General features: G+C 49.1%; 4 protein-coding genes, 1 non-coding gene and 1 pseudogene across 9 annotated transcripts; 4 read left to right on the forward strand and 2 right to left on the reverse strand.

Annotated features, from left to right (window-relative positions):
- Positions 1–1,306: 1,306 nt before the first annotated feature.
- Gpatch1 (G-patch domain containing 1) lies at positions 1,307–46,448 on the forward strand. Of its 3 annotated transcripts, XM_052165516.1 has the most exons (21): positions 1,324–1,395; positions 5,323–5,399; positions 10,824–10,958; positions 12,016–12,101; positions 13,070–13,230; positions 14,113–14,210; positions 15,411–15,469; positions 18,133–18,375; positions 19,671–19,818; positions 22,109–22,188; positions 25,102–25,306; positions 27,573–27,869; positions 29,408–29,586; positions 31,353–31,480; positions 33,751–33,887; positions 34,242–34,405; positions 35,686–35,899; positions 38,196–38,303; positions 39,375–39,472; positions 41,371–41,519; positions 46,180–46,448. In XM_052165516.1, exons 4-21 carry the CDS (start codon positions 12,090–12,092, stop codon positions 46,208–46,210), a joined length of 2,511 nt encoding a protein of 836 aa, XP_052021476.1. In that variant the 5' UTR covers positions 1,324–1,395; positions 5,323–5,399; positions 10,824–10,958; positions 12,016–12,089; the 3' UTR covers positions 46,211–46,448. The 3 variants fall into 3 exon arrangements, with proteins under 3 accessions (XP_052021470.1, XP_052021476.1, XP_052021486.1); XM_052165510.1 differs by lacking the exon at positions 5,323–5,399 and having other exon boundaries at positions 1,307–1,395; XM_052165526.1 differs by lacking the exons at positions 1,324–1,395; positions 5,323–5,399 and adding an exon at positions 9,866–9,964.
- Positions 46,449–47,489: 1,041 nt separating this feature from the next.
- On the forward strand, positions 47,490–85,599 carry Wdr88 (WD repeat domain 88). Its single transcript, XM_052197156.1, has 13 exons — positions 47,490–47,717; positions 47,922–48,275; positions 48,396–48,680; positions 54,136–54,246; positions 58,288–58,376; positions 60,849–60,912; positions 65,294–65,432; positions 66,600–66,729; positions 70,531–70,718; positions 74,459–74,541; positions 76,237–76,305; positions 83,064–83,156; positions 85,459–85,599. The coding sequence occupies exons 1-13, from the start codon at positions 47,490–47,492 to the stop codon at positions 85,597–85,599; spliced, it is 1,974 nt and encodes a 657-aa protein (XP_052053116.1).
- Positions 85,600–87,070: 1,471 nt separating this feature from the next.
- Trnat-agu (transfer RNA threonine (anticodon AGU)) lies at positions 87,071–87,144 on the forward strand. The gene has a single exon. It is a non-coding gene; the product is annotated as a tRNA-Thr (tRNA).
- Positions 87,145–109,101: 21,957 nt separating this feature from the next.
- On the reverse strand, positions 109,102–109,225 carry LOC127676581 (uncharacterized; annotated as a pseudogene).
- A 1,772-nt stretch (positions 109,226–110,997) lies between these two features.
- Positions 110,998–125,631, forward strand: Lrp3 (LDL receptor related protein 3). 3 transcript variants are annotated; one of them, XR_007974653.1, is made up of 9 exons: positions 110,999–111,525; positions 112,551–112,598; positions 114,406–114,468; positions 119,298–119,436; positions 120,539–120,753; positions 121,060–122,176; positions 122,380–122,512; positions 122,794–123,847; positions 125,047–125,631. XR_007974653.1 is itself a non-coding variant. In XM_052165537.1 (8 exons), the coding sequence occupies exons 1-8, from the start codon at positions 111,453–111,455 to the stop codon at positions 123,382–123,384; spliced, it is 2,379 nt and encodes a 792-aa protein (XP_052021497.1). In that variant the 5' UTR covers positions 110,999–111,452; the 3' UTR covers positions 123,385–124,561. The 3 variants fall into 3 exon arrangements, 2 of the variants coding, with proteins under 2 accessions (XP_052021506.1, XP_052021497.1); XM_052165537.1 differs by lacking the exon at positions 125,047–125,631 and having other exon boundaries at positions 122,794–124,561; XM_052165546.1 differs by lacking the exons at positions 114,406–114,468; positions 125,047–125,631 and having other exon boundaries at positions 110,998–111,525; positions 122,794–124,561.
- On the reverse strand, positions 124,567–139,218 carry Slc7a10 (solute carrier family 7 member 10). Its single transcript, XM_052165559.1, has 11 exons — positions 138,993–139,218; positions 130,175–130,379; positions 128,107–128,258; positions 127,746–127,871; positions 127,522–127,675; positions 126,678–126,801; positions 126,493–126,596; positions 126,145–126,241; positions 125,761–125,910; positions 125,009–125,186; positions 124,567–124,720 (listed from the first exon to the last, which is right to left on the reverse strand). The coding sequence occupies exons 1-11, from the start codon at positions 139,159–139,161 to the stop codon at positions 124,587–124,589; spliced, it is 1,593 nt and encodes a 530-aa protein (XP_052021519.1). The 5' UTR covers positions 139,162–139,218; the 3' UTR covers positions 124,567–124,586.
- Between the last annotated feature and the right edge of the window lie 1,484 nt (positions 139,219–140,702).

Raw genomic sequence — 140,702 nt, forward strand, 5'->3', positions numbered from 1 at the left:
GAGAGAGAGAGAGAGAGAGAAAGAGAGAGAAGGGGCGTGGGGTAGGGAGTAGTCCTCTCATGCTTGGCAGCAGTGTAGGGAGTAATGGTGGCAGGTGATGACAGCAAACTATTGCTAGGTCGCTGTTGGGGGCATCCTTAACCCACTTTGTTTTTCTTTCTCTCTCTCTTTTAGTCTCCCCCCTCTCTCTAGCGTTCTTTCCATATTACTTCCTGGCCCCACCATCCCATGTTCCTTACTGCATTCCTTTCTTCTTTTTATTGGTCCATTCAATACTTTTTTGTCAGCGCGAGAACAGAGCCTGGGTCTCTGGGAATGGAAATCCAGGCACTTAGATGCTCAGCTCCTGCTTTCCCGCTGAACTGCACCTCAGGCCCACACGGCTTTCTTTTTCTTTTTCTTTTTCCCCTAATCTTTTTTTTTTCTGTTTATTTGATTATTTATTACAGTGTCTCATTGTGTAGTTTAGGCTGACGCCCAGCTCTCTATCCATGCATGGTATCTTGTTTCTTGTCTTTGACCAATGTACTTAGCATGTAGGGTTCTGATATGCCCAGGGCCAACGAATCCTTCCAAAAGTCTAGGAGGGGGGCCTTGCTTTTGCAAATATAAAGATGACAAGTATATTGTGTACGAGTGTGTGGGTGGTCTGGTTCATATGATGTGCACGACAGACACACCTGCCTATGGGTTCCTTTCCATTTCTAGTGCAGAGGGCCAGGCAGTGGCAACTGGGCAATCACTTTTCGGGAGGGAGGCTGGGTGGGACAGGTGGAAGATCGAGTTGGCACTTACTGCTGGCTGAGGAAGCGAAGCAGGGGCGAAGGAGCCAGTCACTGGACTGGCTGTTTGGAATTACAGAGACCCTGCCCTGCGTCCTGACATTTGGGTGGTTTCCAGCATCTTATCGCTGTGTCCAAGTACTCAGACACAAGACAGGGCCAGGATGGGATGTACAGAGACCAATATTATTTTTTTGTTGTTTGTTTGTTTTTGTTGTGATGGGGTTTCTCTGTGTAGCTTTCCCTGTTCTGAGACTCTTTCTGCAGACCAAGCTGACCTCCAATTCAGAGTTTCTCTTGCCTCTACCTACTGACAGCTGGGATTAAAGGCATGCGCTACCGCCGCCCGGCACAGATACAAATCTTATCTGCAGCCGGAATTAGCTTTGCATAAGACTATGATCTGTAAGGAGGGGCTGACACTTTCCCTCCAAACAAATCAACTTTACAGTGGCTCCGGTTCGCGGAGGAGAAACTGTTGAATGTTTTTGGCCCATAGAGGTTTCCGTAGCAAGGGGGCGGAGCCCGGAAGGAAGCAGGATGGCGGCGCTGGACAGTGACAGCGAAGAGGATCTGGTCAGCTATGGAACGGGCCTGGAGCCTCTGGAGGAAGGTGCGGGTCCGATGGCCGGCGGAGTCTGGGAGGCGCAGGCTGGGAGTTCAACACGTTGGCGACAGTAACATCTCGGCCTGGGTCTGGCTTGCTCGCTGTGGGCACAGGGAACGCACTGGAGAGGCTTGTGCACCGCAATTGGGCACCGCATTCTCGGGGGCAGAGAAGGACGCGGAGGGGTGGGAGATGCAAGAATGACTAGGCAACATGTGCTTATGATGGAGGGTGGTCAGTCAGTCTCTTGTCCCGAGGGAACGTTTGCACCCGTACTTGAAAGTAAAAGAACCCAGGCCTAGAAAGATCTGGAGGAGAAACACTTGAGATAGGAAATCCCTAAAGTGGCAGACAGGTTAGCAGTCGAGGGATAGTCAGGACAAGTGTGGGTGGCACTTGCAATGGTAAGGAATTTGGAGTGTGTGTGTTGCTGAGGATGGAACCTCGTGCATGCTAGGCTAGCGTGTTACAATTGAGCTACATATCCAGCCCCAAGAATTGGAATCTTTCCTTTTTCTGACAGGGTCTCGTGTAACTCATGCTGACATCAAACCCATTATATAGCCGAGATGGGCCTTGAACTCTTGATTTTCCTATTCTTGCCTAATATGTGCTTAGTTTGCAACTGTGCGCCATCACACCCAGCTAGGAGTTTGGCTCCTATACTAAGGGTAGGAAAAGTCCTCGGTTCAGTTTACACAAAGAGAAATGTATTTCTTTCCTTTTCCTTTTTTTGGTGGTGGTGTGGGGGAGGGGGCAGGGTCTTGCTATCTCCAGTTAGCTAGGCTCACAGTATTTTAGCAGCCTCTGCCTCTCAGGTGCTGGTGTTAAAGGTGTGTACTGTGATGCCTGGCAGGATGCATGTTTTAACATTATGTTTGCTTTAATTTTGAGACTAATCTCCTTGGGGGTGGGCAGGAATGAAGCAGGGAAATTAGCCAGAAAGGTCTGGAGACCGTGGTTGTGTGGACCGGAGAGTTAGCAGTGACAGCTATTGAGTAGCTTTTGCATAGAATAGACTTGACAGGCGTTGACTGGAATTGCCAGTGAAATGCAGGGGTGAAGGTGAGATGAAGCAAGGTTCTCTGGTGTTTCTGGTCTGTTACACGTAATGACTAGATTTATCTACTGGGTGTCCATACCACTGATGGCAGTGTTAAACCTGTGGGGAAGACAGTGGAATCTCATCAGTGGGCCAGAAGTGACATGTAGAGTTATATTGGTGAGGCTTCCTCCCACCTCCACCACCTGCTTCCCATTGCATCCAGACCTGTGACCTGTTGGTTATACCTCTGAGCTATTTTCACTGAGATTCTTTTCCTTACTAACTTCTTATTCTTTTTTTATTTTTTTATTATTATTAATTTTTTTGCCAGGAGTGATTATAAGATAGGGTCTTTCTGTATAGTCCAAGCTGTCCTTGTGCTAGTTGATGTAGACCAAGCTGGCCTTAAATTCAGGACTATTCAACTTTCTTAGCCTTCCCAATACTGGGATTACAGCTTTGCACATCATGTATCACATATGCCTTAGGCGGTTCTTCTATGACAGAGTCTCATGTAGCCCAAGCTAGCCTCAAATGTTTGTGTAGTGAAGACTGACTCTGCCTCCCAAGTGCTGAGATGACAGGCCTGTGCTACATGCCCGGTTTGTGTGGTGCTGAGGATGAAACTCAGGCGTCTGTGCTTGTTAGGCAAGCATTCCACAATTGAGCTATATCCCCAGCCCAAGCAGTTCTAATCATTAGAAATGTTTGCCAGATCCTGGCTCTACCCCAACCTCTGATGACCAAAGGGAGAGAAAGGCTAGTCTCTGCAAGTTCTTGTATGTTTGAAGGTTGCCCTTGTGTTTCCTCAAAGACATCTGTGTTTGTGCATTTTTATGTGATAATTTTTCTCTATCCCAGCTAGTTCCCAAATAAATGAGACAGAGACTATAAGACTTATTTGATGAAGCTTTACAGCATAATAGTTGAAGAGTTATTAATCTACTCTATTCCTCTAAGCTAATCTGGCTACATCCCTGCCAAAACCCATGTGATCCTTGCATTTTAGTATTGGTTTGGCTCTGAGGTCTAGGTATGTTCCCATGATGTCTGTCTCCTTGACTGATTTCCCATGGTGAATCCCCTCTCCCCGCGCCCCCCCCCCCCCATCCCTTCACTAGAATCAGAAGACCAGCCCTATTCTCTGTGTTGTTAAGCCTTCGGTAGAGCAGCTTTTATTGACAAATCAGAGAATAAATGGGAGCAATGTTTATACAACACTGCGGCAGGAGATACTTAGAATAAGCATCAAAATACCATATCAGATTACAACCAGATATGGAAACAGAAATCGGCATAGGAATAATAAAGGATAATCTTTATAGAGTATACGGTAGCATTATGCGTACATATCCACTTAACACCCATTACCCTGGGTTTAAAGCCCCCTCAGCCCCAGTTGCAGAGTTCTCCTCCAAGTAGACTGTGGGGTGGAACATGGCCATCATAGCTAAGTCCCTAATTCTAACCTGTTTGTTCAATACAACTAAGATCACATTACTTCTATCGACCAGCACAGCACCCTGTGAATGTGAAGAATCAGTTGATAAAGATCTTTTACTGGAGGAGTTTCAGGTTTAGTAGAGAACAAAAGCACAAGATTTGCAAGTACTAAAATAGGTGATGCTATTGGCTAGTATCCTGCGCAAGCTATGGAAGCGGCCATGGGGAGCGACGGGGTGCTGTGAAGACTGGCTAGACAGTAGCTATGGAAGAAGAGACGAGGGAGGGCCGTGCATGCACAGCATCCGTGTTGAACGTCCGTCTGTATTGTTTCTGTATTTCTGGTCATATAGTTGTTTCCTTGAGAAGAGATGTGCTGTTAAACCATCAACTCTATGACCTGGATTTCTCAAATTCTCCCTAGTTTTAAATTATGTTATGATTATTAGGAGAGGGTATGCATGTGCTCAGTTTGTGTGCAGAGGTCAGTGTCACTTTCGGGAGTCAGGTCTCTCCTGCTATGGAGGTCCCAGAGATTACACTCAGATTGCCAGCTTGGGCAACAAATGCTTTTATCCACTGAGCCATCTTGACAGACCCTCCAGTTCTTCCTGTTTTTAACAAAAGTTAGAAATGAAGTAAACTGGTCTAATTATGCTTTGGGGTGAAAGGAAAGGACATTGATTTGTAGGATTTTCGCACTTTTTTGTTTTTTTTGTTTTTTTGTTTTTTGTTTTTTTTGTTTTGGATTTTTTTTTTTTTTTTTTTTTTTTTTTTTTTTTTTTTTTTGAGACAGGGTTTCTCTGTGTAGTCCTGGCTGTCCTGGAACTCACTCTGTAGACCAGGCTGGCCGGCCTTGAACTCAGAAATCTGCCTGCCTCTGCCTCCCAGAGTGCTAGGATTACAGGCGTGCGCCACCACCGCCCGGCGGATTTTCACACTTTTTGATCTCCAGAGATTTATTATTTATACATACGCATGTCTATGTTTGGGAAAGGCCGCTGTACTGGCTGGTTTTGTGTGTCAACTTGACACACGCTAGAGTTATCACAGAGAAAGGTGCTTCAGTTGAGGAAATGCCTCCGTGAGATCCAACTGTAAGGCATTTTCTCAATTAGTGATCAAGGGGGGAGGACCCTTTGTGGGTGGTGCCATCTCTGGGCTGGTAGTCTTGGTTCTATAAGAAAGCAGGCTGAGCAAGTCAGGGAAAGCAAGCCAGTAAGGAACATCCCTCCATGGCCCCTGCATCAACTCCTGCTTCCTGACCTGTTTGAGTTCCAGTCCTGACTTCCATTGGTGATGAACAGCAGTGTGGAAGGTGTAAGCTGAATAAACCCTTTCTTCCCCAATCTGCTTCTTGGTCATGATGTTTGTGCAGGAATAGAAACCCTGACTTAGACAGCTGCCATAAGAGGACATTAGATTTCTTGGAACTTTATTTACAGGCAGTTGCGAGCTGCCTGGTGTGGGTAACAGGAGCTGAACTTAGGTCCTTTGGAAGAGCAGCAAGTACTCTTAACTGGTAAGTTATCCCTCCAGTCTTTCTGGAAATACTCTGTAACTTCTATGTTAGAAGCTTTTGAACTTTCTTCCTGGCCTCGCCCCTGCTCCCCTGGCCTCGCCCCTGCTCCCCTGGCCACCCCCTCCCCCACCTCTGCCTTCCTGGTGCTGGTCCCTTTCTCTAACACTGAGCTCTGTTACAGCCCCTGATCCTCCGCCACAGCTACACTGCTCTCCAAACACTTTGAAGTCTCTGGCTGCATTTTACAGCACAACTAGACCAATAATCACTCTTACTCCTGCTTTGAAGTTGTGCTGTCAGGTCGGGTAAACACTGGTGGAGGACTGGCTCCTTTGACTTAATTAAACCTTAATTAAAGTTGCTGGTCCCGACAGCAGGATTATTGGTAGGTATTAGCTGGGGAGTTTAGTGACAGCGATCTGGAAGGAAGAAGTCCACAGTACTTTCCTACTCTTCCTTAGAGACCATCACTCTCTTATAGAACCCTCAGTTCCTGCTCTCCTTCCTGTACAGATTCATTTTAGGGCTGGTTTTTTTCCTCTTCTTGGTATCGTGACTACCACCCTTAAACCTACCTAGATATCCCTCAGCCCAGAGGATGTCACAGACCCTGTATCACCATGCGCAAGGGCCTCGTACTGTCAGCCTTTGCTTCTGGCTCCATCTCACGATTCTTCCTGCTCCTCTAGTGCAATTGGACTGCCTCACAGTCTGGTGCCAGACATTTGGGGGTTTGTTGTTGTTCTTTGTTTGATTTTAATGAGCAAGGGTATGCGTTGGATTAAGTCCGGGCTTTGTGCATGCTAAGCATGCGTTATCCTTTGTTAGGATTCCTCTCTCCCCAAGTCCAGCACTGCCCTGTTAGACCTCCTGTTTGATGCCAGAAGCTAATGCTTCTGCTGGAATTGCGTCTTTACCTGCAGGTAACAAAACTCGTTTTTTTCCGAGTTCCTTTATGCTATCTGACACATGCACAGGGGTCTACCCTGCGGGGTTCTGTGTTTAGCTTTTTCTACCAGCGTCTAGAACCCGGCTTCTTACAGAGGCAAGGCTTTTGTGTACTTCTGGCTAAGGAATATGTAAGGCACTGTGTGGGCGGTAGCTCTGACTTGGAGATAGAATTGAGATCTGGCTCAGCTCTGTGCTTATTAATTGTGGACCTCAGGCAGTTACTTAATAAGTACACTGTGATAAATGAGCAACTTATCAGCCCCTGATAAGGGGAGAATTAGTTGTTGTCTGTGGCCATGATTACAGTAGGTCCCAGCTAAAGTACCACTTCCTCTCTTGAGTTTTCTGGCAACCTGGTTAGAGATGGCACCCTCTCCTCAGGAGCTCTGTGGGGCTTGGGGTCTGGCTGGCCACAGCAATGGCTCTCATGACCTGCCGCCACCAGTCCTACTTAGTTTTCTGAAGATACTATCTTCCCTTCTAGGTCAAGAAGGCTGCAAGAATGGCACCCTCCCTCACCTTAGCCCAGGGCCTCACCTAGCCCAGCTGCAGGGGATGGGTAAGGTGGGGAGGGGAGCAAGCCTGCCACAGATGAATTAACAGAACACACTGTCGGCGGTGCTGAGATCGCAAAATCTGACTAAATTAGGAATCATGCCAGATGCATGTGAAGTAATGGAGCATGGTGTACTAAGTTTTAAAGGAATGGGAAAAAATTGGATTTGGGGCTATAACTCACTTTGCAGAGTGCTTTCCTGGCATGCTTGAAGCCTTAAGTTATCCCCAGAACTACAGAAAGCCATGTCTGTCATCTCAGTACTCAGGAGGTGGAGCTGGTGGTTCAGAAGTTTAAGCTCATCCTTGGCTTCGGAGTGAGTTTGAGTCTTCAGGTTCATCTTGGTCACGCTGGTTTTGTTTTTGTTGTTGTTTTGCTTTTTAAAGAAAACAAAACAAGTAGTAAAAAAAATCCTGCAGGATGAGACTCTGGTTATGGCCCAGTTCTTTAACATAAAAAAGGCACCATAGCTAGTGTTAACTGAGCCTCGCTACAGCAGGGCTGTGTGCAGGTTTGTTTATTGATGCTGGGAATGGAGCCCAGGGCATCGTGCGTGTTAGGGGAATGCTCGTCTTTGATGTGTTACTCAGTGATATTAATTCTTGTTGCTACCACAGCAAGATGGGTTCTATCATTACACTAATTTTACAGTTTTAGAAGCCAAGCCCTAAAGAGATTAAGTCCTTTGCTCAAGACCACAAAATGAAGTGGTCGTGCTGCGGGTGGATTCGAACTCAGATTACATGGCCTATTAATATAGCTCTTTTTATTTGGTAGACTAATTGGGGGTGGGAGGAATAGCTTTTCAGATAGGATCTCATTTTAGCCCAGGCTGGACTCGCACTCACAGCAATGCTCCTGTCTCAGTTTCCCAAGTGCTGGCATACAGGCATGCATCACTATGCCCGACTTTTTGTTTGATTGTTTGTCATGACAGGGTTTCTCTGTGTAACCCTGTCTGTCTTAGAACTCACTCTGTAGACCAGACTGGCCTCAGATTCAGAGAGCCACTTGTTCCAGGCTCCTGAGTGCTGGGATTATAGGCATGTGTCACCACTGCCTGGCTATGCCGTCTTTTTAACTAATTAATTTTGTTTAAGAACTAAGAGATGTTTTAATTAATGAAGTCATGGGTATACCTGGCCTTTAAGGAATACCTCACTCGTGACACAAAATGCTAATAGCAAGAGTTGCAGTGCTAGCCTCTTAAAAGCACTTTCTGCGTGTCCCTCCTGCTGAGTTCTTCCCAAGTGTTGTCTGATTTGTACACACAACTTGGAAGTAGCTACTGGTCTGTTTGTCTCTGGTCTGGGTCTTTAGCCAGTCCTCTGTTTTACCTTCGGGTGCATGCCTGGCTCACAGGCATGCTTTCACATTTAGAGTTGCGGAAGGAAGCGCAGGTGTAGAGAGGCTCAGCTGACTGAGTCCCAGCACTAGTAACAGTGGGTTAGTGTTGGAGAGTGTGCAGTACTGTGACCAACCTCATGCCCTTAACTGACCACAGACCTGCTTCCTGTTCCAAACATTTGTGGATAGCAAGTATGTGCCACCAAACCTAGATCCCTTTCCCATTTTAAATAAATGCAGAGCTTGGGGGTGGGAGTGGGGGGGAAAGACATCTTCTTGGAGACAGGGAGGACAAAGAATGGAATGAGAAACTGGGAGGGCGAACCAGGAGCGGGGTAATGACTGGACTGAAAAAAATAATAAAAAAAAAAAACATTATTTTCAATAAATAAATAAATGCAGAGCTTTTGAGTTGTAGGCGGCAGTTTGTGTCATAACATCTGAAATTGAAGCTTAAAGAACATTTGCCTTAGGCTAAGTGTGTGCGTGGCCTTTGCTTGTACAGTGTAACAGCCCCATTCTTTTTCAGACGGGCTGGAAAGGAAGACAGGAGAGGGATCGGTGGGTAAAGGTGCTTGCTGCTTATGCGAGTTTGATTCCTGGGACCCATGGTAGGAAGAGAAAATCAACTTTTAAAAGTCGTCCTCTGAGCTGAGCGGCGGTGGCGCACACCTTTAATCCCAGCACTTGGGAGGCAGAGGCAGGCAGATTTCTGAGTTCGAGACCAGCATGGTCTACAGAGTGAGTTCCAGGACAGCCAAGGATACACAGAGAAACCCTGTCTCAAAAAACCGAAACAAACAAACAAAACAAAAACAAAACAAAAGTTGGTGGCACACACCTTCGTATCAGCACTTGGGAGGAAGAGGCAGGCGGATTTCTGAGTTCAAGGCCAGCCTGGTCTACAGGGTAAGCTCGAGGACAGCCAGGGCTACATAGAAAAACCCTGTCTCAAAAAGCAAAACAATAAAAAAGGAAAGTTGTCCTAACCTCCCCACATGCTCCATGGCTTGGGTATGTGCATGAGCACACATGTATGAATGTATATATTTATGTATGTATGTATGTATGTATGTATGTATATGTGTGTGTGTATGTATACACATATACATACAGGCCTTGAACTCATAGACATCTCCTGCCTCTGCCTCCTAGCTGCTGGGATTATGAGTGTTTGCCATCCTGCCCCTCCCCAGTATGATTTTTTAAGTTTTTTCGTCTGTGTGAACTTGACCGAAGACAGTGTTGGCTGTCTTCCTCTGCGCTCTCCATTTCCCTCACCTCATCTCTGTCTTCCCCAGTGCTGGGGCTGTTGATGGCCTCATTGGCTTTCCCGAAGGCTCTATGATCTGCACAGCAAACACTACCCACTGAGCCACCTCTCCAGCCCTAATTTGGTTTTTGTAATGACATTTAGTAGGAAAAGCAGACGATTTTTATCTTGGATGTGTACATGTTTGTATTCCTGGGTATGCATGTGAGTGAGAATGTGAGCACTCGTGTTCCATTGCATGAGTGTGGTGGCCGGGGTGACCGTTGGTGGAGGTCTTGGCCTCCACCGTGGTTGACACAGGGTTTCTTAGGTTGGGACTCCTGAGCACACCAGGCTCTCTGACGTGTGGACTTCCAGGCGTTCTCCTGTGTCTCCTTCCCATCTTGCAGTAGGAATGCTGGGATTGCACACCTGAGGACTGCTTCAGGCTTTCTGAAGGTGTATTAATTACTCCTCTGTTGCTGTGATAAAATACCATGCCTGAAAACAATGTATAGAAAAAGTTTACTCTGTATTATGGTTCTAGAGGGAGAGTCCACAATGGCGGGAGGCGTGGAAGCAGACAGTCAAAGCATGACGCTGGGAGATCACGTATCAAGAGCAAACACAAGCAGGGCGAGTAAACTAGAAGGGGGGCAAGATTACAAACTTTCAAGGCTGCCCCTAGTGATGTACATCCTCCAGCAAGGCTAACACACACATACACACACACACACATGCTAATTCAGTGAGATCCACCTGCCTCTGTCTCTAATGCTGGGATTAAAGGCTACAGTTTTTAAAGGTTCTACAACTGCCCCAAATAGTGCCACCAACGAGGGACTAGGTATTCAAATACATGAGCCTGTGGAGGACATTTCTTGTCCAAACCACAGTTGAGTTCTTGGAGTCTGAACTCGGGCTCTCATGTATGTGGAAGCACTGTATCCACCCAACCCATCCCCAGCGTGGACACCCCATAAACAGGGCATCACAGATGGTTGTGAGCCACCATGTGGTTGCTGGGATTTGAACTCAGGACCTTTGGAAGAACAGTCAGTGCTCTTAACCACTGAGCCATCTCGCCAGCTCCCAGCTTGGACATTCTTGCTGCAACATATTTCTTAGCAGAATCTTCCAAAACATATTGTTTTATAAACTATAAGCTAATAACTTCTAGATACAGCGACCTGAATTAAATGGATATCCATGGAGTTAAAAGTGAATAACAATTCATTATGTTTAAGAAATGACATTTTCCCCTAAATTCTTCCTGACTCATCATACCCCTCTCTCTCTTTCCACTAACTCTTTCCAGGTGAAAGACCAAAGAAACCCATTCCTCTTCAGGACCAGACTGTCAGAGATGAGAAAGGAAGGTACAAGCGCTTTCACGGAGCCTTTAGTGGCGGTTTCTCTGCCGGGTACTTCAATACCGTCGGCTCAAAGGAAGGTATGAGTCTGCAGGAGCCAGAGGACCGTTCAAACGTGTGAATGACGGAGCTCAAGTCCCTCCTGGGTCTTGTCTGTGTAACTGAGTCTCACCATGTAGCTCAGGCCAGCCTGGAAATCGAGACTCTCCCACCTCAGATGCCCGAGTGCTGGGTGACAGGCATGAGTCTCCATGTCCAGGTCACCTCCTGACTTTAAAAAATAAAGTTGTCGGTACATACGCCATAGAGTACTGAAATATTCTTTGAACATCTGGGTCGCTCCCAGAGTCGACTTACACCCACTGCTGGGTGCAGCCTGACCAAGAAGGACCTTTCTCCTACTTTGTGGAAAATAGAGAGATTCTAGCCAGGTGGCTAAAGCCAGATAGTGGCTTCTCTCCTTTTGCTTTGCCCTGAGTACCCTCAGGCAGACACCTAGTTAATCACTGGCTGTACCTCTGACCCAGTGACTAAGAAGGTCAAGTGTCAGGTGTTTTGAAGATTTGCAGATTAGGCAACTGGGCGTCATAGAAGATATAGAGCCAGGATAGCATCGGAACTGCCCAGGAATTATTTGACACAGGACTGCACACACCAGCTACTATTTGTTTATGACCTGGAGAAAAAGAAATGAAAATGTCACACTATATTGCATAATCAATTTTGTAATTAAAGTAATGCGTGTTGTTATGTTGTTTTCTCTTTCTTTCCCTTCCTTCCTTCCTTCCTTCCTTCCTTCCTTCCTTCCTTCCTTCCTTCCTTCCTTCTTTCCTTCCTTCCTTCCTTTCTTCCTTCTTTCCTTTCTTTTTGAGACAAGTTTCACTATATAGACCAGGCTATCTCACCAGCCCGAATGCTTTCTTACTTAGGGACTGGGAATAGAACCCAGGACCTTACTGCAGGCTAAAGCAGACAGACATTCTACCACTGAGCTACAGCTCTAGCCTGGTCTACCAAGTGAGTTCCAAGCTGGCCAGGCCTTTGTAACGAGACTCCATCTTAGTAAACAAACGCAAACAAACAACAAATGAAATACTGTCTAGGATCATAAGATTCTAAATTCCTTCCCTTCCTCAGGATGGACACCTTCTACCTTTGTGTCTTCAAGACAGAACAGGGCGGACAAATCTGCTCTTGGACCTGAAGATTTCATGGATGAAGAGGTGAGTCAGGCAGTGACAGTGTCCTTGCTTGTGATGCCGTCTCTATCCCCAGAGAGCCGTGGAGGCTTTCCTTCCTGTCTTAGATGTTATGGTTGCGTTCTGGGTGCCTGTCAGTGGCTTCTCCATCACTCAGATGTCTGTGCAGGGGACACCAGGACAGTTTCTGAACTCAGGGATTTCATGTAAAGGACATCTCTAGTTGTCCCTAACTCAGTGTCCATGGTGTTGAACCTGTGACTTCTCACAGGAACCCTGATGCACCCTGTGGTTTTGGGAACAGTAAACTAGCTAAAATTAAACTCCCACTACCTTAAAACCTGGGCATGGATTTACCCATGAGCACAGTCAAGTGCAATACATCAAACTGTAAGCTACCAGGAGGAGGAAAAGGAGATCTTGCCATGTAGCTGAGGCTGGCCAGCTCCAGGCCACCCCCCCCCCCCCACACACACACACACACTAGGATCACAGGCAAGTTGCCACCACATCTGACTTCTCTCTCTTTAAATTTGGACTATTTATTTGGTGTATAGGGATGTTTTGTCTGCATGTCTATATGCACATCAGAAGAGGGCATCTGATTGTATGGGACTGCAGTCATAGACAGTTGTGAGCTGTTACACGGATGCTGGGAATTGAACCCAGGATCTTTGGAAGAACAGCCAGTGATCTTAACCACTGAGCCCTATTTCCAGAACCCAGAGTTCTCTTTCTCTTTGCATATTTACAGGAAATTAATGACTCTTTAAAACTTTGTCGTGTGTGTTTGTACAAATGCATTTGTTTTATGTATGTTAGTACAGGCATTTGTTGTGTTGTAGTACAAGTGCATTTGCTTTGTGTGTGTCTATATTAGTACAAGTACATTCGTGTGTGTTAGTCCAAGAGCATGTGTGTATGTGCTAATCCAAGTGCATTTGTTGTGTGTGTATAAATGAACTAATTCTATTTAATTTTCTTCTTTGAAGGATCTCAGTGAATTTGGGATAGCACCTAAAGCAATCGTTACCACGGATGATTTTGCTTCCAAAACCAAAGACAGAATACGGGAGAAGGCCAGGCAGCTGGCAGCTGCTGCAGCCCCGATTCCTGGAGCCACCCTGCTTGATGACCTCATCACACCAGCAAAGTGAGGCGGGCGCTTTGCACACGTGTGGTTATCTTTCTCAGGGATAGCTCAGCTGCAGCACAGGGTGCTGTCTGACTGGAAGACTAAGAGAAGAAGGGCCTTCACCCAGAGTGTCTCCCTTTTTCCCTGCAATGGAAGGCTGTTAGGGACTGGGGTGGCTTCCCTTCCTCACCTTCCTCACAGGCCTTGTGGGTTCTGTCTTGCCTGCACCCTCTCTCTGTCCATCCCTCCCTATCTCTCTCCCTCCCTATCTCTCTCCCTCCCACCTTCTCTCCCTATCATCTCCCCTCCCCCCTTTTTCTCTTCTTCCCTTTCTTTCTCCTCACCTTCCCTCTCCTTTTCTCTCTCTTCATCCTCAGCTTGAGGACAGTTTTATTAGAATGAGAATAGAGGGGAAAATAAGGACATAAAAAGCCAAGCCCTTAAAGCCAGTTTGGAAAGCAGACTGGGGTAGGGAGAGCAGCCTTCCAGGAAGACTGAGGCCAGAAGTGCTAGGGAAAGTGTGCTTTGAGAAGAGCTGGAAGAAAAGAAGGCGCGCTTTTCTGATTGAGTAGGAGATTTACGAAGATCATGGCTGTCACCTGACTTTTGATTTCTGTATACTTCCTTCTCTTCCTGAGTGTGTGGCCTGATTAGAATTTCCTGGTGTCCCTGGGCCACAGGCTTCCTTGACAAGGACTTCCCAGAGTCTCTACAGGGTCACTTCAAAGGCCAAAGAGGCAGATGTGTGTCTCCCTCAGTTCAGATGTGACCCCAAGCCCCAGGCTTTTGCCATTGTGCTGTAGCCACAGGATGAGCACAGAGCAGGCAGGCAGAGGAGCCAGAGCAGGAGTTGTTTACTAACAGTGAAGTTCACTGTCACTGTTTCCATATCCTGTGCAGATTGTCTGTGGGCTTTGAATTGTTAAGGAAAATGGGTTGGAAGGAAGGACAAGGAATCGGCCCTCGGGTGAAGAGGAAGGCTCGCCGACAGAAACCCGGTAAGCCTGCTTGAGGCCCCTTCTGCATCCTGGTTTCTTTCTTTCTTTCTTTTTTTTTTTTTTTTGGTTTTTTTTTTTTTGGTTTTTTGGTTTTTCGGATTTGGCTTTTTCAAGACAGGCTTTCTCTGTATAGCCCTGGCTGTCCTGGAACTCATTCTGTAGACCAGGCTGGCCTGGAACTCAGAAATGCACCTGCCTCTGCCTCCCAGAGTACTGGGATTACAGGTGTGCGCCACCACCGCCCGGCCCTGAATTGTTTCTTTAGTTTTGTCTTGTAAGACGAGGTGGAAGTCTGCAGTTCAGGCTGCCTGAGCTCGCTGCATAACTCTGGCTGCCCTCAACTCCTGATTCTCCTGCCTCAGCCTCCTGAGTGCTGGGATTAGAGCTGTGAGGACTCTTAACTACAGCATAGTTTTTCTAAAAGAGGATTTATTACTGGGTGGGCATGGTGGTGCTGTGCCTACCACATGTGTGCAGGAGCCCTGGAGGCCAGAAGAGAGTGCCGAGGCCCCAGAACTGGAATTAACGGATAGTTTGAGCTGCTATGCGGGTGCTGAGCATGGACCCCATGTCCTCTGCATGAGTAACAGATGCATTTAGCCACTGAGCTACTGACCTCTGCAGCCCCACAGCATTAAAAAGCTGCATGTTCCTAGAAATAGATCGCTGGATCGGGTAGCATGAAAGAGCTTAAGGTTTAAGGAGTAATGCACAGTAACTTCTGGAAGGATTGTCTAGGTTCACAGTCTTACCAGGAGTGTAGATGTTTGCTTTTCAACCACACCTTAACTGAATGACAGTCAGTCCACATTTCTATTTCCTCCCCATCCTCCATTTATTTATTTATTTTATTTTATTTAGTTTAATTTATGCCGAGGATTGAACCTAGGGCTTTACATATCCCAGGCAAGGGCCACATCACCGAGCAACACTGTACTCCCAGCTTAACACTATTATTTTCTGCTCTTTCCATGCCCTGTGTGTTCCCAGACTGTGAGTGGGCCCTTTGAAGACAGGAGTAATGTCCTATGGGTCTCTGCAGTGCATTATTGGAACACAGGTGGATTGGGTCTGTGATCCACCCGGGACCCTAAGGGGACAGCACCTTTGCAAGTGCAGCTGCGTGCCTCTGATGAGTGTCGGTGGCTCTGCCTTTATTTTTCTTGGCTCATGACTAATGCCTTTGCAATCTCTTTGTAGATCCTGGTGTTAAGATCTATGGCTGTGCGTTGCCGCCTGGCGGTTCTGAAGGGTCTGAGGTATGTTATAGTGGAACACGCTACTTCATGATGGTGAAATGTTAGGGTCACAACCAGGAATGTAGCTCAGTGGTTGAGCCCAGCATATGCAAAGCCTTGGATCTGATCCTTATTATTGAGAGAAAATAAAATACTACCAGGCGTGCTGGCATGCAGTAATAGGTAGAGAGAGGCAGAAAGAAAAGTCTCAAGGTTTAGACTAGCCTGAGCTACATAGTGAGATTCTGCCTCAGAAAACAATGGGATGTCTCAGTGGGGAAAGGTGCTTACTGCTAATCCTGACCACCTGACTGCGATCCCCAGAGCCCAGGTATAAGGAGAGAACCGGACTCCTGCAAGTTGTCCTTTGACCTCTACATACACTCCATGGCATGCATGCATATGCACACACACAATTTCTTTCTCTTACACACACACACACACACATATACAAACAAACAAATAAATGTAATAAAATTCCAATGCAACAACCAAAAACCTAAGCAGACAAAATACCCAAGCAAACAGAAAATAGCAAGGTCATGAGCAATTTTAGGAATCTGTTAGGTTCCACTGTCCTGGAATAACCAAACTAAAGCTATCGCTACTACACCAGCTGATACAGTCATCGACTTGATGGCACCATAGCTATCCCAGCTCTGTTCTTTTTTTTGTTTTGTTTTGTTTTTTTGTTTTTTTTTTTTGTTTTTTGTTTTTTGTTTTTTCGAGACAGGGTTTCTCTGTGTAGACCAGGCTGGCCTCGAACTCAGAAATCCTCCTGCCTCTGCCTCCCAAGTGCTGGGATTACAGGCGTGCGCCACCACCACCCGGCCCCAGCTCTGTTCTTATGCATTGATTAATTGACTGATTGATAGAGACAAGGTCTCACTATGCAACCCTGGCTGATCTGGAACTCACTGTGTAGACCAGACTGGACTTGCACTCACAGAGATCCTCCTGCCTCTGCCTCCCAAATGCTGGGATTAAAGTTGTGTGCTACCTGGGCCTGGGGGATGCTGGAGAGATGGCTCAGCGGTTAAGAGCACCGTCCGCTCTTCCAGAGGTCCTGAGTTCAGTTCCCAGCATCTACATGGTGGCTCACAACCATCTGTAACAGTATCTTATGACTGCAGATAAAGCAGTCATATACATAAAATAAATAAATAAAAATCTAAAAAAAAAAAAAGAAAAAGTTGTGCACTACCTGTTCTTATTGATTTATTTTTTTGTGATGGGCTTTAAAACTAGGGCCTTGCATGCTAAGCATGTGCTGTGCCTTTGAGCCACACACACTCTGGCCTTTGTTTCACAGTCTTTTTTTTTTTTTTTCTTTTTTTTGTTTTGTTTTTTGTTTTGTTTTTTTCTAGGCAGGTGTTTTTTGTTTTGGGGTTTTTTTTTGTTTTGTTTGTTTTTGATCTGAGTGTGTAACAGTCCTAGTTGTCTTGGAACTTGCTTTATAGATTAGGCTGGCCCCTAACTCACGGAGATCTGCCTGCTCCAGCCTCCTGAATGCTGAGATTAAAAGTCATGTACCACCACCGCTCGGCTAGATTCTTTTTTTTTTTAAAGGGTGTGTGCCTGCTCGTTAGTCTCTCTGTGTGTGCAGGTGCCCACCAAGGGCAGAAGAAGATGCTAGATACCCGGGAACTAGAGTTAGGGCAGGTGCAAGCTGCCTGATGCGGGTGCTGGGAACTGAACCCTGCTCCTCTGCAAAAGCATCGAAAGCTTTGAATCTCTCCAGCCTCTGCTTAGAGCAGTGCTTCTTCTTCTTCTTTTTTTTTTGATTTGGTTTTTCGAGACAGGGTTTCTCTGTATAGCCCTGGCAGTCCTGGAACTCACTCTGTAGACCAGGCTGGCCTCAAACTCACAAATCCACCTGCCTCTGCCTTCCAGAGTGCTGGGATTACAGGCGTGTGCCACCACCACCCAGCTCTTTTTTTTTTTAAGATTTATTTATTTATTATATATAAGTACACTGTAGCTGTCTTCAGAATCACCAGAAAGAGGGCGTCAGATCTCATCACAGATGGTTGTGAGCCACCATGTAGTTGCTGGGATTTAAATTTAGGACCTCTGGTAGCAGTGCTCTTAACTCTTGAGCCATCTCTCCAGCCCTCGGAGCAGTGGTTCTTTGGGGGTTGAATAACTTTTTTCATAGGGGTGGAATATCAGATATTTGCATTTCAATTCACAACAGTAGAGTCCTGAAGTAGTTTTAATTAGTCAGTAGCAAATAGTATTTAACAATTTTTTTTTTTTTTTTTGGTTTTTCAAGACAGGGTTTCTCTGTGTAGCCCTGGCTGTCCTGGAACTCACTCTATAGATCAGGCTGGCCTTGAACTCAGAAGTTCACCTGCCTCTACCTCTGCCTGCCCTTAAAGGTGTGCTCCACCACTGCCTGGCACAATAAAATAATCCTGTAGTTGGGGTCACCACAGTGTGAGGAACTGTACTAAAGGCTTGGTTGGAGCTTTAAGAAGGCCGAGAAGCACTGGTCTCCAGTCTCACCATGACGTTGCTTTTGTTGTTAGTATCATTTTTTTCCCAGGGATGGGATCTGGTCATTCACAGCAGCAGAAATACAAGCCTGGCAACTGTTTTGTTTGGAATTAATCACTGAAGTCTAAGAGGGCCTGACACCTGACAGTGACTCACTTTAATTCCTCTTCAAACATTTGAAATAGGATGAAGATGGTGACTACTTGCCTGACAATGTGACTTTTGCTCCTAAAGACGTCATGCCTGTGGATTTTACGCCTAAAGATAATGTACATGGGTTGGCCTACAAGGGCCTGGACCCCCACCAAGCATTGTTTGGAATGCCAGGAGAACACCTGAACCTTTTTGGTGGAGCATCTGAGGGGACCAGCCATCTTCTTGGAGATGTTGGACTGAGTAAAGGAAGAAAACTGGGCATTTCTGGCCAGGTAAAAGTTTCTGTATTGTAAAAGCAGAAACACTGGTAAATAAGTATACTTCCTGTGGTAGGTCAGTTCATTTTTTGCTCAATGAGGACTTCAAAGTCCAGTCCTGCCTCCCAGGAACCCCATCTCTTTCTTTCTTTCTCTCCCCCTCTTTCTATCTCTCTGTGTTTGTCTCTCTCTCTTTCCTTCTCTTTCAGTTCGGGGCGGGGAAGGGGGGTCTTGTCTAGTGTATGCAAGGCCCTGTGTTCCAGCCCCACTGAAAGAAAGAGGCAGAGACAGACAGACAGACAGACAGATTCAGGGCCTTGCATACAGTAGGCAGGTACTCTTTCCCAGAGCCACATGCTCAGTCCCAGATTCTGTTTCTCTGAAGGTCTTTTGGGAGCACCTGTGATGCTTGCCATTGTTAGAATTTAACAATGGTACCCAAGAGTCTGTGGTGTCCTTGGTGGAAACTCATGTTCCCTGTTTTCCCACCCTGGTGGAGCCAAGCAGAAAAGCACCTTTCCAGTGTTTTGATTTGGTCTAATTGCACCTGGGGGCCCCCAAGATGTTCTAGCAGATAGATAAAGCTGCATGGTTCTGAGCTAACCCTCCCTCTCCTCGCTGCTGCACACCCTGAGTCTGGAGCACCTGGTCATTTTGACTTGGGGCTTTTGTCCTTTTGGAGCTTTCTATTGCCCACCTTCTCAAACGACTCACAGCTTCTTAAAAAGAAAGTGGGCCAGAGTGATGGTGCATTCCTTTAATTTCTGTACTCTACTGGGGAGGCAGAGGCAGATGGACCTCTATGAATTCCAAGCCAGCCTGGACTACATGAGAGCAAGTTCCAGGACAGTCAGGGCCACATAGGAAAAAAACAATTAGTTACTTTGTTTTGTTCTTTCTTTGCATGCCTTACCTAGTCTTCCACCAAAAAGTCCACTTACTACAGGCTGTTTCCCACAAGAGTTCAGACCTTGGCCCTACTGACCAGGGAAGGACAGATGTGCCTGCCATTTTTTTTTCAGAGTTCCATTGCTGTCTGTTCATTGTTGTCTGGGTGTTCTTCACGTCTGCTTGTTGCGGCCTCTGCTGCTGGGGCTGGGGGATTGTGCCTAGTGGCATTTGCCTCTGGTCACTGCTTTTCCATAGACCTGAGACTCCTCTAATCTAGGGTTGCCCTTTGCTTCTCTCTCAGTGATCTGCAAGTGCACATGTGTCCGCTGGATCTTTAATACAGCTTAGCTCTGCAATGCAGACAGACCCCACCCCCACCCCCGGCCTGGGGGCTCTGTTTGAAACCTTGTGCTTTGCAGGCTTTTGGTGTAGGTGCCCTGGAAGAGGAAGATGATGACATCTATGCCACAGAAATGCTATCCAAGTATGACACTGTGCTGAAGGACGAGGAGCCTGGAGATGGTCTCTATGGTTGGACAGCTCCCAAACAATACAAAAATCAGAAAGGTACTTTGTGGAAGCCCAGCTGGAAGGACTGGTTGTCAGGCTCTTGGGAAGAAAGGGGTACAGGCTCTGGTACTGGAGTGCCAGACTCTGTAGAGGAAAGGGTTATCAGTGATGCAGGATGTGGGACTGAGAGATGGTTTAGTGGTTAGGGGCACTGGATGCTCTTGCAAGGACCTGGGTTTTGGTTCTCAGCACCCACACGGTGGCTCACAGCTATCTGTAACTCCAGTTTCAGGGGCATTTCATGCTCCCTTCTCTGGCCTTTACAGGCCTCAGGCATGCACATGGTACACATGCATCTATTTAGGCAAAGCACCTATAAACATCAAACAAAAAGAAATAACCAAAAAATATGGAAGGTGAGAAACAAGGAAGTGGTATTGTGGCTTGTTCTTATAATTCTAGCACTTGGAAAGCTGAGGCAGGAGGATTGCTGTGAGTTTGAGGTCTGCCTTGCAGTGTATAGGATATAAGAAAGAAGTGGGGCTTAAGGCACAGCTAAAGCCAGCAGTGAAGATGGGATGTACTAGGGAGCTGGAGAGGCTTGGGGCCAGGAGAGGAAGGGCTGTGTGGCCTGGTGCCATGTTGTGGTCAGACAGCAGTGAGGACTCAGAGTTCAGGGAACTGGAAGATTCAGCCAATTTAAACAGCAGCCCGGAAGACCAGGTTTGGGGACAGGTGACAGTGCCAATAGTCTGCAAAACAACAGAGCTCAGCTAACCTGCCCCCACCCCCGAGGCCTCACCAGGCTCTTGTCTGCAATTAGGCATGGTCTGGTCGCTCACCTAACCGTTTATTATTTATTTATTTATTTATTTATTTATTTATTTATTTATTTATTGATTGATTGATTGATTGTAGTTAAAGTTTAACTGTAGACCAGGCAGAGTGTAGAACCCAGGTAGAGTCTGTGGTGATTCAGGTCCCTCGGTTAAACTGCTATTCCAGTCTTGATTCCTAGAAATGGTGCAGGGGAGTACAGGGCGGAGAATCTGGGCTGTCTAATACAGTCAGTCAGCACAGTGCCCTAGATTCTGTCACCATGCCCCCAATGCTCAAACAATATACAATTTTACATATTACAACTTGGAAATGTTATGTCTATGTTACATAGCTAATGTATCGATACCATCCACAATATGTTACATGTTAATTATAAAGTACTAGTTACTAGTTGCTAATTGGCCATTCTCTAGACACTGATGGGAGGATGAAATGGATAATAGTCATTTTAATTATATCAGTAACCAATATTTAACTAAATTATTAACATCTTACAGTAGTTGGTAGTTTGCAATAACATCTACTCTAGTCTGCTTTCTTTCCGAGATAAATCTTTCACTTTTCCTGAATATAGCGCCTTTGTTCTGCTGATGAATTTGGGATATTTCGTCTCTTTTTTAATTTGCACATATTCACTGCATGTATTTTCTTCTGACTAAATGAATATGTCATTTCACCAATCTCTGCAGCTGAGTTTTAGATTTTTTTTTTCCTTCTAGCAGTTACCAAGGCTGGAACAAACAGTCTTCTGTGTACCCAGTCTGCAGAAGGTCTTCCTGCAGATTTCAGGGCCTCTGTCACAGGCTTGCTCTGCAATCAGAGGACCATCCCCTGATCAAGTCAGAGGGCACTGGCCACTCAGTTTCCTTAGTCTGTGGTCTTATTTATCTACTGTTAGCATTTCATTTGCAGCAACAGTTTGTCCCAGGGCGAGTTCACAGCTGACCTGGTTGTGTTGCCTAGGAGCCTTATTTGGACTGTTGCTAAGGAAACTGGGACACAGCCACCCTGGGGCACTGTGTGAGAAATGACCCTTGCAGTTGGGATCTTTCTTTTGACACTCTAGCTGGCTTTTCTTGAGAACTTTCACTTCAAATAAAGCCACCTGAGGTCACTTTAGTAGGGAGGGGGAGGACAGCTTTATGGGGTTATTCTAGATCAAGCTTTTAGATGTCTCCCTTCAGAGTCTTGAGGAGGTGACACATCCTGGCAGTGGCCTGTGCAGAGGCTGTCTGCTGAGGCCCTTGCTTTGAAGACAGTGCTGGGTGCTTGTCTTGGAGGCCAAGGCAGCTATCGGAGCTATCTGGGCGGCTGGGCAGGGGAGGGAGGTTTGAGCTCAGCCTCACTGTGTCAACAAAGGGGTGGGAGTTTGAATGCCACTCGGTCCCCAAATGTTCCTTCCTAGTGACCTCACCCAGGGCGCTGTTCATGCTCCGGAAAATAAGAATCCTCTTGTCTCACTTAATCATCTCAGCTTCTGGAACTAATCAGTGATGTCATTTTGTAGAACCCGAGAGAGATCTCCGATATGTTGGCAAAATTTTGGAAGGATTTTCCTTGGCTTCTAAACCTTTATCTTCAAAGAAAGTAAGAAAACATTTCCATTAAAATTATTTTGCTTCTTTGGTGCTTATAGTGTTTATTTTAATATTTATATGTTCTTTAATATTTATGATATTAAATTGAGCTATATCAACGTACTTATGGAAACCTGGCATTTCTCTATGCATACTCCTCTGTTAGCATTTTTTAGAAGAAATCTGGGTGCAATGGGACAGGTCTGTAATCCTAGCACTTGGGAAACTGAGGCAGGAGAATCATATTCTAAGGCAGCCTGGGAAACTGACTAAGACCCTGTTTCACAAAGGGGAATAGGGCTTCACATAGCCTAGCCAGTAAAGTACTCAGGACATGAATTCGATTCCCAAACCCATATCAAAAACGCTGGTGCAGTGGCTGTACTTGGCATCCAGTATGTGGAAGGTTCCAGAGGCTCTCTGGCCAGCAGTAGAGCCTCCTTGACAAATTCCATGCCAGGGAAAGATTCTGTTTTAGAAAACAGAAGGTGAGCCGGGCATGGTAGCGCACGCCTGTAATCCCAGCACTCTCGGAAGCAGAGGCAGGAGGATTTCTGAGTTCGAGGCCAGCCTGATCTACAAAGTGAATTCCAGGACAGCCAGGGCTATACAGAAAAACCCTGTCTTGAAAAAAAAAAAACCAAAATCCAACAACAACAACAACAACAACAACAACAAAATAAGAAAACAGAAGGTAGGGGCTGGGGAGATGGCTGAGCAGTTAAGAGAACTGGCTGCTCTTCCAAGGGACCCAGGTTTGATTCCCAGTACCCACATGGCAGCTGACAACTGTCTCCTACTCCAGTTCCAGGGGGTCCAACACCTCTTTGGCTTCTTCTGGCACCAGACATACATGTGGTAGTGCATAGATGTACATACAGGCAAGAAACCCATACACATTAAAAAAAAAAAAAAAAAAGACATTTCCATTGAAAGAGGCTAGTAGTGTGTCCCAGTGGCCCAGTGGTTAAATTCCCAGCACCACACAGAACACCAAACCCTTGCTGCTTGTAGAGGGCAGGTCTCTTTTAGACTAACTTGATGTTTTGGGAATACTGCTTAGGGGAAAGTTCTTGCTTACTGTTTGCAAGTAAATGCCAAAGGTGTTTCCTGGCAGGAGTAATTCCACCGTATCCAGGGAACTGCAAACTCCTAATTCTGCCAGTAATGACAGGATACGACATGGATGTAGTGGAAGTTCTCAGGCCAGCGTGCACCTGGGACTGAGTGCTTCACCCGATGTTTAGGGTTGACTTGGTTCCCGCTTTCAGGAAACTTCTAATTCTAGAAGTCAGTGTACAAGCAAGGGTAAATCTATGCTTGTTATACTAAGAGCAAGGGGACCCTTCAGTAGGTACTTAAATATCTAATGGTTGGGTGCATGGTGCAGCCTTTAATGCCAGCACTTAGGAGGTGGGGCCAGGCAGATCCTCTTGAGTATGAAGCCAGCCTGGTCTCCAGGGCAGAGTTCCAGGACAGCCAGGGCTGCTCAGTGTAATTCTGTCTCCATAAGAAGTCTAATGCTTAGGCAGGGGATGGAGCTCAGTAGCAGAGACTGCATTCAGTGTGTGCAAAGTCCATCACCCCCAAAGAAACAACAAAACCCCACTTTCCTCTTAACTTTTCTGTTCTGCTGTCAGAGTTATAAATCCAGAATTTCATGGACAGGTGTAACTTTCCATGTTGCCAGCTCTTCTCTCCCCTTCCCCTCTCTCACGCTGAGCTTGGATCTAAGTGTATGCTAGGCACACACTTTCCCACTGAGTTACACCCTAGCCTGTCTTTGTTGTTGTTGTTGTTGTTGTTGGAGTGGTTTCTGAGATTTAGTCCCAGAGTCCTGTCACTATTCTGTAAATATTATAACTGAGCCTCAGCCCTACTTAGGGTCTGAATTAAAAAATGCTTTGAATTAAGAAGTAAGTTGTGGGGCTGGAAAGATGACTCAGGGGTTAAGGGCACTGGCTGCTCTTCGAGAGGTCCTGAGTTCAAATCCCAGCAACCACATGGTGGCTCACAACCATCTGTAAAGGGATCCGATGTCCTCTTCTGGTGTGTCTGAAGACAGCTATAGTGTACTCACATACATAAAATAAATAATTCTTAAAAAAAAAAAAAAAGAAGTCAGGGCAGGGGCTGGAGAGATGGCTCACACTTGCTGCTTAATATTGAGGAGTGGGGTTTGGATCCCAGCACAGAAATACCTGTAACTCCATCCCCAAAGGGTTCATGTCCGCATCTGGCTCTGTGCACATTCACTTACACAGCAGACACACATATTCATGAACAAAATAAAAAATGAATTAAAAAAAACAAAGGTCTGATGTTTCACTTTGGAAGTGAGTGAAACACAGTCTGAGCAAAGACCTTTGGATTTAAAACTACCTAATTTCAAGTTTGTTATGTTTTTGTTTTTGTTTTTGTTTTTTTTGTTTTTGTTTTTGTTTTTTTTTTTTTTTTGGATTTGGTTTTTTCAAGACAGGGTTTCTCTGTGTAGCCCTGGCTGTCCTGGAACTCACTCTGTAGACCAGGCTGGCCTCGAACTCAGAAATCCGCCTGCCTCTGCCTCCCAGAGTGCTGGGATTACAGGCATGCGCCACCACTGCCCGGCAGTTTGTTATGTTTTTAAAGTCTTGAACAAATCTCTGTAACTATTTGCTCTTACAGTGGGCTGGGTCCGCATGTGAGGTAGGACATGGTGCTATGTCTTCTTATATTTAGTGCTCTCATCATGGGAAACATACACATTAGCAGCGGTGTTCGCAGTGTGAGGCTGTTGGGCCAGGCTATCCCAGAGTGTCCACCTGGAAAGTAAGCCAGGACTGGGCGTGTCTCATGACACTAAGATTGTGCTTTTCTTTCCTAAGTCTGTGTGGTCTTGTAGCCCGGATTTCCTGACATTTACATTGTCTGGTTATTTGTTCAGATTTATCCACCGCCTCAGTTGCCCAGAGACTACCGACCGGTGCATTATTTCAGACCTGTGGTAGCTGCGACGTCTGAGAATGCTCACCTACTTCAGGTGTTATCCGAGTCATCTGGGAAAGCAGGGCAGGACATGGGCGCGCACAGTAGGCATCAACTCAATGCCTCCAAGCGGGGGGAGTTGCTCGGAGAGATGCCTGTGCAAGGTACGTGTGATGGAGGAGACTGGACTTGCTATGTTTAACGCAATCTTACTCAAATGGGGAGTTGTGGTTTCCCACTGATGGGGAACCCAGGAGATGTGTCATGTATTGTAAACAGCATATAAAAGTGGACACAGCTGGGCGGTGGTGGCGCATGCCTGTAATCCCAGCACTCTGGGAGGCAGAGGCAGGCGAATTTCTGAGTTCGAGGCCAGCCTGGTCTACAGAGTGAGTTCCAGGACAGCCAGGGCTATACAGAGAAACTCTGTCTCAAAAAAACCAAAAAAAAAAAAAAAAAAAAAGGGGAAAAAAAAGGAAAAAAAAAGTGGCCACAGACCTTATTCATGATGGCTTGGTGAGTTGTTCTCTTTGCCCCTCCCATTCCCTTTTAAGGTCTCATGTAGCCCAGGATGGCCTTAAATTCTCAGTGTAGCCCAGGATGGTTTTGAACCCTCAGGACTGTGCCACTCACATTTTTTTGTTTTGTTTAAAATTTTTTATTTAGGGGCTGGAGAGATGGCTCAGTGATTAAGAGCACCTACTGGTCTTCTAGAGGTTCTGAGTTCGATTCCCAGAAACCACATGGTGGCTCACAACCATCTGTAATAAGATCGGATGCCCTCTTCTGGTGTGTCTGGAGATAGCTACAATGTACTCATACATAAAATGAATAATTCTAAAAAAGAAAATTTTATGTTTTATTAAAATTTATTAGCCAGGTGTTGATGGCATGGGCCTTTAATCCAGCTCTTGGGAGGCAGAGGCAGGCAGATCTCTGTGAGTTTGAGGTCAGCCTGGTCTACAGAGTGAGTTCTAGGACTTCCAGGACTACATAGAGAAATCCCGTCTCACACCCCCCACCCCATTTTTTAAATTTACGTGTGTGTGTGTGTGTGTGTGTGTGTGTGTGTGTTCATGCTGGTGAGGCCAGAAAAGGGTGTTACATCGCCTGGGGCTGAAGCTGTAGGTGTTTGTGAGTTGCCTCATGTGCATGCTCATCCGGTGTCTACACAGTGGGACCTACTGAGCCATCTCCCAGCCCTGCTTCCCCTCCCTCCTTCTCTCTTTCTTTCCTTTCCTTTCTCTTTCTTTCTCTCTTCCTCTCTCTCTTTCTTATTCTTTCCTCTTCTTTCTTTCTTTCTTTCTTTCTTTCTTTCTTTCTTTCTTTCTTTCTTTCTTTCTTTCAGACAGCGTCTCTCTCTATATATAGTCTTGGTTGTCCTGGAGCTCGCTGTGTAGACCAGGCTGGCTTTAAACTCAGAGAAATCCTCTTGCTTCTGCCTCACAAGTGCTAGGCCTGTGCCGTCACACCTTGCCTCCATCTTTTGTTTTTGTTTTTTGATAGGGGTTCTCACTATGTCGACCTCCCCACTAGCCTAGACTTATTATTTTGTTTCATCACTCTTGATGAAACATCCTGGAGTTACAGGCATGCACTGCCATACCACATACCCTCACTTCCTTAAAAATGCCTTTTTATGCTGTGTGTGTAAACCACACTGCCTGGATAAAAGTCAGAGGACAACTTGCAGGAGTCAGTTCTCTCCTTCCAATTTGTGGGTCCTAGAGATTGAACTCAGATCATCATCAGTCAGGCTTGGTGTAGGAGCCTTTACCCACTGAGCCTTCTTACTAGCCTTTTTATTTTATTTGTTTGTTAGTTTGTTTATTGAGACAAGACTTTAGTCTATAGCCCAGGATGGCCATGAACTCATGTTAATTCTGCCTGTTTGTTTGTTTGTTTGTGTGTTGAGACAAGACCTTAGTTGGTAGCCCAGGCTGGCCTTGAACTCATGATAATCTTGTTCAGCCTCCCAAATAAGCCAGGATTACTGGCATGAACCATTGTTGTTTTTCCAAAGCAGGGCTCTGATATTGCTCTTGGCTTCCTCCTATCTGTAGTGAGAGGGGGACCTTCCCTGCATTGTCCCCCAGACCCCAGACCCCGGGCCATGCCTGCTGCAGTTGGTGCCCAGTGGGCTTGTGTGATAGGAGTGCTCAGTGGGAGGACTGTGGAGCCAGGACCATAGCCGCCTGCTTTCAGAGTCCTCATCCTGAGCACGGAGCACAAGGCTTTACATACTCCGGGCATTTGCACTGCCTCTAGTTGTACCTGTGACCAATTGTGTAAATATGCAATTCACAGGACATATAGATACTGATAAATCAGTAACATAAACACTCACCTGTGATTATGTACATTTTTAGTAGTGACTGTGTACAGAAATGGTAAAGCTGTTTTTCATCTCTCCTTACTGTTTTTATTTAGGGTCATCTACTTCAGTGTTGGAGTTTCTGTCTCAAAAAGACAAAGAAAGAATTAAAGAAATGAAGCAGGCAACTGACCTGAAGGCCGCTCAAGCCAAGGCCAGGAGTCTGGCCCAGAGCGCCTCGAGCAGCAGGGCACAGGCCTCCACACCAGACCTCGGGCATAGCTCGTGGCACCTGGCCCTGGGCAGTGGGACAGTCACCGCCCGAGCCAGCAACTTCAAGCCTTTTGCCAAAGATCCAGAAAAGCAGAGACGATACGAAGAGTTCTTAGTACACATGAAGAAGGGTCAGAAAGGTGGGTGCTGGTCTGGCAGGGTTGGCAGCCTCGCTGTGCGTCCCCCCCCATCACACGTCGAGCCGCCTGGTTCTGTCATTAGTCTTGGTCCACTTGGTATAATCAGTGCAAAGGTTCAGGCCCTCACTCTAAAAAGCAAATACATAGCAGAAATAGAGTCAAGGCCTATAATTCCAGCACTGGGTGGCTGAGGCAGTGGGATCAAGAGTTTGAGGCTAGCCCTGGCTATGTAGCAAGCCCTTGTTTCAAAACTAAAAAGTAAAACAAAACAAAAATCACACAAAAGTAGTGATAATTTTGGAGTTTTAGTTTCTTTGAAAAGACACAGAAATATCATGGGGACGTGGTTTCATCTTAATCCCAGGTGTGGGACATGAGGTCGCTTCAGACTGTCCACAGCAGCTGACTGTGCTTCGCCTCGTGCTCCAGCTGGGGTGTGATTTTACCAGCTGCAGGTAGTTTCTGCAAGAGTGTGACGGTTGGAATTCCGTAGACTTTTTAGAGGGTATATAAATTGTGGGGCCCTGAGAGGTGGTTTGTTGGTTGTTGTTGGTCATGGTTTGTTAAGCAATCATGCACAAAGAAGAAATAAGGAAAAGAAATTAGATATCCTGATGGCGAAGATCAAACTTGCCCCAAGGAGCTTGAAGCCCCTAATCAGCAAGTAGTAGTATAATAATAATAACATTGTCCCCTTTCTGACCCCTGACTTTATTCAGGGATCTCTTTCCTTTCTCCTCTATCCTTTTTTCTCTCCTACCTAGTGTTAGGAGGTTGAAAGGATAGAAGAAAAGGGGTGGAGAAGGATGGAAGAAAGAAGAACCAACAAAGTAGTAAAAGACAGCCACACAGAAAAAGGGTAGAGAGAGTCTTCTCCCTAGCACAGGGTGGTAGGTGGTCAGAATAACTAACATCTGGGTGTGCCAGCAGTGCCCTTGCGTCTAAGGGTCAGCCATGTGCCAGCCTTACATGTAAGGATCAGCCACGTGCCAGCCTTGCATGTAAGGGTCAGTCACGTGCCAGCAGTGCCCTTGTGTCTAAGGGTCAGCCATGTGCCAGCCTTGCATGTAAGGGTCAGCCATGTGCCAGCCTTGCATGTAAGGGTCAGCCACGTACCAGCTCAGAGCTTGCTCTTGTACCATGTAGCAAGTAGAATTGAATAAAGAGTGCCTGATGAATCGGAGCTGAACAGATGGGTCAGCAGTTAAGCACACTTGCTGCTCTTGCACAGTACGTAGATTTGATTCCCAGAGCCCACATGGCAGCTCACCACCATCCATAACCCCAGTTCCAGGGGACCCAACAGCCATACATACGTGGTACACAAACATGCTTGCAAAGGAAACATTTACACACATAAAGTAAAATCAGTCTTGGGCCAAAGAGGAAGCGTCTTATGAAGGAAGGAGTAACATTGCCTGGTGGTAGCACCCAATGCCCCACCTCCCTCCGTACAAGGTCTGCACGTCCGGCCTCTGAGGAAGCACGCACACAGTGCTTTCCTTGGAGTAAAGCAGTGCCTTGTTCCTGTGCTGCAGATGCTCTGGAGCGGTGCCTGGACCCCAGCATGACCGAGTGGGAGCGAAGCCGAGAGCGGGAAGAGTTTGCACGGGCAGCCCAGCTCTACGTGTCCTCCAATTCCACCCTGTCCTCCAGATTCACTCACGCCAAGGAGGAAGATGATTCAGATCAGGTTGAAGTTCCTCGGGACCAAGAGGTCTGTGGCTATCATGTGCCTACCTGGTGAACTTCATTTTGTGTTTTTGCAGTTATAGGAATTGAGTTGAACCCAGACTTTCACACAGTTTTAGTAGGTACATGGTCTAACCATTAGGGAGCACTCCCAAGCTCTGGTCAGGTTTTTATTTGTTTGTATTTGTATTTATGTAGATGTGTGCACTATATTCAGGTACCTGAGCCTGTATGTGTGCATCTAGAAGTCAGAGGTCAACACTGAATGTCTTTCTCAATTATTCAATTATTCTGGACCTTATTTTATTTAGTTTTTTTTGAGACAGGGTCTCATATAGGCAAACTGGCCTGGACGTCCTGTTCTTCCTGCCTCAGCCTTCCCAGTGCTGGGGTTGCAGGTGTGAGCCACTCCTTCAGGCTTCACCTTGCTGTCTTGTTGTTGTTGTTTATGTACATGGGTGTTCTGTACATCTGTGTGAGGGCATCAGATCCCCTGGAACAGGAGTTACAGATAGCTGTGAGCTGTCATGTGGCTGCTGGAACCCAGGTCCTCTGGAAGAACAACTGGTGCTCTTAACCGCTGAGCCATCTCTCCAGCCCCCTTGACCTTTTTTTGAGACAGGGTCTCTCACTGAACTTAGAGCGCATCGATTCATCAAGGTGGGCTAGCCAGTGAGCCTCGGGGATCCACCTGTCTCCTCTTCCCTGCTGATGGAATTCTGGGCACATGCTCTTGTACCCATCCATATGCAGGTTCTGGGGATATGAACTCAGGCTCTTATGGTTTTGTAGCAAGCACTTCTGACTAAGTCATTTCCACAGCCCCTCCTAGTGATTTTAAAATTAAAAATGCCATGCATCTAAATATTTCATCAGTGAAAAGATCAAAATGCATATAACATAGTAGAGTAAGAAATAATGTGATGTCCAGCTTATAAGATGTAAGCAGTGTAACAACCCAAACTCTGATATTTCAAGACCAGTGTTTGTTTGTTTGCTTGCTTCTGATGGAAGTACAATGGAATGAAGCTTGGCATTTTAACTAATACATACTTATTTTTATTTTATATGTATGAGTGTTTTGCCTTCACGTATTTCTGTGTACAGCATGTGTGCCTGGTACCTTCAGAGGCCAGAAGACAGTGTTAAATTCTTTGGAACTAGAGTTATAGATGGCTGAGCCATCCTGGTGCTGGAATCCAACCTGGGCTCTCCAGAAGAGCAGCCAGTGCTTCAGGCCAGGCTAGTTTAGAATTTTCTATGTAGTCAAGGCTGCTTCATGCTCACAGAGCTTCTCCTGTCTTTGTCTCCTGATATATATTTTTAAAATTTATTTTTACTGATTTTAAAAAATTCTTCATTCTGGTGGTGGTAACACACATCTTTAATCCCAGCACTGAGGAGGCAAAGGCAGGTAGAGTTCAAGGCCAGCCTGGTCTACAGAGCGAGTTCCTGTATATAGCCAGGGCTACACAGAGAAACCTGTCTTGAAAGTCAAAAAAAAAAAAAATCTTCATATTTGTGTGCATCTACAATGGAGTATTTGCATACGAGTGCGGGTGCCCATCGATTCCAGATGGGCTTGGATCCTCTGGAGCTGGAGCGATGGGCGGTTGTGAGCTGCTGGATTTGGCTGTGGGGAATAGAATCGAGTCCTCTGCATGAACAGTGTGCTATCACAACTGCTGAGCCATCTCCCACCTAAAGCTTGATATTTCTGACTTGGAAGACTGGTGAAGTCAGTTCTCTGACTATAGCTGACAGAATGTCCATCTGTCTGTCTCTTCCTAGAATGATGTCAGTGACAAGCAGTCGGCTGTGAGGATGAAGATGTTTGGCAAGCTCACCCGAGATACGTTTGAGTGGCACCCCGACAAGCTCCTGTGCAAGAGGTTTAATGTTCCCGACCCTTATCCCGGGTAAGCTGGGCTAGCCTGTCTTTCCAACCACTCTACAGAAGCTCCTTTAAGAGCAAAACATCGTTAGCTTTATTTTCTGTGTTGTGCCTGCATGTGGGCCTCAGGGCCATGTGCTTTCCTGCTTCCTGTAGGGCTGAGGGTATCAGAGCCCCGGAACTGGAGTCACAGCCGCGGTGCATGGGTGCTGGGAACTGAACCTGGGTCCTCTGTAAAAGCAACAAGTGCTCCTAAGCACTGAGCCGCTTTTCCAGCCCCCGTAGAGTTTATGCTCTTAGAGTTATGCTCTTACAGTCCCTTTTATAAGAGGAACTTAACTTCTAACTATTGGGGGTTGCCAGGTTGCACATTTACTTTAGCTTCTGTTTGTTTATTTGTATTTTTGTCTATGCATATGTAACTCTGTATGCGTGTATATATGAGGACTCAAGGTGGACAGCAGAGGGCATCTCGTCCCCTGGAGCTGCAGTGACAGTGGTTGTGAGCCACATGACAGGTGCAGGGAACCCAACCCAGTCCTCTGGAAGAGCAGTAAGCATTCTTTTTTTTTTAAGGCCACACCTTTTTTTCTTTTTAAGATTTATTTATTATTATATGTAAGTACACTGTAGCTGTCTTCAGACACTTTAGAAGAGGGCATCAGATCCCATTACAGATGGTTATGAGCTACCATGTGGTTGCTGGGATTTGAACTCAGAACCTCTGGAAGAGCAGTCGGTGCTCTTACCCACTGAGCCATCTCTCTGCTCCATGAGTTTGTGTATTTAAACTGTATTGCAACCTCTTAATTCATTACTAAAATACAAATACAGGTAAACTTTATTTCATGCCTTAATGACTTTATGTGGCATCTTTTTAATGCTGCTCATATATTTTATTTTAAATATGTTACTTACAACTGGCTATTATGGTGGGGGCCTGCCTTTGATCCGAGCACTTTCGAGGCAGAGGCAGGAGCATCTCTGGGAGACTGAGGCCAGCCTGGAATACAGAGGAAATTCCAGGACAGCTAGGGATACATACTGGACAGACCCTAGGTCAAGTGACAATAAAACATGGTAGTTGCGTTTCTTTTCCCTTCATATATGTTTAGGAACACTCTAGAATCAAACACAGGGCCTTCCACATGCTTTGATCAAACACCACAGGACCTTGCACACATTAGGATCAACTACCACAGGGCCTTGCACACATTAGGATCAAACACCACAGGGCCTTGCACACATTAGGATCAAACACCACAGGGCCTTGCACACATTAGGATCAAACACCACAGAGCCTTTCACACATTAGGATCAAACACCCCAGGGCCTTGCACACATTAGGATCAAACACCACAGGGCCTTGCACACATTAGGATCAAACACCCCAGGGCCTTGCACACATTAGGATCAAATACCACAGGGCCTTGCACACACTAAGATCAAACACCACAGGGCCTTGCACACACTAGTCAAGCTCTCTGCCACTGGACTCCCTCCTCAGCCTAATGCTTAGCTTTTAAATCCTCTTTATAAAATGTCAGAGATGACTCAGTGGTTTAGAGTACTAACTGTTCTTACAGAGGACCAGGTGTGGGTCCTAGCACCCACATGGCAGCTCACAATTGTCTTTAACTCCAGTTCCAGGGGTTCCTATGTCATCTTCTGACCTTCTGACCATTAACTGAATGAATCATTTAAAAACCACAAGTCTAGCATTTTCTTATTGGATTAAAAATATTCCCAGAAAGCATATACTGGAAAATATAATTATGTTTTTAGCTATGAAACTTTCCATTAGTGTAAAGCCATTTTTGAAGTTAAAAGTTCTACTCCTCTTCTTCCTCTTCCTCTTCCTCCTCCTCCTCTTCTTCTTCCTCCCCCTCCTCCTCTTCCTCCTCCTCCTTTTCTTTTTCCTTTCCTTCTTCTTTTTAAAGACAAAGTCTCACTGTGTATCCTTACCTAGCCTGGAACTCCCTGTGTAGACCAGGCTGGCCTTGAGCTCGCAGAGATCCATCTGCCTCCGCCTCCCGTGTGCTGAGATTAATGGTGTGTGCACCCTCCCCCCCCCACCCCCTACTTGGCAGTCAGTGCTCTAATAGAAAAAAATCTCAAGTGTTCTGAAGTCAGGCATTCTGCCTTCCTGAGCTACTTTGAGAAGTAGAAATGTCTTGAGCTTCCACAGCCTATCCGGAAAGCTGATGGGAGAGAGCAAATCTTACAGGGTGTGGGCTTCCTCCTAGCTGTTGTATTAAAACGCCATCTTTTCCTCCTTTTTTCCTGCTACCCCAGCTCAACTTTAGTTGGCTTACCCAGAGTGAAGAGAGATAAATACTCCGTCTTCAACTTCCTGACGCTCCCAGAACCTGCCCCTCTGCCCACAGCTCCAGTCCCCAGTGAAAAAGCCCTGCAGCAACGGGGTCCGGACAGTGAGTAGAACTCCTTGGGACCTAAGTCTTGATGCCTACGGGACCTAGGTACTGACCCGGGTCTCAATCCCTCACCAGATGGAAGGGGGAGTCAGGAGTGGACCAGCCCTAAGTGTGAGCACAATGAAGACTTTCTCTGTTAACTGCTTGTACCTCTATAGCAGCACCAGGCAGAGCAAGCCAGGAGTTTATTCTTTGGGCTTGGGTCTGCCTGTGCCTGCCATATTCCCAGTACTTCATACAGCGTGCCTGGCCCATCCAAGGTAGACCAAGGTTCTGAGCAAATGAAAGGTCCGTCTTGAATTTGCCTTCTGTTCATTAATTCCAGTATTCTGTTCTGTTCCTGCCTTTCAGAATCCAGGAAACCATCACGATGGGACACATCCAAACAGGAGAAGAAAGAGGATTCCATTAGTGAGTTTTTAAGTCAGGCTAGATCAAAAGTTGGACCTCCAAGACAAGAATCCAGTGCCTTAGGAAGCAAAGAGGAACAGGCCCCCGAGCCACGCCCAGACACGGTATGGGGACGCTACTGTCTGTGCTGGAGACTGTGGCCCAGGCCCTTCTATATGTGATATGTTCTCTATTTAGTGCTGGGTGGCCATATGAGGCATGTGTGTGTACCCATGTGTGTGATATGTGTGTGTGTCTGTGTATATGTGGGTATGCCTGTGTGTGTACACACACAGGTGTGCATGTATAAGTGTTTGTGTGCCTATGTGTGTCTGTGTATGTGCCTCTGAGTGTGTAGGAGACCATAGGCTTGTGTGAATAACAGAGTGCATGTTTTTCCAGAACATCTTTACTTACAGAAACCAACAGCAGATGGGTTTGGCCCGTGGGTTTTATCTGGCTGGTGCCCATTAGACAGACCCACAACATAACTGTAGCTGTACGTGAGAAAAGTCTACACGCTCTGTCTAAAGCAGCTCTCACTTGGTGTACAGGATTGGAACCCAACCCATTATATTTACATGATGACGAATAAGTGTTCCCTTCCAGGTGATAAGTTTTCCCTTTTGTGGAGAGAATATCCCCTGGGTTCTCTCACTTTGTTTACTTGGCTTTTGCACATCTGTAGTCAGAGGATGACCTATAAGAATGTGTTCTCGCCTTCCTCTGTTTGGAAGGATCAAATACCACAGGGCCTTGCACACGCTAGCATTGAACAGCTCTAGGGAGCATTTCACAGTCAAACTGTGGTTGGTGGTTCTGGGATTCTCTGACAGAATCATTTATCCCACAAGTTTCTGTTTATTTTTGTTAATCTCCCTCTTTTTTCTCTTTCATTCAAAGTGGTGCATTTTTGTTTTACTGTTTTCAAGTTAATAGACTCTTTCCCATGTCATTTTCATTCTGCTGGTGAATACAATGAGTTTTGTCTGTGTGGGGTATTGGCTGAGCTCCCAGGATCCCACAGTTCTCCAGCCTCATGCTCCCAGACTCCAAAAGACTCTCTGCTGCTTGTGCTTCCTGGGCACATTCTAGAAGAACCCCACAGAGGGGAAATGCTACTCACTTGGTTAGGCAGTGCTGGGGATACCCCAAACCATGCTTTAAAAATGTGCATGAGCATTTGACTCACATGCATAGATGTGTGTGCAGCACTGTCTGGAGCTGGAGTTGCAGACAGATGTAAGCCTCCAAATGGGTGCTGGGGGTCAAGCCCCGTCCTCTAGCAGAGCAGCCAGCACTTTTAACCACTCAGCCATCTGTTTACCCCCAGATCCCCCAACCCAATCTGTGTTTCAAAGTCTGGAGCCCGTCATCCCTGACTCTTGTTTCTCTGCTAATGCAGACTGTAGACAAAGCTGTGGATGCACAGACAGAAGGGGAAGGTAGCCGCCCTTCCATGGATTTATTCAAAGCCATCTTCGCCAGTTCCTCTGATGAAAAGTCGTCCTCGTCAGAGGAGGAGCAAGAGGACAGTGAGGACAGTCAAGAGCGCACTGAAGAGGCCAGCCTCAAAGGTTCCCAGGAGGCTGCCGTAGGGGAGACCTCCATCATCCCTGGTAAGGCCACCTCCCTGACTTGGGTGCTAAGAGAGAACTGATGGTGTGTAAGGTCCAGTCCTGTGTGTCTGTGGTGAGACAGGCTCTCAGGAAGCCCAGTCTAACCTCCGCATTCCTACGGCTGGCCTGTAACCTCTGCTCCTTTCTCTGTCTCCATGACTCTGTCTCCTAGGACCACAGGCAGGCACCATGTTTGGCTTTGCAGCCTTTAACTAGGACAATTGACAATTAATAGTGTCTTATCATATTCATATACATACACACATGCACACACACATATACATACACACCACACATACCACACACACGCATACACACATATATACACATGTGTGTTAAGATGTGTGTGTGTATGCTAGTATGTTCAGATATACATTACATGTGTGCATGCATGCACAGTGGGTTCAGAGATCAGCCTTAAGTGTCATGCCTCCATAAACAACCCCCTTGCTTTGTGAGATGCAATCTCAGTAGTACCTGGGGTTCCTCAGTTTGTCTAAGCAGCCGGCTAACAAGCCACAGAACCCCATGTTTCCCAGCACAATTTAGAAGTGCATGCTATCACACTCAGCTTTTTATGTGGGTTCTGGGCCCCAAATCAGGTCCTCGTGTTTGTGTGGCCAGCAGTTTAGGGCCTGCGCTACCGCTCTGGCCTTCCATCACTATATTTTAATTTGTCTGAGTAGAGTCTCGGGTGTTGGATCTTTTTAAAATCTAGTTTAAATCTCTGATGTATATTTTAAAGATAGATGTTTTGACAATATTGATTTCCCAACTTAGCCTAGTTAAGAATTAAATTTCTTTTTTTTTTTTAAGGGTTGGGATAGAGTTCAGTATCTAGCTTGGGGAAAATTCATTCTTTTTTCCTTCTTTCTTCCCTCCCTTCCCCAACACCCCCCCCCCCCCCCCCCCCCGTCACTGAGGGCATGCCAGGGTTCTGGGGATGCATTTGGTGAGGATGTTCAGGTTCCACTGTCGGGGAGAGGTGCTACACTTCTGTTGGCTGCAGCAGGCACGGCCTGGCATCCTAACCTGGTCTGAGGCTCTGCTCTCACTTCCTGGCTCCACGCTTGCCCAGAAGGTGGCCTGTGCACCAACTTGAGTGTTCTAGATAAAACAGGGAGAACTTTAGGATGCTGGAGTTTCCATCTGCATCACTGGAGGTTCTGTCTGCCTCGTCTGTCTGTCTGCCCCATCTGTCCGCTCCTGTGTCTGTCTGTGGTAGACCTGGGTATAAATCCTGAAGGCCCTTAACCAGGGTCCCACCCAGGGCTATGATACAATATTTATTTTAGATGATTGCAATAGCAGGTCTTTGTTTTTCCTCCTGTGGATAAACCCTTAGTGTTTGTAATTATAAAATCATGTATACTTGAAGGTTAAAAGTAGGCTGGGCATAGTGGTACATGCCTTAAACTCTAGCACTTGGCAGAGGCAGAGGCAGAGGCAGGTGGATTTTTGTAAATTCAAGGATAGCTTTGTCTACATAGTGAGTTACAGGACAGCAAATCATGAGTCCCTGGTTTAAAAAAAACATGTTAAAAAGTATAGGGCTGGCAATATAGCTCAGTGGTAGAGTGCCTGCCTCCCATGCACGGGGACCTGGGTTCAATCCTGAGCACTACATAAACTGTTCATGGCTCAGAACTGGTGTACGGACAGCAGGATCAAGAGCTGTAGGCCATCCTCAGCTACATAGTGAGTGGAGGTTGACTGGGGCTAAGTAAGATTGTCTAAAAATGAAAACCAAAAACGGTATAGAAAAGGTACCTGTCTACAGCAGGTAGAGAGGACCACTCCTGATACAGAGTTCCCAGCTGTATGCTGGTTCTGTCTGACAGTGGAGTAGTCCGTTTATCTTTCTGGAGGAGCTGGTTTACTGTGAAAAGAATCCATTATTTTCACTGTTTCTTCAGTTGATAGTATATTTTGAGTGAGGTTTAGGGGTAGGACACAGTGTCTACCCCTATTGGTAAGCCCGTGTCTTCTCATATGGGCCTTCTTCCAGTGAGCACCTCAGCTCCTATTTAAATCATCTGGAGTGCAGGCTCTGCTATCTACAGTGGCCTCCTGTGGACAATCTGTCCTGCACTTGGTTCTATGTGGCCTAATGTGGCTGCCCTCCCAGCCCGTGGCTGCCGGCAGAGGTGGCCTCCACCTCGTCCACCACCACGTGCTCTGCACAGGCTGCTCCAGCAGACTGGAGAAAGCGTGCTGTTCCGTGGCACAAGATACCAAGACTCAAGAGCATCAGCACCGGGCAGATGAATGAAATTAATATGCGGGTGTTTTTCAGCTGCTGAGCGGGAGCCCTGTGAGCCTGCCGCCCCCTTCCCCATCCGGAAGGTACAGATCGACGAACGGGAAGAGTTCGGGCCTCGGCTGCCTCCTGTCTTCTGCCCCAGTGAGTGCAGTGCACATGCGCATGTGCAACCCCTGCAAAGGGACAGCCCCACAGATGTCCCCCCTCCCCCATCTCCCTGATTCCACAGCCACCAAGTGCTCACAGTGTCTCTGATTGCAGTCACACAGACACCCCTCCCTCCACTGATTGCTCGAGGGACAGTTGTTCCTTTACAATGTCGAAGCTTGAAATGTCCCCTTCCTTCTTGCTTTGAGATGTTTCTGTTAGTAGGCTTCTTAAATGTTGTCATTTTTCAGAGCTGGTATGGCACTATAACCCTAGCACTTGGGACACTGAAGCAGGAGGATCACAAGTTTGAGGTAGTCAGGCTCCTTTAATCTCGACACTCAGGAAGCAGAGGCAGATGGATCTCTATGAGTTTGAGGCTAGCTTGATGTATGCAGAGTGAGTTCCAAGACAGCCAGGGCTGCACAGTGAGACCTTGTTGCAAGAAGAAAAAAAAGGCATTGTGGATAGAGGATATTTTCAGGACATTGGCTAACAGAGCAAGTAAAATAAGCCAGGCCCTTTGGCTGTAGGCACAGGCTATCCCTCTTCCCCAGTGTCTTTAGCAGCTGCTGCTCTGGGCCCATTTGCTAATGCCCTCCATGAAGATAGTCAGCCTGGTTTTGGCCATGGCTTTGAAAGCCAGGCTGACAATTATGGTGACCCGGTCCAGTCAGATAAGCAGCACGTGATTCCGTCACCCACCACGCTGCTTCCCACAGTGTCCCACCTGCACGGACTTGGTCGCTGAGCCCAACTTCCAGAGAATCCCAGTGAGCATGCTTTTCTTGACTTCGGTGTTAATGGCTAAAATACTCTGTGGTTTATTTTCTGTGGTGCCTATTTTCTAGAATGTCCTGATTTCCATAAAATAGTGAATAATAACTTGGTGTATGGGTTACTTAGGGAATATGGATTTACAAAAAAGTAGCATTAGAAAAAACTTTGGGGAGCTGACATTTTGAAATATCCGACTATCAATAAGATCAGAAGTGGCAGGGCTCCCTAATGGTTAGTCTTCCTTTTCTCCTGCTGCTCACGTGTTTATCACACCTCCCTGCTCAGACACTCGCCAGAAACTCGAGATACCTCAGAAAGAGAAACCCAAGAAGAGCAAAGAAAGACACAAGAGCAAGAAGGAACACAGAAGAAAGAGAGAGAAGGTGAGTGTCCCCTCTAGTGTAGAGAAGTGTGGGAGCGTCCTGAGAGGCCCCAGGGAGAGGCGCTCCTGGCTGCGACCAGACACGGTCACCTGGGTAGTTTGACAGAATTGTTAACTCTTTTCTCAGTGTTAACTTTTTCCCAGTGTTAACTCTTTTCTCAGAACCTTTGTTTTCTTTTAGAGCATCAAATTTTGAGTAGTTGCATTTAAGGAAGGAAGGAAGGAAAGGAGGAAGGAAAGAAAAAAGGAAGGAAGGAAGGCAGGAAGGAAGGAAGGAAGGAAGGAAGGAAGGAAGGAAGGAAGGAAGGAAGGAAAAAAAAGAAAAGAAATTTGTGTCCAGTCAGGCATGGTGATACAAGTCTGCATTCTCTGAGTGAGTGGCTCAGTGGTTAAGCACCCTGGCGACTTTGGTTTCTGTCACCTGGCTTACAACTGTCTACAACTCCAGCTCCAGGAGATCTGACACCATCTTCTGGCCTCCACAGGCACTGTGTACAAGACACACACGGGCAGAACACCCATACACATAAATATAAAGAAAAAAAAGTTTAAAGGATTTGAGGTACCTTATAGTAAACATTGCACATTAAATAATGAAACCGCCCACACTGGCCTCATTATTACCATAGACTAAGCTCTGGGGCCTTAGTGGCCATTCGAAGGGAGAGAAGTTTGAGACAAAGATCCCACTGTATGTGACTATATTTTTATCATCCATGTGTTCTTTATGGCTTATAACCTGCAGTCTGGCTGTAGTTATGGCAGGACCTGTGTGTCCCTGCCCAGGATCAGAGTTGGTGAAATGCCACGGCGCTAGCGTCTGTAGGAGGAAGGCAGGCCTGAGCTCGGAGTGAGGCTGCACAGCCGGTGCTGGAGAAGCAGGCCGTGTGCTCGCTCCTGCTCGCGGCCGGTGGCCGGCTGCTGGCGGCCGCTCTCCTCCCTCTGCCTCCTGGGAGGATGGGGCTGAGAGTCACCATGAGGTCCTGCCTGCATCTGTGCTGCTCTGCTGTGCCTGTGGTTGACACCCTGGGGAGACCAGCATGTACCTGGCTTAATGTGTCACAGTTGCTAGCTCTGGGTGTCACCATTGGGCCAAAGTACACTTTAAAGGAGAATTTTAATTTGTTTTTAAGTTTTAAATAAAAAGAAAAAAAAAAGTTTTGTTTCCTAACAGCTCTATATCCAAACACATGCCCAGTGTAGGTGGTTTTTTATCTTTCTTTTCAGCCCAGGTTATTATATGTGACAAAGTTCTACCTTTGAGCTAAGTTCTCAGCCCTTCTCAGGTAAATTCCAAGCATTTTACTGCTGGGTTAATCTCCCAACACTTCACTAGAGGATTCCAGGCAGGGGCTCTACCAATAAATTATACCCCACGCTCCTGGGTTAGGTGTGTGTGTGTGTGTGTGTGTGTGTCTATGGTGTGGTGTGTATATATAGGTCAAGCATCATATTTAGTCATTCACCTTTTTCGTCTTTTGGGTTTTCAGGTGTTTGTTTTTGTTTTCTTGAGATAGGTCTCTCAGTATAGCCCTGGCTGTCGTAGAATTCACTCTGGAGGCCAAGCTGTCCTTGAGCTCACAGAGGTCCACCTGCCTCTGTGTCCTGAGTGCTGGAGTACACGCCACCACACCTGGCCCCTCTACATTATTTTTTGAGACAAGGTCTCTTATTTTTTGCTGCTGCTGCTGGAGCAATAGGCCTGCACTACCACACCTGCTTTTTATATATCTAGCTTGGTCAGCAAAAACTTTACTGTCTGAGCTACTCCCCAGCCCTGAGCTACTGCCCAGCCTTGAGCTACTCCCCAGCACTGAGCTACTCTTCAGTCCTTGTTCAGCTTCATTCCATCTGTTGGTTCTCTTGTTTCCTAACCTTCATTTTTATTTTTTTTCCTAGAAAAAGAAACATAAGAAACACAAACACAAAAGTAAGCAAAAGAATAAGAAATCAGAAAAAAATAGCAGTTCTGAGAGTACAGACAGCAGTGACAGCGGGAGTGACACAGGAGGGCCTGCTGAGCTGTCCCCACAGGAGCTGCTGAGAAGGTAAGCCCTGGGGGAGGGCCTGCAGAGCTTGCAGCAGGAGCTGCTGGGATGGTGAAGCCCCCAGGGAAGGTTGTTTAGAAGACCTCAAAGGCCTACAGAATATTCATTATGCTTGCTTTGAGCCCAGTGTCAGAATGATAAAACTGGTTAGGGGCAGAGGCACTCATCCATAACCCCAGGTCTTGGGAGGCTGAGGCAGAGGGATCTCAATTTTGAGGACAATATGGCCACATGAGGACAATATGGGCCACATGGTATGAAAAGACCCAAAGTGGAGTTGGAATAGAAACAGAGAGAGAAAAATTTCAGACCCAGCTTCTCCATCTTAACTTCCTCAATCAGTCTCCTATTAACTTTCAAGAATTCTGTACACACACACATGTACTCATGCATACACAATCACACACACACATATCACACATATGTAAATGTAACTTTTATTTGCCAGATGTAACTATTGTCTCAGAGGCTTACTGTTGAATAAGCTCTCTCTGCTTCCTTCTGAATGCTGGCTGCCTGGCTTAGCTTAGCTGTTCTGGCCCAAACTCCTCTCCAAGGTGACTGATTCAAACTGGCTTCTCTTGGCTTCTGCTGAATTGTTCTGCTTGGCCTCATACTACTTTTGGCAGTATGTCGTCATCTTCTGGCTCCTTCTTGTTCGCTGGTTCGTTCTGTCTTCACCTGTGTCTAGCTTGTTCCCCTGCCACCTGTCTTTGTAAAACTCTCCGACTAAAACTGCCCTCCTCTTTTCCCTTTGCCACTCTTGAGAGTATATCCTGTCTCTGACTCATTCAATCAGATGTTCTCTAATTTGTCACTTTTTCTGTCCCTCAATTAGACATCACTTTCAAACGTGCTGCTTCCTTTTAACTTTATCTATTATCTATACTGTTTGGGATTAAAGGTGTGTGATAAGGGTATGACTCCATTCCAGCCAGATCACAGAGACCTAGAAGGTCTTTGGATATGATCTCTTGCCAGAGAAGCCATGTTTCTGGATTAAAATTCTTTTACACACAATACACACATGTGCCCACATACACATATATACATGCACACACAGTCATATCCACACATACATGTAATCATATACATGTATAATCATATAAATACAACTATATATACAAGCAATCATATATACCTGTACAATCATACACACATATAATCATCTATATGCATACATGCACACATAAACACCCAACCATACACACATGCAGTCATATACATGCAATTACTTATACACATATTGATGCGCATGTTTAATATATATATATTTCAAGACTAATATTTTATGTGCATGACTGTTTGCCTGCTTGCCGTGGACAGTCCCAGCCAGGAAGATTTAGATCCAAGGGGGAACGTTTGGATTTCAGGAAAAGGCACAGGTTCGGTGAAATGACAGACAGACACAACTACACACAGAGGCGGTTTGAATCTGAATGTATTTTTCTGTTTTGAGGCATGAGCCTTTAAGCATGAGGGATTGACATTTACATATCAAAAGATGTATCCAGTAAAGCAGGCACAAGGGACAGTTAGCATAACCATTTGGCACAAGGAAGTATAAAATCAACCAGGTAAACTGTTTTCCCATGTAACAAATTTAGAAGCTCAAACACAGACATCAATCTTCTTGATATAAACTTTTAAGAGACTTTAAAGGATGTTTTGTCAAACTCCCTGAGTCTAAAAGCGTCTCTGTGAGCGATAAGTATGAACTGCATCCTGAATCACACCTGGATAAGTTAAGAATGTTGTTTTGGCCAAAGACCCCCTAGGTGGGGTCTGCAAGACAAAAGCAGTTCCTCACAAACTTCCATTGAGGCAGCTCTGAGCTTTGTACCAACTAAAATGTAAATTCTTTCTAATTTGCCCAACACCCACCTGTTCAGCTAGGACTTCGTATAAGGTTCTTCAGATGTAAATATCTTCTTGTCTGGGCCTATTGTTTCAAATCCACCTGTCCTGCAAGGGTGACTATGAGGGTCAAAAAACAAAAGGAACTTGTTCTTTTCATGTGTCGCTGGGTAAACTAACCTCTTCTTAATAACTTTATATCTTTTAAATTATGTCCAATGACTTATAAGCTAATATACAGTCAAGACACGTGAAATATATTTATACCACTGTGCTAATTAATGCTTTTCATACCATAGTGTCAGAGCCATACTTCATTTATGTACTGTTGGGAGGTAAATGTAATTATGTAAACGACTGGAGCAAAGAGTTGCAGAATTTTCTGGCTAGTGACTTACTTCAAGATGGATTCTTTTACATCTTAATTTGCTTGGTTTTTCTTAGTCCCAGCTACTAAGAAGGGGGAGAATTTAGGAGCAAAGCAAATTGCCAAGTGAGATTTTCGACTTCTGAATAGAGGTGTTCCGGAGGGCTCCAGGAAACATTTCTTGCCTCAGTCTGTAAAACTTTGTCTTACAGAGTCTATTGGAGCCACTGCAACACCTGCTTGTTTATATATATAAAATGTGCATATAGTGCCCACAGGAGGGGATGTTGGCCCCTTGGCGCTAAGTTACAGTGGTTTTGAGCTGCTACGCCAGCACCATGGCCTGAACCCAGCTCTTTTGTAAGATTAGCAAGTGCTCCTACCTGCTGAGCCGTCTCTCCAGCCTCCTCCCAGACCCCCTTCTTCAGAGTGTAACATGCATGGCTTCTAGTTCAGTTCCCGTAGAGTCCTGTCCCCCTCTGAATGCTCATGAACACAGTCCATACTTTTCTGGCTCAGGCTGATGTACGGTCCATCATAGGGGGCTGGCTGGTGGTTAGTGTCCAGCAGGGAGTGTATTAGGGCAGACAGAAAACAGGCAGGTGACTGTGTGATAATCGACATGTAAAACTTAAATAAAACATGAAAAGTTTGGTGGCACCTGCCTGTAATCCCAGCACCTGAGAGCTGGAGGCAGGAGGATCAGGGGGATCAGGAGTTCAAAGTCATCCTGACATACATACCAAGTTTGAGGTTAGCCTGAGCTACATGAGATCTCATCCTCCAATACAAACGAACAAACAAAAACAAGAACAAAACCTGAGAGGCAGTATACGTGGTAAGTACCGTTGGTGCTAAAGATGCATCCTTAGGATTTTAGATAGCTGTAAATGCACCTGTGTCCTCATCATCACAATGTATACCCAAGACAGACAACTTATAAGGAGGAGAAAAGTCATCTTTGGGCTCTTGGTTTTAGGGGTCCAGTCCTCGCTCAGATGTCCCTGCTGACTTGGGCCTGGGCTAAGGCCACACACTGTCAGGAAGAAACTGAGGTCCTGTTGTCTGCTTTAGACCTAAGACTCTGCTAAGGCCCTCAGACTTCCCACTGTGTCTCACCAGAGAACAGTTTGTGGGTGTTGCTTCACCCCTACTGTGTGGATTCTGGATCAGACTTGGGTCATCGAGCTTGGGAGCAAGTGCTCTTTCCCTTCTGATCCATTTTGCCACCATTGTCCTTTTTAAACACAGTAACTCATTATTTAGCCCAGGCTGGCCTTGAGCTCACATCCTGCATCAGCCTTCTGAGTGCCAGGGTTATCAGTGCACAATCATGGCCACCCAGGTCCTGTTACGTTTTAGTTTTATTTAAAGGAATCATGTTTAGTTTAGTTGAGTGTGTTTTTCCCTCATTGTATTTGCAGTGTTGAGGATTAAGCCTCCTGCATGCTGCCGTGCCACTGAGGTAGCCCCAAGCCCTGATGGAATTATGTCACAGGAACTCTCAGCACTTGGCTTTGGAGATGCTTCTCTGTTACCTAGGCAACAGCAGCTGGTTGGTGGTTGACTGTGGCCTGTTCCTTTATGCAAGAGAAGCATGGAGTATTGTCTGCTGTCCTTGGTTTTCTCCCGAGAGTGAAGCCCAACTCTGCGTCCAGCAGCCGTGCACTTTCTTTCCAGTCAACTCGGCCCCTTTTCTTTCTTTAGTGATCAAGCCTTGCTGTCTAGCCCGTTCTGACCTGGAGCTTGTGATTTTCCTGCCTTAGCTCCCAAGCGCTGGGATGACAGGTGCGCACCTCCATGCCCACCCAGCACCTACTTAACTGGATTATGAAGTTGAGATTTCAGACTGACAACACAAAAGCATTGGGTCCCAAAGCGAGCATGGGTTTGTTCCTTTCCAAAGTCATGTGATGGCTGAGGCAAGCACGGGAAACTGGCATCGGGAGTCGCTGTTAGACGTGGAGCCCAGTGCACGGTGTGGGCTTGCGGGTCTCTGTGTGTGCCCGGGAAATAAAATAAGGCGCAGGAGCTAGAGAGATGGGTCACCAGCACGGCTCTCACGGAGCACCAGGACCCACAGCAAGCAGCTCACCACTGCCTACATCTCTAGTTCCAGGGGATGCAGTACTCCCGACTCTGAGAGCGCCTGCACTCACGTGCACGCACACACAGACACACAGACACACACACACACACACACACACACACACACACACACATGGATACATAATGTAAAAGTGACTATAGGAAATCAATCTTAAAACATAAAACAAGGATCGAGGCCGGGATGGTGAGTCCCACTTACAATCCCAGCACTTGAGAAGCCGAGGCCAGCCTGGGCTAAGGACTGGGGATGTGGTACCATAGAAGGATTTGGTTTTCGGTTTGTGTCTCATTCCTTTTTCTCCCTCTCTTTCCTGTTTTCTTCTGCAGACTGAAGTGTCTCCCCCTAAGAAGACAGTGATGGAGCCCTGCCTGGCCTTCTCAGTCTGGAGACTCCTCCATGATGGAAGTCCTCTGATTTCCCAGTTCATCATTGTACAGATTGTATTTATATGTAAATTCCTTCTGTAAAATAATTTTTTAAACCTTGACATTTCAAAGGCTGCCCCTGAAAGGTTGCAGAAATTGATTTCTATTTTTAACTTCAGTTCATGTTAGAGGGATAAAAGACTGAACAGTTTAATTAAAGTGGCTTTGGAAAAAAAATGTGCTTCTTGATTTCTTTTGGAATATCCTGGAGATTTTAAAAAGGAAAGAGTGAAGGCTTTTCTCTGGTTTCTGTGTCCAGTGAGGAGAGCTGGGACTCGGCAGTGGAGGGGGCAAAGGAGGTGGTTGCCCACCCCTCCCTCGGGAGAAGCATCCCCCTGCTGGTGGTGCCTGCAGCCCGGTGGGCAGGCTGAGCAGGGCAGTGTGCACCACAGCCAGGGTCCCACCAGCTGACAAAACGCGGAGCTGGGCAGGGGTGAGCGGCAAACACTGACTGAGCCAGGCGCTGATGTCACCCCAGCACCTCATTGGGGGTGTGGGTGGGGACCAAAGTGCACAGGACTTTATCCAATGTGAAAGACTGCAAAGGAAGCACAAAGATGATGGTGCTTTGTCTAACCACCCAGATGTGAGAACCCTCAGCATCTCATCCAGTTACTCCATCCAGACTTTTCTTCGGCCTCTCACTATCGTTGCTATGAACTGTAATGAAGATTTCCCTTGTCAACACACAAATGTTGTAACCCTGGTCCCCAGAAGCTGCATCCTGTTCCCTCCAAGTCATGCCATAACTTATGGGCCACTTGTCAGACACAAAGTGGGTGTGCTATGAGCTCTTCCACAGGCCAAGGGACAGAGATTTACGATGACAGAGCCAGGACATAGGGGTAAGATCCCTGGTTTGCACCTCAGGCTCCTTCCTCATGTGTCCAAAATGCCAGAGAACATTTTAGAGGCAGTAGTGCTCTGCATTGGGAGGCATCTTCTGTCAGCCCTCCCTCATTTCCTCCTGGCTGCTCTTCCTTTTCTCCCCCCACCACCCCCGACCCCACCCCGAGGTTGGGTCTTGCTATGTAGCCCAGGCTGTCCAGGAAGGGAACATTCCTGCCTGAAGCCCTCCGAGTCAGGAAGTGGGCGGGTCAATAGCAGAACCTGGTGCAGCACGTGGATCCGAAGGGCTCAGCGCAGGGTGTGGGCACGTGGTGCCACCGTTCCTGCTGGGCCCGCCGCTGGCGGGCGGGGCAGGCTCCAAGATGGCCTCACTCCAAGTCCCCGCAAAAGCCTCAGAGGATGTTAGGAAAGATTCTAGGGAGACCTGGAAGGGTTCAGGAGCGACTAGGAAGGAGTCTAAAGATAGCAGGGAAATTATTGAGGAGACGAAGAAAGACACAGAAGAGGTCCGGAACAGCCCTGACCAGGCCATGAATGGTCCTGCTGATGTCAAGAAGAGGAGGAGGAAGAAGAGGAGCACTAAGAGGAAGGTGCCTCTTAAGCCCAAGAATTTGGATTTTGTCGAGGAAAGTTGGCGGAAGGGGTCTCTTGAGCCCCGGGTGTTGGATTCTGTCGAGGACAGTTGGCGAACGGGGTCTCTTGAGCCCCGGGTGTTGGATTTTTTCGAGGACAGTTGGCGGAAGGGGTCTCTTGAGCCCAGAATATTGGATTTTGTCGAGGACAGTTGGCAGAAGGGGCCTCTTGAGCCCAGAATATTGGATTTTGTCGAGGACACTTGGCGGAAGGGGTCTCTTACACCCAAGAAGTTGGATTCCGCCGATTATGATTGGGCTTTGATGGATAACAGGAGAGTTTCGGTAGACAGCAAGAGGAGTTCAGCCGACAGCAAGAGGAGTTCGGTCGATAGCAAGAGGAGTTCGGTCGATAGCAAGAGGAGTTCGGTCGATAGCAAGAGGGGTTCTGTCGATAGCAAGAGGGATTCGGTCGATAGCAAGAGGAGTTCAGTCGATAGCAGAAGGGGTTCGGTCGATAGCAGGAGGGGTTCGGTCGATAGCAAGAGGGCTTCGGTTGATAGCAAGAAGGGTTCAGTCGATAGCAAGAAGGGTTCAGTCGATAGCAAGAAGGGTTCAGTCGATAGCAAGAAGGGTTCAGTCGATGGCAGAAGATTTTCCACCGACAGCAAAAGGGGTTCGGTCGATAGTAGGAAGAGCTCTGGCGCCAATATGATGGATTTCAGTGATGACAGGAAGAGTTCAGTCGAGGACAAGGAAATGTTTCCCTCCAATCTTGCCAGAGTGCGGCACAGCAGGGTGCCATGGGCCACCCTGATGAGAGCATTGGGTCGTTTCAAGCTGTCCCTTCCAGATATCCGTCGATATTATAATCTGTCCTCCCGCGATCCCCTGGCCTTAGAGAAGGATCGTCAGCCACGTGACAGGCACCACAAGGCAACAGTGAAGAAGTTCTGGGGCAACCAGCAGCCTCTCTCTAAGGTCAGAATCACCCACCGATGTCCGAGGACCCACGTGCCTTCCAGCCACCTGAGTGAGGCCGTCTGCACCCTCCCACTGCGGTCTTTGTAGAAGGCAGGTGGAGGGTAGGGGGCGGCCCCCTGTGCAGCCCCCTGGAGGGCATTAGTGATGCCCGAGGCTGTCTGAGTCACCTGCAGCCTGGTGGCCAGCGCCTTCACCTCTACATTCCCAGCCCCATGCACCCTTGTGCATCCTGGGGCGTCCCTTGCAACCGTGTATGTTTATCCACCTCTACCTTCCTGGGCAGAGAGCAAAACCTCCGTCTCCTTCCCTCCATCCTTTTATGCTGCCTCGAATCAGCTCAGCGTCAGGAATCCTGACATGGCCCTGCCCCATGATCCTTAGCTGTAGGAGGAGCAGGGTAAGCGACGGGCCATTTTCACCCCACCATCTTTGACCACACAGTCCATCTGAGCAAGGCGTACATTGCACAGTCTTTTTTTTTTTAAAAAAAAACATTTTCATATTGTATAGCCGTCCCAACTCTCCAACATTCCAGTCACACATCCCACCCATCAAAAAAGGTTAGCGATTATCAGTCATTTCTTGTTTTCTTATAACCCACCCTCCTAACCCTAGGCAGCCACCATTCCTATTAGAATCTCCATATACACAGAGTATACCTTCTACACGTGTGAATATGCACATACGCTACTGCACCGTGCACACAAAGAAGAAAACAATATAATTAAATAAAATGAGTATTTCATCATGCATTCTAAGTACATGCCCCATATGTAATTTTTTTTTTTTTTTTGAGACAGGATTTCTCTGTGTAGCCCTGGCTGTCCTGGAACTTGCTCTGTAGACCAAGTTGGCCTCAAACTCACAGAGTAACGACTGCCTCTGCCTCCCAAGTATTGGGGATTAAAGCTGTGTGCTACCATGCCTGGCCAGATATATAACTTCTAGATGCTATCGTTTGCAGCACGATGTTTTTAACTGAACGAAATTAAATCTATTTTTTTGAGATAGGGTCTCATTATGTGTCCTTGAATGATGTGGAATTCTTTGTGTAAGAACCAGGCTGGTCTTGAATTACAGAGATCTATCTGCCTCTGCCTCTGCCTCTGCCTCTGCCTCTGCCTCTGCCTCTGCCTCTGCCTCTGCCTTTTGAGAGCTGCGATTAAAGGTGTGCCCCTTGGGTCTGGAGAGTCAGCTTAGCATTTAGAGCTTGTGCCATTCTTCTTGAGGACCAAAGTTCAAATCCCAGCACCCACGTCAGGTGGCTCCCACTTCCCGTGAATCTAGTTCCAAGAGACAGAGGCCTCTGGCCTGCACAGACGCCTGTACTCATATGCGTACATCCTTAAATATAAGATAAATCCTTAAAGGTGGCTACCTAGCTGGGCGGTGGTGGCTCACACCTGTAATCCCAGCACTCTAGGAGGCAGAGGCAGGTAGGCAGGCAGGCAGATTTCTGAGTTTGAGGCCAGCCTGGTCTACAGAGTGAGTTCCAGGACAGCCAGGGCTATACAGAAAAACCCTGTCTTGAAAAACCAAAAAACCACAAAACCAAAAAAAAAAAAAAAAAAAAAAAAAAAGCCGGGGAACTTTATTTTATTTTATTTAGGACATAGGTTATTTCTGTTTGTCTTTTCTTTTCATTTTTTTTTTTTATTTTTTTCCCCGAAAGTCTAGGTAGAAATCAGGGATCCCATTACACAGGAGGAAAATGGGAATAGTACTTTGGGGAGGGCAACCTGCATTCTCTGCTGCCAGGTACCGGTGGGTGAAGGAAGGGTCTGTCCCACCCACCTGTTGCATTCAAGGCCTTGGGGTGTGTCTAGCAAACAGAGACAGCTTTCCTACCCTTTTAATTGTGATATAAACTTATAAAGCCACAGGCATATGCATTTAAATTTGCCTCAGCTGGGAGGGAGGGCAAACATCGGTGTGTTGAGTAATCTGCTCTGCCTCCTTGGCAATGGCTGAGCAAATTCCTCGCTAGCTGCCCCAATTCAGTTCTCAAATAACACACACACACACACACACATGCATGCACACACACATGCATGCACACACACACACACACACACACGCACGCACGCGCACACACGCACACACAAGCATCCTTATTATTATTTATTTTTTATTTTTTTTATTTTTTGGTTTTTTCGAGACAGGGTTTCTCTGTGTAGCCCTGGCTGTCCTGGAACTCACTCTGTAGACCAGGCTGGCCTTGAACTCAGAAATCCGCCTGCCTCTGCCTCCCAGAGTGCTGGGATTACAGGCGTGCACCACCACCGCCCGCATCCTTATATTTAATATGCCTTTATTGCTCAATGACCACTCCAAACATCCATACTGCTAACGCCTCCCCTCCGATACTCCGGAATCATTACTTACTAAAATCTATATTCCATCTTTGCTACCCTAGACCCAGTGCCCGTCTCTTCTCCGCACGGGCCGCTCTGCCCTGGCCCTTACATGACTGTGTGCTCTCCCTTCTACAGCTCTCAAGCCTGGTCCTTCTGCTTCTCCTGCACCGCAGTTCTGCCTCTTCCTCTGTGGTCCCCTTGCCCTAGAATCCTAAAGTCCCGCCTCCGTCTCCCTGCCCAGCCATTGGCTGTCCGCATTTTTTTTTTTTTCTAATCAGAACTAGCTGGGGGGTAGGGACCCGTAGCGTCTCACATGCAGATTTTTTCAAAATGCAATTTTGGGAACCCATAACACAAGCATTAAACCACAGCACTGGTGACTTGGCTCCTTTGTCCCCCAAACACGGAGTCTATCTTTCAGGAAGGGAGCAGTAGCAGCTGCCGTGGCTCATGTGTGAAAGATAGTCACGGTTTACCCGTCTGTCCGTCCCTCTGAGATGGAGAGTCACTGCATACGGTAGGAGATTTAGAAGCTTTCTCGGGAAGTCTTTCAAAGCTCTGTCTTTACAACTGGCGGAAATGGGGTCCTGGTACTGGTTCCACCGCGCCAGGAAGCTTCTTTGAAATGCAGAGGGCGCTATACTCTGCTGCAGACTTCTCTTGGTGATCGCGCAGGTTCTAGTCCAAGGACAAATAGCCGCACTGACAAAGCAGCTTCAGAAAGTGACCTGCCTTCTCTGTCCCGCCCCGGCTGTCCTTTTCCGTCTGTGTCCTCCCTCATGGCGACTCTTCCAAGTTTACTTTTTTGGTGCAGGGTTTCAGGACTTTCCATCTTCTGACTGTCGTTTCCCCCTTGCTGAGAACACAGGCACACATGATTTTGATTGTGGCGGCATTTATCTATTCTTGCTGTTGTCTTTTGGTGTCAGATCTAAGAAGCCACCAAGGCAAGAGTCCAGATAGTTACACCTTTGCTTTCCTCTGAGCCTTAGAATTTCAACACTCAACATGTAAGTGCTTTTTAGAATATTTTAAAAAAGATTTACTTATTTAATTACAGATGGCTTTGAGCCATCATGTGGTTGCTGGGAATTGAACTCAGGACCTCTGGAAGAGCAGTCAGTGATCTTAATAGCTGAGCCATCTCTCCAGCCCAACATTTAAGCTTTTGATTCATTTTGACTTCGTTTCTGTAGGTGGTAGCAGTATGTTTGTTTTTTTGTTTGGTATGTTTGTTTTCTTGTGTGTAAATAATTAGTTTTCTCAGAAAATGTGCTTAAAAAGTTTATTCTCTCATCTTAGTATGTGCATGTCATGCATACTAGCATTCCTCTGTGTATGTGTGTGTGTGCGCGCGCGTGCGCAAGCTGGAGTGGGGATGTGTGTCTGTATGTGTGCATGTGTACATATGTGTGTGTGCACATGTGCATGGGTATTTATGGGTGCATGCATGCATGCATGTGTGTGTATGTGCATGTGCGTGTGTGTGTGTGTGTGTGTGTGTGTGTGTGTGTGTGTGTATGCCACAGACCAACATTAAGTGTCATTCCTCATTTCCCATCCACCTTGGATTTTTTTGTTTGTTATTATTAGTGTGTGGAGAAGGTCCTGGTGATTGGGTTCAGAATGTCAGACTCACACTGGCTTCATCTCTAGCCTCACTCCCTACTTCGGTGTTTCTTGTTTATTTGCTTGTTTACTATACAAGGTTTCTCTGTGTAGCTCTGTTTGTCCTGGAACTTACTCTGTAGACCAGGTTGGCCTTGTACTCACAGAGATCTGCACACCTCTGCCTCCCGAGTGCTAGGTGCTGGGATTAAAGGCTTGGTCCCCACAGTCCAGTCTACCTGGGTGTTTTTTTATTTGTTTGGTTTTGAGACAAGATCTCTCACTGGGACCTGGGGCTCACTAGCTCTCCAGTTAGGCTGGGCTGGGTGAGCAGCCAGCCCCAGGGTTTCACTGTCTGCCTCCTCAGTGCAGGGGTCGATTACAGGCAGATACCACTGGCACTTGCAGTGGGGTTAGGGGAAGTCTGGAAGTTAGAGGTCAATTTGTTAAGGTGGGGATCTCCTTCCACCATGTGGGTCCTAGGGACTGAACTCAGGTCACCAGGCTTGGTGGCAAATGCCTTCACCAGTTGAACAATCTCACCCGCCCAAAGACTGGTGAATTTTCTTCTTGAATTTTCACAAAAGCTGTAAGAGCAGCTTGACCGCAGAGATTGCTCAGTGGTTAGGAGCATGAGCTGTTCTTCCGGGAGGACCCGGACTCCGCCCAGCACCCATGTTGGGTGGCCCACAACCACTTGTAATGCTGCATCCAGGGCCTCCAATGCCCTCTTCTGGCCTCCCACCACACTGAACACTCACAGCACACACACACACACACACACACACACACACACGCACACGCACACGCACATATATGTGCGTCCACACACTTACACATATGCACATAAATAAAAATTGAAAGTACACATAAAGAGGCTGGGTGTGCTGCTTCATGCTTTAATCCCAGCTCTCAGGAGGCAGCGGTGGGCAGAGTTCTGTGAATTTCAGACCAGCCTGGTCTACCCAGTGCATTCCAGGACAGGACAGGGCTTCATAGAAAATGGTCTAAATACATACATACATACATGCATACATAATTGCATACATACATATATGCATACATGCATGCATGCATACATACATGCATACATGCATACATACATACATACATACATACACATAGAAAAAGATCAGCTTGTCACTTTCTACAAAGATTTCATTACCATCTTGGAATCTGATGAGGTGAGGTTGAACTTGTGGGTCTCTTTGAGGGCCTCTGATATTTTAGCATGATTCCATCAGCCCATCAGCCTGGGTTGCCGGTCCATTTATGTAGGTCTTCAATTTCTTTCAATAAGGGTTCAAGGTATACAACTCCCTTCTACCCTTCGTTTTTGTGCTGGGATGCTTTCCTTATTTTTTTTTTCATGTCACATGTTTATAAACACTGCTTGGGGTTTTTTTGTTTTTGTTCTTTTTTTGCATGACATCCTTTCGTCCAGCGACACTGTTAAACTGGTCGTTTGTATCCATCCTTCTATTTAGATCCCGTATAAAATAATAATCGGGCATGACCACATCGTGAGCTCCTGCCACTTTTGTATGAATGACACAAGGTTCGTCAGCAGCTCCTACGACTGCACAGTGAAGCTGTGGGTAGGTGGCCAGAGGGCAGGCTCTCCTAGCGCTCCGACCACGTGGACGCTTAGCCTAGCGCTCCGACCACGTGGACACTTAGGCTCCTCTGGGGGAGAACTCTCCAGCACCGAGTTCTTATTTTCTGGGGTTTGCTAAGGCTTCTGAGCAAGTGCAAGATAAAGGAGCCCATCTCAGGGTCGAGTCCTCAGAAACCGCCTAGGGACAGCCAGCCTGAGGCTCTGGACACAGTGGGGGTTCGGGCTGAAGATCACAATGCTGATAGTCCCCAGTTTTGGGGGGGGGGTCCTGTTGTTCCTGATCTCTACTTGGAAGTCACTAAGCTATGTATTATTTTCTTTGGTTAAAATTTTATTTCCAAAATATTTATTTACTTATATGGGATTTTTGTCTGCATACCACATGTGTGCAGTTCCTACAGAGGCCACAAGGGGCATCAGGTTTCTTCCTGGAACTGGAGTTACAGATGGTTGTGAGCCACCTTGTGGGTGCTGGAAATTGAACCTAGGTCCTGTGGAAGAGCAGCCAGTACTTTTAGCAGCTAAGCTGTCTGTCTCTCCAGTCCCAATCTTATTTTTTGTATTATTTGTTTGTTTGTTTGTTTGTTTGTTTTTGGATTTGGTTTTTTTCGAGACAGGGTTTCTCTGTGTAGTAGCCCTGGCTGTCCTGGAACTCACTCTGTAGACCAGGCTGGCCTCGAACTCAGAAATCTGCCTGCCTCTGTCTCCCAGAGTGCTGGGATTACAGGCGTGCGCCACCGCTACCACCACCCGATCCTATGTTTTATTTTTGAAGCAAGGTTTTGCTAATGTAACCCGGGTTGGCTTTGAACTCACAATCCTCCTGCCTCAGCCTTTCACATACAGGAATTACAGTCCTATGCCATCACACCCTTGGATAGACCTATTTCTCTGCATCTCCTTTGCATCTGGAAAACTCAATTCTTGTATACTGATCTTGTTGCGTTAAACTATTTTTGTTAAACATGTTTTCATTTTGTGTGAGTGAGTGTGTGTGTGTGTGTGTTCGCACGTGCTATGTAAGTACAGGCTCTTGAAGGCCCGGGGGGGGGGGGGGAATGGGCCATCTGGAACTGGAGTTCTAGACAGTGATGGCCCTGCCTAATGTGGGTGCTGGGAATTGAACTCAGGTCCTCTGGAAGAGCAGAAAGTGCTCTTAACCACTGAGCCACCTCTCCAGTGTCCCGTTCTTTAGATGTCATATAAAATTCTTATTGGACTTAAGCACACTGTGAATTCCTGCCACTTCTGTGATATTCAGGCCTTGGGTATTCACAGAGGACAGATGGGGGCCATTTGGGTTCTGTCCCAGAGAGATGAGCAGAGAGGCAGGTCTGAGGCAGATCAACGCCTAGCTGTGCTGTGGCAGAGAAACCAGGTACAGGGCATGATACTGAGGCCAGGCTGCAGAGAGGCAGCCTCTACTCCGTTTGTAGGATTTGGTGTTTGTGTCCAGCAGGCTCTGACAGGCTCCTATGGCAGGGCTGACAGAGAGGAGGGAGCAGGGATGGAGGGTGACATTGGCCAGCAAGGACTCGGCTGAAGATGACCGTGGGCTGGGGCCACATGGGAGGACGCTCGGTTCTGGGGTTTTCTGCTGTCTTCTGGTTTGTGTTGAGTTGGAAGATTGTCAAGGGGGCTTCAGGTTCTGGCATGGAAGAGATTAGACAGATTACCTGGACAGATTAGAGCCCCTGACGCTACAAATGACGTCAGAGGGGCAGTTCAGCACACGTGGATGCCAAAGCACAAGCCAATCAGGTCAGAGGGTTTGGGACTATTCCAGGTCAGCTCAGACCCTGTATTGGGGACCCAATGGCTGTGGAACCCTGGGTGGTTTATCCACCTCTTGAGGTCCTCTCAACTGCTGCAGCCTCAGGACCAGATGTATAGCGAGCGGGTGGGGCTATGCCAAGCTCGCCAAGCTCGCCAAGCTCGCCCACCTCTGATTCCCGTGGACCCCCACACCTCTCTCCACTGCTGTCCCATGGACACCTGTCCTGTGCACTCAGAGGCCAGGATCTCACTGTGGGGGGAAATTCTCCAGTTCTCCGGGATCCATAAAGCTGTTTCTATCCCTCAGTAGTTACCAGGGATTCCCAATCAAGGGGACAGGTAATTGTCATGGTGTGCCATTCATCAGAAGGATTCCTGCGACTTGTGGATGTCTGGGCTGAAAGGCTAGATGTGTCTGCTTGGTTTTTTGCTTGTCTTGTTTTTTTCTCTCTCTCTCTCTCTCTCTCTCTCTCTCTCTCTCTCTCTCTCTCTCTTTCTCTCTCCACTTAAATAATTGGGACCACACAGAAATGCTGAATCATAAATTTCACCTCCAACCCATTGTCACACTCCCCTGATTTTTCTGAGAGTCAGTTAGTGCTTTCCTTCTGCCTCCTTCAAAATCTCACCAGTACTCTGTCGGGGCTCTAGCTCAGGGCAAAAGATCTGTCTAAGAGCCTCAGGGGCCTGCCGGGCTCCACACTCAACAGGAATAAAAACTTCCTACAACACTAATCAAAACCCCGTCAGTATTTTACCCTCCGAACTCACTTCTCAGGCACTGACTTTTCCAAAGGCCGAGCTCAAAAACCTGCTGGGAGCCTCTGTCCTTGGCTGCTGTTCCTAATTTTGGCCACATGGGGACACTATTGAATTTGCAATCACTTCTTTCTCTGCCCAGACCACTGTAGCTTACAGTCTCCTGCGCAGAAGGAGTGGGTGGAGGGGGAGTTGTTTTCCCCTAGCTGCAGTGTTTCTCAACCTTCCTAACGCTGTGACCCTTTGACATGGTTCCTCATGTTTTGGTGACACCTCCCCCCTAGACATAAAATTATTTCATTGCTACTTCTTAACTCTAATTTTGCTACCGTTAGGAGTTGTAATACAGTTGTCTGTTTTCCAATGGTCTTTGGTGGCCCCTATGAAAGGGTTGTTAGGAAACACACACACACACACACACACACACCGCCAGGGAGTCTCGACCCACAGGTTGAGAAACACTGCTTTAGAGGTACTGTGCCAAGCCAGAGAGACTGGATCCCAGTGGACAGCATCAACCCTTCTTCCTGAGTCCAGGACACCAGCCTGGGTGCAATGCCCTGCCCTGCTGAATTCCAATTGGGGAACTCCCAGCTGCCCTTATCTTCCACTGAGCTTGGAAAAGGGCCTCCTGGGATTTCCTGAAGGCGACCACGTGACCAGGGGACAGGCATAGGGAGCTGGGTGTGTGCGGTTTAGCATTCACAACAGGCCTGGGGCTACCATAAAGACTGCTGGTAAGCCGATCTCTGGCCTTAGTCTGGGAACTGGTCTGGTGAATAGTCCTTTACCATTTTAGGAGGTTGTCCCCCATGTAATTAAAGGCAGCTAATCACACCTTTACAGCCTGCGCAAACCGCCTTCCTGGAATTCAAGTGTGGGCTAGGCACAGTGTCCACGGGACTGATCTCTCTTCTATAAGCTTCCAGGCCGGGTTCTGGTACACATTTCTCATAGGCAGCACTTTGCCTGGATTGGTGTAGGCTATTGCTGTAAGTGGTGAGCCCCAAGCTCTCCAAGAGAAGATTGGGGGACACCTGGCTTCCTTTGGACTTTGCCCCCAACACCTTATTATCTGGTGCTCTTAACTGTCCCCGTCGCTGCAGGAAACTTGAGTGCATGTGTGTTTTGCTTGCATGGTCATGTGTTCACCATGTGTGCATGCCTGGTGGCTGCAGAGTCCAGAAGAGGAAGTCAGATCCCCCATGGAATTGGAGTTACAGATGGTTGTTATTGGCCATGCGGGTGCTGGCGACTGACCTGGGTCCTCTGAGAAGGCCACACGATGCTCAGGGCCCATCTGTGCCTGGGGCACTGAGGGGGATTTCCTGAGGATGCTGTGGGCGATGCAGTGTCCCTCTTGCTTGGGATGTTGGGAAGCCCCGGAATTTTGCTGTAGGCAAGCTAGGAACTCCTGCTGATCAGAATTCATGACTTCCATACCTAAGCCTTGACCATTGTCTCTCCTCTCTCCCATTGATTTGAGGATGCTGAAGACGGAACTGTGGTTTGGGACTTTGAGCCACGACCCAAGGCTCCTGTTTTAGAGTGCAGTATCACCGCTGACAACAGAAGGTGACGTCTGGTCTGTTTTACACTGGTTGGGGAAAGTCAGAGCCAGCAGGCAGGCCTCCAGACCCATGTCAGACAGGCTTTTGTTTAAGAAAATATACAACCACATTCCCCTGTATGGGCCTCAATGTTTCCATGTGCTTTGAGAATCAAGGAGTCTAACAATTTAAAAACATTTTGAACATTTAAATTACTTAAAATAGAATGCTTACAGTGGTCTAAGAACCTAGTCTGAATTTTCCTTTTCTTCCTTCCTTCCTTCCTCCTCCTCCATCTCCTCCTCTTCTTTGTCCTCCTCCTCCTTCTGGTTCTCCTCCCCACCCCCCTTCTCCTCACTTCCTCCTCTGATTCTTGTTTGAGATTGAGAGTCACTCCATAGAGTGGCCCAGTCTGCAGCTCACTATGTAGCCCAGCCCAGCTTGCCTCCAACGTGCAGCAGTCCTCCTGTCTCAGCTCTTCCAGGGGCTGAGAGGACAGATGTGCCAAGAAACTTTGCTTGAATTTTCCTCACAAAGCGTCTTTTCTATGGTCACCCAAAGCCCGAGGCAGCTGCCCCTGACCCCAGGACACTGTTGCCGCGAGGAAACAAGTTGGGGAGGAAAGGGTTTCTTTGATTTACACTTCCACACCACTGTTCATCACCTAAGGCAGGAACTCAAGCAGAGCTGGGGCCTGGAGGCGGGAGCTGATGCAGTGGCCATGGAGGCGTGCTGCTTACTGGTTCGCTCCCCATGGCTTGCTCAGTCCGTTTTCTTATAAAACCCAGAACCTCCTACTGCCTAATCTTACGGAAGCATTATCTCAACCAAGGTTGCCTCCTTTCATATAACTCTAGCTGTGTCCAATTGACCTATCCCTGACCCCCAAAGTTCACTGGGGAGATGGCTCACAAGTTACGACCTAACTTCAATTCCCAGCACTCATGTGAGGTGTATCACAATCTCCTGTAAGTCCAGCTCCCAGGGACTGAACTCACACACACACACCTATACACAGATACACATGTACACAGAATTTAAAATGATAAAATTAACTTTTTAAATGGGTTCCTTGATACCTGAGCAGAGGCTCCTATATATGGAAAATCTTTGCCATATATATATGGGCAGGCAAAGGTATATACATTAGTTAGAATTTTTGTCACTGGGCCAAATCCTGAGACGAACAACTTCAGGGAAGAAAGACTTGTCCTGGCTCATGATTCTATAGGTCACACAACTATAGGTCTGAGCCGTGGCAGAGCATGAGGCAGCAGGGTGGGAAAGGTGCTCTCTTTGCGGCAGCCTGTAAGCAGAGACACAGGCATACTCCAGGGACAAGATCTGCCCTTCAAAGACACGACCCCAGGGGTTCCTCCCTGTATGTAACCCATCCCGCGTGATAGTTTCCACCACCGGTCAACAATGCCATCCAAGTGCGAGTCCATCAGTGGATTAAACATGAATAAAGACAGACCCTCAGCAAGCCCCTTCAGCCTCCATACCCGCTGGAGACTAGGTCTTCAAGCACACACAGCAGGGCATTCATGCATACGTCTAAATGTACGAGAGTATTTCAGAACACAGCAGGCACTGCAGAAAAGTGTTTCCTGCACAACGACTGATAATACAAGGGTAGAGTCGGGAACAGGGCATTCCTTATGAATTGCAAAGATGACCTATTTATCTATCTACTTATCTATCTATCTATCTATCTATCATCACCTATTGATCTATCATCTATCTATCATCTATCACCTATTGATCTATCTTATCATCTATCACCTATTGATCTATCTATGTATCATATCTATCCTATCTATCTATCTATCTATCTATCTATCTATCTATCTATCCTTTTAAATATTTTACTTGTTAGTTAGGCATGGTGGTACATGCCCTTAATCCCAGCACTTGGGAGGCAGAGGCAGATAGATCTCTGTGAGTTTGTGACCAGCCTGGTCTACAAAGCAAGTCCAGGACAAGCAGGGCTACACAGAGAAACCCTGTCTCAAAACAACAACAACAAACAAACAAATTATATATGTGTCTCTATAGAGAGAGGTTTTTGCTTTTCTTGTTTATATTTTGTGCGCATCAGTGTGCCTACCTCTATGTAAGGGAACTACATGTGCGCACTGCCTGTGGGGGCCGGAAGGGGGTGTTGGAGCCCCCATGTGGGCGCTGAGAACTGAACCCAGGTCCTCTGGAAGAGTAGCCAGTGCTCTTAACCACCAAGCTATTGCTTTAGCCCCTGAAATCATATTTTTATAACCTGAAATATAAAAGACTATCTTGGGGTGTCCAAAGTGTAGGAAGGATGATGGGGCTGGAGAATCTGCGTACCTTTTTCAGCGGGGATGTACAAGTAAGTCCCCAGAGTCTTTGGAAAGATCAACCTTGGTCTTAAGTTATCCAAAGAAGCAAGACTCCTTACAGGAACCATGGGCTGCAGCGACTATTGTTAAGATGCAGCATGTGTTTGACTCTTTTCCAGGATGGTGGCGTCATCCTATGATAAGACGGTGAGGGCTTGGGACGTTGAGACAGGTCAGCTTCTGGTACGTATGCCCTGTCCCTGTGAGGGTGACAGAGCACAAGACCATGACTGGGCTTTGGTGGCTTTGGTATGGACCTGGGGTAGGGAGCAATGACAGAAGCCCCGGGTCTTCCAGGAAGAGCACATTCTCACCTGCAGGGAGACCGCACTGATGGGCAAGAGAGGCTTCCACTCCCTGCAGGCAGGTCAGGGGCTGCTCAGAACCACAGGGAGAGGCCGAGAGCAAGTTGGCCGCGTACCCCAGGTTCCCCAGTGAGCCACTTGGACTTGGGACTTGATGAGGGAGGGAGCAGGCTGAGGCCACAAAGCAAAGGCTATGAGGCTGATGAGCCAAAACTGTAGGCCTTTCCCAGCCTCTTGTCACTGTCCCGACAGTCCTGGGATCCCTTCCTTCTGCAGTTCCCAAGCCTTGCCAGTGTTAGCACTGCTCCAGGGCCCTCTGGCACCTCCTGCCCCAACCCTTGCTACCCCCACCTAATGTCTTTGCTTCTTTCTCTTAGTCAATTTTTATCACCTCCCTCTCCTCTTCTTTCCTTAAAAACAGCCTTTCTAGCAAGGTGGTGCTGGTGTACACATTGAATCCCAGCACTCAAGAAGCAGAGGCAGGTGGATCTCTGTGAGGTGGAGGACAGCATGGCCTACAGAGTGAGACCGTATCTCCTAAAACAAAACAAAACAACAGTAACAAAAATGAACACACACCTTTCTAAGTTGGTACAGTGGTGGTACACCTAGAATCTCAGTACTGGGAAGGCTAAAACAGGGCGGACCCATGTTCAAGACTAACCTGGGCTACACAATGAGACCCTCTGGAGAGTTGGCTCAGCAATTTAGAGCACTGGTTGCTTTTGCAGAGGATTCAGATTTGGTTCCCAGAACCCACGCAGTGCCTCACAAGCTCCTGTTACTCCATTTCCAGGAGATCTGACTCCCTCTTCTGGTATGCAGAGGTACTGCATGCACACTGTGTGTGTGTGTGTGTGTGTGTGTGTGTGTGTGTGTGTGTGTGTGTGTATACAAGTAGGCAAAATGCCCATACACATAAAATAAATAAATCTTAAGAAGGAAGAGGAGAACAAACAACCCAAATATTCAACTTTTCTCCTTAGTGTAAAGGTCAGCACACTCATTGTAAACATTTTAAGTATAATTCATAGATTTATATGTTGGCATGTCTGTCCTGTGTAGATGGCTTCTGAATACAGGCAGGTTTTTTTTGTTTTTGTTTTGTTTTGTTTTTCTTTGCTTTGCCTTTCTCTGCAGCCCAGGCTAGCCTGGAACCCTTGGTCTTTCGGCCTCAGCCTTCCAGGGGCTGGGATTACAGCAGCACAACCACAGCTGACTTTTATCATCCTTGCTAACCAACGTTGCAAGGCTTCACAGCACAGATGGGTGAGGCCCTGCCTTGCTGGCCCCACAGAAGGGCTGCTGTATACATTGTATGTGCGTATGTATGCGTGTGCGTGTGCATGTGTGTATACCTGCGCACATGAATCAGAGGAGAGCTTGTGGAAGTCAGCTCTCTCCTTCTACCATGTGGGTTTTGAGAACCGAATTCAAATTTTTTAGCTTATAAAGCTTTACCCACGGAGCCAGGGCACCTGCCTGGCCTACAGAGCTGATGCTAAGTGAAATTTGCATATATTTGTGACTGCTGTTGTTATTTTAAACTTCTCTCTCTGTCTCTGTCTTTGTCTCTGTCTCTCTGTCTCTGTCTCTCTTGGTTTTTTCGAGACAGGGTTTCTCTGTGCAGCCCTGGCCGTCCTGGAACTCACTCTGTAGACCAGGCTGGACTTGAACTCAGAAATCCGCCTGCCTCTGCCTCCCAAGTGCTGGGATTATAGGCGTGCGCCACCACTGCCTGGCTTCTGTCTCTCTCTTTCTCTCTCTCTCTCTTTCTCTCTCTCTTACTCTCTCTCTCTTACACACACACTCTCTCTCTCTCTCTCTCTCTCTCTCTGTGTGTGTGTGTGTGAGAGTGAGAGAGAGAGAGAGAGAGAGAGAGAGAGAGAGAGAAGCTAGTCTTCTGCAGTCAGAGGGAAACCTTGGATGTCTGTCCTTATAATCCATTATCATGTTTGACACAGGGTTGGTTGATCTCTCTCTCTCTCTCTCTCTCTCTCTCTCTCTCTCTCTCTCTCTCTGCATATACCAGGATAGTTGCTCTCAAGCTTCTGGGGATGCCCTGTCCCTGACTCCCATCTCCCCATAGGAGTGCTGAGGTTGCAGAAAAATTCTTCCGCCTCTGACTTTGACGTGGATTCCAGGCCATTCCGACTCCAGTCCTCGCGTTTCAGGGCACATGCCTTATCTACTGAGCCACCTCCCTAGCTCTGCATTTATATACACACGCATATATAATTGACCTTATGTGTAGGCATGTGTACCCCATGAGTGCAGGTATCCCTAGAGGCCAGAGAAGGGTGTCAACATCTGCTGGAGCTGGAGTTACAGGAAATTGTGAGCTGCCTGACATGGGTGTTGGGAGCTGAACCCCAGTCCTCTGTAAAAGTAGTGGGTGTGCCTAACCAAAGATCTATTTCCATAGTCCTGCACACACACACACACACACACACACACACACACACGCCTGGGTTTTGATATCTCTTCAGGGTATATAGCTAGATTTCATTGCTAAGGCAAGCAGTGTAAGACGACAAAGCTTAACTTTTTCCAGGAAGCCATGTCCGTGTCATCTCACAGCCCGGGCCTGCAGGCTGGAGGCATTGCCTCCCATCACATGCCAGGCCCACAAACTCTCAGAGGAATTAGCCAGTGTGGTGGCGTCAGACGACACTTGTATGGATCATTCCTGACCTGGAGCATCTTTCCCCAAGTGTTTTTTTTTCCTGTTGTAATTTCCCCTCTAGTCTCTGGATAGCATTTCTATTTCAGGCCCCCCCACCCCCTCCACCCCCGCCTTTAAAGTCTTTTTATTTATTTCTGTTGCACAAGTCACCAGTGACCGTAGCCAGCATCGGGGATGGCGTAGTAACTAAGGGCTGCGTGACAAATGGCTCCAAACCTTGGTTGCCTTAAACAGCCGACGACGGACGTTGTTTTATTTCGGGTGGCTCTGGCTCCAGTTTCTTTCTTAAATCAAGGCGACAATGTCATTTGGAGCTGCAGTTGTGCTGGGGCCCCCCACTGGGCCGGAAGGATCTCCTTCCAAGATGGCTCACTCCCGCAGTTGTTGGCAGAAGGCCTCTGCTCATATCCTGTGGGTCCCCAGGGTCACACAGAGCTGCGTGTGTGTCTTTAGAACATGACAGCTAACTCTCATGGAGCATGTGTTCCAAGAGAGGACAAAGAACAAGCTATGGGTAACCTCCCTCCCTCTCTCTCTCTCTCTCTCTCCCCCTGAGATTCCGGTTGACCTTGAACTCAGAAGCCTCCTGCCTTGGGCTATCACATTCTGGGATCACAGGCATATTATACCATGTCTCTCTCTTTTTTTGGATGCTCAATATTTAACCCAGGGCTCCAAGATGCTAAACACACACTATACCACCAAACTATTTCATAACAGAGCTCTGCAGTGCTCTGTTCTCTCTCCCTCCCCCTCCCTCTCCCTCCCCTTCCCTTCTCCCTCCCCCTCCCCTCCTCTCCCCTCCCTTCCTTCCCCTTCTTCTTCCTCCCCCTCCTCTGCCCTCCCCCCTCCCTCCCCTCCCCTTCCTCTCCCTCCCCTCCCCTCCCCTCCTCTCCCCTCCCCTCCCCTCCTCTCCCCTCCCTTCCTTCCCCTTCTTCTTCCTCCCCCTCCCCCTCCTCTGTCCTCCCCTCCCTCCCTCCCCTCCCCTTCCTCTCCCCCTTCTCCCCTCCCTCCCCTCCTTCCCCTCCCCTTCCTCTCCCCCTTCTCCCTTCCCCTCCCTTCCCCTCCCCTCTCTCCTCCCCCTCCCTCCCCCTTCCTCTCCCCCTCTCCCTCTTCCTTTCCTTCTCTCCCTCTTTCTCTTTCTTCCCTCCCTCCCTCCCCTCCTTATCTCTCTTCCCTCCTTCCCTCTGTCCCTCTGTTCCTCCCTCCCTCCCTCCCTGCCCTTCCCTTTTCTTCCCCTCGATTTTCCTCCTTCCCGGTCTCTTTTGATGCAGGCTCTCACTTGTAGCCCAAATTGGCTTTGAACTAGCCACCCTTCTGCCTCAGCCTCCCAAGTGCTGGGATTATAAAGTGCTCTGCCACACCCAGCTTCAGTGACTGCTTTCCTATGTGGTGCCACGCCATTCCTTCTGCCATTCTCTAGCTGTCGGAAGTGAGCTCTGGGTCTGAGCACATTTACTAAGGGGACGGCTAGGCTCAGCCTGCTGGAAGGGATCTGGGGATCTGGGGAGCGCCTGAGAGCTGGACTCCGCTGAGCAGGTGTACCGGCCCCCTTGGCCCTGCCCCGTTCCAGTGGAAAGTCAGGCACGATACCTTCGTCGTGTGCTGTAAATTCTCTCCCAACGGGAAGTTCGTGCTGGCGGCCTTGGATGTGGATCGAGGGATCTTCCTAATGGATCCTGAAAACATCACCACCGTGATCCACATGAAAGGTGAGGTTGCCAGGCTCCCACACAGCAGCAATGCCTGACCAGTTCATCAATAGGACCTTCAATAGGACCTTCAATCTGTACGTTGAGACGTGTCAGGGCCACATCCTGAGCCCCACTGGCGACTGCATGCAAGGAGGCAAGAGGATGAGGAGTTCAAAATGATCTCTCTCTCTCTCTCTCTCTCTCTCTCTCTCTCTCTCTCTCTCTCCCCCAGCTTCAATGACTGCTTTCCTAATATGGTTCCTTCTGCCATACTCTGTTAGAAGTGACCTCTGGGTCTGGTAACATTTAATAAGAGGACCGTTAGGTTAAGTCTGTTGAAAGGGATCTGAAGGAGCACCTTCAAGCCCCTCCCTGGGGGATTCTAGGCAGGGGCTCTACCACTGAGCCACGCCCCAGCCCCTCCCTGGGGGATTCTAGGCAGGGGCTCTACCACTGAGCCACGCCCCCAGCCCCTCCCTGGGGGATTCTAGGCAGGGGCTCTACCACTGAGCCACACCCCCAGCCCCTCACTGGGGGATTCTAGGCAGGGGCTCTACCACTGAGCCACGCCCCCAGCCCCTCACTGGGGGATTCTAGGCAGGGGCTCTACCACTGAGCCACGCCCCCAGCCCCTCACTGGGGGATTCTAGGCAGGGGCTCTACCACTGAGCCACGCCCCCAGCCCAGAGGTATTATTAACAGTGCATTGCTAGATGACCTTTCTGAACAAGTGTGTGAGTGTGTGTGTGTGTTTTCCATCTCTTTGGCTTTTAGCATATCACTTCTCAGCATTTTGCACCTTCCTATTAATGGGTCACATCCTATTCTCCTATCCTTCATATTCCCAAGTTCTAGTTACATGCCCTCCTTCTCCACACTCTACGATCTCCAGGAATGCATCCCTGATGACTTAGAGCTTCCTTCCAGCCAGGAACTACTGTGAGCTCCTCTCGTGGCTTGGCACAAAGCAGGCCACAGCCTGCCTGGGGGTATCTCTCCCACTGAACTGGGAGCTGTGCGGTTGCACATGGCCAGGTCACTGAGCTGAAAGCCTAGCTCATAGCAGACAAGCAGGAAATGCTTGCTCGGGTGAATTGTTCCCTGGGAAAACCAGGAAAACCCATCAGGGGGTTGGGTCCCCTGAGGCTTTCCCTTGAAGTCACTTGTCACTTTGCTTGTGTATAGATCATCACCAAAGGTCCATCACTTCATGCTGCTTTGACCCTTACAGCCAGAAGGTGGCTTCTGTCTCCATGGACAGGTGTATCAAGATCTGGGACATCAAAGCCAGAACCACACTGTTTACCATACCCAAGTGAGAAGGGTCCTGAGTGGGGTGGGCAGTGGGGTTTGGTGTGGGCAGCAGCGTCCTGCAGCAGGAGGTGAGAGAGGTGTCTCTCTTTCTTCCATTCTGGATTCCACATAGAAGCCAGTGTCCCAGTGGAGGTGTCTAGGGCGTACCAGGAAGCCAGAGAGAAGCCACCAGTGTAGCTTATAGGCTGGGCCAGGCAGGGCCTCAGACGCATTCATTTCCATGTGAACTCTTAGCAGCAAACACACCCAGAGCCTGCATGAAAATAGGAAGTTCGGGGCTTTTGATCTCAGTGCTTAGGTCACAGAAGCAGGGCAATCTCTGTGAGTGCAGGATTATAGCCTGGTCTACAGAGTAAGCTCTGAGACAGCCAGGGCTACATAGTGAGACCCCGCTCTCAAAACAACAGCAGTAATAATGATAGTAATAATAATAATAGGGGGCTGGAGAGATGGCTTGTGGTTAAGAGCACTGACTGCTCTTCCGAAGGTCCTGAGTTCGAATCCCAGCAACCACATGGTGGCTCACAACCATCCATAATGAGATCTGACACCTTCTTCTGGAGTGTCTGAAAACAGCTGTAGTGTACTCACATGAAAGAAAGAAAGAAAGAAAGAAAGAAAGAAAGAAAGAAAGAAAGAAAGAAAGAAAGAAAGAAAGAAAGAAGGAAGGAAGGAAGGAAGGAAGGAAGGAAGGAAGGAAGGAAAGAAAGAAAGAAAGAAAGAAAGAAAGAAAGAAAGAAAGAAAGAAAGAAAGAAAGAAAGAAAGAGAAAGAAGGTTCAGCCAGGCATGCTGGTGCACATTAAAATGCCAGCACTAGCCGGGCGGTGGTGGCGCACGCCTGTAGTCCCAGCACTTGGGAGGTAGAGGCAGGCAGATTTCTGAGTTCGGGGCTAGCCTGGTCTACAGAGTGAGTTCCAGGACAGCCAGGGCTACACAGAGAAACCCTGTCTCGAAAAAAAAACAAAAAACAAAAAACAAAAACAAACAAAACAAAACAAAATGCCAGCTCTAGAGACGGGGAGGCAGAGGACTGAACGCTGAAGGCTGGTCGAGGTTACATATTGAGACTCTCATCTCAAAATAAATGGCTGTAAAACGGGAAGCTCTTTGGATCCAGATGACCCTTGCTGGCAGTCCCTGTCTTGCGAGTGAGTCCTCTGCAGCAGATGCTGGTATCGAGGTCGCAGACCGTGTTCACACCTGTCACTCTGCCTGTCCAGCTCAGCTCCTCCTTCCTGTCCTCCCTCCTTCACAGGGTCAGCTGCCTGTGAGCGGGGACCTCAGGGGTTCTCTCCTTTTGAAGTGAGCAGAGCAGCAGTCTGGCCGAGGTGAGGGGAAGACAGTCCTTAGAGTGTGCTCTATCGCATGGAGTGATGTTTGGGGCACTCCGAGGTAGGATCCACTCTGGGCAGGCACTGAGGGTCAAGGTATCAGAGGCTGCTGAACACGCCGCGGGTGGAAACCCCAGCCCAGCCCTGCGATGGCAGCGGTAGTTTATGTCAGTTGATAAGTGTACAAGGAAGGTAGCTTTTAGCAAGCAAATGGACAGGCGAGGCTCTTAGAGTCTGAGTGCGCGAGCTGGCTCCCTGGAGTGTGACTTCTGGGGTCATGTAAGAGACCATGCCTCATTTCACGCTGTGCTGCTGACATGGTTACATTCTTAGGGATTTTTGAAAAGAGCAGACAGCTTTTTATTTTTTCTATTTTTTTAATGTATAGATTTATGAGAATGTGAAATAGGGCACAGCATCAAGTTTTAAAGGCACAAGAGAAGATACAGTGCAGTGGAGACATCTCTGGTCTCATAGACATTCAGCTTCCCCCCATGCCCCTCCCCCCAGTAATGGCCTATACACTATACTATCTGCCTGTGTAAAATAAGTCTAGGGGCATGTGAGATGGCTCAGGTGCTGGAAGGGCTTGCATCCAAGACTGGTAACTTGAGTTCAATCCCCAGGACCCGAGGTAGGAGAGGACCAGCTCCTCCAGGTTGAACTCTGATCAGCCACATTCATTGTATTACACATGCACTCCCACACATAAACACACATGCAAAATAAACACAGAGAAAAAATAATAAAAAGCGAAAAGGAACCAAGTAGTTTGGGCAAGATGACATTTTCATTATTTATGATGAAACGCACGCAACATAAAATTTGACCATCGCTTTTCAGTGCACAGTTCACTGGATTAATTATGTTCATGGTATTTTGCAACCTTTGCTATCTATTTCCAAAATGTTTCACCACTCCAAAGGGAAACCGTAGCCATTAAGCAATGGCTTCCCGCTCCCTGAAGCTCCTGGGAGTCCTTATTCCAGTTTCTGCCTCTATGAATTTGCCTACTTTAGATATTTCTATAAATGAAATCATACTTGTCCTCAAGTGACTCCTTTTTCCTCTTGAAATGATTTTCAAGAATCATCCCTGTTGTGCATATAGCAGAACTTCATTTCTTTTCATAACTGCATAGTACTCGGTTACATATGGATACATATGGATACATATACATATATATTGATATACATATATACCATGTTTTATTCATTGGTCTGTTGAAGGGCACTTGTTTTCTTTTTATGCATCTGTCTGAGTCTACTTAGGAAAGACTCTTGAGATGTTCTTTAAAACAAACATTTTTTAAAAAAAGATTTATTTATTTGTTTTATGCATATGAGTATACCACCATTGCTCTCTTCAGACACACCAGAAGTGGGCATCCGATCCCATCACAGATGGTTGTGAGCCACTATGTGGTTGCTGGGAATTGAAAGCAGGTCCTCTGGAAGAGTAGTCAGTGTTCTTAACCACTTAGCCATCTCTCCAGCCCAACAAACATTTCTTTCACAATTATTTATCTATCTTGCATTCTTGAGAGGGAGAGAGGGAGGGAGGGAGGGGGAAGGTGAGAGAGAGAGAGAAAGAGATAGAGATAGAGAGAGATATAGAGAGAGTTGTATGTTTGTGGCACATGTATGCCATGTATGCTATACTGAGACTGAGCTGGTTTCTGTTCACAGCATCTCACTGGCCCACCACTCTTTTGAGAGCAATAATATGAATATATATAATATATATGTAATTATATATATTATATTTAATAGGTGTATATATAGGTATGTATATATATACATATATAACTTATTTTTATTTTATGTACATGGGTGTTTTGCTTGCATGTATGTCTGTATGAGGTGTCAGAGGCTCTGGAGCTGGAGTGACAGACAGGTTAGAGCTGCCACTTGGGTACTGGGAATGAACCAGGGTCCTCTGGAAGGGCAGTCCCTGTTCCTAACCACTGATCTGTCTCTCCAGCCCTGAGAGCAATAAAATCTTAAGAATTTTCATCTGGCCAGGTGTGGTGGTACACACTGGTAATCCCAGCACCTGGGAGTCAGAGGCACCAGCCTGGTCTACACAGTGAGTCCCAGGACAGCCTGGGCTATGCAGTGAGATCTTGTAGAAAAAATTGGCATCTGATGATACTGTTTCATATCTAGCTAGGTATAGAAAGAAATCTTGGTTAGCATTCCTTTTCCCCTTTCAATTTCTTCTTTTCTTTTCTTTTCTTTTCTTTCTTTTTCTTTTTTAAACATGACTGGTCTGACTGTTGTCCTAGCCTGGCCTCGAGAGAGTGAGGCTCAGTCTGGAAGACTCCAGCTGGGCTGTGGCACATAGTGATGAGAGGAATGATGGCCACGCTCGCATGGGAGGTGACATCTCCCCTCCACCCAGGGTCCTGTTGGGAGCGCTCTGGGGTCTCCCTGGGATGGCACCTTAGCATGCCCCCCCTGTGTTTCAGGGCGCATTCCAATGCCATCTCAGACTGCTGCTTCACCGCCAGTGGCCACTTCTTGTGCACCAGCTCCTGGGATAAAAACATAAAAATCTGGAATGTCCACACGGGGGAGTTTCGAAACGGCGGAGCCTGTGTGACTCTGATGAAGGGCCATGAGGGCTGTGTGAGTTCCTGCTGCATTGCCAAAGACAGTGAGTGACAATCATGAGTGACAAGCATGCATAAGGACCCCCTCCCCTCCCCTCCCCTCCCCTCCCCTTCCCTCTCCTCCCCTCCCATCTCCTTGTGCCACCCAACCCCTCGTGCACCAAGCCAAGAGGGGGAATTCACAGACACATGCTCTCCAGTGGCAGGAAATCCAGCTTGATGCAGCTTAAACCACAAAAGAAACTTTGGAAAAAAAGAAAAAAAAATTTTTGAGTGTGTGTAAAATGTTTATTCAGGTTGTCTTAAAATGGTATTTCTCAAATCGTGGTCTTTAAAGCATTTGCTTGTTGAAGTACGGTTTTCTTAGTCTCACACAAGACCAACAGAATTCGAGTCTTTGAAGGGGGCTGCAAGATTCTGTATCTTAATAAGCTCCGCCAGGTGCTTACTAATAACAAGAACCCACCACCTTAGAGGGAATGCTTTCCGATGTCTGCAGTTCTGAAAAGCTTTGATCCTGAATTCCGAATCTCCTGAAAGATGCTTCAAACACCCCTTCCCGCCACAGTGTGGAGCACCTGAGCCAGCTTTCCTCCTCTAGCAAGGCCACGCCCTTCTGCTTCTCCTCCGAAGGACTTTCCCCACTGGGAGGCAAGGGTGGCCCAGTGTGTCTCCCAGCCAGTCTGGTTCTGGCCACTGGCAATCCTCCGGAGGGAAAAGTGAATTTCTCCCTGATGATGTCAGCACCAAGGCCCAGGGACAGCTCCCATTGGCTCCGCTCGGGGACACATGCCTATCTCTGAGCTGGTCACATCTCCGTGGATGAAAGGCTGTGACAGGCCAGGATTGGATGACTTTTCTGTCTCCAGAGCTGGGGGTGGGAGTTGGTACCCTTTAAACCACAGGAAGTTAGGGTGCTGCTGACAAGAGAAGTGGAGAAGGCAAAGGGCAGGAAGCCTTCGTCAGTAATGAAGATGCGGCTAGGGCCCTTTGAGGGAAGTAGCTGTTCAGGAGCCAAATATATGCATGCACTAACACACACACACACACACACACACACACACACACACACACACACCAATTGAAAAACTGGGCTTGCTTTGTATATGTGTGAGAGACGCAGGGGTTCCCCAGCCATCACACACGGGATCAGTGTCCCGTCTTAAGAAATGCTAAGGGCTCTCTGAATGCCTTTCCTGCCCCAGCAAGCATGCTCTATTGTTTATATGTGTTTGTTGGTTTATTTGCAGGAGTCATGCTAATGTTCTTTGCATTGCTCCAACTTTAATACGCGCAGCTGAGGGTGGTGGTGCATACAGAGGGAAGGGCAAGTGAATCTTTTGTGAGTTTGAGGCCAACCTGGCAAAGGAGGGTTCCAACAGAGAGACTTGCTTCCAAAACCAAAGCAAAACCAAACCAAACCAAACACAACACAACACCCTGTTTGGTGATATACTTAGTCTCTCTCTCTCTCTCTCTCTCTCTCTCTCTCTCTCTCTCTCTCTCTCTCTCTGTGTGTGTGTGTGTGTGTGTGTGTGTGTGTGTGTGTGTTTAAACTGTTAAACAAAGGGTTGGAGAGATGGCTCAGCAGTTAAGAGCACTGACTTGCTCTTCCAGAGGTCCTGAGTTCAATTCCCAGCAACCACATGGTGGCTCACAACCAACTGCAATGGGATCCGATGCCCTCTTCTGGTGTGTCTGAAGACAGAGATATAAATAAAAAGGAACAAATCTTTAAAGAACCAAAAATAAATGAATAAACAAACTGATGAACAAACAGAGCGGTGACATGCTGTTACATTGCCTCACACGGGGAGGAGCCCTGCGCTCCGCTCCACGTAGACAGCACGCCTCCTCACACGTGAGCTCCACTGGAGCCTGAGACACAGTGATATCGGCCTAGTTCCACACTGGTACTCAACAATCCATGTTAGATAGGAGGCCTTTACATAGGAATAGTGTATTGACTGATTAATTGATGAAAATGTTGTGACTACAGACTCCGGGTTGTCTGTTGGTTTCGTTGGCTGGCTGTTGTTCTGCTTCCATTTTTCATGTTTATGTGTGGGCGAGTGCATCTGTGTATACCTAAGATGGATATCAGGAGCCACCCTCCACTACTCTCTTGTCTCAGTTATTGAGACAGGGTCCCTCAATCAAACCCAGAGCTCACAGATCACGGTAGTCTTGCTAGCCAGCTTCTTCTAGGGGAAATCTCCCGTCTTCGTCTTCTGGAGCTGGGATTTCAAGTGGGCTGACCAACGCGTTAGTCCAGCACTTCTGTTGGTTTCTGGGGATCTGAACTCCAGTCCTCAGGTTTCTGTGGCAAGTGTTTGCTTGCTTGCTTTGTTGTTGTTTTGTTTTTTTTTTCCTTGGGTTTTGGGTTGTTTTTACACTGAGAGAGCTCAGTGGGAAAGGACACATACTACAAAAGTTTGATGACCTGAGTTCAATCCCTAATGGATCCATATGGTAGAAAAGAGAATGGATTCTCAAAAAGCATCCTTTGGAACCAAGTGCACAGATGTACACACACACACACACACACACACACACACACACACACGTAATAATTAACAAAACAAAACAAGGCCTGCTCTGTAGCTCAGGTTGGCCTCAGCCTTATGATCCTCCTACCTTCCTCCCCTAAGCACTGAAATCATAAGCCTTCAGCGCCATGTCTAATGTGATCACAGACTGGCAGGAACTCGACCCTGCACTGCTTTTAGGAGCCGCGTGGGACTGTGGCTGTCATAACTATATGGGACATAATTACCCAGAGGAACAAGGCAAGGGTTCTAGCTGGCTGGGCTATCAAGTGGAAACCCAAGGTTCTTTGGAGAGTCAGTTGTGTTGGATGGTGTTTTGCCTGGGCAAACCCATGAAGGCTAAGGCAGACTCCTGAAGGAACATTTCCCTGAAGCAGACACAGGAGAGAGGATGTTCTGCTAAAGCGAGCACGTGACAGGACATGTGATGAAGGATTCTCTGCTGACAATGTGTTTGTATTTATTGGTCCACCCTACATTGTGTAGTCGAGCTGCATTTGTCGGGACTCGCTAGAGAGAAACACACCAAAAAAACTTCTGGTGGTGTGCTACAGTTTCTTGCCTCTTCCTTGGACTCAGGCCGATTGGCAGAGTGATGTCAGCTGAGATGGACTCATGTGCTGAGACAGGACCTGTGGAGACATGTGATGTTTGGAGGGTGTATAACAAGGACTCAAAGGACAGTGACGACGGAGGCTGCGCTTGGCTAGCTTACAGAGCTAACTGTGCGACACTTGTGGGTCTTCACTGGTCTTCACAGAGAGAGGCATAGCTGAGAACTTCTGTCACTCCTCTTGGTCCCTCCTGCTGATTTTTGTTTGCTCTCCCGACTCTACCAAACTGGACTGCTGGTGTATCTGTCTGTGAGTGGATCAAGCTGCCGCTGCTGACCTGTGAACTAAACTGCTGATTTCCCAACAACACAGATGGGAGGTGCTCCAAGGAGTTCTTTCTACACAGGCCCACTTGCCTCATAGCCTTTCTTTCCCTCCACCTCTGGTGGGTGGTGGGCTACAAGGGAGGTTAAAGTGTTTAAGAACCACCATTAAAAACAGACTTTGAAAAAAATTGAAGTTACAGGGCATCACTGAGCCACACCAGGGAAGTGTCCCAGGGTCTTCGGCATAAGCTGTGGCAGTGCCTCACAGATGTCACCATCAGCCTTACCACAGAGGTGAGGGAGCACGTGATGGGGGAAGGGAGGACTCTGCAGCCACTCTCCCTTTGTTTTCCAGGCTCTTTTCTCATTTCTGGTGGATTTGACAAGACTGTGGCTATTTGGGATGTAGGAGGTGGCTACCGGAAGTTGGCATTGAAGGTACAAGGGTCTGCACAACATAATAAATTTAGCTTTGTGTGTGGTGGTGGTGGTGGTGGTGGTGGTGTGTGTATGTGTGGTGTGTGTAGGGGGAGTGTGCATGTGAATGGGGGTTGGGGTAGGAGGTGGTTAGGATCTTGCTTCGTAGCCTAGGTTAGCCTCAAACATGTGATCTTTCTGTTTCAGCCTCCCCACCCCCCAGTGCTGAGATCTTGGGTGTAGGTGTCCACTCCTGGTGGCACGGTCTCTGAGACCGAGGCCAAGGCAAGAAGCGGGCCTAGCTACCTTCTAAGGGTTCTGACACCTCCGTGGGGGAAGGACAGAGCCATCAGTAAATTAGCCACCAGCAGTGATGACAGAGAGAGAGAGAGTGGTGTGACAGAGGAGGCTTACTTTACAGACTGACCCACAAGGGGGAGCAGTAGGCTACCTAGAGGAGGCCCTTATTTAAGATCTCAGTGGACAAGCAAGGACCTGAGGGAAAGGCATGCTGGGAAGATAAAACAGCAAAGCCCAGAGCTAGGCAGAAATTGAAAAGCAGCAGAGGCTGACGCCATTGTGAGGACTTGCCCAGCGAGGGGCTTCTGCCACAGACAGAGGAGGCCTGCACCCAAGGCTCTCTGTAGTTAGCAGGGTGTTATCCAACATGGCGGCTGGAGCCCTGTATGCCTGGTCCAGTCTCTCCGTCGCCTTTGGCTGTGAGTGCCTACACCCGTGACTTTCAGCCTCTGAGTCCTCAGGGACCCTGTGTCCTCTACGACTTCTTGAGTGACACATGCTCATCCCCCCCCCCCCCCCCACACACACACACACACAGCCCAGGCTACTCTTCCTGAGCTGAGCTCTTCTCGGGAGATTCCATGATAGCAAACAAACAGCTTCACGCTGAATGCTAACCCCACGGGGCTTCCCACCCTTCTGCCTCCAGTCAGATTGCTCTGGTCTCCTCCCTGCCATCCTTCTAGTCTCCCTCCTCCCCTTTTATACTGAACGAGAAGCTATCTTTTCATTCTTAGTACCACCATTGTGTGCAAATGCGCACACGCGTGGAGACGAACTCGGCCCAGTGCACGCGTGGCCGTCAGAGGGCGTCTCTGGGGAGTGGGTTTATCTCCTTCCACTTTGACCTGGATTCCAGGGATGGAACTCAGGACTCCAGGCTTGTGGTGGTAGGCGCTCTACCACCTCCCTAGCCTTATGCTAAACGATACAACCCAACCTCTCCTGCGCCTTTTTCCTTGGCCTGCTCGGTTGCTCCACATACTTTAAGGAAAATGGCAGAAAAGGTAAAAAATGCCTAGGCAGAGCCCTAACCCACAAACGGCACCTGTCTCTTCCGGTTTTACAGTTCCTCCTTGGCCTAAGCTTCCGTGGAAACCCACAAAGACCCTTCCTGGGAGAGCCTCCAAGAGGCACCGTGTCAAGCAGTAGGCACAAGCAAAGACCCAAGACCAGATAGCAACATCGTCTTTTATCCCCGCCCCCTAGTCTGCCGAGCCTTGCATATGATTTTGAAAACACACACAGCGCCCACGTACAGGTGCCATGGCCCGTCCTTGTGGCTTGCATTCTGCCTTAGGTGTTGATGGCGCCGAGCGTGGGCTACAGGCAAGCAACACAGGCTTGCTGGCTATTGTTTCTCTTGCTTTTATAAAGCGTCTCTCCCAGGTCTTTGTTCAATTATTTCTCGTTCAGGGCCATGAGGACTGGGTGACGGATGTTGCTATTAGCAACAACAAGAAATGGATCCTCTCGGCTTCAAAGGTAAATGCCGCCAAGCTTTGGCTGACTTCAAATGCGTGTCACACTTGCTAGTACTTGAGATAGCAGAAGCGGTCATCCCAAGTATGGAATCTGGACTCGGGGTTGCATGCCTGTAATCCCAGCGTTCCCCACTTGTGGCTCACATAGAAAAAAAAAGAAAAGAAAAGAAAAAAGAAAAAAAATATCTGCACTCAGGAGCTGCCCAGTGCACCTCAGTCCTTTTCTTCCATCTGTGAATCTGGGGATTGCCAGGTGCATCCGGTCTATATCTTTAATAGATATAGGTTTTGCTGGAGAAGCCTGGTGGGAGAATGGCCCAGCCCAGCCGACAGCCAGTTTTGGAGGGCCAGCACCGGCTCACAGCTAAGCAGCCACGTCCTCCCGAGGCCCCAGCTGGGGGGGTCTCTCCCTTCCCACAACAGTCATCTGAGGACATCCATTCCAGTGGCACACAACTGTCCCTCACCCAGAGGCTGTGCCAGGTGAGAGCGTCACCTTGACATCTGACCTTTGTTCTGAATGTCGGAGGCCTCTGGGTCTGTGAAACAATGGATGGGACCCCACCCACTAAGCATTTCTGCTTTGTGACAGGATCTTGCTGTGTAGCCCAGGCTAGCCTCTAGCTGCAGGTCTCCTGCTTCAGGTTTGTAGGTGTGTGCCACTGAGTGCAGCATAGGACAGACATGGCAGACTAAGAACCCATAGTAAATACGTACTAGTGTGTGATGGAGGTGTCACTGCTGCAACAGAGAGCTGGGAAATGTTCCGGCTTTCCAAATTCTGTCATTCTGTAGGCTTTATTTTTCTATTACATTACTCCTGTCATTTAAACAAAAAGACAAGATGAGGTAGGAGTCAGAGTACTGAATGACAGGAGTATATAAGCAAATATGTTTAAGAAGAGCATGAAAATACTGTGATATAATAATGTCATTATTATATAACATTGTAATAGATAATCATTAATAATAATATATTGCAGATAATGCATTGTGATATATATTATATATTAACGATGATAGATTATATTCTAATATAGTATAAATCATAATATGTACTATAATATATCATTAGGTTAATGAAATATCTAATAAGGATATTGTAATTATATATGTATATTATATAATAAATATCATACAACACATGGATATTACATAAAATATAAGTATATAATTACAACATTTTATTAGGTACCTAATTTTTGTAGGATATATTATTATATACATTCTTGTTTGACTTTTGAGACAGTGTCTTACCATGTAGTCTAGGCTGGCCTCAAACTCACGATCCTCCACCCTATGCCTCCCAAGGGCTGGACTGCACATGTCTCCACTGTATCCAACTATTATAGATTTAAGATATGTAGATACAAGATTACTTTATGAAGAGAACGTAAACATGGTGACTAAACAGAGGCTACTTACATTCTATTTCTTAAAATGTGGCCACCTATGGTGGTACACATCTGTAATCCCAGCTCCCTGAGTGTTGTATGTATTCAATATAATCCCTATGGAAATGTCAATAGCTTCCCCGCTACACACACACACACACACACACACAAATGATCTTCAAGTCCATAAGGTCTTGAAGACTTGAAGACTCATAGGGTCTTTGAGTACCCAAAACAGTCCTGAACTGTTACTGGTGACACAAAAAAGTTACTCATTTTGATGAGAATTCAATTTTTAAAATTTTTTCATTGTTTCCTTGCTTTAAATATTTTTAGTTATTCTTAGCTGTGCATGCAGGAGCCTGTGCAGGCCAGAGGAGGGCATCAGATCCCCCGGACTGGAGTGATATTCTCAATGATGGAATTGGTGGGTGCATACTTCCTGAAGTTCAAGATCAACTAAATTCATCATAATTATCATGATAAATGGCACCAGGACAGATATATACTTCAGTGGGACAGACCAGCAGACCTATCAATAAGCTGTGGCTTACATGGATGGGCTGATGGGTTTGTGCCCCAACCACTAAATGGAAAAGGGTCAACCTCTCCCACACATGGCGATAGGAAAACCTGATATTTACATGCAGACAAATGAAACTGGACCCTTGCCTCACACCACAAGTTGTCCTTTCGTAGCTGCAGGCTTCAAACAACTTGGACTGAAATATAAAAGACAAAAACAAACAAAGCCATCATCAGTATAGTGAGGAATATCCTTAATCCTACATTCAGGAGGCAGAGACAGGCAGCTCTCTGTGTGTTCAAGGCCAGCCTGGTCTACATAGTGAGTTCCAGACCAGCCAGGGCTACACAGTGAGGCCCTGTAACACACACACACACACACACACACACACACACACACACTCTCTCTCTCTCTCTCTCTCTCTCTCTCTCTCTCTCTCTCAACCATCTATCTGTCTGTCTATCTAGATATAGATATAATCATACCACATATTTTAAAACTAAGCTAAATAAAACTCCATCTATCATGGACACGTGCAGAACTTGTCCCCTTGTTGCCCAAACAATAGTCAAACAACAACCATTTGCAGTCTCTCGGGCATTATATTCACTCTAGAGATGATTTTTTTTTTTTTTATTTTGGTTTTTTCGAGACAGGGTTTCTCTGTATAGCCCTGACTGTCCTGGAACTCACTCTGTAGACCAGGCTGGCCTCAAACTCAGAAATCTGCCTGCCTCTGCCTCTGCCTCCCAGAGTGCTAGGATTACAGGCATGTGCCACCACTGCCCGGCTTCTAGAGATGATTTTAAGAGTATAAGCGTATATGTAAATTATATACCAGTTTCATAGAGGTTTATGCAGGAGGCATGAGCCTCTACCGATTTTGGTATTCTTCATTGTGGGAGGTCCAGAAACAATTCCTCATGTACACCAAGGGGCCACTGTACAAATAAAATGTATCAAAGGCCTAAAATTATGAGCTAAATTTTTTTAAAATGTGAAGGAAACATTTGAGAGACTTTTTGATATTCTGGGTTTGCAGTGAGTTCAGGAGTTTGACAACAAAGCACAGGAAATGTGGAGCTGGAGGGGTGGCTCAGTGGTTAAGGGCACTGCTGCTCTGTCAGATGATATAGGTTCAACTCCCAGCACCCATAGGACAGTTCACAAGCATCTGTTACTCCAGTTCCAGAGGATCTGATGTCCTCTTCTGGCCTCCACAGGCTCTTGCATGCACACTTAAGATTAACTAAAAATATGTAAAGGAAACAATGAAAGAATTTAAAAAAATAGAATATCATCAAAATGAGTAACTTTTTTGTGTGAAAAGGCTCGGCACAGTGGGACACATCTGCAATCCCAGAACCTGGGAACCTGATGCAAACTAGAGAGTTCCAAATCAGCCCGGGTGCACAGAGAAACCCTGTTTCTCAAACCAAACAAAATAACTCCAAATAGGTTGAGTCAGGGGGCGTAAATGTATATATTTGTGTTATTATTCATTTTATTTTCATTGCTTTTTGAAGGTAGAATATGAAGTGTTTCAGTTTGGTTTTAAAATTAGCCCAGGATAACCCAGAGCTCCTGGTCCTCCAGCATTCATCTCCCAAGCACTAAGGTTACTTAGTCCAGGATGACGCAGAACTCCTGGTCGTCCAGCATCCACCCCCCCAGATGCTGGGATTACAGGTCTGTGTTGCCACACTCTGATCCTCAATACATTTTAAAGTTAGGGATATTCTTGTCTCGTACCTTAAAAATATACATTTCTGACAGGCTAACATTTTAAAATCATTTCAAAGGCCAGAAATGATGATAACAATATCGTAGACATGTGTTCAAGGAAGATGTTACCTTCCATTTCTAGAATAAAAAGTCATCAAGGGGCTGGAGAGAAGGCTCAGTTGATAACGTACTTGCTGCACAAGCGTGAGGGCCCAGGTTCGGATCCCAGAACCCACACAAAAGCAAGCGTCTATGTCTGTAATGTCAGCTCTGGGGTAGGAGCGAGGCAGGCACCATTTAACTTCTCATTTGTTCTGCTGTAAAGCTTACCTTACCCAAATGGAATTTGGCAAAATTTACATTTGCACCGTGTGTTAAATGTGCAGATGAGTTAGAAAAGTCAGGTTTGAAGCCTGAAATGATGGCACTTGCCTTTAATCCCAGTACTCAAGAGGCAGAGGCTGGCAGATCTCTGTGAGTTCAAGGCCAGCAGAGTCTACAGTCCGAGTTCCAGTACAGGGCTACACAGGGAAACCCTGTCTTGAAAAACAAACAACAAACAAAAATACAACAACAACAACAACAAATCTGGTTTGAATTTAGGTTTGAATTAGCTCTTAGCAAGCTTTTGCTTTATGCATTCTGCATTTTTATTAAAATCTTCACAGGAAGCCTGGAAGGGATTTGGAACTCCCAAGTTTGGAATCAAAGTGTCTAAAAGCTGTGGGGTGACTTTAAAATACAATACATGCATGTACCTCTCTGTCTCTGTCCCTATCTCTGTCTCTATCTCTGTCTCTGTCTCTATCTCTGTCTCTGTCTCTGTCTCTATCTCTGTCTCTGTCTCTATCTCTGTCTCTATCTCTGTCTCTATCTCTGACTCTCTCTCTCTCTCTTTCTCTCTCTCTGTGTGTGTGTGTGTGTGTGTGATGTGTGTTCAGCGCCTTCAGAGGGCAGAAAGGGGAGTTATGGGTGCTTTTGAGCTGTTGAGCTGCTCCAGTTGGGAGCTGGGACCGGAAATCCAGTGCTGGCAAGAGCAGAGAGTGCTCTTAAGCACTGAGCCATCTCTCCAGGCCATCTCGACTTGTTTGTTGGTTTTGGTTTTCTGAGACATCCCATTGTGGGGTCCATGTAGCCGGCACTGACCATGTTGCCAGGTCTTGACAAACTGCTTTGAGACACTGTAGACCGTGACTATTGATAAATCCCAGCTCTTCTCCAGTGTAGGTCTCTCAGCGCTTGTCTCGTCGATAAGACATTTAGTTTCCTCTGCTTAACTAGGAAATGCAACACACAGTCAAGATGTTACTGTTGCTGCAACAAATGGGCAGAATAAACAACTAGGAGTTAGACTTTACAGTACAGTAGGATGCACAGCAAGAAAGGGAATCTCACTGGGGTAAAATCAAGGCTACTAGAAAACTGAATTTCTTTCTGGAATTATTTTTGTTTATATTATATATATATATAACTTATAATGACTTATAAGTTATATATATAACTTATAATAACTTATAAGTTATATATATATAACTTATAATAACTTATAAGTTTTATATATATACATATATATATGTATATATAAATGTCCAGAGTTCACAATGTTGTGTTCTCCAACTCCCACTCCCAAGTCTGCCTTGTCAGTCAGCTTCCCCAGAGTTGGGATTACAGGCGTGTGCCACCATGGTTATTTATTTATTTATTTATTTATTGTGCATTCTGTAAGTTTTGTCAAACACATGCCGTGCATCCCTCATTACAGTAGTCTGTAGAACTGTAGAATAATTTTACCGCCTGAGAGAAAGACCCCTACTCCCTGCTTATTCAACCTCCCCTTTCCCCTAGAATCCCTGCCAGCCACTGTTTCTATTTTAACTGTCTCTTAAAACACACACAACATACCACACCCATATACCACACAGAAGACATACCACACAGAAGACATGGAACATACACAGCACACACTATATATACTACATACAACACATATACTACATTCTACATACAACACACACTACACATACTAGACATAGCACACATACTCACGTACTATACACAAAGCACACTACAATATTACACACATCACACTACACATTCTACACGCAGCACACATATACATACTATACACAGTGCACACCACAATACTACACACAACATATCCCACACAGAATACACACGCAGCACATGTATACAAATGTAACTCTCACTTCAAAGGTGATAAGAGATAGTTTATTCTGAAGTCAAAGATGAGGGACCGTGGCAGAAGAGTCAAGAACCAGGTTGTGCCAAAGTTCATACTCTCCACCGTGGTAACAGTTTCCATCAAGTTTCTCTAATAATGGAACAAGGGATATCACACATCCTTCCCAAATTGACTGATGGAAGGTCATGGATGACAGGGAGGCCTCAACCACAGGCCTTAGCTCCTGGCTGGCAGCACTTGGCTTCTCGTTGATAGCTGTTTGGACATTCCAAAGGACTTATTTCATAGCCACGGAGATGGCTGATGACGTCAACGGTGGGTCACGATGGGCTAGCGATGGCTCAGGATGATCTGGCTCAAGACTCGCAACATTCCAACCTCCCCAAGCCCTAAACAATTCTAATCAGTTAGTGAGCTGTGCGGAAGGTTTAGTGGAAGGTGTGGTTTTTGTTCTTTGTTTTTCCAGGAACTTCCGTTCAATCTCAGTCTGCAATATTTGCTCTCCTGGAACGCTGAAGAGATAAAATTTACAGCCCGTAGCCATTTCAGAATGGCTTCTTTTGCTCAGTAACATGTGTTTTTGTATCTCTACGTGCTTTGGTGCAGCTCATCTGTTCTGAGCATGGAATGCTATCGCATGGCACAGCTGTACCATAGGTCTTCATGCAGCCCGGGCTGGCCCTGAACTCCTGATCCTCCTGCCTCTGCTTCTCATGTGCTTGGGTTACAGGCATGTAGCATCATACCTGGTTTCTGTGATGCCGGGGACGGAGAGTCTGATACTCTACGGGCTGAGTTACCCACAGCTTTCATAGCAGTTTGGTTTGGGATTTTTTGTTTGTTTTGTTTGTTTGTTTGTTTTATCCTGCCTGTGTTTTGTGACTCCTGGCTTACTGTTTAACTTGCTTTAGGACAGCTCCATGAGACTATGGAATATCGAAGAAATTGACAAAATTCCTTTGGTTACTGAGAAGAAAAAGGCCATGGGTTTAAAGGTCAGGCAGGTTGGTATTAGATGGAACCAAGCCTGGGAACCTTCCACCATCTTCACCAATTCAGCTTATTTCTTGAGCGAATATTTATCGGACCCCTGGAGACACAACAACAAACAGTGGGATCCTTGTGGGTGTTTAAGTCCTAACAGAGGAGACAAGTGTGTAGATAGATGGAAAACGGCTAGTGACATTAAAACAAATGACACAGGGGAGGGAAGGGGGTGTATTGGGGTCTTTATCTTTATTCATTTTGTTCTCTGAGACAGGTTTTTGCTACATATCCCAGGCTGGCTGGGAACTGTTTATTCTTCTAAGTTCTGGGATTATAAGTGTGCAAAACTAGCTGGGTGGTAGTGGCACACGCCTTTAATCCCAGCATTTGGGAGGCAGAGGCAGGCGGATTTCTGAGTTCGAGGCCAGCCTGGTCTACAGAGTAAGTTCCAGGACAGCGGACAGCCAAGGCTACACAGGGAAACCCTGTCTCGAAAAACCAAAAAAAAAAAAAAAGTGTGCAAAACTTTTCTGTCTGTTAATTGTGGGATAGAACACAAGGCTTTTCACACCCCAGCAAGCACTCTCCCATTAAACTGCACTCCTAATCTCTATAATTGTTTTATTTTTACTTAAGATTTATTGTATTTTGGAGATAGCATCTCACTGTGTAGCCCTGGCTGGCCTGGACCTAGGAATGACGAACAGGCTGGCCTTGAATTCCACCTGCCTCGACCTCCTGAGTGCTGGGATTACGGGTGTGCTTCTTGCCTGCTGTGTGTGTGTGTATGTGCGCTCACGTGTGAGTGTGTATGTATGTATGTGTGTGTGTGTGTTTGTGTGTGTGTTTGTGTGAGTGTGTGTATATGTGTCTGTGGAGTGTGTATGTGTGTACACATGTGCAAGTGAGTTATGTGAATGCAGAGCCCCAGCAGCTGGAGTTACAGGCAGTTGTGAGACATCTGACATGGATCCTTTGGAAGAACAGAAATGGCTTCTAACTTCTGAGCATGTGCATTTGCGTGTGTGTGTGTGTGTGTGTGTGTGTGTGTGTGTGTGTGTGTTTGTGTGAGTGTGTATGCTGGGATTCCCTGAGAGGCCTCTGACATGGCCTGAGCGTCCCGGTCTCAATCACTGGCTTGCTAGCTGGTAACGAATGGGATAGGTGAGCACACGTATGTGCTGGGAGGTGTTTGGGCCAGAAAGAGACTCAGAGTGGAAGAGGATTCTCAGATCCCACATCAGTTGGTTGAAATCCTGGTCTGGAGCTGAGCAAGGTGGCTCCCTCTTACAAGTACAACATACAGGAGCTTGAGGCAGAAGGATTACTAGTTGTCGAAGGTCAGCCTGTAAGATTTAGGGAGGCTCTGTCTCCAAAAACTAAACACTAAATAGGCAGGGATTAGAAAGATGGCCTAGTGGCTTAGAGCCCCTGCTGCTCCTACAGAGGACCCAGATTTGATTCTAGCACCCAGACAGTGGTTCATAACCATTGCCAGTTCCAGGGGATCTGATGCCCTTTTAAAACATACAAACAAACAAATGATAAATATATACCCTATTTATTTCAGAAATCTTGTCTGCTAGCCAGATGGCACATAGCACACTAGCTACTCAGAGGGCTAAGGCAAAGGGATTTAAGTTTAAGGCCTGCCTGATACACACACACACACACACACACACACACACACATACACACACACACATACACACACACTCACACATTCACCCACACACACTCACACACACACACACACACACTCACATATATATATTCTGTCTCAAAATAAAATAAAATTCTCCCTCCCTGCCTTGCCTCACACACACAGGAGGTTGTGGTGGAATGTAGCTCAGTGGTCTAACACATCCAAGGGCTTGGCTTTAATTCCTACTACTGAAAAACAGAAACAAACCCTTACCTGCCTGCCTTCCTTCTAACTCTCTGCTCTGTAAATCAGATGTCCTCAGCATATCAAGGACTCCGAACAGTCCTTGGGTCCCACAGTCCCACTCTGGGCCACTCTATACAGAGAACATTTGACAAGGCTGGACACAACCCCGTCCTCCTCCCCACAAGCATGTGGCTACAGGAGGGCCAGCCCCGGGTATCCTCCTAGCTTTGGAGGGAATGGCCGGGCAGCAACCCGTGTCTGATGCTCCCAGCCTTCCCTGGGCGGTTTGTGGGGTGAGAGACTCCAGAGAGGGAAGGGTGTGGCTCCATCCAGGCCGGCAGGTGATGAGGAATGGGATCCCACAGTCCTTGATCTTGATTTCCTCTGACTTGCCATCATTTCTGTTTCTTGAAAATGTCCCACCACAGTGCAGGAATTGTGACCAGCTTTTCTCCACATTAGAAAGTGACCTTCATTCTCAACTATCCAGCATGTGTCTGTTCTGCCGGAGAGAGGAGAAGAGCTTACTGTCTAGTTCCTCATCGTCACTGGAGAGGAAGGACAGCTGAGGGCTGCGGAGCCTGTTGAGCACTGGCGCCCAGGCCACCTGCTCCACAGTTTGCAGTGTTCTTCAGGGCTCTGTTCTGAGTTCCCCTCCCAGAATGCACCTGCGAGGCAGGGGCCAGGCCCTGCCTGCACTCTCAGCATGGTGCTGCCTCTTTGCCCACCACAGAACCCTTCAGAGGCGAGCACCGTTAGTTTGAATATAGAATAAACCTAGATTCCTCTGGAAAACAAGTGTGTGTGGGAACTGTAGCGCTTCTGAGCTTTACAACCTGGTGTCCATCTCAATTTTGCCACATGGGACCAGCATGTGTACTTCATGAACATGCTTGTCAAGAGAATCCGATGCGCAGGCGCCCACTCTGTGGATGGTAAAGCATTGTGACTGCTGTGCTGTCAATGTGGTTTCTCCCTTCCAGGTTCAAGAGCTAGGAGTTCAGGTAGTGGTTTCCATCCTCCTTATGTGTTTGGGTGTTTTGCCTGTGTATGTATGTATGTATGTATGTGTGTGTGTGTATGTATGTATGTATGCATGCATGTCGGTGCCTCTCATGTATGCAGTGCCCACGGAGTCCAAAAGACGGCGATAGATTTCCTGGAACAGACGGTTGTGAGCGGCCATGTGTGGGAACTGACCCTTGGGTCTTCTTAACCACTGAGTTATCTCTTCATCCCACCCTTAGTATACTTTTGAGGCCTCTTTCTTCACTAAGATCTTGTGAGTGTGTTCGCCATCACCTTAGCTCCAGGGACCCACACCTTCCTCAATACTGGACACCTAGGTTATTCCGTTCCTGCGCAGGTAGCATTTATTTTTGCATAGATCAGTTCAGCAAATGAAGTCTCCTGCTGGAGTAAAGCCAGAGGAACGCATCAGTAGTGCTGCTTGACTTTGTTGTCAAAGGAACGGTTGGCATGGCAACCCCAGAGTGACTGGGGCAAACCTAGATGGGGAGGGCCAGAACGTGAGCATACAATAGAAACTTCCACACACGTCCTGTAGGCTCCTCGACTCGCCCAGAGCCCCGATCAGGATCCCTGTCTCTCACTGGTTCCGGAAGAAGCAGTCAAGAAGTTATGAGCCTGGGCTGGCGAGGATGGCCGCAGTTCACTTGAGGTGACATCCAAGGAACTAAGCAGCCGGGTAGCACTGGGAGGTTCTTCGGGAGTTTCTGAGCCAGCTGGCGGCTCCGCTGAAATTCCCAGAGCCACTCTCAGCCGACGAACTCTCACGACCTGCAGAAGTTGAGGTCAAAAAGTGATGCTATCGTGGCCGGAAAACCAAGGCCGCCGCACGCCGCCCACTCCGCAGAGCCAATTTAAATTTCCAGCTTCCCTTTGGGCTTCGGGAGCCCGTTTAAGCGAGGAACCGCAGTGCGCATGCGCCCCTCTGCCTGCACGGAAGCGTGTACGCATGAGCAAAACTCATGAAGTCACTAGAAATGGGAACTGGTTTCTCGCACTGGCCGTGCGGGCGGCGCCGTGGCTTAGTTGGTTAAAGCGCCTGTCTAGTAAACAGGAGATCCTGGGTTCGAATCCCAGCGGTGCCTCAGTCTGAGTGCTTGCACTCTGTTTTTGCACGACCGATCTGTTTTGCGAGCGTTCTCACAGAACCGTTCCTCTGTCAGCGAGGAAGACATTTTAGCTTGTCCGGTTCCCTGCCAGCCTTTGCCTCTTGAGGTTAACCGAATAGCTGTCCCCAGAGTGCGCCCACACGAGTGACAAATCCCCACAGGCTATTGGCTTCGCAGAGCATTGCTCTTGGCTTCGCTGAGCATTGCAAAGAATGCTGATTTTTCCTCCTGGAATCTGTGCAGTGTGTACCAACCCTCTGCATCCTGAGGACAGCTTGGTGAGGCCGAGTGAGGTCTCAAAATGGATGTCTATAGAATCAAATCTGATGTGTTTATAAAAAAGATAAAGAGGTATAAGAATGTTCTATGGGGGTGGGGTGAGGTATGGGAGAACGGGGTGTCTCAGCGGGCCCATGCCGAGGCATCTCTTCCCTCAGAGGGACCAGCCACAGTATAGTATAGATTAGTTTATTCAGGGCATGGGGAGGGGAGTTAAGAGGGTTTATTCAGGGCATGGGGAGGGGAGTTAAGAGGGTAGTGGAGGCAGAGACCGGCAGAGAGAGGGAGAGAGAAGAGAAGTAGAGGCCGGCCATGGCTACTTGGGGAGAAAGGCGGGGGGGGGGGGGGGGGGGAGGGAGGGGGAGGTGGAAGAGCCCAAGAGGGCAAGAGAGAACCAAACGGGAAGCAAGAATAAGAGAGCAAGAGAGGAGGAAGGGGGGCAAGCAGCCCCTTTTATAGTGGACCAGGCTAACCGTGTTGCCAGGTAACCGTGAGGGTGGCATTTAGACAGAATGCTGACAAAATCCGATCAGTCAATCTGCATCTACAGAACGAATTAAAAAAACATGACTAGGTGCTCTAGTGTGGAGCCCGACCCTAAGGCCTGGCGCTAGGACGCCACAGGCACATGGCGCCTCCTTGAGAGCATTTGCGGCCAAGATTTTGAAAGGTGGGGGTGACTTGGAAGTTTTAAAGAACGCTCCCCGGAGGTACACCTAAATCCAAACAAGACACAGAAGGATAAACCCCGTGAGCTTTAGAAAATGCGTGAACCACGTGAGGCTGTGCTCCTAACGCAGATGCTTTGTCTCACAATTGAGGTTACAACCTTACAAGCCGTTTAAACCATCTTAAGAACTGGTGAGCCGGCTCAGTGGCTAAAGGTCCTTGCTGCCAATCCTGAACGTTCTGAGTTCAATTTCTGGGCTTAACAGGGTGAAAGGTGAGAAGTGACCCCTGAAAATTGTTCTCCAGCCTGTGGGGCCACACGCATGCTGCGGCTGACCTATGACCACAAATATGTTCACAACAAGTAAGTAATGTAACAGGAAAAAATGTCCTAAGCTGGAAAGAGACAAAGAACATATTGCATTATTAACCACACTGGTGGGACACTCTGGGGCTTTTGGTTAGGTAAGGCAGCATGTGAAAACACAGTGCTGGGAAAAACATGTCAGCACCGCGGGCTAGATAACAGGTTGTGGGGGCTTCTTTCTAGCTGGGGAAAAGAGCGAAATTTAAAATCACTGATTTCCACTTGACCGCTATGGTCAAGTTGACAATTAGTGTTGAGTAAAATTCACTTGTCTTGGAGGCAATTCTTTCTGCTTCTCCTATGAGTCTGGGATTATTGTTTGTTTGTTTGTTTGTTTTTGTTTGTTTGTTTTGGTCCGTTCCTGCCCTTTGCAAACCTGGTTCTTTTAGTTGACTCGACCAACGAAAGTATAAGGAACAGTCCCACGCTTTGCAAAGCCAACAGGTCTGAATCCAGTTTCTGAAGGCTTTTTTTGGAAAGTGCTCTTGAGTCTTTCTGGGGCTTAGCTCTGGCTTGTCTCTATCTGTCCTGGGGTTTGGCGCCAACCACTTGCCTGTCGGATGTCGTTTTATGGTTTGAAGCAAAATTCTCCCAGGATCATGTGATCAGCGTGGTCCGCACTGGTGGTGCTGTTTGGGACTCGACTTTGGGAGGTGGGGCCTAGCACAGGGCAGTAGATCAGTGGGGTCAGGTCCTTATAAGCCTAGTCTCATTCTTTCTCTCTCCTCCTCCCCCTCTCCCTCTCGACCAAGAATCGACATGCCTGAATTGTATCCTTATCCTCTTTTTGAGTCATTGCAGGTGCTTCTCTACAGTAGTAAAAAACTAAGTCGGACCAATCAGAGATGTTGGCTGGCACTTGAGTCTGAGGGATGTTCAGCCTTTCTGAGTCACAGCTGCACAGGGACTGAGGACCTGGAAGCCATCTGATTGGCAGAATAGCCCCCACCCCCGCCCCCAGCAGTAAGCAAAGCCAGAAAAGAGAATCAGGCTCTGCTCCTTAAAAAACTGCACAGGCCTTCCTGCCTTAGGGCCTTTGTGTTGAGTACGGCTTGGGCTTGGAATGCTGTTTCCCGGGTTGTCTGTGGGGGAAACCCATCCCATCAGAGATCCTTCAGTCATCTCTTTGGAAGAACTTCTGTTACCATCCTTAGCCCAGCCTCTCCAAGGCCCCCAGCACAGCCCCTTGTTTATTCTGTTCACAGGATCTGTTTATATTGTCACCCAAAACAACACATCATGAATAGGAACAGCTACACCAATCCTTCTGTGAGACCTACCTGAAAGAGCTTTACTTCAAACTGAACTTTGGTTTATGTTGTCAATAGTTTTATAAAAGTGTTGTTTGTGTCAGCATGTACTTGCTTTATCATGGTCAGTTTTTAAATCAATAGATTTTTTTTCAGATTTAACTTCTAGTGTCTTCAAGGTTGACTTTGCCATGATGATAATGGATTGACACTCTGAAACTGTAGGACAGCCCCAATTATTTGTCTTCCTTTTTAAGAGTTGCCTTGGTTTTAATGTCTCTTCACAGCAAAGGAAACCCTAACTAAGACAGAAGTTGGTACCAGGAGTGGGGTACTGTTATGATAGGCCTGACCATGCTTTTTTTTTTTGGAGGAATGTGGATTTGGGAACTTTGGATTAGGAAAGCAGTTGAACTCTTTAAGTAAGGCTTAATGGGCCAACCTAGAAGGAGCATGGAAGACAGTTACACTAAGGATGATTTCAATTTGGGGGCCTGGCTCAAGAGGTTTCAGAGGAGAAGAATTTTAGTATGTGACCTAGAGATTATTTTTGTGATACCCTTGGCAAAGACTATGGGTTCCCCGTCTCTGAAAAGTATGCCTGAGGTTAAACTGAAGAGTTTTGGTTAGTTGAGTTGGCAGAGGAAATTTCAAAACAGCCTAGTATCGACTCTGTCCTGTGGTTTTTAGTGTTTACTGTTATGAAGATCTGTAATGAAAAAGAGCAAGCTGAGCAAGAAAAGCTACAAAATGTACCGTATGTGGAAAAGGGGGCACCAGGAAGTGGAATGGAGCTAAGTCCTATGTTTAAGGAGATAAAACAGAATAAAGAGCCATGCAGTGGTGGCGCATGCCTGTAATCCCAGCACTCTGGGAGGCAGAGGCAGGCGGATTTCTGAATTCGAGGCCAGTCTGGTCTACAGAGTGAGCTCCAGGACAGCCAGGGCTACACAGAGAAACCCTGTGTCCAAAAAAACAAACAAACAAAAAACAAAAAAACAAAAAAAAACAACAAAAAAAGAGAGAAATGGTAGTGTATATTCTGTGCTGTTATATATTGGAAGTAGGTGATGATTATGGTTTAGATTTCATAGGGGATTACAGTAAGGCGACTGCATGAGACGCAGAAGAAACTTTGGACTTTCACAGGGTCAAGACTGTTATAGACTATGGGGACTTCTGAAGTTGTACTAAATGCATTTTGCATTATAATATATATTATATATATTATGTATATATGTATATATATTATATACATATACACCAGGAAGAAGAATGTAGTAGTTTGAATAAAACTGACCCCCATAGGCACATAGGTAATGACGCTCTTAAGAGGTGTGGCCTTGTTGGAGGAAGCATGTCTCAGTCTCTCCCTGCTGCCTGCTGCTCTGGATGTAGACCTCTCAGCATCTCCAGCACCATGTCTGCCTGCATACTGACCTGCTTTCTGCCATGATGATAATGGACTCAACCTCTGAAACTGCAAGTTAGCACCAATTAAATGTTTTCCTTTATAAGAGTTGCTATGGTCATGGGATCTCTTAACAGCAACAAACCCCAAACTAAGATAGTAATTTAAAAAAGATTTTCTTTCATGTCTGTGAGTGTCTGTAGTGTCTGTAATCCATGTGCATGCAGTACCCACGGAGGTCAGCAGAGGGGGCCAGGGAGGTGAAAATGGAACCCTGATCCTCTGCAGGAGCAGCAACTGCTCCTAACTACCGAGCCATCTTTCCAGCCCACAGAAAACTTTGACACTCCTGTGATAGAACAGTTGAGAATCACTGTTTAAATGCAAAGCCTTTTAAAATATTTGATTTATTGCATTAGTGTGTGTGATGCGCATGAGTGTGATGTACATGGTCCGACACATGATAGCTGTAGGCGTGGTTGGCGACTACAGTATCTTTTGCCAGTGGAAAACAGTGGGCACATTTCTCACCCAGTTTTAAGACCCTATAAGTTTAGTTTTCATTGTGATAAAAGCCATATAACATGAAATTTACTATTTTAACCATTAAAAAAAAAAAAACTATGCTGGGAATCAAATGCTTGACAAGAACTTTGCTACTAAGCTACTGAGCCACACCTTCACCAGGGGATTCTAACATTCTCACTGAGCCACGCCCCCAGCCCCTCACTGGGGGATTCTAGGCAGGGGCTCTACCACTGAGCCACGCCCCAAGCCACTCACTGGGGGATTCTAGGCAGGGGCTCTACCACTGAGCCACGCCCCAAGCCACTCACTGGGGGATTCTAGACAGGGGCTCTACCACTGAGCCACGCCCCCAGCCCCTCACTGGGGGATTCTAGACAGGGGCTCTACCACTGAGCCATGCCCCCAGCCCCTCACTGGGGGATTCTAGGCAGGGGCTCTACCACTGAGTCATGACCCCAGCCCCTCACTGGGGGATTCTAGGCAGGGGCTCTACCACTGAGCCATGCCCCAGCCCCTCACTGGGGGATTCTAGGCAGGGGCTCTACCACTGAGCCATGCCCCAGCCCTCACTGGGGGATTCTAGGCAGGGGCGCTACCACTGAGCCACGCCCCCAGGCCCTCACTGGGGGATTCTAGGCAGGGGCTCTACCACTGAGTCATGACCCCAGCCCCTCACTGGGGGATTCTAGGCAGGGGCTCTACCACTGAGCCATGCCCCAGCCCTCACTGGGGGATTCTAGGCAGGGGCTCTATCACTGAGCCACCCTCCTAGCAACTCCTTTTTGGAATACTTCTGCAGAACTTCCTTGGCTCAGCTCCTGAACATGCAGCTAAGGATGGCTGCAGGTGAGAGCTGTCAAACAGGCCCTGGGGTCCACGTGTCAGCTCCACTGTCCCCAAAGAAAGCACAAGGAAGAAGGTGTTGAAAGGGGGAAAAGAGCCAATGAGCAAAGCTGTGGTGGGAAGGAGAGAAGCTCCCATTTCTGTCCCTCTTCAGGGGTCCTGATATGAACCTTAGCTTTCTGCAGAGCCGGAAGGACAGCACAGGCTGGGAGGTCTGCAGAACCCAGCAGTTCTGCCAGTCACCGTGTGGCCTGTCTGCCTCTGTTCTGGTTCTGCAAGGTTCTGAGTTCTTATTGCTTGAGAGGACTCACTTGAGAAGACTACCCCTGCGGGGTGGGGTGGGGTGGGGTTATATTTCCAAGAGGGGCCATTTGGGGGGCAGGGTCTAAGATGGAACTGTTAGAGCTGAGGAGATGACTTGGCTTTATTTCTTTGTTTCTTTCCCCCCCACCTTTTTTTTTGTTTCTGTCTGTCTGTCTGTCTGTCTGTCTGTCTGTCTGTCTGTCTGTGTTTTGAAACCAGGTCTGAACTCACTATATAGACTAGGCCATGTCAACTCACAAAGATCCCCCTCTGCCTCCGAAGTGCAGGAGTTAAAGCAGACCTCTGTCACACTGAGAGCCTCCGCTCCTCACCCAGAAGGGGGATGTGATCGCTTAGAGATCACCAGGTTTTAAATGGATACTCCTTAAGTGATTGACGTGCAGGTGGGAGTCTGACCCGACATCTCAAAAAACAGATTTTCAGTGCTTGTTTAAAGTACACATTTATTAAAGAGAATCCAGTTCTGGATATGGATGGCCACACTGAGCAAGTTCATCTGACTGCAGCAGACACCTCGTAGTCCTAAAACCTCCTATAATGCACACATAGCAAAACAATTAGCTTCATTCAGCATACTTTATGGTACTGAAGTAAAAATATGTAAATCTATTTCATGAAAGAAAGAAAGAAAGAAAGAAAGAAAGAAAGAAAGAAAGAAAAAAAACCCCTCAAACCTCCCAAAGCCAATGTGGTGGTGCCCATCTTAAATCCCACCATGTCAGAGGTAGAGGCAGGCATGTTTTGTGGATAGCCCTGGGCTTGTATTTTGATGCTAATTCCACTCCTCAGAGGGGCTGCAGATGAGGAGTTGCCTTGTGAACCTTCTCCCCACCTTAACTTTTCAAATAAAGGCTTGAGCCAATGTTTGGGCAGGAAGAAGTGTGTGTGTGTGTGTGTGTGTGTGTGTGTGTGTTGGGGGGGGGGATCTGAGAGTCTAGGGGAGGAGCTATAGGAGATAAACAGGAAGGGGAGGAGCGACGAGAGATCAACGGAGAAGCGGCAGAGAGAGAGAGAACTCGTGGCCTGGAGAAACCGCAAGTTATATGGGATAATAGAGATAGAAATAGAGTAGTGTAGTGGGAGATCTGCCCAATCTAGGCTTGTAGCTTGTCTTGTTAACTGATTGAGTTGAGCTTTCTTTTACCGGGGAATTGGGTTGGAAACAAAGTAGCAACAGGCTCTATGAAGTTCTATATACTGGATTCTAGGTGGGCCATGGCTACATAGGGAAACCTGAAATCCCAGCACTTGAAAGGCAGGAGAACCAGACATTCAAGGCCGTCACAAGTTTGAGACCAGCCTAGGTATACGAGGCACTGCTTCAAGGAACAAACAATCCCAAATCATCTAGACAAGTTTAGAGAATAATTGTAAGTCTACAATTAGAATTAGACTTAAGGGCACGGTGGTTTGAATAGAAGTGACCCCCATAGGCTCATATATGTGAATTCTTAATCACTAGGGAGTGGATTTCCTTGAGAAGGATTAGGTGTGACCTTGTTGGAGGAAGTGTGTCACTGGGATGGGCTTTGAGGTCGCAAAAGCCCACGCTGGGTCCAGCAGTGTTCTCCCTGCTGCGCAGGCTCCATGCAGTCCGGAAGAGAGCCTCCTTCTGGATCAACATGTACAACTCTCAGCTTCTCCAGCTGCGGCTGCCCGTGTGCTGCCGTGCTCCCTCTCAGCTTCTCCAGCTGCAGGCTGCCCGTGTGCTGCCGTGCTCCCTGCCATGACGATAATGGACTGAACTTCTGAAACTGCAAGCCAGCCCCAGTTAACTGCTTCCTTTTATAGAATTGCTGGGGTCTTGGAGTCTCTTTATTGCAATAGAACACTGAATAAGTGTGTGTGTAGAGGGGCGGTATTTCTAAAGATTATCAATGTATAAGTACTTAGAAAGAAAGAACCAACTTATAGCTGGGCAGTGGTGGCACACGCCTTTAATTCTACCAGCACTTCGGAGGTAGAGACAGGTGGATCTCTATGAGTTCAAGGCCAGCCTGGTCTATAGAGTGAGTCAGAGAAACCCTGTCTTCCAAAAAAAAAAACCAAAACCAAACCGTACCAAACAAATGAAACCAACCAAACAACAAAGAATCAACTCTTAGTTTCATAAATATTTCTCTGTTTTTTCAATTTTATTGAAACCAATTCCTTTTAAAAGTTTTTATTATTTATGGGGGCAGGGTGTATGCCACAGGTATATAGGTGCCTGTGAAAAAGCATCAAATGTCCTAGAACCTGGTGTTTTAGATTATTACGATCAACCATGACTTAGGGTGGGAGCTGGGATTTGAACCCAGGTTCCCTGGAAGACCAGCATGTGCTTTTCCTCACTGAGCCATCTTTCAGACCCTTTAAAGCATGTCAAATTACCTCAGATATGATCTATCCTGGTGAATATCTCTTGTGCACTTGAAAACAATAACCATTCTCAGCTGGATAGTAATTGTGTACACCCTTAATCCCAACACTCGAGAGACAGAGGCAGGTGTATCTCTGAGTTTGAGGCCAGGCTGGTCTACAGAGAGACTTCCAGGACAGCCAGGGATACCCAGAGAAACCCTATCTCGAAACTCCTCCACAATAAATAAATAAATAAATAAATAAATAAATAAATAAATAAACAAATAAATAAATAAAAATAACTAAAGGAAACATTTTTTTTCTTTTTCTTTTTCTTTCTGGTTTTTCAAGACAGGGTTTCTCTGTATATTCCTGGCTGTCCTGGAACTCACTCTGTAGACCAGGCTGGCCTTGAGCTCAGAAATCCACCTGCCTCTGCCTCCCAAGTGCTGGGATTAAAGGCATGAGCCACCACATTTTCTAGAGTTGCATAGAGAACAGGTATTGGATTGCTACTGAAGGTGTGTGTTTTATGTGTGTGTATGTGTGTGTGTGTGTGTCCTACTCTCTATCTTTACTATGTTTTTCTCCACCAACTCTAAGTAGGAGAATAATGTGAAAATGTCCAGCTCTGATCGGGGTGGTTGTCAACTCCCGTAAAGTTCTGTCCTTGATTTTGCTTCCTGCTTTCAAGTTCTGATGGCAGGGCATTCATATCAAGGGTTGCCTTTTCTCTATACGTTGAGACGTTCATCGTTTAAACTGCCCTTCAGTGCCCCTGCAAACCGCCTTAGCTTTGGAGCTCTGCTATGCCGTCTGCTCTCAGGATAGATCGGTTTTGTTTCTGATAGTATTTGCTCCTTATGTCTCTCTGCCTCCTCCCTCCCCCCATCACCATGGGCTGAACAAAGGGCGTTGTGCACACAGGGCAAGTGCCCTGCCTTTGAGCGCCATTCCCAGCCACGCAGGGTGGATCTTTCCCCATCCTTTTCTATGATTTTACCCTATGTATTGTCATACATTTGAAATGATAATTTTGAGACGGTATGCACTAAGATAAAACATGTCTTCTGGACATGATAGAACCGCTGTACTCATGAACCCACAGATGTTGTAGCTCCCTGTGTAAGATCAAGCCAGTCAATGTTCCAGCAGAGGTGGAGGGGCTCACCAACCCACACCCCCAAGGATGTATACACAGGTAGCAGCTTCTGAGAGAGGGAAGGTTAGTTTTCTTTAGGGATGTGGCCACTGAGAGGTTGACCACAGTCCACAGTCTACAGTCCACAGTCCAGCCCGGACTGAATACCCGGGAGTATTCAGGCAGAGCAAACTGGACTTGACTGGTTATTTTCAAAGGGAGGGTTATGTGTCTTAGTTAGGGTTTTATTGCTGTGAACAGACACCATGACCAACACAACTTTTATAAAGACAACATTTAATTGGAGCTGGCTGACAGGTTCAGAAGCTCAGTCCATTATCATCAAGGGAGGAGCATGGCAGCATCCAGGTAGGTATGGTGCAGGAGGAGCTGAGAGTTCTGCATCTTCATCAGAAGGCTGCCCTAAGACTGACTTCCAGCCCACAGTGACACACTTCTTCCAACAAGTCCACACCTACTCCCACAAGGCCACACCTACTCCAACAAGGCCATATCTCCAAACAGTGCTATTCTCTAGGCCAAGCATATTCAAACCACCACAGTATGGCACTGGAGAGATAGCTCAGTGGTTAAGAGCATTTGCTGCTTTTGTGGAAGACCTGCGTTCAGATACCAGCACCCACAAACCACAACCATCCTGAAGCTAGATGTCTAGGCTGTGGTTTCAGCTGCTCGCAGGGGTAGGGTGGTGGGGGTGGCAGAGGGGGTCCAGCTTACAAATTTAAGACCAGTCTGTGCAATAAAGAAATAATCTAAATGCTTGTGTGTAAGAGATTTTTGTTGGTCTGATGAGCGGCCTGTGTACCTGTAGAGGAAGTCTGGCGGGGACGGGGGAGTCCTTGGTTCGGTCTGGCAGCTGGAGACGCTGAGAGACCTGTTCCATTACTCCAACGGGGTGGGTTTAGATAAGAAGAGCCAGCCCATGATCTTCAAGTTTATTATAGATGAGTAGAGTGAGAGAGGGGAGGTAGAGAAATGAAAGCCGGCCATGACCACGTGGAAAGAAGGGGGAAGAGAATAGAGAAAGAGAGAGAGCAAGAGAGAAGAAAAGAAAAGAGGGTAAAAGAGAGGGGCAAGAGAGTGAGGAGGGGCCAAGCATCCCCTTATATAGTGGGCTGGGCTACCTGGCTGTAACCAGGTGACTGTGGGGTGGAGTCCAGCCAGAGCACTGGGGGCCTGGGGCGTGGCCCTGCACGACTGATGGCCACAGGGTTATGTCCAACAGATTTTCATATGTATACAGGTTTTTGTTTGTTTTTTGTTTTGTTTTTTGGTTGTTATATTTATTTATTTATTTTTGGTTTTTCAAGACAGGGTCCCTCTGTGTAGCCCTAGATGACCTGGAACTCACTCTGTAGACCAGGCTGGCCTCGAACTCAGAAATCCGCCTGCCTCTGCCTCCCAAGTGTTGGGATTAAAGGTGTGAGCCACCACTGCCCAGCATGTAAACAGTTTGTAATAGTCATTGTAAAAGAGTTAAACTGAGGCAGGGGGATGATGCCTTTGGGGCTAGTCTGAGCTGTGTAGTAAGACCCTGTCTCAAAACAAGAAAAATAACAAAAAGTGCTCCAGCATTCTGCCCTTTGTTAAAGTGCTCCACCCACTTGAATTTAATGTAGCCCTCAACACCCGCCATCTATCTGTGTCAGAAAGCCTGGTTTCCAGGTGATGGCATTAAAGGTGGCGTGACTTTAAGAGGCAGGGCCTGGTGGAGGTGGTTAGCTCTTGGGAAATACTGCCCATGAAATCATCAGTATAGATCTTGAGGAATATGTTAGTCCCAATGGTAAAGGTAATGGTAATGGTGTAGGTGTATATATGTGTATGTATGTATGTATATATAGGAGCCATGCCCCTAACCCCCTCGCTGGGGGATTCTAGGCGGGACTCTACCACTGAGCCACGCCCCCAGCCCCTCACTGGGGGATTCTAGGCAGGGGCTCTACCACTGAACCACTCCCCCAGCCCCTCACTGGGGGATTCTAGGCAAGGGCGCTGAGTTATAGCTATGGCCTTTAGTATTTTGAGACAAGAGTTCTGTAATGCATCTCAGGCTAGTCTTGAACTCACTATATAACCAAGGCTGGCCTTGAACTTGAAATCCTCCTGGCTCAGAGTTAGCAGAGCTGAGATTACAGGTCTGTGTGTCAATCTCAGCAAGTGTGGTTGTGGTTTTGAACAGTGGAGCTGTTGCTCATTGGAACTGAGGTGAGCCTGAAGAGGTGAGGGAGAAACCCTGGATTTGGGAGACTTTTGATGCGAATGTTAAAATAAAAATGTTGCATTATTAGTTTGGAAAACCACTGATTATATGTTGAGTATTGATTTGGAAAATGCTGATTATATATTAAAATGATACTATTTTGAGCATATTTGTCTACACTGTACCATTAAGTTTGATTATTTAATTTTGTTAACATTTACTATGACTGTGTGTGTGTGTGCAGGTTTCTGCAGAGGCCTGAAGAGAGCGTCGGACCCCGACAGAGCTAGAGACAGGGTGGTTGTGAACTTTCCAATGCGCTGCTGGTCCCTAACTCAGGTCCCCTGCAAGAGCAGAAGCGCTCTTACCCGGTGGACCTTCTCTCTTGCCCTGACTTCTTTTTGTTTGTTTGTTCGGTATTGGTGAGCAAACGTAATGTCTCTCACACATCTTAAGTACATACAGTACCACAGAGCTTCACCCCAGCCCTACTTTTACTTTAAGTATTTCCCTGTAGCCTTCCACGTGTGGGTTACATGACATCTCTATCGGCTAGTCATTGTTGGAGAGGTGCTAACAGTGCTGATGTGCGCATGCGCGGTGCGTCCACTGACCTCTGGGCTGCAGGGTTATTCGCTGCCATCGCTGCTCTTATTATACTGCTTGACTGTGCTCTTTGTTGCTCTGTGGGGTGCGTATGCCTTACGTGTGAAGCAAACGTGATGAAGGTGCAGAAGAAGACCACTGTGACCATTCCAAAGCAAACTGCGCCGGGGGCCATACCAGGGGGTTCGCGGCATGGCTCAGAGTCTCCGCTTCAGGACAGCGGGGTTTTGAATCAGATTTATTTTATTAGGGGCATAATTAGTTGTGCGTATGTGTGTTTGTTCATGTGTGTGTTTGTTCATGTATAGAGATGTGCATGCTAGTGTGGGTGGTGTCAGATGGTCCTGAAGCTAGTGGGAGTTACAGGTGTTTGTGAGCCATTGACAGGGGTCACAGGGGGTGACTGGCACTGAACTCTGGCCCTCTGCAAGAAGTGGAAGTGTTTTTTGTTGTTGTTATTTTTGGGGTTTTTTTTGGATTTGTTTTTTTCGAGACAGGGTTTCAGGGTTTCCTCTGTAGACCAGGCTGTCTTGGAACTCACTCTGGTCAGGCTGGCCTGGAACTCAGAAATCCACCTGCCTCTGCCTCCCAGAGTGCTGGGATTACAGGCGTGCGCCACCACGGCCCGGTGAATTGGAAGTGTTTTGACTGCTAAACTACCTGCCCATGTCCTGACCTCACCACAAACCCCATTTTCTATTCTTGGTACAGGGTTTTATGTGGTCCAGGCTGACCTCAAAGTTGCTCTGTTGTCTACAGCCAGGGCTGGAATTCCAGGCATGAGTCACCTCATTTTTCATCCCTTTTGTGCAACATCAGAACCGCAGACTATACCTGGTCTTACTGACCCATTAGAGCCCCATCACCTGGCCCCGCCCAGCTCACCTGGGTGTGGCCACTCACAATGCCATCACTCAGGAGGATGAATCACTGTTAGAGTAGTGAGTTCTAGGCTAGCCTGGGCTACAGAGGGAGACTATGCCACAAGCAAGTAAACAGCAGTGACAGGTGGCATAAAAAAAAAAAAAGACAAAAACTGCACTTAAAAAAATATGAATTTTCCCAGGCAGGAAGGTGACCTTAAGTTCTGTTGTAACAGGGTCCCTCAGACCTTAGCACAGCTGACTCCATGATGAAAGCGCCACCTACCAAAATCAAAACAACGGCCATTAAAGCCGGCAGCTCTGGGAAGGTCTCCAAATGTACTAACCTTGCCCTTTGGTTTCTGTAGTTCTGTTTCTGGCTGACTGTTCTTCTTAACTGAAGTATGCCAACTCAGAATATGGTTTTTGTTTTTTTTGTGTGTGTGTGTGTGTGTGTGTGTGTGTGTTCACAAATTCACCCTGAGAAAGGTGTAGCCACTGGCTGACCAATAAATGTCTATTGGCTTAAACACAAGTCCAGCTATTCGTCTCTGGTGGATACCCCAGGACACTGTCAGGCCGGTAATCAATATTAGCCATTGAAGCCACAGAGGCCAGGGCAAACCATGTTGTCTTCCTGTGGGCTTTGTTTGATGAGCAAGGAGAATTCTCTTTGTTTTTCCCTGTGCGAGGATCTCACCTAGAGGTGCTTGGAGGGAAGTGGCAGTATGATGTCATATGAGCAGATGCAGATGCAGGACTCCAGAGAGCCTCCGAATTTTGGAGTGTGTGTGTGTGTGTGTGTGTGTGTATCAGAGTCAAAATGAGCCTTCCCAGGAGCAGAAAAATGAATTCACCAAAGCTGTTCCAGTTTTCTTAGTGATTTCAGAACTGTTGCTGCCTTCATCACCATCATCATCATCATCATCATCATCATCATCAACCCTGTCATCCACCCTTCAACTAGCCCCACCCCCACCCCAGCCCCGGCAGCGGCAGCTCACAACTTTCCTCCATGGGCTCATTCTCTGCCTAGTCCCCAAACTTTACAGCCTTGTGGTCACCTATGGCCATCCATTGTCTGACACATTCTAATTAGACTTTGGTTCTTGCCAACAAAATTAAGGCAAATGGGTTCACTTCTATTCTTCAGTGATTGGGGGGGGGGGGAGAAACCTTAAAGAAAAATTAAGGACACTCTATTTTCTAAATGGCACAGAATGCTATTTAAATAAGAGTCAAATGAATGTTGGGGATAATGTTTCCCAGGCCTGTTGTCTGGAGTTGAGGTGGATGGAATGTTGTGTGACACAAATTTCCCTGGGGAGGTGCAGCACACAGTCCCAGGTAGGGAGCTGTGATGGACTGAAGTATGGACAGCACTGAAATCCATCTTGGTGAACCAATGAATTTTGTTGGGGCTACTTACAGGAATATGGGTGAAGGGCTGCTTACAACAGCTTCGTCAAAACCCACCCAGGCTCACAAACGCTAGGAACCTGGAGCTCACTGCACAGCCTGAAGGCAGCTCAACCAGTTGGGAAGTGCTTAGTTAGTCTGACACTCTTCCAGGCAGTTGCTGGGGGTATGGGTGTGGGTGTGGGTGTGGGTGTGGGGTGGGGTGGGTGTGGGTGTAGGGTGTAGGTTGGGTGTGGGTGTGGGTGTGGGGTGTGGGTGTGGTGTGGGTGTGGGGTGTGGGTGGGGTGTGGGTGTGGGTGGGGTGTGGGTGTGGGTGGGGTGTGGGTGTGGTGTGGGTGGGGTGTGGGTGTGGTATGGGTGTGGGTGTGGTGTGGGGTGTGGGTGTGGGGTGTGGTGTGGGGTGTGGGTGGGGTATGATGTGGGTGGGGTGTGGGTGTGGGTGGGGTGTGGGTGTGGTGTGGGTGGGGTGTGGGTATGGGTATGTGGTGTGGGTGGGGTGTGGGTGGGGTGTGGGTGTGGGTGGGGTGTGGGTGTGGTGTGGGTGGGGTGTGGGGTGCGGGTGTGGGTGGGTGTGGGTGTGGTGTGGTGTGGGGTGTGGGTGTGGGTGTGGGTGTGGGTGAAGGGGCAGTGAATCTGGTCAGTTTCAGGCACTTCCTGAATTGTTTGAGTTGTTCACCTTTCTGTATAAAGCGCTTGCTCACAGAATGCAATGTTTCAATCTTGGAGGAAATGGATACACAACAGGGACAATTATTTCCTCCTCCCATATTTTTTTAAACAAGGTCTCTAATGCAGTCCTGACTGTCCTGAAACTTACTCTGTAGATGAGGCTGGTTTCGAACTCATAAAGATCCACCTGCCTCTGACTCCAGAGTGCTGGGATTAAAGGAGTGAGCCGCTGTGCCTGGTTTACTCCCTTCTGTGTTTTTTGTTTTGTTTTGATTTTAAACATAATTTCTTTCATGAAAAGTACAGGATTCCAGTGTAGAGGAAGGAAGTCCGTGCTCGCTGACCTTGGTCTGCACTGCACTCTGCCCCTTCAGTGCCAGGGACAAAGCTGAGAACTTGGCATGTGATGCCTGTGGGAGAGTAAATTTGTGTTTCCAGTGAGGGATACCATGCCTTTTTTTATTTTCTTCTTGGTTGCTATTTCAGATTTAGGAGCTGGAAGGACACCAAGAGGCTTTTTGGCACTATTATTTTGGCTGCTATGATATTAACGACTCACTAATTGAAAAAGTAAAATAGCCTGGCACTCCTTTGCTGAGGGAGGGAGTCGGGTCCTGGTGACAAGCGTGACACCTGCGGAGGCACAGCGACTTCCACTTCTGTGGGGGTTTGTCGTTGGTGTGATTTGTTTGGAGGGAAACAAGTCTCTAGGGAGAGAGCTGAACATGGCGGCACGCGTGTGCCTTTAGCTCCAGCATTTGGGAGTCAGAAGCAGTGGATCTCTCTGACTTTGAGTCTAGCCTGGTTTGTATAGAGAGTTCCCCAACAGCCAGGTCTTGTGATCCGACACAACTCGGGAAGGCAAATGGAAATATACACTGTGTAGGCGGCTGTCGTCTTCACTATGCCTTGTGGACCACTGTGGTCTTTGCAAGCTGAAGATCTGTACAAGCCTGCACCAAGGACGTTTATTAGGGCCGTGTTCCCAGCAGCTCATATGCTCTCTGGCAATAAAGTGATGCTTGATTAAGGCCTGCACCCTGGGTTTTAAACATCTCTTCTTCTTGCACAGTTACCACAACACAGCCTCATGCCAAAAACTATGTAATTCACTCTGTCAAGATGCTTGTTTTCCACCATTGGTCTGGAAGGGGGCTTGAAATATCTTTGAGTGATGCTGGTATTATACAGAGAGAAACTAATCCAGAGTCCCTGAGAAAGTGAGGATGTTTGGGCTCTGCGGGAGGGAGTTGGGATAGATCCACCCTCTAGGTGCAACCTGGTGATTTACATCACACCGATAGGTGAGGGTTTTGGCCTAGAGGAACTGGTAGGCCCATGGCTGCACTGCTATCAGTACAGGGCAGAAACTAAAACTGAGGGTGCAGACCCTTGTATGGGGATGTGGAAGGGTGTCAAATGGGACAAGCCATGCAACCGTTGACTGTGAGTCCATTTCTGTAATAAAGTATGAGCATTTTCGAACATGATTGGGCCAGTCCCATAAGGACAGATACCATACGATTCCAGTTAGATGAGATATAGATGCCGGGTGGCCACTTGCCAGGGGCCAAGGGGAATTCAATTGTTTAACAGAGGTTAAAGAAGATGAGGAAAGTTCTGGGGATAGATGGTGATGGGATTGCTAAAAATGTGATCGAATTTTTAAAGATCATTTTTATTCTTTTAAATTATGCATTATGTGTGTGCCTGTGGACCCGGGCCTGTGAGCAGACCCTCTAGAGCTGGAGTTACAGACAATTGTGAGCCACCTGACATGTCTGCTGGGAAGAGTGCATGGGTCCCCTGGAAGAGCAACAAGTGCTCTCAACTACTGAGCCACGTCTCCAGCCCTGTGATTAAAATTATTAAAAGAGGTATTTATTTTTATTGTAGGGATATGAGTGTCAGTATGTGTGTTATGGACACCATATGCATGCAGTACCCAAGGAGGCCAGTAGAGGGCATTAGATCCTCTGAACCTGGTCCTCAGAAGAGCAGCAAGTTCTGAATCATCTCTTCAGTCCCTCTATATGTTTTAAATGAAACTCAAAAGTAGACAGTGGTCTGAGTGGGAGAGATTAACATATACTGCATGTTTTCTCATAATACACATTCTCTTCCTCTAATATATATCATATATATTATATATGTGTATATATGTATGCATGCATACACATATATATACATACATATGTACAGGGGTATTTGGGAAAGGAAGGGATCAGTGAGGGGAGGGGCAGGGAATGAGAAAGATAACAGAGAGTGAATAAGAACAGTGAATAATGAAATACACATGTGGAAATGCCACAATGTAACCAATTGTTCTGTATACTAACTCAAAAACTAATTAAAAAATAGAAATGAAAACTTATCCAAACAGGAGAGGGAAAAGATTTCAAAAATTACATTAGCAATATAAACTCTTTGCTCTTGGGTGGTCCTTTTGCTTACTTTATAAACAACAAGCACATGTCACCTCTATATCCCGTGAGGTCATCCTGGCCAGCCTGTGAGCTTTAGAGTCAGCAGATACCCTATCCTGTTTAAAATTCAAAAAGCAGTGTCTGGTTGATTTGAAACCTGCCTCCCAGATGCTGCCAAGCGATTCTGTCTGGCAAGTCTAACTTAGAAGCAAATGTCTACTTCCTGATTCCTTCACACACACACACACACACACACACACACACACACACACAACTTAGAAGCAAATGTCTACTTCCTGATTCCTTCACACACACACACACACACACACACACACACACACACACACACACACACACACCCTGCAGCTTCCAACTTCCAAAGTTGGAGAGGCTGGAGGCCATTTCTGCCCACGGTGGTGCCACTTCCTTCCCTGGCCACCAGGGGGAGTCTGTGCTCGTTCGGGGAGAAGGGGAGGTGCTGGGAGTGGTTGATGGAGCCTTCACAGCAGAATGGACACCAGCTTGGCATTAGCAAGAACCAGACACTGCAGCCCCCTGCAGCTGCTTCACCTCTGCGACCCCAACTCACAGCTCCACATGCCTGAGAAGCACTGATGGCGCAGGCCCGAGAGCAGGGCTTGGTAGACCCCTTATTCACTAAAGACAGAATCGTATGTGAGCACCTGTGTATAAGTATAAGTAGCCTTGTACTGTACACCAAACAAAGCACCACCATGCTTAGAGGCGTAAACAAAAAGTAGCAATGGATAAGGGGCTACAGAGATGGCTCAGTGGTTAAAAGTGTAGATTGCTCTTTGCAGAGGACCTGAGTCCAAAACCCAGTGTTCATGTACAGTGGTTCATGACTATCAGTAACTCCAACTCCAAGGAGTCCAATATCCTCTTGTGACCTTTGTAGACAGACATACATACAGACAGGCAGACACACACACACATACGCATGCACGCACGCACGCACACGTACACGCACACACACAGCAGCATGGTGGTACATACTTTTAATCCCAACACTAACAGAGCAGAGGCAGGTGTGAATTCAAGGTCTACAGTAGTGAGTTTCAGGTTAGTCAGGCTTAGGTGGTGAAACTGAAACTTGGTCTCAAAATTTAAAAACAAGGAAAGGAAATGCACACGAGTATTAGTGTTTTTGCATAGTTGGTGGGGGCCAAGCATCTGCGGACCTTGACTCAGACTCTCTCAGGGGCTGTGATTGACAGTCTTCTCCGATGGCTCTACAGGGGGAGGAGCCACTTCCAAGTTCACACATAAGATGGCAGGGCCTCTCTAACTGTTGGCCAGACACTTCCTTCATCTTCACCATGTGGGATGGACCACAGGGCAGTTCCCATTGTGGCTTTCCTCAGGGTGAGCTGCCCTGGGGAGTGCTCAAAAAAGATCCGAAAGCGGGCATCCGGAGAAGAAAGCTTCACGCATGCGCACACGTGCTTCCCTTCCTTCCTCCCCGGCACTGAGAACTGAACCTGCGCTACGCCACACTTTACCTCTGAACCATGCTCACAGCCCCTCACTGGGGGATTGGGGGCAAGCGCTCCTTTGTTAGCCTGCGCATCACTGGTGGACTCTTGGTGAGTGCTCTACCATTAAGCCACTTCAAAGGGTCCTGTTCAGGTGGTGGGGGACTCTATTCCCACAAGTCTCCTAATGCATCTTGCCAACCTTATGTCTCCATGATCTTTATTTGTGTCTTTGGCTCCAGGCTGCCTGCACACACAATCTTTTGTTCTCCTGGAAGTGACAGGTTTAACTCCATCTTGGGGATTCTTCTCCACTAATCGTTTAGTGAGGTGCACTGGATCAGATGAACTCTTCCCAGATCCACACATATTTCAGCATTCCAGGAAGGCCAGGAGGAGGTTCTTGATTGAAGTCTGGAGCTGCCACTCAGAAGGTTACACAAACCAAGATACCCCAGTGTTTACATTCTATGACAATAAAGGCCTCTGTGTGTGTGTGCGCGCATGCGCGCACGCATACATACATGCAAATGTGCATATGCACGTGTGTGCATATGCATGTGACTGCATGTCAGTGTGCACACACGCGCATATGCACATTTGCATGTGTGTATGTGTATGTTTGAACGGTGCTCTTAAAACACATTTCCTCTTATTATCCAAGCCTATATTTTAAAATGACTGCACAGTATTGATGGAAAGATGATTTTATTGCTGCTGCTCTGTAGCAATGGGATTCAGAAAGATGGCCCCTTAGCTAAAGGTGCTCGCCATTGAGTGTGATAATCTGAGTTTGATGCCAGGGACCCACACAGTTGTCCTCTGACCCCAATGGGTGCTCATGACATGTGCACATAAAATAAATAAATAGACTAAAAGTGTAAACAGATGACAGTGGCTTTAGGAATGTGGATGGACACACTTGGCTGTGGATGGTTCTGCAGATGAACACAGCTCGCCAGATGGTGGTGGTGAACACCTTTAATCCCAGCACTTGGGAGGCAGAGGCAGGCAGATTTCTGAGTTCGAGGTCAGCCTGGTCTACAGAGTGAGTTCCAGGACAGCCAGAGCTACACAGAGAAACCCTGTCTTGAAAAAAAATCCCCAAAAAACCAAACAAAAAACCTAAACCATCAGATGAACACAGCTCAGGTCCGTGGCCTGAACACTTGACACAGTGGCCACAGCTCTGCTCTGAGCCTTGCCCTTGGCCGCCCTGGAGGACTAAGGCTCTTGGATGACAGAGACACTGGGAATTTACCCTAAGCGTCCAGCAGCCACCCGGGAGGGTACCCTACTCACAGCTCATGTGGAAATAGTGTTAGAACCGTATACGCCACGAGTTTGCCTTTAGTGTTTTAAATTTTTAATTTTGTAATGGTGGCAAGAGACATATAACGTAACATTTACCAGTTTAAACTCTTTTTGGAAAAAAAACTTTTTATTGAAATTTTATGTGAAATTCTTTGAGAATTTCACATCGTGCATCCCCCCCAATCCCACTCATCTGTCCCTCCTCCTCATACCGGCCTCCCACCCTTGTAACTCCTCCCCACCCAATAAAGAAAAAAAAATCTCCTTTTGGAAGCTGTAGTTTGTCACAGTGTGTTCCACAGTATGCCCTTTTGTTTATATATCATTGCTGGCAAATGTTCATTGCGAGAAACGTTGGCCTGGTTGGAGTGGCGTCTGCTGCTCTATCAATACTGGAACCTCACTGGGACTCCTCTCAGATGTCCTGCTGTCACCCTGCGTCATGAGAGCCTGTGGTTCTGGGTCTGTGGAACCGGCCCCTTCATACTCTCCAGCGGTTCGTCTATGGGGTAGGTGCTAGCGTGGGCTCCAGGGAATTCAAAGCCCGGGAATTGGGCCTGAGAACTGTCTGAGCTGGTCAGCCTGCCAGCTCTCCTGCCCTCACGCCCTCCAGGCCGACTCACCATTGCCTCCAGCAACGAGGGCAGCTTCTGCACAGCTGTCCTAGCAAGGTGACGGCCTGCTCTCCCAAGTGTTGCAGCTGACGAGGAACAGGGCCAGTTCTCCCGTTCTCATGACCCTGGGGGTCAGCTCTTCTGCCTGCCAGAGGTGGTAGGGGATGAGGGAGGAGAGCATCTCTCCCTTGTTCACACCACCCCACAGCAGACAAGAAGCAGGGCTGGGTCTTTCATGTTCACGCCCTTGGGCCTGCTTACCCCAAACCTCCACTTCTAGGGTCAGCTCTACGTGCTGTCCAGGTAAGGTGCAGGGACCACTCACCCAGTGCTGCAGGTGGCAAGGGGCGGGGCCAACTCTCCCACGCTTGTGTCCTCAGGGGCCAGCTCACCAGCAACTCCCAAAATGTGCAGCAACCACTCTCCTGAGTAATGCAGGTGGCTAGGGCCAGCTCTTCTCTCTCATGCCTCAAGGGACAGCTCTCTCAGGATGCCCAAGTGAGGGGTGGGGCCCGTTCTGCACAGCCCTCAGACACCATGTCCCATGCAGCAGCCCAGGCCAGGGGTGTCTGCTTGGCCTTTGGTGGTAACAGACTCCTCCTGCTGCAGAGCCATGGGCCCAGATGTGGCCCTGCTGGCAGCACAGGTCAGGACCCCACCATGGTCCCAGGTGGCACCACTGGCTACCCCCATCAGGGTGTTCCTCACTGCCCGTAAGTCTCCAGTTCTGCCTCTCTTCACTGTGCCCACACCCCTCGGTTTCTCTTTTGCTTCCATTTCTGCATTGCTTGCTCTTCTCAGGGGCACTGGGGGCCTCTGAGCGTCTGGAATTCTCTCAGGAATGGTCGGTCTCTTGAGTGCTATGCCTTGCTCATGCGCAAAGCAGGGGTCACCTCAGGCACTGTCTGTTTCCCTCCTCTCACTGCCCAGGCCTGTGCTGTGCCGGACTGGTGGTCATCTGAGGCTCCTCGTCTGGCCTGCCCAAGCAGTCCCTTGTGAGGGTCCTCTGTCTTGGGCTCACTCCTGCCTGGGGTTTGTTGTCCTAAGTGTGGGTCTTCTAGTCTCCGGCTTACTCCCAGTCCTGAGGGCCCGTCTGGGCCTGCCTGGTGACAGACTGGTATCACCGCAGACTTGCTTTTGTTCAGGGAGTGTTAGGCTAGGAATCATTCAGATGGCCACAGGTCAGAACACTGAGTGCAGACACGGCTTCTCCCCTCTCTGACTCCTACTGATGCACCTGTGACACAGCAGCCATACCTGCTAGGGGCGTGCTAGTCTGTGTGATGCTGACTCTTCTAGGCACCTCATTTGAACGGAGTCATATAACATCTGTCCTCTGTGATTGGCTTGTTTTACACAGGTAACGCTCTCAGGATCCATCCATGTGGCATCATACATCAGAATGTCCATCTTTCTAGACTGAGTATATTCCTTTGCCACGTCACGGCTGCTCATTCATCTGCCAAAGGATTATTGGTTTGCTTCAATGTTTTATCAATAATGGTGAACGGGGTATGGGACCCCGTTCTTTAAACTTCAACTATGTACCCAGGAATGGAATTCCTGGCTTACATGGTATATATGTCTATGTATACATGCATATATGTGTGTGTATATATTTGTACATATATATGCATATATGTATGTGTATGTATATGTAGATGGCTCATATATATATATGTATATATGTATGTATATGTGTGTGTGTTGAGAATCCATGCCATTTTGTTCTCTCTCTCTCTCTCTCTCTCTCTCGGGTCATGGTGGTACAGGGTCTGGTCACAAACTCACAGATTCCTCTTCCTGGATCACGGGCTATTTGCAATTGCAGTGTCTTTGTGCGCTATACATGTTCCTGGTGCCCAAAGAGGCCAGAAAGGGCTATCAGAGACACCCTGGAATTGCAGGTGTAAACCAACGTGGGTGCTGGGACCGAACTCAGGTCCCCTGGAAGATCAGCAAGAGCTCTTCACTTCTGGGCCATCTCTCCAACCACTCTCCAACCACTGACCCCTCATTACCCAATTCTTTAAGCCGTTTAACATTCCCTGGGAAAGTCTGCTCTGCCATAATCACAAAAGACTTAGAAGGAGAAGAAGAAAGTGCAGAAAAACTCAAGAGTTTTCCCCCAAAGAAGCGCTTTTGGTTCCTATACAGTGAAACTGAATTTATGAGTTCCTGTGGCCACAGATTTCACTAATGGGCTGTTCCCCTCGGCCTTCATAATCTTAATGGGCGACAGGGCCTGTGAGGGCAGACAGGCAAGCTCAGGAGCATGGGTGTGTGGAGGGCGAGGCTCACCCCAGCTTATGGTGCCTCCTTGATAAGGGGTCTTTGAGGACCTCTGGTTTAGTATCAGTTTTAAAGAACAGCCGACCTCAATTGACTCCAACTTCTCAATTCTTCTCCCAAGTTCATCCTGATTTTTGCCTCTCCTGGATTCAAACCCCTGGTTGACAGGTCATCTCTAGATGACAACCACATGCTTGGAAAACATACATCATCGCGGTTCCCTGGAAGGTGAAGGGGTTATTGAGCCCGTCAGGGGCACAGTTGGGTGTCCAGGATCCTCTCAGGGTTTTCATCAATGTCCCCACACAGGCCTCACTTTTTACACGTGAGCCACTTTAGAGACAGGATGAGGTAAATGAGGAGGGGGCCAGCGGGAGGAGGGAATTCTCTAAGCAAATCACCCAGGAACGCATCGCATTAGGAAGACGTCAGGCCCCAGCCCTGGGGCCTCCACACATCGTCTCGGTCCCCGGCAGTCCTTTCCATGCCACCCCACCTCAGTCCCCCTCTCTTCCCCAGCACGGTCGCCTGGCATCGGAAAAGAGACCAGATCTTGGGATTGAAGGGTGAAGGCGAGCGCTGCTTGGGACCACAGGCGCAGTGCCAGCCCTAATCTCAGGGCCGAGGTTCAGCGCTAGAGGGACCCGGCCGGGGCCGCGTGCGTGGAGCTGTCCAGCACCCCGAGGCGGGGCGTGCGCCCCCCGGCCCGCCCCAGCCGCCTCCGCCCGCCCTGTCAGCGCCACTGCGGCTCGGCGGGCGCGTCACGTGGCTGGCGCGGCGCGGCCTCCCGGCTCCGGGCTTAGGCGAGGGGCCGGCCGGGAGGACGGACGGACGGACAGACCGACGCAGCCTCGTAGGCACCGTGCGGGCGCAGCGCGGGCGGCCCGGCCCGGGGATCGACGGGCAGGGCGCGCCGGGGCATGGGCGCGCCGGAGGTCTCGGTGCGCAGGCCGAGCTGGGCGCGCCGGCCGGGGCTCGGGGCCAGCGGCGGGCTCGGGTCTTCCCTGGCGACCGCCGCTGAGCCCCCGCGGGGCCCGTGACGCCGCGGCCGATGTGGCCCCGCGCGTTGCGGGCCTGCACCGCCGCCGCACAAAGACGCCGCCGCAGCCGCCGCCCGTACCCGGGCCGCAGCCGCCGCTCCAGCCCTAGCCCCAGGCGGAGTCCCGGCCGCAGGGCAGCAGGCGTCCGCGCGCGGCCCGCCCCGGCATGGAGAAGCGCGCGGCCGCGGGGCCGGAGGGGGCGCCGGGAGCCAGGGCGCCGCTCGCAGTCGTCTGCCTGGGTGAGTGGGCCGCGAGGGGCCGGGCGGGGTGGGAGGGCTCGGAGCCTGCACTGCGATGGCTTCCTTGCCTAGGCACCCTTGGGCTGCCGAGGAGGGAGCCTCCCACGACAGCAGGTCCCAGGCCCAGAGCTGGGGCACGAGAACGCTGGTCTTGGGTTTCTGGGGAAGGTTGGGGGGTGGTGGCTCTTCCTGTCGCTTTACAGCCCGGCCTGCCTGAGCCGTGCTCTGGCTTCCAGAGCTGTGGACAAAGGCCTGGACAACTGCTCTCCGAAGAAGGAACCGTTTCCTGCCTGGAGTCCTGGGCAGGCCTGGGAGCTAGCCGAAAGATGGGGACTCAGCAGGGGAGCTGGGGGCGGGAAGGGGGAAGGCAGATGTGAGAACTCATTTTCCCATTGTGTCTTCCCAGACCCAGATGGTCATAGGTCGGTTCATCCCTGATTGGGGATGAGAGTCTGTTCCGGGGAGGACCAAGAACCTGCTAGGACTGGAACCTGGCTCCTTCCTGGACGAGGAAAAAATTCTGTCCACTTTCCCAGAGCCCATTGCAGGAGAGGGGAAGGAAGGAGTTAAATCCCCAACCCACATGGCTCTCTATTTACCTTGATGAAGGAGGGAGGCCCTTGGAAGAGCTGGGTCATTAGGGGACACCCTGTGATATCACTGTTGAGGGCCTAGGAACGTGATGTGACGGGGCTCCCTAGAACCACTGAATTGACAAGTTGTGAGGGGTGTGGGGTAGCTCTTTTCCTTTTAAACTGCAACTCTCATCTGGCCTCCAGGAATAGAGAAGGGTGAGTGTCCGGGAGAGGACGACTGCACAGGCTATGTAAGCTAACCTAAGCAGTGTCGTACATGCCCAGGGTTCCTGCTTCATATGCTGTCGGTGGTCGTGGTGTCTGGGTCCTGTTTGTTGTGTTAGGTCCAGGAGGGCAGCTGTGTTGTCCTGTGTCCACTCCTAGCCCAGACATGGGCCCTGAATTCCAAGAGCTACTGTCCCCTATGACACCTCTTCCTGTCTTCCACAGTGAACCTCTTTCTCACGGGGAGGCTCAGCAGTGCAGTTCCTGCCTTAGGTGAGTAAATCCCTTTTTCCTGCCTGCCCTGGGTTAGCAACCTCTAGGGATGTCTGTACCCCACGGCCAAGGATGGGAAAACTTTTACCTGTGTATTTTTACAGCGTCCCAAAGGAGCTGTTGGTCTTGAGCAAACTTAAATTTAGTGACATTGATTTCTTTGGCAAAATAGGTGAAATGCCAGACTACCTCAAACCTAGCCATTAGGGTCCATTGATGCAATGGCCCAAGATGCTCAGAAGAGATCTGGTGCTCTGTGGCTTGGCACCTGCAAAGTAGCAGATGCCCTGTATGGCTGAGAGATTGTGCCTCTTGTGGGATAAGGGGTTCCTTAGGGACACTGGATGCTCATGTATTAAAATAATACCTAGAGATAATATTAATGGTGCCACAGAGGTCAGTATCATTAAGGAAATAAATCAGACTTTTAAGATGGCACAGGCTTGTAATTCCAGCCACCCGAAAGACTAAGGCGGAAAGGTTGACGTTATCGTCTACCTAGGTTACAGAACGAGTTCAAGGAAAGCCTAGCTAACTTTGTGAGACTCTGTTTAAAGCATTTTTTTAAAGAGCTGGGAATGTCATTCAATAGTAGAGCTCCTACCTAGAATTCCTCAGTGAGGGACTGGGGGTATAGCTCAGTGGTGGAGCCCCTGCCTAGAATTTCCCAGTGAGGGGCTGGGGGCGTGGCTCAGTGGTAGAGCCCCTACCTAGAATCCCTCAGTGAGGGGCTGGGAGCGTGGCTCAGTGGTAGAGCCCCTGCCTAGAATCCCCCAGTGAGGGGCTGGGGGCGTGGCTCAGTGGTAGATCCCCTGCCTAGAATCCCTCAGTGGGGGGCTGGGGGCGTGGCTCAGTGGTGGAGCCCCTGCCTAGAATTCCTCAGTGAGGGGCTGGGGGCGTGGCTCAGTGGTGGAGCACTTGCCTAGCCTGGATTCAAGTCTTAATGGCTTTGGCCAGGCTGACTTAGGATGAGGGGAAGGCAGAAGACCCAGCTTTGACTGAAATCTCCAGGAGAGAGGCAAAACAATCAGGCAAACAGCTCTGACAGCTTAGAATGGCCAGTTTGAGTAATTCTGGAGGTGAATTCTAGGGCAGACTCTGGCGGGCTAGTATCTGAGCCTGGGATGCTTCAGGGCAGAGAGGGCAGTGGCTTGTGTGTGAGGTCGGGAGGATGGTGGATAAGAACACAGCCCTGGATCTCCTGCTCTGCATGTGAAAGGCTTGTTCCAGGTAAGCCACCCTGCAGCAGAGAGGTTGACACAGGGTGTGAAAAGCCGTGGGGAGCCCCGGGTTGGCCTCTTGCCTGGCAGTGTTGGCTGACCATCTGATGGCCATCTTTAAGCTCTCGTCTGGTGTCCAGAGAGGGAAGAGCAGCCATAGATGCTCCTTCTCGGGTGAGGAGGGGCTGCCACTCATTGGAGAACGATTAGTTCCGATGTTGTAAGGTGGGCAACTGAGATAGCCTGCTCTAGCTCTAATATACCAAGTAAACCTCACTGTCTCTTGCTCATTTAGTCAGTATATGGACATCTTCAGCAAACCCTAAAATCATGTTTTAGTGCCAGGTGTGGTGTTGCATGCTTATAATCCTAGTACTGGGGAGGCTGAGGCAGGAGGATTGCAAGTTCCACACCAGCCTGGGCTATACAGAGAGACCCTGCCACAAGAGTAAGCCAAAGGTACAAAAGTTTGAGTAACTAACTGGTAAGAACTTTAAGGCAAGGGCTTCAGGGGGTGTGTGGTCAGCAATGATGTGTGACCCCAAGTCTGGGAACCTGGAACTTGTTTGTTGTCTCTTGTGCCACAGGCAAAGCGGGAGCTACGTGGGGTTTCGGGTTTCAGGCTGCCACTGAGCCCACTGGGACTCAAGGTGGGTAGATCTGTCTGGGGTAGATCTGTCTGTCTGGTGATCACAGGGAGTGTGGGGGAGGGCAGGCGGAGGCGTGGGGGAGACACTCACGAGGGCCAATAGCTCTAGCCATCTAGAAGACTGGGCTTCTGTCCCCCATAATTTTCTCTGTGCCCAGCTCTGTGTTCTGCAGCTGGGCCTCCTCTTCTGACCCAGGCTGGCCCAGGGCCCTGCTGTAGTCAGCACTGACCGCCCCGCCCCGCCTGATGTACTGACCACAAAGGACAGCCCAGTTTCACATCCTGGTTCCAGGAAAGCACTGACTGGGTCAGGTGCCTGGCCAGGGTACAGTGTGGGGAAGCGGGGTGAGAGGAAGACGTTGGTGTCCTGCAGGAGTGAACCAGAGACCGGTCCTTCCTCTGCTGGTGGGTGGCTGGGCATTCTAGATGTGTTCCCCAGGTTTGCAGAAGCGATGCTTCCCACTCCCACTCCTTACTCCCCTCCAGAGGTGGTTGTTCACACACTGATGCCTGTGCATGGTGCCCTTGATTTGGGGAGCTAAAAGCACACCTTGCCTGGCAATGGCAGGTGGTAGGGTGGGTCCTCGTCTCCCTGAACTCCACCTCTGACCCCTCAGACATTGCTGGCCAGCTTCTCCCTGGACTAGCTGACACCTCCCAGCATGGGCCCCATGGCAGAATTTCCAAATACTTTTGGTCTCTTCCTACTGTCTCCAGCCCCTTCTCGGCCCACACCAGGTAGATTTTGGTGCCCCAGCCTATCCCTTGCTCCTTCTGTGTCAGACATTCCCCGGGTCCAAAGACTACCTCACAGGTCCTGCACCACCCCCTTCTTCCCTCTGTGATCCTACGGTAAAGTTCACACTGTCTTCTTCTCAGTTAGGCACTTGGCCACGTGCCTGGGGATGAGGGGAGCCTGGCTTCCAGTTGTCAGGTAGCCCCTGGAAATCAGATCTACAAACTGTGCTGCATCAGGCCTGCCCCTGTCCTCTCAGGAGGATTTGACAGTGCTTTGGATCCACAATTAATGACACGGTATCTTATAAAGCTGCCACCCACTCCTTTCCTACTTTGCCACCGAGAGCTCAGACAATCCATTAGAGTAAAGGCTGGCCTCCACCTAAAGCTCATAGGGACCTCCCTGACACCCAGAATACCCTCAAGGCTCTCTCCAATACCAGCATCTCCCAAACACAGTACTGGGGCTTCTGCTCTGATCATTACCCTTTATGTACCCTGTCAAATCTTCCCTTCCTACAAGACTTTCCTGTAGACTCCTCTGCCCCACTGTTCTGTCCCATTACACGACTGTCTGCCTCAAGATGGTCACTTGCTAAATTTTTTGACCATAGCAAGCAACATGTACTGAAGTCTTATAGATGGGTAAGATGTATCCTTCTACAAGGATACATATGACTATGTGAGTATCCTTCTACAAGGATACATACGGCCATGGGGGGGTATCCTTCAAGGATACATATGGCCATGACAGCTTAGGTCTGAGCTCCAGGGTAGAGATGAAGCTGCTGTCATAGAAAGCTGGGTTTTAGAGTGTGTTGGACAAGCTACACACATCTCCAAGCCTGTTGACACGTGGTATCTAGACAAGAGCCCTTCATGGAGCACCCAGCTTCCAGAGCAGACTGTTCTCTGTCTTGATGTGAGACCCAGGTTGTGGCTGTAGAATTATGGTCTAGTACTCGTGACGGCCCCAGAGAATGAGCAACAGTTAACACTGACACACTGTGGAGGTTATAGATAGAAAAGAGGGTTTGTGGAAAGGTTAGGGGTCTGGCAGTGGCCCAGTCATCCAGACAGACAGGCCACCTGAACCCATAAATGGTCAGATGTGGTCAACAGAGACAGGTGTCTGCCTGAGGCAGGAAGAGAGCAAGGTGTTAATTTAGAACCTTGATCAATTCTATGTATGAGGAAGAGACACCCCCAATCTCATTGGACTCTGCCTATCCAGGAGCCACCCACCCTACACTTCAAGGAGAAACTCGCCAGTTCCCTTCAGGTGGATGCCTAGGTCTCCGCAAGATTCCCTAGTTAGTGGCTTTATCTGCCAGCAGGAGACAGGCCCCGGCCCACCCTGCATGCTCTCTTGAGACCCTGCTTTGCTAGCTTTGCCTCCTGTTTCCTTAGTGAAGCACCTGACATTGGAGAGGCTGCATCCCAGGGCCATGTGTGAGCATCAGGAACGAAGGAACTGGCTCGCACCTCACTGAGCTGGGACTCCTGATGCTATAAAAGACAAAACTCTGAGCATGGCCACCCCCACATTAGGGACAAGGTAGCCTTCCTCCCACCCCCTTTGTTTGCCCTTCTCCTTTCCCTTCTCCTACTTCCCATCTTCCCTCCACACTCAAGTCCCTCTTTCCTCTATCTATCTATCTATCTATCTATCTATCTATCTATCTATCTATCTATCTTTCCTTTCTTTCTTTCTTTCTTTCTTTCTTTCTTTCTTTCTTTCTATCCATCCATCTATTATCTATCCTCTCTCTCTCTCTCTCTCTCTCTCTCTCTCTCACACACACACACACACACACACACACACACACACACACATCTTTTTTCCTTGGGGTCTCATGTAGCTCACGGTGGCCTAAACCTCACTATGTATCTCCAGGCTGGCCTGAAACTCAGGATCCTCCTGTCTTAGTCTCTCCAGTGCTAGCATTTACAGGTGTGTGTCAACACACTTTGCTCAAAGATGCATTTCTGACTTAGCGCTTTAATGCTCTTGTGAACAGAATGGATAGCTAAAAACCCCCATGGTCACAGATGGCAGAGTGATCACACCCCCTTAGGAAGCTCAGGAGGTACTAGACTGACCATCAGTAGTTCGTGCTGGGCACCCACTGAATGCCAGGCATTGTGTTCGTCCCCGGGTATCAGGCCAGAGCATCCAAGCCTGCCCTCCTATGGGGACTTATCATTAAGCAATTTCTGGAACAAGAGGGAGGTCACTATTGTGACAGAGGCTGAGGAGGAAAGGAGGGACAAAGGTTAGGGGCTTCACTGGGGGTGATCTGGTGTGTGGACTTCCCTATGAAGGGGACCTGCAGAGCTGAAGCTGAAAAGGAGTGAGGGGGATAGGGGGAGGGGAACGGTTCTCCCTTCCATGGGAGGGATCTTGGGCATGAGGGAAGCAAGGGTAGAGGAGATATGAGGCGGTTTGTTAGACAAGCAAACATGTCTTCTTCCTAAGAGATCGAGATGCACAGGATTGGAGCGAGGTCCCCCTGCAGCAGAGTCAGGCCACAGCGTGAGAGAATGCAGTTTCAGAGGCAACATGACAGATGCCTGTAGTGGAAGGATGAGGACGCAGGCTTGGAGAAAAGAGTCATCCCTTGCTTCCCGAGCCTCGCCCTTCCATTTGTAAAGTGGGCCTAGCCCTTGTGGCAGGTTGGATAAGAGAAATGTTTCAGCATCATGTCAGGGATGTCACCAAGTGTAAGGGTGCGCTGCCTGGCCGTGGGAGAACCCGTACAGCAGGGCAGGTGTGGGGTCTCTCACTCATGATGGCTAATGAGCCTCGATGTGGCATACAGCCAAAACTCTATAAATGCTTGTGAACTCAGGACCTGCAGTAAGAGGCTGAGCCCACCAGGGGATCAGGAGGATCCTGCCCCAGCCACTTGCCTGCTGTGTGCCTGGGGACTCATTTACCCTCTCTGGACCTCCATTCCTTTATCTGATCAGGGCATCTACCTCCAGTGTTTCGTTACATATATTTACACAAAATCCCAAATTTTAAATAAAAAAAAAAGATTTGTTTTGTACTTTTGTGTGTGTGTATGTCTGGACAGGAGGGGCTGTACACATGTGTGCGGGAGGTCAGAGCAGGGCATTAGATCCCTGTAGCTGGAGTTACAGGTAGTTATGAGTTGGCCATTGTAGGTGCTGGGAACCAAACACTGGTCCTCTAAAATACTGAGCCATCTCTCCAGCCCCAATACCAACTTCATTCAAGGTGAAATGAGACCCAGACTGCACTTGCAGCCACATCTGGACATCACCATCTCCCCTTCTGTTACCAGGGATTCTGTATAAATTCTGTGTGCTTTCATCCCCAACCTGGGAGCTCCGCAGGGAAGATTTTCAGTCTTGCTTATTTCTGCCTGTTATGTTTGCTTGGTGCATAGTAGATGTCCAGTAAATATGTATCAGGTGACCAAGCCCCTCTTTTCCCTGGGGCTCTGCCATTTTAAAATATTTATTTATTTAATTTTATGTGCATATGTGTGTGTCTGAGCATATGTTTATGCACTATGTGGCTGCAGGGCCCATGGAGATCAGACGAGGGAATGGATCTCCTGGAACTGGAGTTATAGATGGTTGGGAGCAGTTGTGTTGGTGCTGAGAATTGAACCCGGGTCGTCTGCAATAGCATCAAGTGCTCTTCATCACATACCCATCTCTCCAGCATCCCTGGGGGTGTGTTCCACATGGGTGTATGGGAACTCTAATTAACAGCTGTGCCAAAGACCTATGCGCAAGGCATCCACTAAGCTGAGATCTTGAGACCTCACATTGCATGTGAGATGCCAAGGGGAATTAAAAGTGTCTTGCTCTTGTCCCTGCTGAGATAGGGGCAGGACACGGGCTGGATGCACAGGATCAAGACTCCATCCAGAATACCACAAGAATAGGGCTACACTGTCTTAAGTCTGGAGGGTTCCTCCTTGAGTCACACACACACACGGCTACCATGGCTGGCTGGGCTTAGTGGAAACGTGTGTTCAAGCCACGAGCAGGGGCACCTGCATGAAACCAGCCTCCTACCCAAAGGTGACATTTCTCAGCCTTCTCTCCCAACAGCTGCCTGCAGTGGGAAGTTGGAACAGCACACTGAGCGGCGAGGGGTTATCTACAGTCCAGCCTGGCCCCTCAACTACCCTCCAGGGACCAACTGCAGCTGGTACATTCAAGGGGACCGTGGTGACATGATCACCATCAGGTAAGGAGAGCATCTCTGGGACTGCACACGCGTGTATGCCTAGCAGGTGCAGAGGGCACACACATGGGTGTGGACAGATGTACTGTGTATGACGGGTATGTGTATGTCTAGGTGTGAGGACACAGTTAGGAACAGGCACCTGAGAGACCTGTGTGGTCATGTGTGAGCTGTAAGCGTGGGTGTGCATGTGAGCATGTGACTGTTTAATTGAACGCTTCCTTGGTCTGGTACTCTGAGCTGGGTTCTTTCTCAAGAAAGATTCTTTCTTTTTGGTCCACAAAAGGGAGCCTTGGGAGCTGGCGGGTGAAGTCTGGCTGCTTGAGGTAGCAAAGGTTTCTGTCCTCTACCCTGCAGGAGGATCTTGAGGCTAGGGTGGCATGGAGCCCAGGTCAGGGTTTCTGCAAGGACCTCAGGTGGCCCATTGGGAAGGGAGCTGTAGGTGTAGGCAGGGGGAAGCAGAATGAGGTGCAAGAGGGTGTCACTGAAGAGAGAAACCCTGACTTAGGTGGTCACGGGGACATATGGCTAGGGGGTTGCCATCGGTTCTGTCTGCCATACTTCTAAATGCTGAAATCCAGAAGCCCGCCTCGCCCTCCAGGTCTAATGACTCTGTAGCTCTAAAGGGCAGGAATGCCATGGGCCCGCTCTGGTTGCTATTGCGTGTTTTGCCCAGCTCTGGTACTAATGCTTCACCTGGGCAACCTGTGGTCACCAAGCTAGCAGCAGCAAGTAACCTCAAGGGCAGAGCCCCTCCTTCAGGGCACAATCCCGGGAGTTTGTGCTATCCAGTTGACTCTGGATGAGAGGGATCGCAGTCTTTGGCCACTGCCCTTTAGGGGAAACTGTCAGAGGGGTCCTGACCCTCTGCATGCTAGAGGGTCAGGGGGCTGTTCATGAGCGGGACTGATGGATGCTGCCCACGGATGCCGTGACACCTCGTGGAGCTGCCTTTGGACCCTGGGGTGGAGACAGAGCCAGGCGATTTGGGAGATAAAAGGAGGGCTGTTAGGTGGGACAGAGCTCCAGCTCGGCTGCTATTGGCCAGTCCTGGCCATGAGGACCCTGCCTGCCTACCCATCCCTGCGATCCCCTCTGCCTACAGTTTCCGAAACTTTGATGTAGAGGAGTCTCACCAGTGTTCCCTCGACTGGCTCCTGCTGGGCCCAGCAGCTCCTCCTCGGCAGGAGGCCTTCCGCCTCTGCGGCTCAGCCATCCCACCGGCCTTCATCTCTGCCCGTGACCACGTCTGGATCTTCTTCCACTCAGACGCCTCCAGCTCCGGCCAGGCCCAGGGCTTCCGCCTCTCCTATATCCGAGGTGATGCCCGTAAGGTCCTCCACTAGCCCCAGTTCTCTGCAAGGGCCCCTTTACCAGCCCTGCTAATCCTAAGATGGGGGTGAGTCTGATTCTGGTGATGCGTCATTGACCCCACTTTGTTGGACGAATCTGTCCTCAGCCCCAGCTCAACTGAGATATTGAACCTAGCCTTTTACCCATGAGCCTCTGCCCCATAGGTGGCCCCGCCTCTCTGTACAGAGGCCCAGCTGGGATTGAACCGATTTGCCTGCTCCCAGCCTCATACCAGGTGCTGGAAGGAGGCTCATCCTGCCTCTCTGTCTCCAGGGAAGCTGGGCCAGGCATCCTGCCAGACAGATGAGTTCCGCTGTGACAACGGTAAATGCCTGCCTGGTCCTTGGCAGTGTAACATGGTGGATGAGTGTGGAGACGGCTCGGATGAGGGTAACTGTTCAGCGCCTGCCTCGGAGCCACCCGGCAGCCTGTGCCCCGGGGGCACCTTCCCCTGCAGCGGAGCCCGCTCCACACGCTGCCTGCCGGTGGAGCGGCGCTGCGACGGCACACAGGACTGCGGCGACGGCTCTGATGAGGCTGGCTGCCCCGACCTAGCATGTGGCCGGCGACTGGGCAGCTTCTACGGTTCCTTCGCCTCTCCAGACCTGTTTGGAGCCGCCCGTGGGCCTTCGGACCTTCACTGCACATGGCTGGTGGACACGCAGGACCCGAGGCGCGTGCTGCTGCAGCTGGAGCTGCGGCTGGGTTATGATGACTATGTCCAGGTGTATGAAGGCCTGGGCGAGCGTGGGGACCGTCTGCTGCAAACGCTTTCCTATCGCAGCAACCACAGGCCCGTGAGCCTGGAAGCAGCGCAGGGCCGCCTCACTGTGGCCTACCATGCTCGCGCTCGCAGTGCTGGTCACGGTTTCAATGCCACATACCAGGTGAAGGGCTACTGCCTCCCGTGGGAGCAGCCGTGTGGGAGTAGCAGCGAGGGAGATGACGACGCCACAGGGGAACAGGGTTGCTTCTCAGAGCCACAACGCTGTGATGGCTGGTGGCATTGTGCAAGCGGCCGGGATGAGCAGGGCTGTCCAGCATGCCCTCCGGACCAGTATCCCTGTGAGGGTGGGAGCGGCCTGTGCTATGCGCCAGCCGATCGTTGCAACAACCAGAAAAGCTGCCCCGATGGCGCCGATGAGAAGAACTGCTTTTCCTGCCAGCCGGGCACCTTCCACTGTGGTACGAACCTGTGCATCTTTGAGACGTGGCGCTGTGACGGTCAGGAGGACTGCCAAGATGGCAGCGATGAGCATGGCTGTCTGGCTGCCGTGCCCCGCAAGGTCATCACCGCCGCCCTCATTGGCAGCCTAGTATGCGGACTGCTGCTTGTTATTGCCCTAGGCTGTGCCTTCAAACTCTACTCCCTGCGCACGCAGGAGTACAGGTGGGCACCCCGTGGTGGCCTGGAGCCCCGGTTCTTCTGTTTCCCTGGAGAAAATCTCACCACATGCCAGGCTGTGGGTTGGGTCATCCCGATACAGGAGGACTGTTTGTGTGTGCATGCAGGGGTCCGGATGGAGGGCTGGGGTCCCCGGAGCCTGCTCTTACCTTATCCTATCATGCTTCCCTTCTGCCCGCTGCTTTCAGGGCCTTTGAGACCCAAATGACACGCTTAGAGGCAGAGTTTGTGCGGCGCGAGGCGCCCCCTTCCTACGGCCAGCTCATCGCACAGGGCCTCATCCCTCCGGTTGAGGATTTCCCTGTCTACAGTGCATCCCAGGTGAGCCTCCATAAGTGTGACTGGGGGCCCCATAAGGCCCTGGTTTCTTCCCCGCTGGACCTCGGAGAGCCCCCAAGACCAGCAGGCCTAGGGGCAAGCGAGAGCTAGGGTGTTTGGAGCTGGGGAAGGGAATACGGTCGGGGGGAGGGTGTATGGGGGCGCGGGGGGGGGGGGAGGAATTGAGCACAGATGAGTCCCTGGCCTAGAAGGGGATATGCTGAAGGTTGTTCCATCGTTCGTGAACGGCCTAGTCCCTACCTTAGCTGCTCCCACACCCTCAGGCTTCAGTGCTACAGAACCTTCGCACAGCCATGAGACGACAGATGCGCCGGCATGCCTCCCGCAGGGGGCCGTCTCGTCGCAGACTGGGCCGCCTCTGGAACAGGCTCTTCCACCGGCCACGGGCACCTCGAGGCCAGATCCCACTGTTGACCGCCGCTGCACGAACCTCACAGACCGTTCTGGGTGATGGGCTCCTCCAGGCAGCACCAGGGCCTGTCCCAGAGCCCCCAGCGCCCAATACAGACACGGGCAGTCCCAGGGAGCCTGGAGATGGGCCTCCTAGTGGCTCTGGCCATGCGCCAGAAGTGGGGCCTTCAGTGCCACCCCCACCCTTGAACCTGCGAGACCCAGAGTACAGGCCAGAGGACAAGGAGAGAAAGGCCTGTGTGGACCCTCTGGAAGACAGCCCGGCACCTGTGGACACGCCTCCAGAGCCCTGCTTGGCACAAGACCCCCATCCCCAGACTCCCATTGCCAGTGGCACCCAAGATCCCCACTCAGCAGAGCCACTGGGGGTCTGCAGGAGCCCTCCACCAACCTGCTCCCCAATATTGGAGGCTAGTGATGACGAGGCCCTGCTGGTCTGCTGACCCACTGGACATGCTGGTGACTGCCACAGCCCCGCTTTGGAACCAGGGAATACACAGTCATTTCTACCCAGCCTCTGCATTCATTTTTACAGAGACCCACCTAGCAGCCCCAGTGAAGGCCCTGGGTGCTCAGTCGGTGGTCTACCTCTGCAATCCTATTGCTCTGAATGGCTACGTCGCTGGCAGGGGCTTCAGGGGGGTTGGCCTGGGAAAGAGGGTGGAGCATTGAGACCAGCATGAGCACAGCCCTCGGAGTCTCACAGCAAATTGCTCTCTGCCACACTAATCTGGGGATTCATTTCCAGAAAAGCAGGAGAGCCAGAAGCAGGCTTTCCGGAATGTTTTCTGTGGCTTCCCAGTTCATTCACCCTGCAGTGGCACCAGCTGTCCATCCTCAGAACTGTGCCAGGAGCTGTGGTTGAGGCCCGAAAAGGCCACAGGGAGGGGTTGGACCTCATTCATGGTGAGTGCTATATCCACCCTTCCATACAGGGCCCCTGGGGAAGATGGCTTCTGCCCCAGCCTAGTGCCGATGGTGGCAGCTTGGGCTTGGCTGGGCAGGGCCAGTCCCCAAGTGTCATGGTAAGGCTAAAAGTATGAGATAGGATGACCATGAGAGAGGCTGTTCCATGCCTTCTCAGGAGACAGAAGCCAAGTTACTGGCTGACAATGGAAACAACCATCCTGTCCTGCCTCAAAGACTCAGTTTCCCCACCTGAAGCCAGGGCTGTGCTATCAGAAGTAGTAGCATTCACTCTGGAGATTTATGGGAAGGACAGTAGTCACAGCTGGGGATTTCTGGGTTCTCCTGGGTCGCTGAGTCGTAGATGGAGCCTCGCTGTCTCCTGTGGGCCCCATGGAGGTAGTCTCTGGTTCAACCAGCAAAACCCACTAGGGCTGAAAACCTCCTAAATAGCACCTTCCCAGCTAGCAGCCCACATACCGCGCTGAGGCATGTCTCCACGGACTCCCCTTGCACACAGCAACAACCAGCCCTGTTTATTTACAGGTGTTTCTGGAGAAGCTAGCAGGGCATTGCTAAGGCAGGAAGACCGACCCCAGTGGCCAGTCCCTTACAATAGGCCTCTAAGGGTCAGACCTTTTTTTTTTTTTCAGAAAAAAATTGAAAACAAAACAAAACACAAACCCCTTCTCAATAAACAACATGTAAACAGAATCAGCTGTTCCAGTCTCTACAAGGCTCATTGTGTCTTCAAAGGCTTGTCCGTGATGGGCAATGGGGAAGGCTGGCCCATGGGGCCATTTTCCTCCTCCTCCAGGGAGCCCTGGGGGTAAACCACGAAACACAGCTCCTGGCACCAGCGTGTCATAGACTCTAGGAACAGACAGACAGGACAGAGAGATAGACCATGGCGGGGCGTGAGGTGGGAGGGGGCGATCCTTTAAGACAGGGATGATCCTAACTCCGGATACCTCCCCTGGGCAGGGAGTCGCTTCCTTTGCAGATGGATCCTAGCCACATCTGAATGTAGCAGGAAGCTTTGAGGGAAGTCACTGGGTCTTGCATCACCAGCCAAGCTGGTAGAAGGCCCTTGCTCTGGGGTGGGATCGTAAGTCATAGCCACCTCTGCCTACAAGAAGCAGGGTGGCAAGACCCTCTCACCTGTGAATCTGTGTACACACTTTGGTTTGCTTCTCCAGAATACTCCCAGGAAAAAGATGGGGACCCCAGTGAGTATAATGATGATGCCGACCCCACAGACCATGGGCTCCGAGATGAAGCTGAAGACCAGTAAGAATGCCCAGAACACCAAGTACACAACAGGAATGAGGAGGTTCACCTATCGGAGAAAGGATGAACAGGAGCACCAGGCAGCAGCACCCTAGTTCTCCTGCCACCCAGGGGATCAGAGGCACTTCCTCCATCTCCTTGGAATGGGGCCTCTGAGCTGGCCCTTCTGGTAGCTAGCTACCCAGTGTACTGACGAGCAATTCCTGGGTTGACCAGTTGGCCAAACTGCTGAGACTGTCTATTTGAGCAGTGCTGGATTGTCTGTAACAGTTATACACAGAAAGCTGTTTCCATTTGGCTGCAGCTCAACTATTTTTCCATGCTTCACATTTCAGGCAATCTTCAGAATTTATATACAGATGGGAAGCTTTTCTGTCACCCTTTCATGTGGGATTCTGAGAATACCAGGCTCTGTGATTGGCAGTATGTGACCTTAGTCTCATTGTCCCTGTCTGTGAACTAGGGATATTAAAAGCACTTGCTTCCTGGGGTTAGAGGAGAGAATATGTTAGTGGGTGGAAAGCCCCACACTCTGCAAATGCTGTAGTCCATTGTCATCGTCACCTATATCTGCCTCTAGTGCTCAACTTGGATGAAGATGGCCCTGTTATTTCCAGCCTCACCTTAATGGGCCTGTGGAGTGCCGGCCGCCTCCAGCGCAGCACAAGCAGGCCCAGGATAGTGACTCCGTAGCAGAGGTAGTTGATGAAGGACACATAGTTGATGAGTGTGTATGTGTCACCCACGAGCATGATGACCGCTGTGGCCCCGCACTGGGAGAGGACCAAGGGCTGACAGCTGGCCTCTCACCTGCTTCTGGCCATCCCTGGAGGCTGCTCTGGGCTTTCCCACTCAGGTCAGGAGGTCAGGAGGTGAGTCCCAGCCCATCCCCACCCTCCATGGCTCATCTACCATAATCAGGAATAAGGTTTGGCCATTATCCCCCAAACCGCCATTGCTAGGTGTCCTTGGCTCCGTGCACTAGCTGGTCGGGCTTCCCAACTTACACAGACAAGGAGGGCAGGGATTGGGGTGCAGCGTCTGACATGAATCATGGCCAGAAAGCTGGGTAAGTGTCCCTCTCGGGCTCCAGAGAAGCATAGCCTAGGCACAGGGAAGGAAATGGATAAGGGGCAGAGCCTGGCCCTGAGGCTTCTCTGCTGCTTTCTAGAGCCCAGCTGTCATGCTGACCTCTGCCCTTCAGGCCCTACCAGCTCTCTTCCTCATGTAGTCTGCCTCCTGGCTTTCTTTACTTCATGATTAGGATCAGACATTTGTCCCTAGCATGGTGCGCATACAGCAAGACATTTGCCTTCTCACCTATACCCTCCTCTCCCCTTCCTCAGACCAGTCACCTGGATGAGGTGAACAGGTAGCCATTGATCCCTCCAAAAGTAGAGAGTGCCACAGAGACAGGCATGACCCACGAAAAGTAGCCCAACAACTTCTCGCCGAAGGTCTGCATGGGCACAGAAGAGAGGCCGAGTGTGAGGCTGGGCTTGGGGTAGGGGGTGCAGAGAGAGCTGAGGTCTCCACTCACCACAGCCACTGCGTTGGAGGACAGCAACTCCTCGGGGGACATAGCAGTGAAGTAGGCGACATTGGTGAATGTGTACACGAAGGTGACCAGTGGGATGGAAATGAAGATGGCTCGAGGTAGGTTCCTGGGGACAGAGATTGGAGTGTCAGCGACGATTCCTGGTGCAAAGATGGAGGTTGTGTACAGTGAGGGGACCTTGAGGACTCATCTACATCTGCCCAGGGGGCGGACAGAGACATATTGCTCCTCTGCTTTGCCCCCAAACCCCTGTCTAAGCACCAGCTAACAGAAGGAGGGGACAGATGAGGGCTGAGGCCACCACTGGGATGGGGACACGTCATCTCCTGAGGGCAGGATCTAATTAATGTCTGGACAGAGACAAAAACAAAACAAAATAAAACAAAAACAACAACAACCAAAAACGTGTGCAGCCAGGGTTAGCCTAGAAAATCTCCCAGATGCCTTCAGAGCTCATTCCTCAGGTCTGAGGACTCCCTGGAGATTCTCCACCTGCCCCCCTCCCCCACAGCAGCCATTGTCCCTGTCACAGTCCCTGGCTGAGCATCAGATGGAATATCACAGGTCCTATTCTTCAGAACCATGTTGTGTGCATATGGGTAATTTTGAGCCAGATGTAAATCACTAAACACAGCAGGAAAATGATAGTCATGTCTTTCTGAGGCCCCACAAGGGGCCCAGTCGCAACTGCAGACAGGGAAGAGCACGACTATGGGACTCTCTTTTGAGGCTCTTGTCATGACAGCGAGTGTGGTCAGCGGATGCCCACAGATCTGAACTTCACAGATCTGTGAGGACAACTGCTTTGAGTGGGTGCTTCACTCACTTGCGAGGGTCAACCAGCTCCTCGGTGACATAGTTAAGGAAGTTCCAGCCACTGAAGGCAAAAGAGCCCTGGAGGAAAGCCAGGGCTAGGTGACCCACAGACGGTGTCATCCAGAAGGCGAAGGCATTGGTGGGTCTCAGCTCTTCAAAGTGTCCTGGGGAGTCCAGACGTCAGGGGTTAGCACAGTCTCCCGAGTCTCTCCGGTGATCCCACCCCGGTTCTACCTTGGAAGATCTGGACAAAGCCAACGGTGATGATGAGAGACAGCGCCAGCAGCTTCCCGCCAGTGAAGATAACCTGGATGCGCGTGGCCCAGCGTACGCTCGAGCTGTTCACCCATGTCAGGAGCACTGGAGAAGGAAGGGGTGTGGGGACCTGAGGCGGAGCCCCTCATGGTGGCCCATCGCCGGATCTAGGCTGGGGAACAGCCTCTGCAGCAGCCAGAACCCTGGGTCTCAAGGTTGATGTTACAGGTGGTAGCAGCTAGAAGCTCTATCTCCCCTTTCTTCCCAGAAGAGTGGACGGAGAATATCATGGGGGAGGGGCATCCAGCTGCTGTGGGGACAGGGGCTCAGGGACACTCACTCAGGCAGGCCATGGAGAGTACTCGAGAGGCTGTGGCTGGGGGGATGCAGTCGGGGAAGACAGGCTGAAGCACATAGTTGGAGAAGGTCATGGAGATGACAGCCAGGCTGGTGGGGTACATGATGAGGACAGCACTCCAGAGCAGTAGGAATCTGTGAGCAATCAAGGGCCAGCATGACACAGGCACACCCCTTGCCTGCTCCAGATGTGAGCATCTGGGATGGACAGATGAGGATCAGCCTCCAAGAGCTGCTGAGCTACCAGAGGCTGGGGAGGTGGCGATCAGAACAATTGGGACTGACACCAGGCTGCTCCCTGAGCCCAGCCATCACGCTGTAGCATTGTCTAGGGCTCTCGGGCACTTTGTGGTTTAACATGGTTGATTCTGGGCAACGTTTCTGCCTTGATTTTCAAAGAAGAGTGATGTATGTCCTTTATATCACTATCCCTTAGGTATATACTCAGACTGCCTTTATCCAGATAGGGGATCCTGCCTGCACCCTCGGGGGTGATGTTAGCTCTTAGTTCTTAAAGGGAGGAGTCCCCGGGACATGCCTCTAGCTCCTCACCTTCCATCTGTGGCCATGTCTCCTACTCCACCCCCCTTCTGCATAGCCCAATCCCCTGGCTTCTCAGGCATTACAGATCAATAGTCCATCCATGCCTTCTGCCCACCTTGCGTCTTCTGGCTGCCCTCGAAGTGGAGTCCAGGGCCCTTTCTCCCCTTCTCTGGGTGTTATTTCCAGGTCCACAGTATAAAGACCTGTCTGAGCACCTCCTTCAGTTTGCCACAAACTCCCATAATAATACAAATCTTACCCCAAAGAATCCCCTTCTCTATTACTGAGACCATCATCGATAGAGCCCCTAAAATGTGACAGTGGGTGTCACCCCACTGCACCCACCTGATCCTCACGACACATCGGCCACCATGTCCTCCTGGGTTAGGCTGTTAAATGAGTGGGTTAGGTTATGATCTTACGAATCCTCATTGAACCTGTTTGGACAACTACAGCAGCTTCGATCCCTCCATCTCGTGAACTCTGCTGTGAACACTGCTGTGTTACCCATAGCGGAAAGACTCCTGGCCCAGGCCACCGCAGCCTCTGAGTGAGCAGACACTCAGGACCCGGAAAAGAGCCTCACTTTGCCGAAGGGGCGTATCTTTCTTGCAAGGCTGTGTAAATGGCGGCTCCCTACATGGTATGCGCCCCATTCTGCGGCATGGGCCAAAGCTTATGACTTTCACCAAGCCCTCAAAGCAGGGGCCTTTTAGCTTGAATACCATTTGAGGGATTGTTCTGCTCTGTGAAAAACTTGACGTCGGGTGCAATATGTGTGTGTGTGTGTGTGTGTGTGTGTGTTCCCCAGCTCAAAGCGGGTGAATTACACGGGAGGACAGTAGAGACTCTCCTTACCTGAATACTAATATCTAGTGGCTGCCGAGAGTAAGAGTGCCCCTCCCTCCATAATCGCCCCAAGGGGAGCAGAGCTGAAAAGGAGACCCGTTTAAAAGGCGACCTAGGACTGGAAGCACTGCTGTGGGCAAACCTCTGGTCCCAGTGAAGAGGTACATGAAGAAGGATTGTGAGTTTAAGAAGCTGCTTGGGTTACATGGTAAGACTGTCCCAGAATACCCAACCCAGTAAGAGAAAATAGGAAGATAAACTAAAGTCAAAGGAACTCAGAGAGAGCAAGGGTCTAACTCAGTGGTTCTCAACTTGGGGGATCACGACCCCTTTAGGGGCCAAATGATCCTTTCACAGGGCCCAAGTATTAGATAGCCTATGTATCCGATATTTATGTACTATGATTCATAACAGCAGCAAAATTACAGTTATCAAGTAGCAAGGAAATAATTTATGGTTGGGGACCATCACAGCATGAGGAACTGTATTAAATGGTCACAGCATTAGCACTGGTCTAACTGAGACCAGAGAAATGGAATGGGCATCAGGGCTGCCCACTAGCTGTGGAAGCTGCCAGATACCCCCAACCACTTCATCCACTGACCCCCCACTCCATAGCAGAGAGAACATCTCTGGCCCTGCCAGAGCGCCACACTCACCCAGCCAGGCCCCCGAAGATCTCAGTGACATAGGCGTAGTCCCCACCAGACTTGGGGATGGCGACGCCCAGCTCTGCATAGCAGAGAGAGCCCAGAGCGGTCACGCCCCCACCCAGGACCCAGACGAAGAGGGCCAAACCCACGGAGCCCGAGTGTTCCAGGACACCCTTGGGGGAGATGAAGATGCCTGAGCCAATGATGTTTCCTGTGGAGAGAGACGGGCGTGTGAGACCGGAGCACCGTCAGGAGCTCAGGCCTCCTGACAGGAGGAGGATCGAGCCTGGCTGATCCCTGGAGGAGCACAGGCCGGTGATCTGGAGGCACGGGACGGCTGTCACTGAACCTCTCAGATCTGGGCAGACCCTTTCTAGCATCACCATGGGCTTTTCTCTATGTCTGGCATGGGGAGTGGCGTTTGCCTGGTAGCCAGGCCCACTGCCAGAGTGAATTCTTGCATTCCTTTACTCCTTGGCTCCCACTCCAGGTGGCAGCGAGATGCAGCAGGTGTTTGAACAATGGCAGAGTAGGCACTGTTGTGTAATCCACCTAGCCTGGGCTAGGGTCCTCTGTTCCCCTCCCACCTCCTGGCCAGAGCTGGCCTTCCACAGCAAGACCTTGACCACCTGTCTTATCCACCTGCCCTTCTCCTATTGGCCAAACTCGGAGCAGCTTTTCCTCTTTTCCCACCAGCCCATGGACACAGAGCCCCCACCCACCCACCCACCCTCCCACCCAAGGCCTTGTTTCCTTGTGTTGTTAACGTGTTTAGGTAAGGGTCAGTGGGCTGAGGGAGGGACATGGGTACTAATAGCTATCAGCAGCCATCATGGTACGGTTGGTACAGGCCGTAACAGAGATTTGTGTCCCACCTGGTGTTTGGACACAGATTGCTGAGCCTTTATGAAATGCGAAACCCTACCCGGGGCATAGAACCTTTGGGCTCGCCCACTCTCCTTTTCAAGCTGGTCTGTAAACTGGTCTACGGTAAAGGCTCCAAGAGGTGCAGGCACTGAGTGTGCAGCTGGCTCACAGCGTGGCATCTTTACCGGGAACCCTCACAAGCAGGTTCTGAGGGCACTGCCCTTGCTGAGCTCTGGGTCCTGCAGCAGAGGTCAGTAGGTGCACAGGTATCCTGCAATAATACCCAGGCATGGGCCTGCCCTGCTCTGTCTGCTGAGAAGCCCTAGGTGAAGCGGATGCCGGGAATCTCATTCATTCCAGGGTCTGCTCTGCAGATGCAGTGGACCAGACCCCTTCCCAGACACCCAGAGCCCTCAGTGGTTTACTCTATGGAAGGGTGGATGATGCCTTTGCTTGGGCACCAAATAGCCCTTCCAGAACTTTGCCAGTTTCCCTTTGCATGAAGCCTGCCATTCTTCACTCCTTCACAGACATCCACGCCAGGGATGAACAGAACCTTCTGTTTTCACCTCACAAATGAGGAACCGACAGCCTTTGCGCCCACACCTGGAGGCCGCATGGGACATCATGCTGAGGGTTCATCTGATCGTGTGCTCGGCACCTGCAGTGAGCACCCGTGTAGGACAGAGGGGAGCAAGGGCAGGTGCCCTCCGTACCTATTAGTGAGGGTTCCTGGCAAAAATGCCACGCTGTGACCCAGATGAAGGCTCAATGCCTGCAACTCCCTGAGCTGTTACAGTAGGCCATTTTATAGACCAGTCTGGAAAAGGGAGTTGGCGAGCCCAGAGGCACTAAACCCGTTTCACATTCTGTAACTGACATCAGAGGGTCAGCAGTCTGTGTCCAAACCCCAGGATGTGCACACAGGAAAGCATGCCAGAGTCACCGACGATATGAACGAAAGAGCCAGCACTGGTGGGGCCAGCAGCTCAGCCCCAGCCTAGTAGGGCAGTGTGTGCATGTGCATGTGAGTGTACATGTGAGTGTGTGAGTGTGTGTCCATGTCCATGAGTGTGTGCTCATGGGTATGTGTGAATGTGCATGTGTGTACTTGGGTGTGCATATGAGTGTGTGTGTGTGTGTGCATGTGTGTGCGCACACGTGCATATGTATGTGTGTGTGCGTATGAGTGTGTGCATGTGTGTGCATGCACGCATATGTATGTGTGTGTTGTGCATGTGTGTGCACGTACGCATAAGTATGTGTGTGTATGTGTGTGTGTGCACTCTCGCATATGTATATGTGTGTATATATATGTGTGCATGTGTGTGCATGTATGTTCATACACTCATATGTATATGTATGTATGTGTGTGTGTGTGTGTGTGTGTGTATACACTCTGCTTACTTCACCTGTTACATCCACAGGCCGGTCTGGCAGAGGACACAGCTATGTCCGCCAATCTGCATTCACTCTAGGTCTACCCTGCTATTCCTCACCCCCACCCCTGGCCGACACAGATTTCCAGTCTGGACAGCCCAGACAGCCCTACTTGGTGTTCTGGTCACATCCCAGGAGCCCTAAATACATCCAGATAAGGATGGAATAATCCCTGTGTCCCAGTACTCGGAGGTAAGCTGCGTCCCTGGTCTGCTCTCTGGGAGTGGAGCTGGAGTTGGGGAAGTCGAAAAGGACCTGTCTTCCGTATCTCAGATGAGGGGCCTGAGGCCTGGGTGGGCTGCTGGGCTTGTAAAAGGCCTTTGAGTTTGCCGTTCTCAGGACCTGGCGGGACAGGATTTGCCAAAAGCCAATGAAGTTTGAAGCCAGCGGGGGCTGGGTGGCCTTGGAAGGAGCGGGGCATGTTGGAGCTGGGGGCATCCAAAGCTCCGAAGCACCCCATCCTTCTTGCGAGGCACCCCCTCCTGCAAGGCACCCCCCTCCTGCAAGGCACCCCTCCTGTGGAGACCCCATTACTCTACACACTCAGCCTAGTAAAATCTCATGCAGCAGTCCTCGAGGAAGCCCCGGCTCACAGAGCCCCAGCTCACAAAGGGTCTTTGGGGTCAAGGATGTATCACTAGCTCTTAGCCAAGTGGCTGAGACCCCAGTGCTGGACTAGGAGTGTGTGCACAATTATTCTGGCCACGTGGCTTCAGGCTGCCACCCAGAACTTCTCCCGTGTGGTTCGAAGGACCGTGTGTGTTAGCCAGTGTCTCTGAGGGCCTATGGGGAATCGGAGAGATCTACCAGGACAACCTGTAGCACCTGCTCAGGTTCCTGCTTCAAAGAGCCAGAGAGGCTATCATGCTATGCTAGATGCCCTGAGCGCCATGTGGGTGGGATGGAGGCGGGGAACCGTGAGGGTGGCGGGCTTGGGTAAGCAGCGGACAATGACAGGGGAGTGAGAGGATGTGGAGGAGAGTGGTTCTAAGTGCTTGAGGTAGGGAGGGTCCATAGAGCTGAGGTTCTAGAACATTCTGACCACTCGTGTTGGGCTAAGGGCTCTGTTCTTGGGTCCCACCACGTTGAAGCCCAGTAGATCTGATTTTTCGAAAGGACCTGCAACGAACCACCCAGCCCTTGAGAAATCCTTTACTGGAGAAGGAAGAGGAGGAAGAAGAGGATAAGAAAAGAGGAGGAGGAAAAAGAAGAAAGAAGAGGAGAAGGAGGAAGAGAGGAAGAAAAGAAGGAGGGAGAGGAACACGGGGTCCAATGGGACCAAGGCATGAGGATGCGGGATAGAGATATTTAAAAGGTGAGCATCTGACTGACAGTCAGAAAGAGGTGGGCGCTGAGGCCTCTCCATTCCTATCCATTCAATGGGATCACTGCCCTCTGGTTCCTATTGGTTCTCCCAGGCAGACAGGTAGGCCTCTCAAGCCGCACCACCCCCTTGTGCTTTCTCTGAGAGGTTTTATCACATTAAGATGTTTGGCCTGATGGGGCTTACACGCCTCCAGGAGGAATGAAGAAAGGGCCATTGTTCCCTGTAGCAGTGGCGGCTGCTGCTGCAGTGCTTGCTGACCTATTTCTGGGAGGCAGTGGCAGACCGTGGAGGTCACAGGGGTGGACTGCAGAGGTCAGATCTTCAAGAATGAGCTACTTGCTTGCCCGTGGCGTATGAGAATGTGTGCATGGGTGTGTGGGTATAAGTGTGTGCGTGTGCATGCCATGCTTGTGTGTGTGTGTGTGTGTACATGCAGTTTGCCTGAGGAGGGACAGGGAGATCAGAACATTAGCATCATCCCTTATCCTTAGAAACACATGTGGGGTTTACCTCTAGCAAGTGTTTTTTTTTTTTCAGGGCTCTGTTCCTCCATCTTGCTAGTGGGGCCACAGGGTTAGAGGGCAGCTGGTCTCATATGATTTTGCCAGAGAGCAAGTTCGTTATTTAGGATATTGATCCTGATCAGGACCCCTGACCTCTGCTGTTGAAATCAGTCTAAATCATTGATCTTTCTGAAGCAGCCCCATCCCCAGGTAGCTCTCCAGAGCACCCATCATGGCCCCAAGAATCTGATTTCTGCCTCAATGACATAAGCTAGAGCGGGGGCGGGGTGAGTATAAAGTGATTCCTCAGTAATACCTAGATATTGGCATGCTTTGACCCTGCCCAACAGTTGCCAAGGGAAGTACTTATGAATCTCACGGTTTTGTTAAACCCAGAAGATCCCTGTGCCCGACTCAGTCTTTCTTCTGGAGACCCAGCACCCTGGGGTGAGCGCTTCGAACTTTGCTGAGGCCTGGGTGAAACCCACTTCACCATCCCAGGCCTTTCTAGTGAGTGTGTGTCAAGCTCTTCCCTGTAGTGACAGTGGCCCCACTGAGGTCTTAGTAGAATACCAAGGAAGTGAGTGGGGACATCCAGGACGTGTCCTGGGTTGCTAATCGGCCAACGCTCACCTCTAGCCTAACCTACTTTTCTCTGGAGAGAGGTTGAGCAGAGATGAGAGACCTCTCCATCTGGCCCTCCCAGTCAAGTCCCACGGAGGCCAGTGAGCCTGCCAGTCTCCAGGCCCAGTCTTGTCATGGTCACCAACAAACTCTATGAAGCTCAATGTGACTCTTAGGCCCCAGTCCGTGCCTTCCTCAGTTAAACAGCGTTCTGTGGTACATAGCTCACTCAACACCCCAGCGAGGCTCCTAAGAGGTTCCCCAGGGTTCTGTTTTCTTTTATTTCTGCTTGTTTGTTTGAGCAGAATCTCAATATGTAGCCCAGGCTAGGCTTAAACACCCAATCCTCCCCGTGCAGGGATACCAGGTGGATCCTATTTCTTGGAATTCTTTGTGTGTCTTTCATCATAAGCCCGACTTTTAACCCCTGGTTGCCCAGAACTCAGTCCCAGGCCCTTGGCCCGGTTATTTCTATAATTGCTCTCTTAGAGACCTCATCCTGTCCCCTGATGACAATTCCCAAATTGTCATCCGTCAGAGCAGGGACCTTCCCCTGAACTGGGCCTAGACCGCTAACTTTCCACAGCTGGGCCTCTCCCACAGAGCTCCAGACAGAAGTCCCAACTTCCCATTCTTTCCGAGGATCTGTTCCTTCCTGAAGTTGTCCTGACCAACCAGAGACAAACTGTACTAATTCAGGCCGCCACCTGTGCCACCCTGGACCTTTCCCAGCTGGCTGTCACTGTGTCACAAACACAACTCCTCAGCCCTCCACTGATGCCCGGTCTCCAGCCACCATTGCCTCTGTCCAAGTGGCTTCCTGCCCAGCCTACCCCTTCTGTAACCTTTATCCCGATGGCCTCTCCTCCTTAGTGAACTAAGTTCTATCCAATCTTGTCATGGGTCCAAACCCTCCAGCAGCTCCCATCTCCTAAAGAAGAAAAAGGCAAAGCCTTTGTCGTAGCTCACAGCCTACCTCCAAGCCCTATCGGACTCCACCCCGCCCCTGCATACCCTGCCCGCCTTCCTGCCTCAGTTGTCTGGCCAATACTTATCACGGTCACTGGCTACATGCCTGGCTATCTATTTTGTTTGCTGACTGACTGTACTGGAGCATCAGCTGCAGCAGAGGGACCAGCCTGCCTTGTCCCCTGTTGGATATCCCATACGCCTGGTACCGTTGATGCATTAGTGTCTCTGGGGCTGAGAGATGCTCTCGGCCTTGTGGCTGGAGTTGCTCTGACTTCTAGTGCTGTTCTGCTGTATCCTAAAGACCTAAGGATCCCAAGTTGCAACCTTGGGGCCTCCGTTTCTTTACTTGTCAGTGGGTCTGAAAAATCCTCAGGACCTGTAGGAGAGTGTCCGCAGAGGCCCATTTACTTCTGGCCCCGGAGATAGTAAATGATGTGGCAGGGCTGGATGACAAGGCCCTCTAAAAAGATGGGGTTCATGCAGTCACCCCTCATGTCTTCAAACACCAGTGTGGGCTGGACACTTGAATCCCAAGTGGAAAATGAGGGGTAGTGGCCTGGGCAGCAGAGCCACCGTGACTTGGGCTGTCAGGCGTGGCCATGCCCCTCCTCCCTTGTGCACGTTATGAGGGGGTAGATGAGGCCTCCAAGTCAGGAGCAGAGACCCTGTGTGCCATGGGAGGGGCTGACGTTCCTAGCTCTGTTCCTGCATAGTGGAGAGCTATCTCAGTCTACCCTAGCTCAATCCTCCACCATGGCCTGTCAAAAGGGCCGGGCCTTCACTTCGCCAAGCCTCCATAGCACAAAGGCCACTGGAAAGCTGAATCCAAATTCTGACCTCATCAGTTGCAAACAGTGACCTTTAACCCTCTATCTCAGTTTTTCCATCTGTGTAATGGGTACAAAACCTGCCCCCCACCACAGGGTGAGCATGAGAATCAAAGGAAGTAAGATCATACTATAACAAGAGGTGGTACTCTGAACAGATATCTGATGTACTGGTGAGGTGCATCATTTGGGAGGGTCCACTGGACATTCTGGAAATATCCAGTGAGTAACAGACAAGGATGTGAAGTTCTCCGGCTTAGTAAATGCTAAAGTACGACCCTGGAGATTTTTGATTTTGACCAAGCTCCGAGGTTAGGAATGGAGAAGAAGCAGATGGAAAAAAAGCCAGGAGTGAGAGTTGTGCTGTGGGAGAAGTGGCCAGGGCCTTGCACGGGTAGCAGCTGAACCCCTGGGGCATCAGGAGGGGAAAGCGGGGCAGATCTGGCCTCCTCCCCAGTCACCTAGTTGAGGACAATCCTCCGCTGTCTGGTTTTTGTCCCCTGCCTGGCCCGGTGTCTTGGCTGACGGAACTCTCGAGCTCCCTACGCCTGGGCCCCTGGGAGAGCACCCAGTGCCTTGCCTGGGCTGGATAGTGGTTGAGTTCTGGTCCTGAACCTACCAACCATGTTGGCACAGCTGACTTTCACCTCCTCAGCCTTCATCTTCTGAAGGCCAGGGGGGAGTAGTGAAGCAAGAATAGGCTGAAATGGGAAGGGAGCTGGCGGCCCAGAGCCAGGCTCCGGGGTGCCAGCTCCTCCAAAGCCTGAACCTCTGGAGAAGGAGCAAAATGGCGGACTGGGTGGCCATCTCTCCCCTACACCACCATCCTCATGTAGATGTCTGGAACCCTGGCAGCCTCTGATGCCAGGCTCTCCTCCCCACCATCTCGGAACCTTTCTGGCACTGTAGCTAGCCCCACCAGTGAACCAGTGATAAGTAGGCTTCCCCTTTGGGGGAGGGGTATAGTACCTTGAAAACTGTGCTGGCTGATGGCAAAGCTCTAACCACTGCTCTGGCCTGCTTCCCAGGCTCAATCCCTCCTATTATCAGACAATGGGGGGGGGGGTTGGGAGGACATCAGGACCAGCCCCTGGGAAATAAGCATTCTAGAAGGAAGAGGGAAGATGGTGGAACTCTCTGGAGCTGGGTTCAGGGGTGACTCTGGGTAGGAGTGCAGGGGATATCCAAGAGACACTACATCTCTCCAGCTGGAGTTTTTCATGGAAGGGCACAAAACAGGAGAAAGTGAAGACCACACACACACACACACACACACACACACACACACACACTGAACCCTTCAGCCTTTCTCCATCTCCAGGGGTCAAAGGGCAGAAAGAGCGATTTGGCTGCAGCCCTGTCTGCACCCCTACTGTGTGCCACTTTTCACTGGCTGGGGAAGAGGACAGTCAAGACCCCAATGACTGATCTTTTAGACCCCCAACTCCTGGGCACAGGGGCTCAGAAAAGGTCCCTCCCAAGAGAGTCCAGGTCTCCTTCAGGAGTCAAGGGACAGAAAGAGGTGGGGTTGCTGCCACCACCAACCTTGTCCCCCAGTGTCCTACCTATCCAGAAAGCACCATCTGGAGGGAGAGCGAGAGGACCAGGCCATGAGAGCGTCCACTCAGATGCCACCAGACCACAAGAGTGCCTACTCAGATCCCAGGGCTGAGTGGGAACGCTCCTGGAGGCTTGGTCTGCTTGAAGCATACCATCACTGGCTACCTCACTACCTCACCTTGGATTCCATGGCCACCTCGGCCAGGAAGGACAGCTTCAAGGCCTGTCCCCCTTGGTTTGAGTTCTACCGGGCCATTTACCTTCCTGCTTTCCAAGAACAGATGGCCTCACTTCCCTGGCACTTGAACCTGGCACACAGTAGGGATGCAGACAGGCTGCCCTGCAGTCCAGAACTTGCCACTCAAGGCAGGCCTAGCAATTATTCCCGTTTCCTAGGTGGGAACGGGGGAGGGGGGGTCGTCGCTTGGACAAAGTCCCACAGCCAAGCGAAGGCCAGGGAAGGGTTGCGACAAGGAGAGCCCCCCACCCCGCCCCTTCCAGGTGCAAATTTTCAGAGAGGTTGGGGAGGCAAGGGCAAGAGGCTGTGTGTCTGCCAGGTCCTGTTCTGAGTGGGTCAAGTGTGTTCTCCAGCTACGGCAGCAGGTGCTCGAAGGGTTCCTTTGCCCGGTGGTCTTAAGGTCTTAGTGAGGGAGGAACATAAAGGGGTCCCCCCAGGCCTTCCACACTATGTACGCCCCACTCACCGATGATGATGGTGCAAGCGCTCACCAGCCCGATCTCTTTCTTGAGTGCTACCCGCTCCGAGGAGCCCGGGCCAGGACCAGGGCCCGGGGAAGGCGAGGGCGCAGGACCCGGGTTCCCGCGCCCGCCTGGCTGCTGTATGTGGCCTGTCATGTCGCTGTCCCGCCTCATCCCAGCTTCTTGCGCTACCCCGTCTGTCCGGCCTGCCGCCAGTCCTCCGTCGGTCGGTTCGTCTGTCGGTGCGCTCGCGGCCCGGGACAGCGCCCACAGGCGGGCGCATGCGCTGGCATGGGGCCCGGGCCCCCGGGGGCCCCCGGGCGGCTGGATCCAGGGAGGGACGGAAGGAGGGCCGGCCGGCAGCCCCCTCCCCCACCGTCCTTAAAGGGAACTCCCCCTTCCCCCCTCCCCCAACCCTAGCCTGGGGAGACAGGAGGGATCTAGGATCAGACTTAGGAAGGACTTCCTAGTTGAGGGAACGGAGGGGCTACACCCAGACTTGGGTGAGGTGGGGGAGAAGAGCTCAAAGACCAGGCTGTCCCTGGCCTCAAGGAGTGTGGGCAAGGCGGGCTGGGGTAGGCGGTGCTGCATGCCCCAGCATGTACTTTTTAAATCCTTCAAGCCCCATTGTGAAGGTTTGCACAGGTAGAAAAACCGCGGCCCAGAGGCAATTAACCTGACAGTGGCGGGGGCGGGGGTCTCCATGCAAACTTTTTTGATAGCTCCCTGGCCTCTAGGCGGTCCTGGCTGAGTCTGGTGGACATTTCTGATGAATGGAGACTGGCCTTAGAACAATTCTGGAGGTCAAAGGCTTGAGAAGAGTTGAAGATGTAGACCCCAGTGGTCACGCAGAGGATTCCCGGGCATCCTGGGAGTTTGGGACAGTCCCCACCACCATCAAATCCATCCCTGCCTCAGCATCCCCTAATTCCTCTTCAGGTCCAGCTTCAGGTCCCCACCGCAGCCTCCTCTACACAGGCCAGAGTCAGGGCACAGTGGACTGGGACTTTGTCCCAGGCCGTCTAGCATGGCTCAAGGTGACCAGACCACTGGAAGTGCCAGGGAGCCCCGAAGAGGACAATGTGATAGGAAGGAGGTATTGGGCCCAGGATCCAGGGAAGCCTGCCTCCTCCCGGATGCCATCGGGTGGTGCAGCCCAGATCGCCGGGCAAACTCATGCTGGGGTGGTGGGGTGGTGCGGGGGAGCAGGGCCCGCGTCGGGGCCACCGGGACGGCGGGCGGAGCGAGGCTGGCACGGTGTGGCCGACGGCGGAACAGCTTTTGTGTGCTGCTGGCGATCGCTGCGTCGCGCCGTCCCCTGCATGAGGATGAGGCCACTCGGGGCCACCGGTCCTTCCCCCGATCGCGGCCTCAGAGTTTGCTGGGGAAGGGTAGGGCGGACCCGAGATGGAACGAGCTCGGGAGTCCCAGAGCCTGGGCTGGGGGCGGAGCTCGGAGGTGGGATCTTGGCCAGGGCCCAGCTCTACTGGCAAGACAGTACTTCGAAGTTGGGGCGGGGACTTGATAAATAGAAGAGGGAGGACTCTGGGGGGTGGGGGCGACCAGGAGGGGGAAGCCACCCGGCAGAGCTTCATCCTTCGCACTCCCGACGAAGCCCAACATTCTTGGCGACCTCTGCCTCCCGCCCCAGAGACGATAAGCTGGACGTAGCAGGACTCTCTTAAAGGAACCTCGTGCCGTGCTGTGTTGGGCTG

The sequence above is a fragment of the Apodemus sylvaticus genome, chromosome 1 (assembly GCF_947179515.1).
Source record: "Apodemus sylvaticus chromosome 1, mApoSyl1.1, whole genome shotgun sequence".
In the NCBI taxonomy this organism is placed as follows: Eukaryota; Metazoa; Chordata; class Mammalia; order Rodentia; family Muridae; genus Apodemus; species Apodemus sylvaticus.

Excerpts from the sequence above, each read along its gene's own strand:
- Gpatch1 (XM_052165510.1), top strand. The coding sequence starts at position 1,323 with ATGGCGGCGCTGGACAGTGACAGCGAAGAGGATCTGGTCAGCTATGGA. Across the intron at positions 14,211-15,410 it reads GGCTCGCCGACAGAAACCCG|ATCCTGGTGTTAAGATCTAT; the intron begins GTAAGCCTGCTT and ends ATCTCTTTGTAG. Across the intron at positions 38,304-39,374 it reads GCCTCCTGTCTTCTGCCCCA|ACACTCGCCAGAAACTCGAG; the intron begins GTGAGTGCAGTG and ends CTCCCTGCTCAG.
- Wdr88 (XM_052197156.1), top strand. The coding sequence starts at position 47,490 with ATGGCCTCACTCCAAGTCCCCGCAAAAGCCTCAGAGGATGTTAGGAAA. Across the intron at positions 48,681-54,135 it reads ACCAGCAGCCTCTCTCTAAG|ATCCCGTATAAAATAATAAT; the intron begins GTCAGAATCACC and ends CCTTCTATTTAG. Across the intron at positions 70,719-74,458 it reads CTGCTGCATTGCCAAAGACA|GCTCTTTTCTCATTTCTGGT; the intron begins GTGAGTGACAAT and ends TTTGTTTTCCAG.
- Lrp3 (XM_052165537.1), top strand. The coding sequence starts at position 111,453 with ATGGAGAAGCGCGCGGCCGCGGGGCCGGAGGGGGCGCCGGGAGCCAGG. Across the intron at positions 120,754-121,059 it reads CCGCCTCTCCTATATCCGAG|GGAAGCTGGGCCAGGCATCC; the intron begins GTGATGCCCGTA and ends CTCTGTCTCCAG. Across the intron at positions 122,177-122,379 it reads CTGCGCACGCAGGAGTACAG|GGCCTTTGAGACCCAAATGA; the intron begins GTGGGCACCCCG and ends CGCTGCTTTCAG.
- Slc7a10 (XM_052165559.1), bottom strand. The coding sequence starts at position 139,161 with ATGAGGCGGGACAGCGACATGACAGGCCACATACAGCAGCCAGGCGGG. Across the intron at positions 128,259-130,174 it reads ATCTTCGGGGGCCTGGCTGG|ATTCCTACTGCTCTGGAGTG; the intron begins GTGAGTGTGGCG and ends GATTGCTCACAG. Across the intron at positions 126,802-127,521 it reads GAGCTGGTTGACCCTCGCAA|GAACCTACCTCGAGCCATCT; the intron begins GTGAGTGAAGCA and ends CTCTGTCCCCAG.